At 32.1% G+C, this 144,179-nt stretch overlaps 6 protein-coding genes across 8 annotated transcripts in view; 3 read left to right on the top strand and 3 right to left on the bottom strand.

Moving 5' to 3' along the window:
* Nucleotides 1-2,862, top strand: part of LOC134687664 (uncharacterized) — a 16,564-nt gene extending 13,702 nt beyond the window's left edge. Inside the window, exon 5 of the mRNA XM_063548123.1 lies at nucleotides 362-2,862. Coding sequence (XP_063404193.1) covers nucleotides 362-2,862 — 2,501 coding nt within the window. The remainder of the gene's footprint in view (nucleotides 1-361) is intronic.
* A 21,267-nt stretch (nucleotides 2,863-24,129) lies between these two features.
* On the bottom strand, nucleotides 24,130-25,106 carry LOC134687663 (uncharacterized). The gene is made up of 3 exons (XM_063548122.1): nucleotides 25,059-25,106; nucleotides 24,289-24,651; nucleotides 24,130-24,258 (listed from the first exon to the last, which is right to left on the bottom strand). The coding sequence occupies exons 1-3, from the start codon at nucleotides 25,104-25,106 to the stop codon at nucleotides 24,130-24,132; spliced, it is 540 nt and encodes a 179-aa protein (XP_063404192.1).
* A 15,183-nt stretch (nucleotides 25,107-40,289) lies between these two features.
* Nucleotides 40,290-41,273, bottom strand: LOC134687662 (putative nuclease HARBI1). The gene has a single exon (XM_063548120.1). The coding sequence runs from the start codon at nucleotides 41,271-41,273 to the stop codon at nucleotides 40,290-40,292; it is 984 nt and encodes a 327-aa protein (XP_063404190.1).
* A 1,231-nt stretch (nucleotides 41,274-42,504) lies between these two features.
* LOC134687661 (uncharacterized) lies at nucleotides 42,505-60,634 on the top strand. Its single transcript, XM_063548119.1, has 4 exons — nucleotides 42,505-42,634; nucleotides 52,346-52,575; nucleotides 53,563-53,890; nucleotides 57,261-60,634. The coding sequence occupies exons 1-4, from the start codon at nucleotides 42,505-42,507 to the stop codon at nucleotides 60,449-60,451; spliced, it is 3,879 nt and encodes a 1,292-aa protein (XP_063404189.1). The 3' UTR covers nucleotides 60,452-60,634.
* A 19,984-nt stretch (nucleotides 60,635-80,618) lies between these two features.
* On the top strand, nucleotides 80,619-96,972 carry LOC134687660 (uncharacterized). The gene is made up of 4 exons (XM_063548118.1): nucleotides 80,619-80,832; nucleotides 82,808-83,037; nucleotides 88,686-89,076; nucleotides 94,166-96,972. Exons 1-4 carry the CDS (start codon nucleotides 80,619-80,621, stop codon nucleotides 96,970-96,972), a joined length of 3,642 nt encoding a protein of 1,213 aa, XP_063404188.1.
* A 2,259-nt stretch (nucleotides 96,973-99,231) lies between these two features.
* LOC134686812 (centrosomal protein of 162 kDa-like) lies at nucleotides 99,232-143,461 on the bottom strand. Of its 3 annotated transcripts, XM_063546615.1 has the most exons (34): nucleotides 143,320-143,461; nucleotides 142,706-142,793; nucleotides 142,038-142,161; nucleotides 140,940-141,097; nucleotides 140,136-140,150; nucleotides 136,613-136,676; nucleotides 136,196-136,232; nucleotides 134,371-134,420; nucleotides 133,893-133,948; nucleotides 132,123-132,311; nucleotides 131,386-131,422; nucleotides 130,775-130,933; nucleotides 122,830-123,003; nucleotides 121,146-121,271; nucleotides 120,310-120,437; nucleotides 118,966-118,986; nucleotides 117,223-117,439; nucleotides 116,617-116,874; nucleotides 116,202-116,329; nucleotides 115,289-115,421; nucleotides 114,621-114,733; nucleotides 113,841-114,085; nucleotides 112,926-113,082; nucleotides 109,217-109,366; nucleotides 108,027-108,188; nucleotides 107,663-107,746; nucleotides 107,247-107,474; nucleotides 106,422-106,647; nucleotides 105,953-106,135; nucleotides 104,572-104,756; nucleotides 103,744-103,851; nucleotides 102,792-102,908; nucleotides 102,404-102,553; nucleotides 99,232-100,792 (listed from the first exon to the last, which is right to left on the bottom strand). In XM_063546615.1, the coding sequence occupies exons 2-34, from the start codon at nucleotides 142,766-142,768 to the stop codon at nucleotides 100,520-100,522; spliced, it is 4,518 nt and encodes a 1,505-aa protein (XP_063402685.1). In that variant the 5' UTR covers nucleotides 142,769-142,793; nucleotides 143,320-143,461; the 3' UTR covers nucleotides 99,232-100,519. The 3 variants fall into 3 exon arrangements, with proteins under 3 accessions (XP_063402685.1, XP_063402687.1, XP_063402686.1); XM_063546617.1 differs by lacking the exon at nucleotides 118,966-118,986; XM_063546616.1 differs by lacking the exon at nucleotides 140,136-140,150.
* Nucleotides 143,462-144,179: the final 718 nt, after the last annotated feature.

Genomic DNA, 144,179 nt, shown 5'->3' with positions numbered 1-144,179 from the left:
CTTTTGTCCATACCATATGTCTAGCCCTTTGTTCATACCATATGTCTAGCATTTTGTCTATACCATTTGACAAGCAAATTGTTCACACCGTATGTCAAGCCTTTTACCTATACATAGCATAGATAGATCAAGCCTTTTGTTATACTGTATGTCAAGCCTTTTATCTATACATAGCATGGATAGATCAAGCCTGTTGTTTATAACATATGTCAAGCCTTTATCCTATACATAGCATGGATAGATCAAGTATTTTGTTTATACCGTATGTCAAACAAATTTTCTTTATCATATATGTCAAACATTCCAGAACTTTTATCTTAAAAAATAAGTATTCAAAAAATTGTCAATTCTTCTTTTTCAGAACTAATTAATGAGGAATTAGAGAACTGGAAAGAAGATGACAAAATATTTATAGAAACAAACGGAGCAAAATGTGTATTAAAGTGCATTAAAGAAAATGGTTGTGTTGTTGTCACAGCAAGTTCTGGTACCGGGAAAACATCATTGGTGCGCCACGTAGCTTTACAGATGCATAATGAAGGCTATGAGATTTTACCAGTATCAAATCCTAAGGAAATCATCAAGTGGTACAATCCAATTAAAAAAATATTGTTTGTAGTGGATGATTTTTGTGGAACATACAATTTAAATCCAATGAAGTTTGAAAACTGGAAAAATATGACGGAAAAAATTAAAACATTAGTAGAAAAGAAACAAGTGAAGTTAATTATGTCTTGTAGACTACAGGTATACAAAGATAGGCAAATGGAATCGTTGTCATTCTTTCAAGCATGTGAATGCAATCTTCAGTCTGCCGATTTGTGTTTATCTAAAACAGAAAAACAATGCATTGCTGAATTTTACCTGAAAACAAACGCTTCTGATATCAGTGATTTGTATGACATGTTTGACTGTTTTCCTCTTTTGTGTCAATTGTACAGCAAAAATCCAAAACTGAACATAGTAAATTTCTTTACAAATCCATTTACAGTTTACAAAGAAGAGATAGATAAATTACAGACAGAGGGAGCACAGGTCAAATACTGTGCACTTGCTCTATGTGTCATGTTTAACAATCAGTTGAAGGAAGAATGGCTTACTGAACATGTAGATGAAAACATCAAAACAATTATAAAGAACACATATCAAGCATGTAAAATGGTTGCAGGGACGTCACGATTGGTTTTACGTGATGAGCTTGATTCACTCACACATACATACATCAGAAAGGATGGTGAAGTATACAGAACTATACATGATAAACTATTTGACTTTCTTGCTTTTTACTTTGGCAGTGTGATGATTTATTGTTTAATTAAAAATGCTAACAGTCGTTTTATTCGTGAAAGGTTTTCATTTGAAAGAAAAAGCAAAAATGATGAATTTACAATTATTGTACCAACGAGATATCAGCAAGGGTATATAAACAGAATGGTAGATGACTGGTCAATAGGAAAGGTACAAGATGTTTTCTGTAACATCAACATGGACAATTGTATCTTCAGAACACGATTCCTTCTACATATAAAAGACTTGGCAATATCACAACAAAAACAATTGTCCAGTTCATATGACATTGATAACAATAGTACTCCATTGATACAATGTTGTTTTAAAGGCGATATTGATTTAGTTAAATGGTGTCTATGTCATTGTACCAGTCATGTTAACCATTGTCGTAATACTGATAAAGTATCACCTCTTTACATATCATCTGCATATGGATATATTGAAGTAGTTAAGATGTTAATAAACAATAAGGCAGACATTAATAACTGTAGAGATACTGGAGAATCACCTCTGTACATTGCTTGTCAGAATGGACATACTGAAGTAGTTCAGATGTTAATAAACAATAAGGCAGACATTAATAAGTGTAGAGATACTGGAGTATCACCTGTGTACATTGCTTGTTATAAAGGACATACTGACGTAGTTAAGATGTTAATAAACAATAAGGCAGACATCAATAAGTGTAGTGATACTGGAGAATCACCTCTGTACTTTGCTTGTTATAAAGGACATACTGACGTAGTTAAGATGTTAATAAACAATAAGGCAGACATTAATACGTGTGATAATGAAGAGTGTTCACCTCTGTACATTGCTTGTTATAATAGACAAACTGAAGTAGTTAAGATGTTAATAAACAATAAGGCAGACATTAATAAGTGTAGACATACTGGAGCATCACCTCTGTACGTTGCTTGTTATAATAGACATACTGAAGTAGTTAAGATGTTAATAAACAATAAGGCAGACATTAATAAGTGTAGAAATACTGGAGCATCACCTCTGTACGTTGCTTGTCAGAATGGACATACTGACGTAGTTAAGATGTTAATAAACAATAAGGCAGACATTAATAAGTGTAGTGATACTGGAGAATCACCTCTGTACATTGCTTGTTATAAAGGACATACTGACGTAGTTAAGATGTTAATAAACAATAAGGCAGACATTACTAAGTGTGATAACGAAGAGTGTTCACCTCTGTACATTGCTTGTTATAATAGACATACTGAAGTAGTTAAGATGTTAATAAACAATAAGGCAGACATTAATAAGTGTAGAAATACTGGAGCATCACCTCTGTACATTGCTTGTCAGGAAGGACATACTGACGTAGTTAAGATGTTTATAAACAATAAGGCAGACATTAATAAGTGTAGAGATACTGGAGAATCCCCCATATTTATAGCATGTTATAAAGGTCATGCAGAGATTGTTGAATTTTTATTGAAGCATAAAGCAGACTGTAACCATAAATGGAAAGGACTTACACCATTAGGTATTGCTAAAAGAGAAAACCATACAAATCTTGTTCATTTATTGGAGAGATGGAACAAACAATCAATATAATTATAATGCATAGCAGTGGTTTAAGGACAGTAATCAGAACACTATAAATTGTAAAACACTTGCTTCAAGTTTTTATTTCGCAATATTAAAATAATGCAATGTTAATTAACTTCTCATGTCGATTTATGTCAGCATTGATTGTACAGTTTTTTAAATGAAATATCCTGCCAATCACAAGATTGAAGGAGATGTTGGGTATTAGTTATTGCACACGATCAACCAAACGACATTGATTGTCTCTGGTGTATTCAGTCTTTTTTAGGCATCAGCATCCTGCATGTAATCTTGAAATTGTATCGTTTTTTTCTTAAAAAAGTGATTGATAAAAGCAGTGATTAAACTGTTACTATTCAATCATTCATTGCTTATAATTACCTGGTAATTTCCTCAAAACTATTCATACAATGCTCAAAAATAAGAACAGTTAGTATATAGGATATTACAGTAAAATCTTCTTCTCTATAATTTCCCAACATTAAAAGAAAACCAAAGTTTAGTTTATTTGATAATCTAATCTTAGCTGGTATATTGAAACACATCATATTCATTGGCCTATGGTAGACATTTTAAGTCAAATATTTAGTTTATTAACAATTTAATGAACACACTGATCATGATATAATATTAATTTTTTGAACCGTCGAATCTTTTAACTAAATATCCAAATTAACTTACAGCAATAGGACAAGGACATATTATGACACATCATATATAAATATCATGGGTGAAGTCTTAAACAGAAACCATTAAAAAAAAATCTCTTCGTAAACATCTGCATTCTTTTGTAAACATATGAAATAATTTTTAATATCTTTAAAACAACCGGAGTAATTTACCCTGTATACTTGCTTCTTTATTATTTTGGCCGGCGAGAAAGGTATTGTTGTTAGTATTGTAATGATGTCCTATATCCCAAATATGTCATTCCACGTGTTAAGAGGAACAACAGTACACACTGCTTTACTTATCACGATCGTTCTTATGTAGAAAGTAATTCAGATGAAGGATTTACTACCAATGGCAAATAAACATCATTTTATCTATCATCCATGTTTTTGAAGACAAGGTCAAGATGAACCCTGCCAGAGTGATATGTATACCCTATAATAATTCCATACGCAAGACACAGCTAACCGATCAGTTATTGTATCTGAAAACAAGAATTTGTCCATGACATGAACATGAATGCCCCACATGCACTATCCTTTTTCATGTTCCATGGACCGTGAATTGGGTAAATATCTAATTTGGCATTAAAATAAGAAAGATTATACTATAGGAAACATGTGTACTAAGTTTCAAGTTGATTGGACTTCAATTTCATCAAAAATTACCTTGACCAAAAACTTTAACCTGAAACTCCCACTTTCATTTTCTATGTTCAGTGGACCATGAAATTCGGGACAAAAGTCTAATTTGGCATTAAAATTAGAAAGATCATACCATAAGCAACATGTGTACTAAGTTTCAAGTTGATTGGACTTCAGCTTCATCAAAAACTACCTTGACCAAAAACTTTATTACATATTAGAGAGCACATAAGGCAATTGTCCATATGAATAATATTTCTAAGGGGCATAACTCTTCTTAAAACTATTGATCGCCTTTGGTTTTCAAATTCGTCAAGACATTGTTGATATAAACCTATAATAAAATTTTCCTGAAAATCTGGCAAGGATTGTACATGTGAGAGCCCTAACAAAACCGGACCGACAGACGGACGTCAAGTATTTCCATGTCCCCTGCAACGTAATACACAGGTGACAAAAAGGAATATATCTATCACTATGAATGTTCCGTTTGATAAGACAAATTCCATTTGAATATTTTGAAAATCCTTAATCATTTGCTGAGAACTTAACTAAATATATGCTTGTATTGTAAAAAGTATCTATAATATGTTTTTTTTTTATGTCTATATGAAGCTTTCCTATAATTATCCAAAATGGTCGTACTATGATAAATTATTTCAATGAGATATGTGACCTAAAGTCTTTTTCAGGAAAATGAAAAAAAAAATGGTTTTAGTATATTTAGTAATGACACAGAATCTTTTAAAAATACAGACATTTGAAGTAAATAAGATAAATATCAAAAGGTCAAAGCAAATGTCTACTGAATTAATAAAACAAACAAATATATAATTGTAAATTTATTAAAAAATATTTCCATTTTATGTATACAATTTTGAACAATATCTAAAATAATGATAATGATAAATAAAATAAAATAGATAATAAAACTAAAACAAAACTCAGTATTTGACACAACTTTTGTATGTCTTACAACATCATACAAAACCTTATCGAAGTAGAGCACATTACATTCATTTCAAGAAGAACTTTAATTAAATAATTTTAGTACTGAACAGGAGACATTTGTTAAGAAATTAAGTTGCATAAACATAATTTTTTTTGAAAATACAACATCATACGAAAGTACACATTATATTATTCTTTAAAAAAAGTATTTTCAAAAATCTGGTACTTACAAATGGTAAACAAAGTAGATAACTTTTTAAAATAAGGAAAATATCTAGACTGAGGTTCTAGAGGAAATAAAGAGGGAAACGAATTTTTTTTTTTATTAAGTTTGGTGGATGCTGTTTGAAAGAAGATCCATCCCTAATTTGTGTTGCCCTTTTACAGTAAAGTCTTTCAATACTCTTGGATACACCTTATATTAGAAAAGATTCTTGGCTTCATAATATTTTGTAAAAAAAAGGAAAAGTATGAAAGAAGACCTGACCCATATTCAATATACACTGTTAAATTTGTTCATGTCAAGTCATGTTCTTGCAAATACAATTACAGATCAGCGTGTTACACTGATTAGAAAATAAATTTATATGTTTAAGTAAAATGTTGATGTTCAAAAAAAAACTGACCAGGGAAAAAATATAAAGATTTCAGTAAAAAGGAGCATGAATCAGTCAGCATTATCTGGTCAATTTTACATCGAAAGATAACAATATCAAAATGTTTGTTTTACACAATAACATTAAATGAGGTATGATAACAGTTATAAAACAAAATTTTCATGGAACACAAAACAACACATGTGACAAACAGAATGCACCACATCGTTAAATTGTGTAGACATTTGATAATTGATGGTATTACAACAGCAACATTTTCATAATTCTGAACAAGAAGTTGAAGACATTGCTCTAATAATTGACAAAAACATTTTAGAAATCTATGCAAATTCAGAAGATTCTAAAATGATTTTTTTGTCTTTTTAAACAACAGATCATAAGAAATTGACCCACTATGATAGTTAAATAATAAAGAATTCCAATTATAGAAAGTGGTTTCTTCCCTAAGGTACCACAGACTAAAATATCTCAAAAATATAAAGGACGGAATATTAATACAAATTTTAAATTAATAAAACTACTAAAGAGCTACTGCTATGACACTGCTGCACTGACAGGTATAACAACTCCTTGTTTTTGGAGTAATTTTAACACATCTAATATGTGTCAAAAGTTGTCAAATGCAGTAAACAAACCGATTGTTTAAACAACATTAAACTTCTGCTCTTCCATTTTTCACCTGTGTTTTTTATAACATTATATCTGTAAATTGATAAAGGAAATGGGGAATGTGTCAAAGAGACAACAATCCGACAAAAGTACATTAAATAGCAGAAGTACATCAATGATTCTGCAAAACAGCGAGAAAATCCGCACTCAGAGTCTCTTTGTAATGTGTAAACAAACAATACAGGTAGCGTGGGCTCTCTATAGCGTTTAAACAATTCATATGTCAGCTAGCTGAGGTACTTTGTACTGTGCAAACACACAATATGTAAGGCACGTTTGGCGCTCTGTATTGTGTTAACAAACAATATTTCAAAAAGATTGATCACGTGTATGAACACATAGTTCGTCAGGAAGTTGTATCACACTTTCGTGTGCAGGTAGCTTGTCATTCTGTTGTGGGTTTACAAACCATATGACAGACATGTTAAACTTTATTTTGTGTAAATAAACATTATGTTAGGTAACAAGTGATCTTTAAGGTATGTACTGTGTAAACAAACATTATGTCATGCAGCTTTGACACTCTGTCTTTTGTTAACAAACCATAGTATGCCAGAAAGCTTGGGCATACGGTTATGTGTAAACACACACTATGTCAAATAGCTTGGTGTTTCTTTATTGGGTAAACAAACAATATTTAAGATAGCTTTAATTCTCTTCATTGCATTAAAGACAAACATGTCAGGTAGGTTAGCCACATGTAATGTGTAAACAAATAATATGGCAGATAATGGTAGTACTCTGTTCTGTCTAAATTGCATTTAATTGACAAATTCATGAAATTATTTTGTTAATTAATCAAAAATATTCTAAATGTTCTGCCGAAAATAATACAAAAGAATTTACTTTAAATAAATCAAATTTAACCAGTTGTCCTTTTCTAGATTTAGATATTTGGCTTTTACACGGAAAGCACTAAAAGTTACGACAAAAAGAACAATATTTTGTTCCCTATTGTTATTTTTTTCCTTTTTAAAAGGTGATACTCCATTGGCACAATCTTACGATGTTTACATTTTTTTCAACTAGTTCGCTATGCCCGTGTCAGTTGTGACGTTTTTGATTTTAACGAACGTAAGATTTGGTTTTGAAGTTAGATTATACCTGTAGAAAACTTATTTCAAACGGGATAGCACATCCTCATTTTTACGAAAAAGATGTTAAGGGTGCCTGGAAATTTAAAAACGATCCCTGTAAATTTTCGACTTTTTAATAAACTTCTTCTAAAAAGTCACCAATTCAACATAGTATTAAGATCATTGAATATTGTTTTTTTTTGTTATTGGTAAATTAAAACAAACTAAATATTATGTGTTTGTGGGCTTTGTTTGTTGTTGAACGCCTATAGTTGTTAATTTTTGTATCGTTTTGGTCTTTTGTGCTGAGTTTACTCATTGGAAGTTATACCACATCTTTGATTTTATAGTTTCAAAAGAATCCAATAATAAAAGAAACCTGCGAGAAATTTCAGCGTATGCACTCTTGTTTCTATTTTACAAAACACTAGCATACTGAAGGTCCAGTGTGCAGGTTGATATTCAAAATAAATATTGCAAAAGACTACCAGAGTCTTCTTGAATGACAATTCAACCTTTCTGATCTTCAAATGTAAAAAAAACAAAAACTTTTTATTTGAATATAGATGAAAATTGTACAAAAGATCGCTTTTGTCTTATTTTGTATGAGTGAGGGTTCCTTCAAATACTTGTCTAAAACAAACAAGCGAAGAAGCCAGATTATTTCATTCATCATTCAGATAAAATGATGATTGTTTTTGTTCTATCAACATTCCAAACTTTTCTGCATATGTTCTATTATATTTTTCCTACAAAACTAGAAATTAAAGAGACGTCATGGCTGTGTCCGTCTAATTGGTTTACTTATATCTCGACTTTGACATGAGCAGTCATCTCAGTATTAAAATCTCTGATAAAGGGGACAATTTCAATTTTGAAATTCTAAATTTTCTGCACTTTAGGTGCAATTTATTATTTTCCCTTGCATATGCAATGTATGTTCCTATGTTCCTAACTTATTCGGACTTCTACGGCTTGGTGATAGCAAATGTCAAAGAATGTTTCGTCCCTTGTCTTAAACATGCAATTGAAGATTTACCAAGACAATGTTGATTAATGTTCAGTATCTATTTTAAAAAAATTACATGCAGGTCTTGAAGTGAAAATTTTAGGTATTGACTTTTTTATACTCTTAATTCTTTTTGTTTGTCTATACATATTTTAAATCTTTATTGTAAAGTCCATTTTTAGGTAAACACTTTTACAGTGGCTCTTCATAAGAAAATGTCTGAACCAAGTCAGATATATGATAGCTTGTATCCATTCGTTTAATGTGTTTGAGCTTTTGATTATGCCATTTGATAAGTGACTTTCCGTTTTAAATTTTTCTCGGAGATCATTTTTTTTGTAATTCTACTTTTTATTCGGTATTAACACATACTGCCATTAGTTTGTTGTTTCTGAAAACATTTTTCTTAACACATATCGGCAAAAAACAACCATAAAAATATCAGACTTAATATGACTATTGTATTCTATTGAAATGCTAAATTGACGATTTTCCAAGGTTGACAGTCATCAATACAAACGGTTTGACTAATATAATGATTCTGTATCTCGATGCATGTCTGATGTTTGATCTTGAAATATCTGAAAAGGTGTCTGATCTGTAAATTACCTAATTGTGACATTCGACTTAGATTTCATTTACATTGCGAAGGATGTATGAAAAGCAACACAAACTTGCTCAGTCGACGCCTCTTAACTTTCACTTTTTGTTACTACTTGATATCAATAAAGTACTTTTTTCTATTTTTATAATGATGTTTAATGTTTAGGTTCTCAGAGTCCATTAATTGTAAATAGAAAATTTTAGTAATTCAGATGAATGTCCTGTTAAAACAACCAAAGAAACAAGAGAAAATCTCTCCATTGTTGCGGTAGTTTGTTGGGTTTAATGTAGAAATATTCCAGTATGATTATGGCAAAATGTAATATAAAATTGAAAATGAAAATGGGGAATGTGTCACAGCGACAACAACCCGACCATAGAGCAGACAACAACCAAAGGCCACAAATAGTTCTTCAATGTAGCGAGAAACTCCGACACCCGTAGGCGTCCTTCAGCTGGCCCTATAAAAATATATATACTAGTTCAGTGATTATAGACGTCATACTAAACTCCGAATTACACACAAGAAACTAAAATTAAAATCATACAATACTTACAAAGGCCAGAGGCTCCTGACTTGGGACAGGCGCAAAATTGCGGCGGGGTTAAACATATTTCTATCCAAGGTAGAAAAAACAAACGCACAACAATACGTACAGTAAGTTTAAGAGAAATCCGAGTCCGATGTCAGAATATGAAACCAAAAAAAATTTAACAAAATGACAATAATACAAAAATAACAACAGACTACTACAGTCCTTGGATGGTGTAAACTTCCCACTAACACCATACACCATTACACCATACACCATACACCATTACACCATACACCTTGTACCATTACACCATACACGTTACATCTTTGCACCAAACACCTTACACATTACACCATGCACCATTCCCCATTTTATCTTCACGATCAGAAATTACCCATAATGCAATTAAATGTCAAATATTAAGATTATTATTATTGTTTATGTTTACAATTCGAAAAAAATAAAATAAAAAGAACTTCGTTTTCAACCAATGAAATGTCGTACACAATCATTCACACCATTCCCGATCGCACGTTACACAATCACACCATTCCTCAAACACCATTACACCATTCCCCTTACACCATACATCATAGCACCATACACCTTACACCATTACACCATATGTCATACACCATTCCACCATACACGTGTTTTTGGGAAGTTTACACCATACAAGGGCTGTAGCAGTTACTGACATGCCAGTTACAGATCTCAATTAAACTGTTTGAAAAATTATATCTCCATCTTATGAGACCCAGGCACAATCCCTCATGTAAGGGGTTGAGTATTATACCATCAAATATATGAGAAGAACATAACCCGTGTCATTTTAATAATTGGTTTTGAAATACTAGTAAATGTGTTTAATTTCGATGCAAAGACCTTATAAGTGAATAAATATTAAAGTCTTCAATCTTTAATGACCTGACAACAGTATCGTAACTATATCCCTTCTTAATAAGTCTGTTAAAAGGTTTTGTTAGCTTTTGAGGACATTGTTATGCTTTGTGAAGAATATAACCATTACAGATTGGACATGAAATACCTGAACGTTTGAGATGTTTTGTATGTTGAGTTATAATAACGAATTATTTCCTTACACCGATGATAAAATTTAGTAAATGTTTTGACTTGTTTGTGACATCTTTATCGACGTTGTAGTTTAGGTTTTGTATTTCCTAACATAGTTTGTACACAGGACAGTTACTGGATTCAAATAAGAAAGATGATACTGCTGGTTACGCAATGATAATTAGATAACTAACCACCTGAGACCAGGTTACGTACATGTAAGCAACTAAAGGTCGACAACAGCTGTCAGCAATGAAAAATGAACATCAATATAAAAGGAAAAAAACAAATGGTCGGATCTTTTTCCCAATTATTAGCCAACATTTAATAATCAGCAATTTGGCTTCCAACAACAATTACTGAACGGTAGGCTACTGGCTTGGGTAAGACACATACAAACTACGGATGTTTACATATTTTCATCCGACCACCTTCACCTATAATAGTATAAAACCTATTAGAATTAAAAACCAATTGTTCAGAGAACAATTGAAAGTCTTTCCACATTAAAGAAATTTTGATAAGAAGATAGTTTCTTCATATTGATGCGATAAATAATGGTTTAATTATATTTTTGAGTGATGTAATGGAGATAATGTGCTATTTCCGGTGAAATGAAAGTCATTTCTGGTCTCATATGATAGCTTCTTTCACACTGATTTCAAAAATGTATAGTTTCTATATACTTTTGTATGTAGAAGTGGAGATAATTGGCCACTTCCGGTTTGATGGAAAATTTTTTGTCCTGAGTAATACGTTTATGTATCTATATGACAAAATATATGGATTATGAGTAATTTTATAAGAAAAAATTGCAAAAAAGGCTATTTCCGGTTTTCTCAAGGTCACTTCCGGTAGTCATTTTTTAAAGGTCATTTGTCACCTAACCTTTTGTACAAGGTCAAATGCCTTTTTAATGAATTAAGTTGAAGTTATAATCAAATAACCTCATATCAAGACATTTCAGGGGCACCAACTCCTATAAGATGCCATTAAATTGTATAAGACTAAATGTAGCATATCTTCACTACAATAAAGCAGACATTTTGCACTTGTTCTTTTATATGTATATTTCAAAGTGTCGGAGAAAATGTAAAAACAAGCAAAAGTCACGATTGAGAATTTGACCTTGACCTCTGACCTTGACCTCATTTTCTAAGTTAGGAGCTAGGGGCCTCAAATAAAAATATTCCAGGGTTATACAGTTAACTGTTTATGAGTTAAAAAAACAAATCGACAAATTTATTTTGTAAAGGTAGATAACTCCTATAAAATGTCATCGAATCGCTTCGATCCAAATAAGCCAAAAATTCCTGAGGCTGTAACGAACAATTTATTAAAGGAATTTTGTCGCTATCTTTTTTTGTTACGAAGGAGATGCACACAGATGATAAACAGTGAATAGGGAGATAACTCTTACAAAGAAAATGGTTCGGCTTAGCGAGGTGAAATTTAAAAGCGCATAAACTATACGATACAATATGGAAAATATCTAAGCGACATATTGCGAAACAAACATTTATCGCAAGAACAAAATTTGGCGGAAAAAAAAATAATAATCAGAAGAAAAACAATAAGTCTTTCCACAGAAAAGTGGAAAGACTTAATAAAGCGAAATGTCCACGGAATCCCTCCTCATTTTTACACAATTACTGTCCTTGTTTTAACAAATAGGGCATGGTTCATGTACTGAACCAGATTTTTTTTATCACATAATTCATAATTATGTTTGAAACAAAGCGAACCAAACATGAACAATGTATTGTTTTGTATAAATAAAAGAAAATGACAGTAATTGTGTGAAGATGATGAGTAAATCATTGGGTTTCGCTTTATTTCAATTACATATTGTATACGCTCCCCGAACCTAGGCCAATGGTATAAATCTCATCCGACACATATTTCATACAGTGTATTTTTATGTTCTTCTTTGTCAACTTTAACAAAAAGCTCACATAATTTAAAGTCTTTGTCATTAAACAAAAGCGTCATTGTGTGGACCCACTCGCAGAAGATTGCTTTTTTATTTAAAGAGATACATGTATACAATTGAATATCTATATTAACTTTAGACTTAAGGGATTGTTTTTATTCATATTCCTGTGATTTTGTTGAAAGCATATATCGTTCAGTTACATTAATTCGGTAAGTGATATATATATATATATATATAAATATTGAATAAAACTATCTGTTGTATTGCAGGGATAAAACTATGTGTTGTATTGCAGGGATCAATAACGGAATGGGTATAAACACAAAGGTAATATATTGAGATTGAACAATCTAACATACGCTGATTTACTGAATATAAAAATCTATAAACAGGATTATTTAAGTTTGTCTAATCACTTTTGTTAACAGAACGTTTCTATAGATACTATATCTTTTTACTTGTCTGTACTAATTTTTCGAAGTAACTAAGATTGATTGGAATATTTAAAACAATATATGTATGTTTAATATGATATATAGCGATATAAGGAATTTCATTACGATCAAGGTTAAATATATTAATTGATACTACATGTGTATGAAGTATACGATTATAGATTTTCTTCTAGAGCCCATCTGATGTTAATACCTATTCTAAAACTGAGATGGAAAAGGGTAAGGATCATAATGAAATCAAATAGTTTGTTTTAAATGAGTCATTGGATATTCGACTACTCATTACTCGTGCAGATTGTGCCGATAACTCTGTTCTGAAACATTTAAGGTTTACGCCGACATGCATGTGGTCCGAAGATATGTGAACATCAGTGAACTACTGTTGCCTGTTACTTGTATTCAAGTCAAATATTAAAGGTGACGTTTTTTAAGACCTTTGCCGCAATTGTCACAAAAGAAAAAAAAAACGTTCTCAAGGGCATGGTGTGGCCTTATTTATAAAATGCCAGTATGTACCCCATAACACTGTTAACCTTTTATCAAATCGACTAGGTGTCATTTCAAGCTGTTATCGCTAACAATTCGGGCACTCATCTAACAGAGGGAAAACTGTGTCAATTAAGGGACGACGTGATAAGAACATGCATTTGTTCCAAAATTTGACTTTTGACAATAACGATCGAAAAACAATATTTTTTGTATGCTATTCAGTACGTAGAGTTTATTTGAAAACTAATCGAAAAATAAAATTATGATAGTTTAGTGTTTCTTAATCAAAGTACTTAGTATACATATTTATTGAATCAAATAACACACATTGATAGTCGCAGAGTTGTACCCGAGAAAATCATGTTCTGGTTGATAATTACCTGTGTTAACAAGAAATACGTACTGAACAAAACCCTGTTCTAAAGATCATTCTTAAATGAATGACAGAAAACAAAGAGATATTGAATGTAATTTAATCGATTGAGCAGAGTTGGCTATATTATAAAACTTATATGTATATATATAGACTAATATCTGATTTCAAATTACTCGTTTTACATTCAATTTATGAATAATAATTATAACAATGAAGTATGACAATGTAGTAACGTATCAGTCCTATTTGTAATTGGCATTGTTATTCAGCCTTTGTTTGGATATTATATTAAGTCTTTGTGTGAGTGTTGACTGATTGTTTTATGAGTCCGTAAAACTTTACCTTTTAAAAGTAATAAATCTAATAAATTACAAACATTGATCATGTAGAGCTGCCGATTGACTGTAAGTCGACTAATTGACATTCAACCAATGCAGTGATGCATGAAAGTTTTTAAGAGTATCTTGACAAGTAGCTTTCGCTTTTTTATGTTACGAACTTAGGCATAAACTATGCATGCACTTTCCACTGACAGCGTTCCATATACGACATTTTGTCTGTTGTGATAGGATGACTTTTCCCAGAGGGTATCATCAGCCCAGTAGTCAACATTTCGGTGTTGACATGAATATCAACATTTTGTCTATTGTAATAGGATGACGTTTCCCCGAGGGTATCATCAGCCCAGTAGTCAACATTTCGGTGTTGACATGAATATCAACATTTTGTCTGTTGTGATAGGATGACTTTTCCCCGAGGGTATCATCAGCCCAGTAGTCAACATTTCGGTGTTGACATGAATATCAACATTTTGTCTGTTGTGATAGGATGACTTTTCCCCGAGAGTATCATCAGCCCAGTAGTCAACATTTCGGTGTTGACATGAATATTAACATTTTGTCTGTTGTGATAGGATGACTTTTCCCCGAGGGTATCATCAGCCCAGTAGTCAACTGGTCGGTGTTGACATGAATATCAACATTTTGTCTGTTGTGATAGGATGACTTTTCCCCGAGGGTATCATCAGCTCAGTAGTCAACATTTCGGTGTTGACATGAATATCAACATTTTGTCTGTTGTGATAGGATGACTTTTCCCTGAGGGTATCATCAGCCCAGTAGTCAACATTTCGGTGTTGACATGAATATCAACATTTTGTCTGTTGTGATAGGATGACTTTTCCCCGAGGGTATCATCAGCCCAGTAGTCAACATTTCGAAGTTGAATATTAACAATTGTCTGTTGTGATAGGATGACTTTTCCCCGAGGGTATCATCAGCCCAGTAGTCAACCTTTCGATGTTGACATGAATATCAACATTTTGTCTGTTGTGATAGGATGACTTTTCCCTGAGGGTATCATCAGCCCAGTAGTCAACATTTCGGTGTTGACATGAATATCAACATTTTGTCTGTTGTGATAGGATGACTTTTCCCCGAGGGTATCATCAGCCCAGTAGTCAACATTTCGGTGTTGACATGAATATCAACATTTCGTCAGTTGTGATAGGATGACTGTTCCCCGAGGGTATCATCAGCCCAGTAGTCAACATTTTGGTGTTGACATGAATATCAACATTTTGTCTGTTGTGATAGAATGACTTTTCCCCGAGGGTATCATCAGCCCAGTAGTCAACATTTCGGTGTTGACATGAATATCAGTATTTTGTCTATTTTGATAGGATGACTTTTCCCTGAGGGTATCATCAGCCCAGTAGTCAACTGGTCGGTGTTGACATGAATATCAGCATTTTGTCTGTTGTGATATAATGACTTTTCCCCGAGGGTATCATCAGCCCAGTTGTCAACATTTCGGTGTTGACATGAATATCAGCATTTTGTCTGTTGTGATAGGATGACTTTTCCCCGAGGGTATCATCAGCCCAGTAGTCAACATTTCGGTGTTGACATGAATATTAACATTTTGTCTGTTGTGATAGGATGACTTCTCCCCGAGAGTATCATCAGCCCAGTAGTCAACATTTCGGTGTTGACATGAATATTAACATTTTGTCTGTTGTGATAGGATGACTTTTCCCCGAGGGTATCATCAGCCCAGTAGTCAACATTTCGGTGTTGACATGAATATCAACATTTTGTCTGTTGTGATAGGATGACTTTTCCCCGTGGGTATCATCAGTCCAGTAGTCAACATTTCGGTGTTGACATGAATATCAACATTTTGTCTGTTGTGATAGGATGACTTTTCCCCGAGGGTATCATCAGTCCAGTAGTCAACATTTCGGTGTTGACATGAATATTAAAATTTTGTCTGTTGTGATAGGATGACTTTTCCCTGAGGGTATCATCAGTCCAGTAGTCAACATTTCGGTGTTGACATGAATATTAACATTTTGTCTGTTGTGATAGGATGACTTTTCCCCTAGAGTATCATCAGCCCAGTAGTCAACATTTCGGTGTTGACATGGATAACAGCATTTTGTCTGTTGTGATAGGATGATGTTTTCCCGAGGGTATCATCAGCCCAGTAGTCAACATTTCGGTGTTGACATGGATATCAGCATTTTGTCTGTTGTGATAGGATGACTTTTCCCCGAGGGTATCATCAGCCCAGTAGTCAACATTACGGTGTTGACATGGATATCAGCATTTTGTCTGTTGTGATAGGATGACGTTTCCCCGAGGGTATCATCAGCCCAGTAGTCAACATTTCGGTGTTGACATGGATATCAGCATTTTGTCTGTTGTGATAGTAAGACTTTTCTCCGAGGGTATCATCAGCCCAGTAGTCAACATTTCGGTGTTGACATGAATATCAACATTTTGTCTGTTGTGATAGGATGACTTTTCCCCGAGGGTATCATCAGCCCAGTAGTAAACATTTCGGTGTTGATATGAATATTAACATTTTGTCTGTTGTGATAGGATGACTTTTCCCTGAGGGTATCATCAGCCCAGTAGTCAACATTTCGGTGTTGACATGTATATCAACATTTTGTCTGTTGTGATAGGATGACTTTTCCCAGAGGGTATCATCAGCCCAGTAGTCAACATTTCGGTGTTGACATGAATATCAGCATTTTGTCTGTTGTGATAGGATGACTTTTCCCCGAGGGTATCATCAGCCCAGTAGTCAACATTTCGGTGTTGACATGAATATCAACATTTTGTCTGTTGTGATAGGATGACTTTTCCCTGAGAGTATCATCAGCCCAGTAGTCAACATTTCGGTGTTGACATGAATATCAACATTTTGTCTGTTGTGATAGGATGACTTTTCCCCGAGAATATAATCAGTCCAGTAGTCAACATTTCGGTGTTGACATGAATATTAACATTTGTCTGTTGTGATAGGATGACTTTTCCCAGAGGGTATCATCAGCCCAGTAGTCAACATTTCGGTGTTGACATGAATATCAGCATTTTGTCTGTTGTGATAGGATGACTTTTCCCCGAGGGTATCATCAGCCCAGTAGTCAACATTTCGGTGTTGACATGAATATCAACATTTTGTCTGTTGTGATAGGATGACTTTTCCCTGAGAGTATCATCAGCCCAGTAGTCAACATTTCGGTGTTGACATGAATATCAACATTTTGTCTGTTGTGATAGGATGACTTTTCCCCGAGGGTATCATCAGCTCAGTAGTCAACATTTCGGTGTTGACATGAATATCAACATTTTGTCTGTTGTGATAGGATGACTTTTCCCCCGAGGGTATCATCAGCCCAGTAGTCAACATTTCGGTGTTGACATGAATATCAACATTTTGTCTGTTGTGATAGGATGACTTTTCCCTGAGAGTATCATCAGCCCAGTAGTCAACATTTCGGTGTTGACATGAATATCAGCATTTTGTCTGTTGTGATAGGATGACTTTTCCCCGAGGGTATCATCAGCCCAGTAGTCAACATTACGGTGTTGACATGGATATCAGCATTTTGTCTGTTGTGATAGGATGACGTTTCCCCGAGGGTATCATCAGCCCAGTAGTCAACATTTCGGTGTTGACATGGATATCAGCATTTTGTCTGTTGTGATAGTAAGACTTTTCTCCGAGGGTATCATCAGCCCAGTAGTCAACATTTCGGTGTTGACATGAATATCAACATTTTGTCTGTTGTGATAGGATGACTTTTCCCCGAGGGTATCATCAGCCCAGTAGTAAACATTTCGGTGTTGATATGAATATTAACATTTTGTCTGTTGTGATAGGATGACTTTTCCCTGAGGGTATCATCAGCCCAGTAGTCAACATTTCGGTGTTGACATGTATATCAACATTTTGTCTGTTGTGATAGGATGACTTTTCCCCGAGAGTATCATCAGCCCAGTAGTCAACATTTCGGTGTTGACATGAATATTAACATTTGTCTGTTGTGATAGGATGACTTTTCCCAGAGGGTATCATCAGCCCAGTAGTCAACATTTCGGTGTTGACATGAATATCAACATTTTGTCTGTTGTGATAGGATGACTTTTCCCTGAGAGTATCATCAGCCCAGTAGTCAACATTTCGGTGTTGACATGAATATCAGCATTTTGTCTGTTGTGATAGGATGACTTTTCCCCGAGGGTATCATCAGCCCAGTAGTCAACATTTCGGTGTTGACATGAATATCAACATTTTGTCTGTTGTGATAGGATGACTTTTCCCTGAGAGTATCATCAGCCCAGTAGTCAACATTTCGGTGTTGACATGAATATCAACATTTTGTCTGTTGTGATAGGATGACTTTTCCCCGAGAGTATCATCAGCCCAGTAGTCAACATTTCGGTGTTGACATGAATACTAACATTTGTCTGTTGTGATAGGATGACTTTTCCCCGAGGGTATCATCAGCCCAGTAGTCAACATTTCGGTGTTGACATGAATATCAGCATTTTGTCTGTTGTGATAGGATGACTTTTCCCCGAGGGTATCATCAGCCCAGTAGTCAACATTTCGGTGTTGACATGAATATCAACATTTTGTCTGTTGTGATAGGATGACTTTTCCCTGAGAGTATCATCAGCCCAGTAGTCAACATTTCGGTGTTGACATGAATATCAACATTTTGTCTGTTGTGATAGGATGACTTTTCCCCGAGGGTATCATCAGCTCAGTAGTCAACATTTCGGTGTTGACATGAATATCAACATTTTGTCTGTTGTGATAGGATGACTTTTCCCCCGAGGGTATCATCAGCCCAGTAGTCAACATTTCGGTGTTGACATGAATATCAACATTTTGTCTGTTGTGATAGGATGACTTTTCCCCGAGGGTATCATCAGCCCAGTAGTCAACATTTCGGTGTTGACATGAATATCAACATTTTGTCTGTTGTGATAGGATGACTTTTCCCCGCGGGTATCATCAGCCCAGTAGTCAACATTTCGGTGTTGACATGAATATCAACATTTTGTCTGTTGTGATAGGATGACTTTTCCCCGAGGGTATCATCAGCCCAGTAGTCAACATTTCGGTGTTGACATGAATATCAACATTTTGTCTGTTGTGATAGGATGACTTTTCTCCGAGGGTATCATCAGCCCAGGAGTCAACATTTCGGTGTTGACATGAATGTCAATAAAGTGGTCATTTTCCAAATAACCTACTTACAAAATTTAGATTTTTTCGAAACAATAAGGATTTTCGTATCCCAGACATAGATTACCTTAGCCGTATTTGGCACATCTTTTTTTAGAAAGGTTGGACCCTCAATGCTCTTCAACTATGAACTTGTTTAGCTTCATAAATATTTTAATATGAGCGTCACTGATGAGTGTTTATGAAGACGAAACGCGCGTCTGGCATACTAAATTATAATCCTGGTACCTGTGATAACTTTATGGTCATTGAACTAAGAAGACGAAAACGGATTTAAAGAGACGGTAAACGTTTCCTGTTTGAGTAGCACCGTTTATATTAAATATCATAAACAACCTGCCCCGACCAAGTTTTATTGATATAAACATTTGATACCGATTGATTGCGAAAAATAGGTGTTCCTTTATTAGAAGAAAAGAACTATAACATGTTTTTTAGGTTGCGATTTTAACATTGAAAATGTTATTTGAAGGTACAAACATAGACCCCCCCCCCCCCCCCCCCAAAAAAAAAGATAATTGAACTGCGGTAAATGTGTAGACAAAACACTTGAATGTAATATTTAAACTTAATTTTATTGGAGAGTTCAAAATCAATGCATCTAGATATGATGTTAAAAAGTAAAATCACAAAAAACGAACTCCGAGGAAAATTCAAATCAAAAAGTTCCTTATCAATTGGCAAAATCAAACAAATGGATAACAGCTGTCAAAAATTTTGGCTTTAACAGGGTTTTAAAGCTAGCTAATTTCTTACTGTACGACAGTCGCATAAAATTCCTTTATATTCACAACGATGTATGATCAAAACAAGCAGACACAAACTATTCTAAAATTTATTGATAGAGTTTTGTCGTTATTTGTCATTCATAATATGACGTGCTTCTTTCGCTTTGTAAACAACACTGTGATAAAATTCTCGACATATCTATATTTAGCGCAGACTCAGAGATATACATACTAATGGCTGTTACAATATACTTCCCACGTAAATCTACATGTATTGGAACCTTTTTGCAGACCCTTTGCCGATTGTATTGCTTTAAAAAGTGCAATTAGAAAAAGACAAAATAACTGTTATTCTTATTCGGATGCATAATAAAAAGCAGTAATACACAAGCGCACGGAGAATTCAATAAAATAAAAATGAAATAAAATTCAACAAAATTCTATTTATCATTTTGGCTCATTTAAAGTCATTTCAAAACATGACGTCATACAAATGAAACCGCTAAAGTTTTCTGTTACGTGAACCATCGAAATTCGTATAATATTGTATTAAAACAAATTTTTGAGTTAGATTTATTTTTATTGTCTATTCTATTGCGTTATTTGCATACTAACTCATTTCAGCAAGTCAACATGGCGGCTACGTAGTTACGAAATGTCAACTTTGGATTTGACGAAAGCTTACGAGAAAATCATGTAAATTTAAATGGCAAAATGTTGGGTTTGAGAATTAGAATAATTAAACAGGTTTTTTTTCTAGCAGTTATTCACAAAATAACCCATGCAAGCTACGAATTAATTAAGATATTTGAGTTTTATCTAACAGGGAGTAAAAAGATCAGCCACATACACACCAAACCAACCCTAGCTTCAGTATTTTAATGACCGTTTTTGTCCTATTAGAATCGAAATAGTTCAGGGAAGCCATAGATTGTTAGAAATTTACACATGGCCTGGGCCGTCATTTTTGTAAATGTTATCCCTCGCTAACGCTAAGGATACAATTCGAATATCACTGCCCTGGCCATGTGTAAATTTCCAACAATCTTTGGCTTCCATGAATTATTTCTTAATTATACAATTTGAGAAAAACTTATTCAAGTAATTTTGTGTTTTTTTTTTAATTTAAATCAGGGAATTTAAGATAAGCAAGATTAGATTGTACCCGAAGAAGGATAATCTCTATGTTAAAAAATGTATCCTTCTTGTGATCACAAAACCATCTCATTGCTCTTGCTTTCCATCTTTGAAATGATTATTAAATGATTAACATTGCTTTTTCTTATCATGTAAATACTTAACGTGCGCTAGTATCAGAATTTGATTATGAATTAGGAACATTTAAAACCCTCTGGCATTCAGCTATTTATAAAACATGATCAAGTACTATCTAACGAATAAGACAGACTTGTTGGATACCAACTTATAGATACAACAATAAACGTTATTGTTTTCCGTCACTCAATTTTGTGATCTCAATTTTTTTTTCTTTCAAAATGTCTTTTTCATTTATGCATGCCTAATGCTGTTGTCTGCTCTATGGTCGGGTTGTTGTCTCTTTGGCACATTCCCAATTTCCATTCTCATTTTTATTAATCAGTATTGTATATAAACAGTCTTTTATTTTCAAAAGAGGCATTTTACTTATGTGTAGTAATGAACCTTATTCTTTTTAAACATTAAAATATAAATAGTTCAGAAGGTCAGATTAATTTTTGTTTTTTACACAATTCATTTGTTTTGAACAGTGATTTTTCAAAACACATAGATAATAGCGTGCAATCTTAACTTTTTAAGAACAAAATTATAGCCATGCTTGTGTAATGTAAAAGAACATACAAGTTCAAGTACAGCAGCATTATACAATGCTGAAATAGTACACTGTGAATATATTTTCTTACTCATAAATTGATTGAATATCTAGAATAAAACAAAATCGATCATGAATTGACATATTTTAGGCTTAACATTTGGTGTTCAGTTTTGATTAAATATACTATAAATGATGTTGAATAAGTTGCTTCTACTAAATCTTTTTCAAATCATTGCGATTATGATCTGTCTTATTATATGGCTACCACTGTCTTATTCAAGTATGAAACCCTCATGCAAATATAGATGACATTATTTAGAGATGAAATAAATTTTTAAACACACTGATATTTTATTTCTTTTGGAATTCAAGGTACAAAACAAGTAGTCTTATCATATCTTCTACTTTCAAATTCTTAATTATACCTCATTATCAAATTTCAAATTATGGAACTATTTATCAATGAAATAATCTTTTAGAAAGTTTTCCTTGTCTATGTGATTAACTCCTAGTATTTATGACAAATCTAAAGCATTAATCGTAGTCTTATAAAAGAAGATTATTTTAATTGAAGTTGTTTTGAGATATTCTTTGTAACATATAAACATTGGTCATATTGTTCACCAGCGCAATGCACAAGGTCATGCGTTTCTCATACTGTTTATGACGTATATACATCAAATCAAAAGATGTGTACTGACTGATAGATACTTAAGTCTGGTAAATCATGGTTGATAAACAAGTTGTAGTTGGCTCTGAACTAGCTTTCTGTAGTTTCTCTTTTTCTGTGCTAAAATTCAACTATGTTCACTACAATGACAACACAAATATCACTAGAACAATAAAAAGAAACTCTTCTTGTGAAAAAGTCGGTTAAAGCAATGGTAAATCTTTGAAAGATTATAACAATTATTTTCCAATTTAAGAATATGTTATCTTTATTTTTGTTCATGTATTTGCTGTCTATTCTTTATATTAACATTCCATGTTTACATTTAGTTTGATTTCGGTTAGTAATGAACTTTCAAGTGTTATATCTTTGTATCTAATATTGTAGGGGAACAAAACCAAGTGCACCAATTAAGAGCTAATGCCTCTGCCGTAGGACAAAAATTGCAATCATGTAAAACAGACAATCACTTACTTTCTTGTGAATTGTACCTATTATACTATTTGTAATGTTTTGATTGTTATTTAATGTTTACTTTTTTCAGGAGTTTTTTTTTTGGTATACTAATGTTGCCTTTATGTATTCACCCCTTATTTTTTAGATTTTGTATTTATATTATATCATAGTTCAAATTTATTCGTTCAGTGTATGTTCACTTGTGTTAATTTTCTTCTGGTTAAGGTTAGCAATTTAAAATTGCTTTTTTATAATGTATCTTTCTATGTTATTATATTACGCTATTGTTTCAGATAAGGGTGAAGGTTGGTACATATTAAAATGTTTAAACCGTTGGATATGTTTGCACCTGTCCTAAATCTGATATTCAGTAGTTGTCGTTTGTTGATGAGGTTTATAAGTGTTTCTCGTTTTATATAGATTAGACCGTTGGTTTTCCTGATAAGATAGTTTTACATTAGTAATTGTTGTGGCCTTTTATAGCTTGCTGTTCCGTGTGAGCCAAGGCATCGTGTTGAAGACAGTGTGCTTTGATCTATAACTGTTTACTATTATGAATTGTGACATGGAAGGAGTTTTCCAATTGGCACTCATACCACATCTTATATCTAATCAGACAGCAAAACACAGTTTTGAAAATTCTCGTAGTAAGGTAAATACTACACATCATGGGGAAAACATAACCATTGCTATAACTAACTATGATTGTATAGATTTTTTACCACTAAGTTTCCTACAAGGAGAGATTTTTGAGTCTGATGAAAGTTGTGATCCCATAATATGAATTGCCATCACGGAACACAATTAGAACTAGGACCCTTAAAAATCACATATTAACCAAATGATGAATAAAAAATCCAATGTAAATTGTATTTAATTCTGTAAATTCTTTAAACGTACTATGCAATCACACCGATTAACTAAAATCAGAGCACAAATCTGATGAATTTTACTTTGAGTCAGTTAATGCGCTGTGCATTCGGTTTTCAATTCTCCTTGAAAATTCTCTTTTTTCAGATTCAATGCACGTTGCACAGCACCGTTTACCCAGTACGTCACAAAAGTGAACTTCACGAATCTAATTGAACATGTGTGATTTTTTAGTTACGTTTCTTATACTCCTCAATATACTTATCTTCATGTACGACTTTTTACACGTTTTACAATTAAGAAACTGACTATAGACTGAAGGTAAATAACAATGGTCCCTCGCAAATCCTGACATTTTATCATCCCGGAATGCATCCATCATAACATAGCGTTTTTCCTGTAATTTATCTTCGTCATAGACGTTTCCCTTCACTCTTCTAGATGCAGCTACAGGAGGTAAAATAATAGAATTTTGTCTGGTTATAACCCGATATAAACTGTCCACGTATTTACTATAAAGTCCTTCCCTGTCATTTTGGTTATCTAGCTTTTCTATAACAGATAATGGTGTCCAATCTCTGTCCAGCTTTCGTCTGGGTCCCTTGTCAGACAAACGACAAGGGACATTCTTGTTCAGTCTTTGTTACTTGTTGTTTCTTTTGTTTCGTGCTTCTCTGTTGTATATGATGAAACGTATTTGTTATTATCAGGCATTTTTTCTTTACCATGAACGGTCCTACTCACATTCAGCAATAAAATTGGAAACCTTAATTCTTTTCTTTTGGGTCTTTTTCGTCGTCTTATCATTTTATAAACTATCCTAAAAAAGAAATAAGTTTTTTCTTTATTTTATTAAATTCATTAAATATTTAGCCCTGCAACTGTTTCTTGATTCCATCATGGAACATTTTGAGTCCGACTCTTTACTGTCGAGAATTGAAAAGGGTCCCGTGCTACAAAGTTTTGAAATATTGTACAATAACAATTTTTAGCGACACTTTTGCTTACTCGCTCCTTTAACATCTCATTAGATATTATCACTAATAGTACAATCATAACTGATACTATAAGTCAATCGTTTGTTCTTGCACTACTGTTTCATTGGAATATATGCAATTGTTAAAAAAAGCTTTGTCGGGTAAACAACAGGAAAACATATGTTTGGTCATGTAAAGCTGTCATTATTGTTTTCGTAAATATATTTGGTATACATCAGGCAGTTAGTTTTTCTCAACTGAATTGTTTCATATTTTTCGGGTTCATTATAGCCGACTATACAGTATGGGGTTTTCTCATTGTTGAAATCCGTATTGTTGCCTATAATTGCTTACATCCACTTCATTTGAACTTGTGTGGATATCTGTCTCATTGGCAATCATAAGAAACTCCTCATGTTTACAGTTAACCTACGCACTATTCAAATAAACAAAATATAAAGAACAGAAGTAATAAGTAATAAATCAACATGATTTCCGAGATAATCAATCTTTTATAACAAAAAATAAGGATAATTACGGCTTGTGTTTGTTGTTCAGTGCTTGAGGAAAAATAAAGCAGTAAATTATAATATTTTCATAATTTTCGAACCGCCTTTTTTCTGAATTACTCTTACCATTATTGAATACCACTCACTTTTCCTACTTATTGTTACCCTATGAAAGAAGGAAAAAGGAGACGAACGCTTCTCTTAAAACACAGATAAAAGGTTGAAAGACTTTTATCAAATGACCCTGTATTTATGTCTACCCTACTAACGGGTGGGTAAAGTGATTCCTATAAACTACTCCCCCCTTCCTTGAAGATTACTTGAACACGTGTGCTTTTATATTTTATCGGAACTCCCGCTTTAAAACGAATTCAGATTTAGTCGCATAAAAAACGTCTTTGAATATCTAATTTTATCACAATTTATATCATTTGAAACGACACTTTCTTTAATGTAAAACAACATATACAAATTGTATTTAGTAAATTTATTTAACATTTTATTTAACATTTACCTAGCATTTGTTAAAATCCAATTAAATTGTTTAAATGAATTATAATTTTAATACTACACGTATGCTTCAAAATATATTCATTTCAAATATCATCTAATTATCAATTCAACAGTTGAGTCGCAAATTATTACATTACTGCACATATCTTATCAAAGTTTGGGTTTAAGGACTTTTAACATTTATATTGGGCTATATAAATCGTTTAAACTTATTGATTTAATTTTCAAAACCTTGCAACAACTTCATATTAAACTATATTGATAGTGTTCTATGTTTATTTTTATAATTAGATTCATTAAACAATTGTTACAAAATATGGCAATTGCCTAATTGTTATTGAATGTGCATATAAACACTTAATTTTGATATTAAATAAATACAATGAAATGCAAATATATTGCCTGATAAGACAGCATTGGCCAAAAAACATAAACAATCCAAATACACTCGACATTCGATTTATGAAGAATTTGGCCAAACTCGTTTTGAATATACCATCATGCATGGCGTTAGATCCTTTGAGCAAATACATATGTTCTGTAGAGAGAAATTATTCAAAAAGGAAACTCACAGAATTTGATAAAATAATAAAACAAAATTTACAACTATATACTGTGGATTCATTATTATTCGTCGGATACCAATTTTCGTGGATTTCGCGGGAACAGTTGATTACCGAAATTAAATGTTCAACGAATGAAAAGTTTTCTGATGACTTGTATGCAGACTTCGGCAAAACCACGAAATCAAATGTCTACGAACAGGTAACTTTTCCTCAATCTACAAAAATTGGTAACCACGAAAATAAATGAATCCACAGTATATGATAAAACCGATTTGTGCCTTGTGCGACATCAACCAAAAATCTATATCAAACCAGGATAGTCCAGCTCTAGATCTTGTGATTCTTGAATTCAAACTGTGTAACTCGGAGAAAAAAAGCAACCGATGGCTATGCTATACAATTGAGAATGGAATAAAGGAAAATGTTTCTTAAAATGTCCTATATCAAGTAAGGAAATCGGCATTTCTTATCAAAAATTCTGTCTCTTTGATTGTTGGCGTTTGATTTTGTAGCAGCTCAGTGTTTCTGTTATTCTATTTTTTATACTCTTATAGTGGATGTGTTGGCTGGATTTGGTTTGTGACCAGAACTTATTTCCGCGTAATCGATTTTCGACTTTTAGATAGCGGTATATTACTGTTGCTTTTATTTGCGTTGTTTTCGAATAAAAACCTTTATAAAATTTGGAGGAAGATGAATCGGAATTTGCTCAGAATAAAATTTCTCATATAAAGTACAAATTACAAAATTCATATTCTATATCTGATAAATAGTGCCAGAGTCTTATCATTTTCATTTCGAAGATCAGAGCCGGCAAAATAGTCACTGCCAAAAAATATATGGGTAAAGGAAGATAAGCGAGATTTTCTGTCCATACAATACATCGTATTTATTTCATACTCGAGTTCTGCGTAAGTGTGATATATGAACTTAATAAATAATTCATTGATGTTTCACTTTAAACTTTTCAAAGTTAAGTCAATATTGTAACCTCAGGTTCTCAGTTTTATATCTTTTTCACACACAAATGACTTCTATTCAAATAAATTTAAATCAACTTGTCTTGTATGAAAAGCTATCAATTATATTTATACATGTTGAGAGATTTTTGAAAGATATGAATTGAATAAAACCATTATAACCAATGTTAAAGATGTCTAAAAGTCCAATTAAATTTCTATAGAGAATGAAAATGTCATATACATAACCCTGACAAAATAACTACGAACGAAAACGTAATATGTTTTTCAAAATTAATGATTGTCAATAAATTTTTGTTAAATTATTATCAATAGATGTATGTCCACGGTTGAACCTCAGTTGTGGTTTATGTACTGTTTGTCTTTTCGCCATTTTTACGTTTGATTTTTGCAATGATATCGTAAGTTTGTTTTCGGCTTCTGAATGTGATATCCTTGTGGTATATTTCGCCTTTCTTTAAGGCACACAGACTTTGTTAAGCTAAATAGGAAAACAAGAAAAAGAAAACAGAAGCCTTTTTCATCAAATCCATCAATAGTTTTCGAACGAACCTAATTGGCGTATAAGTATGTAGTTTTTAACAACGATCAATTCGAATTTCACGTTTTAAAAAAAATGAAAATGAAGGAGATACCAAGCGGTCTATATAAGTGACAAGCTGAACCAATTTCATTCTCTATCTTATCAATCTAAATACATGCTCAATAGTTCTTGTAGGTTACAAGTTGACGGAAAGGTTAAAAACTAAAATATTCAATACTTTTATTTTTATATATAGAAATAATAATTTTTGCGACTAAATGTTGTTTTCATTTTAAGCACAAGTATACTACATCTTCATTTTTCAGTTTGAGCTTGATTTTATAAACTTCAAATTGGATCATAAAATATCATATGCATTAAAAGGGTTGTTTTTTAAAGATTATGTGATTTTATCTTTTTTCAATTTATTTCTAGACCAGGACTTAAGGGGCGACCATTTGTCATATGAAAAAGGGGATGAGGGTGTCAATAGGATTTTATTGTGTTGTTAAATAATCATTTTATCGTGTTTAATGAAACATTTTGTAAAGGAAATAGTCTATACCTTAATAAAGGGATTCTAATTAAAGTTTTTGTGTCGCCTCTGCTACTGTTTTTTTGCAAGGGTGAAAATGTATGTCAATCATATATAAATTTTGCAGTTATCTACCTTTTCCTAGACCACATGACATATCTTAGTTACAGGTAAGATGAAGTACATCTTTTAGTCATTACATACTTTATATAGAATACACTGGTGTCAGAAAAGATTTATAGAATTATCAACTAAGATAAACAATACGTTTAGCACCAATGAAATAGAGAACAATGTTAATTTACTTAAACAGTAAGAATACTATCAATATCCATTGATCGTCTTTCGATCTCTATCTGCAACCTAAACACCTTTTTTATATATTATATGGTCAAAATTTACGGTGAAACCGTTTTGTTTTATCGAGGGAATTCGCTTGGTATGTTGTAACAGAATTTCCAATATCCAGTCCGACTAAGGCCATTAAGATGTTTTGTAGTATATTGGGAAAACCTAACTGCATAACTTCCTAAAATAGCAAATATGTCATGATTCATAAATAGATTTAAACTTCTTCTATGTCAATTTTAAATAATTTTCTATGTGTTCATTGGAGTTTGAAATAGAATATACAGACAATAGACAATAGACAATATTTTATTGGCACAAACGCATTTACAATAAATGGTAATGACCGAATGGATAAACAATTTGCTATACATGGTAGTAAAATACAAACAATTATATATATATGTGAATAAATGATTAAAGGTATAATGAAAATCTATTACAATAGATTACTTCTTGCATTAAAACAATTTGTTATGAAAGAGGAAGATAATTTTAGTGCCTTATAAGATGTATTATTAAGTATAAGATTTTTTATATTTTTATCGCACAATGTGGTTACACTTTTTCCTGTAATTTTAAACATTTTTAATGCAAAAGTCTCTCTAATACTGGAGTAACCGCTGCAGTGTAGCAATATGTGCTGTTCATTTTCAATTTCGCCACTTTTACAGATTTCACAAATTCTTTGATCTCTGGGCATTTTTAAATATCTTTCTCTTTCAATGGCAAGGTACACGATTACAAGTGTATTTTGCAACTGGAAAATTTAAAACACTTGAAGTGCAACTTAAATGCGTTGCTAACAATTTGTCAAAATATTTTAGCAAATCTATACTGTAATGGTAGTGCAGTGTATTGCTGGACATCCTTTCCAGAATTATTAATTTCACCCGATATAAAATTCGACTTTTATCTGTGTTAAATTAAAGTTATTATTTTACTTTGGTTAATTTCAATTTCACCACTAAGGAGCAAATATCATCCAAAGAATTACAAGTTTAAAATAATAAAATTGAAGTGTTACATAGTTAATGTTTATCGTTTATTTACGCCGCTTGATTCCTGTCAAATTGTTGTATATCCAGCATTTTTTCCTTGTGCATTATTAACATTGCAGTATTGAATTAAATCAACACATAAATTAAATGTAATAAATATATGGGTATTCCAACTCAGTAATTTGTAGGTGAAATAAATATTGCACATCATTTACATGCCTTCTTTTTTAATCTGGTAAAAACTACGACAAGCACACATTTAACAACAGATCAATTGTTAAACATCTGCTTCATATCTATTTATATACGGTTAAGACAAAAGTGTTGAATAACAATATCACCTAAGGATATCTCAAAGATTTAACTGTTGTAAGTGACTTGCAGAAACGCATGTGATAATCGTTCCTATCGGTTATATACATACCAACATTAAGTTTCAGTGAATTATGACGTCAATTAAAAATATTTGTTTCTTTTGTAAAACTATAGCGTTTTGAGACTTGAGATTGTTTGTGACAGACGTGATTAACGTTTAGCTCACCTCGACTAAAAACTGATGTAAGCTTTTTGCAATCACTTGGCATCAGTCGTCGTCTGTCGTTTGTCTTCGCGGTGTCAAAAATGTTTTTGAAAATATTCTCATCTGAAACTACAAGGCCAAATGTTACAAAACTTGTAATGGTCGTAAGGGAATCGATCGTGCTTAAAAGTTTATAAACAGGGATTTGATATATTATCAAACGTGACCATGATGACCGATGTTGCACAAAAAAATAAACATATGTTTAAAAGTGCAGTTGTTTGCTTACATTCTAAATTCTAAATTCAAAAGCAATTGTAGCAAAACTGACATGGATATATATTGCAACTGGTTCAATTATGCATGTTATATATCCTATGAAATCTTCAGAAAATACTATTCATGATATTATGGATTAATTGACTCTGAAACAAACAATAAGATGTTTTGTAAGAGCTAAGCTCCACTCCAGTTAATAAGTAACTTCATTAAATAGTTTATATGATAAGATTTTTGGATACAATTAAACTCATTCTTTGTTAATTTAAATCTACTTTCTTTGCGTTCAAAGGTACTAAAATTAATATACACGATAACAAGCGTATTGTGACACTGAAGTATCTAATACTTGAAGTGTAACATGACATGTATACGTTACTAACATAGATGTCAAAATATGTTAGTAAATCTATTATGTAACCATGGTAACGGTAATGCAGGGTATTGATTGACATCTCTCTTAGAATTATTATCTTCATCCGATGTAAAATATTGTAATGTAACGTGAAAACATTGAGAAAGGCGTTTATAACTTAAACGATTATCGTTCAAGTACATTTGTAGATAGATGCAAGCTGTCCATAAAAATACTGTGTTTCCAAAAATCTCTGAAACGAACTAAAAGATATTAACCTGATTATTTGTCGATATAAAAGTATAAAGCAATAACGAAAAATTTTACATTTACAAATATTATGCACCCTTATAGCCTGTCACCGGATAGGGATGTGTGTCACTGCAAAACAAAGTGCGCTTGGACAGTTTGTTATCCGGTGAGACAATCTGTCACTAGTAGTCTACCAGACAGTGAGGGATGTTGCAGTCTATCCCTCGAGTGGGACAGCCTGTAACTACCAGACAGTGAGGGATGTTGCAGTCTATCCCTCGAGTGGGACAGCTTGTAACTACCAGACAGTGAGGGATGTTGCAGTCTATCCCTCGAGTGGGACAGCCTGTAACTACCAGACAGTGAGGGATGTTGCAGTCTATCCCTCGAGTGGGACAGCCTGTAACTTAGTGACCAGACAGTGAGGGATGTTGCAGTCTATCCCTCGAGTGGGACAGCCTGTAACTACCAGACAGTGAGGGATGTTGCAGTCTATCCCTCGAATGGGACAATCTGTCACTATTATATAGTGTGCGTTGTTACAGTTTGTTTCCGTCACTACGAGACAAAGAGAGAATAAATATGAAGGCAACGGTTATTTATTTTCAGCTCTTTTAATAGGAGGCCAGGATATACATTTTCAAAATCCACCTACTACCCTAACTCCAACTGGGAAGGTCAAAGTCTTGTGAGCTAGCACGTTAAATAACCGACTCAGAGTGTCGGTCAAGTACAAAGCAGGGTAAATATTCATAAAAAATTAACATGTTCTCGTCCTTAATATGCATATCAATTTGACGCTGGATGTTGAACAACAACCCACCCATCCATCTATCCATCTAATCCAAATGTAAAGAAACTTATCACAATCATTGTGTTATTTAGTTTGAAATTGTGTCCGATGACCCCGCTTGACAACCAAAATGGTCGACACGGCTAAAAATAGAATTTAGAGTTGAAATAAAGGTTTTGTCCATTAACTTGAAACCACTATAAATAAAGAAAATCTGAAGAGGGCAGATATGTTTGGAAAGATAAGATCTTCCTTAGTTTTTCATATACTTCCAAACTGGCAGCCAAATTTTTTGATCGAAGTTATTGCCCTTAAATGATAATTTTACTTACTTTTAAAATGTTTGCCTATTATAATGAAAATTATTATAGATATGGGGAAACTTTAAATAGCACAAATGGTCAACAAGATGGTTCCACAAATAAGTTGACATTTTTGAAATCGTGTGATGACATCTTATTGGAGTTATTACCATTTGAGAGACGATAACTACCAATTGTTTTTTTCGAGTTTCTCTAATATCTGAAAAAGTATAAAAGATAGATAGTAGAGTAAAAAACAATATCACCAAGACAAGATCTACAAAAAGTCGTATAATTGCAATCGTACAGGTGAACTCTGACTTGGGATGTAATGTTACATAACAATATATTGTCAGGTAGACGTGCAAACCAAAAGCAACCAGGTGACATTAAACATCCTGTGTATACATGTATCTCCAGAGTTTAAATTTTGTGATACATACAAAAGTTTTCATAACTGTACAAATAAATATATTCTCTTCCCCGTGTCAAACCAGAAGAAGTATGTATCATAAAAATCTTAAAGCAAATTTGAATCTTATAAAAAAAATATCTTAAAAATAATAATTTTTGCTTTAAAAGATAATCAAATTATTATTTATGTTTCTGTAAGTATTTTAAAGAAACATTTTGATTCAAATTGTAATTTCAATGGATTTTGTAAAATCCAAAGAAAATTAAACGAGATTTCATTGAATATGATTTTATTATTTATTTTTTTGATTCAATATTTTAAGCAATATTCCAGGCATCCAATAAATCGATATAAAGTTTAAAACAAATTGTTATTGTATACATTTCAACAGAGACATATAATACAATTGCTCTGATTTCAACAACATTGTATACCCGACAATAAATATCGACAGAGTTATCGGTCCTGAATAGGACTGATATAGTTTGGTATGATATCTGAAAAAGTATAAAAGATAGATAGTAGAGAAAAACATAAATATCGCTAAGACAAGATCTACAAAAAGTCGAATAGTTGCAATCGTCTGACGACCACTTGTTGGAAGTATTGCCTTTGTATATAGAAATAAATGTTGAAAGTATGTTACAAAAGATGTACTTACTTGAGCACGTACCTGAATAATTAGGATATTTATATTTTTTGTCATTCCGTCAATTCATCATTCTACAACAAATAGTGATGTGGACTTTTTTTTAAACGCCTTCGCGTAATTGAGGTGCTTTTTAATACATGTATGTGAGTCTATATGAGTTTCAGATCGAGTTTACGCTTAGTTGTGCTCGACTGATTTTTGCGGACATTACGGATACAGGCTTTGGACTTTGAAAATTTTAATGCGACAATAACAGTTATACAGACTTTTTATAAACGGCTCCTTATATTGAGCTGAATTCTAGTATGTGAGTCTAATATGATGTGTTTCAGATTCATTTTACATTTGGTTCTGCTCGTTTCATTTCTTTATTATGATGATTATGTTATTTATGTATCACAATGTAGTAAACATCATCATGTGTTTCTTGCCAAATTGCAAATAGTAGAGGTATGTTAAGGGTAATAGGGAATGTAGGCTCAGATGTGTTTTTTTATTGTAGGAAACCTGGAATTATATATTGCTACAAAAAAGTAATTGACTTTCTGACCTTATAATTCCACCCAATAATTTGTTTTTACATTGTATACATTAGTGATGTTTAATAAACCTGTATATTTTTCAGTATACATTGACCATAAAGTAAGAATGGTATAGTTTTCAATTGAAAATCGGAGGGATTTCTGGAATAATGACGCCTCTTTCGGACGAAGAAGAGAATTATATCAGACTAGCCTTGTTATTGAAAGGAGTGTCACCAAGAGCAGTCCGTACTTTCTTTGACAAGGAATTTCCACCTACTTATCTACCATCAACGTTGAATAAAAACTTGAACACTCTGAAAAGCTTGTTTAAAAAGAGAATCTTAAACCAAGCTCAGTGGAATCATTTGTTTCCTACAAATGGTACGTATTTTGTATACCGGTATATATCTGCAATATGCCAAGCTCTAATATAAATTGTTTCTAGTCTACAAAATTAAAGTTATTACGCTAACAGAAACAGAAATAGCTTGGGTTTGAGTTGGTTAAAGAACAATTATTTGTAAAGTCTAATAGCAGACTTATACCTTACAGGACCTACGTATTTTATTGTCTGTTAATTTGTTCTCGTCCTCAATATGCATATTTTTTTTGTCATTGAACGTTGAACAATACACCCATCTATCAATGAATGTATTTCAAAAACAAACAAAATATGATTTATAAAACTTTAAGAAAAATAGCAAATAATATAAAAATATATCAAAATATAAAAGCAAAGAAGAATGAGAACAATAAACCCTTACAATTTAGCCCCGACAAAAGCAGCATATATAGTACTGATAAAAACAAATGTATATATTTACATAAACTACTCATTATCTTTATCAACTGTAAATTATGTAAATATAACTATTGTGTAATATATTCATGTAAATATTTTTTTCAACATAATCATTGTAATATAATAATATTATTCTTGTATTGAGTAAAATTTATTTCTTAATTATTGTATTCACAAACTGTGTGTGGTATATGTTTGTCACAGCTCAGTTTGTAAACAAAGTCACGTTGTTGACCCAAATAATGGCCCGTAAGGCGAGGTCATCTTGTGTAAAAGCTGTATGCATTTCAAACTTGAAAACATCACTGTGTAATATAATTTGCTATAATATCGATACATTAAACATTAAAGATACTGTGTATCTGCTTATTGTGATAAAATGTAAACAATATTCAATATGTTTTTATGTAGGATTACTTCTTCTAATAAAAATTGGGAACTACGTAGAAATAATAATGAATTTAGTGTTTAAAGTACAGCAAATCTACCGATAATTATTCACCTGTTGAATATTAAAGTAAACACGCGTGAACTGGTAGAAGAAAGCACAAAATCGATAATTGACACTTTAAATAGATGGGAGTTCCCCAATCATAAACTTACCTTTTAATAAAACAATAATGGCTGATCAAAAACTTCACATCTGTACAGTCAATGCTACGGGACTTCAGCAAACTGAAAAGAGAAAACGACTACATTTGTAATTGAATGGACAAAACAACAAAAATGTGATATTCTTCTAATACAAGAAACAAACTTTACTGATAACTCAGAAGAACCTTTAAAAAAAGAGTTTGAAGGTGAATTAATCTTCAGTAATGATCAGAGCAATGCTAGAGGGGTATCTTTATGGTTAAAAATTAGGCTTAACTACAAATTTATCGACTATTATAAAGATAAAGACGACTTCTTCTGATAAATATAGAAATTGACGAAAGCATACTTACAATTGCAAACGTTTATGCACCAAATATTGATAAGCTAAGAAACACTTTTTTAAACAGTCAAAACTTTTATTGATAAATATAGTCTTGGACAATTGATAATAGGAGGAGATTTTAACGATATTTTATCTGAAAAAGATACAAAAATAAAAATAAAAGAATATCATTTGATAAACCAGTCTGCGGACTTAAAACTTTAATTAAATCTTTCAAATTAACAGATATATGGCGTGAAAAAAACAGAGATAAAACTCAGTTCACCTGGTGTAAAAGAAATAAAAACCACAAGAATTGACTACTTGCTTGTTAGTACTGAAATTAAAAAAAAAATTGCTCCTCTTGTGATATCAGACCAATTGTTATTCAATACACTGACCATAATAGTGTATCTTTAAAATTACATATATCAAGAAATAATAAAGAACGTGGATACTGGAAACTAAACAGTAGTGTCTTAAACGATGAAATCTACATAAAAATAATATACAATCTCATTAACAACTATAAAATTAAAGCTAACGATTCAAAAAATCTAGCTCTTTTATGGGACACTTTTAAAATAGAGGTTTGAGATTGTACAATTCAGTTCTGTAAATTGAAAGCCTTAAACAAAAAAGATTCAATCAATGTATTAGAAAATCAACTTATACAACAAAACAATGAATTTCATAAAAATAACATCAGAGTTAATGAAACAAATACCTACTTGATTGAAAAAAAAAGAGAAAGTAGAACAAGAGTTAGGAAATTTATACAATGCAAAAGTAAAAGGCAATCAAATAAGATCAAGGGTAAAATGGATTGAAGAGGGAGAAAAAAAGACTTCTTATTTCTTATGTCTTGAAAAAGCCAGGCAGTGCAAAAAACCATTACTAGATTATATGATGTAAACAATAATATAATTACTGATCAAGAAAAAATACTTAACCTTGAAGTTAACTATTATAAAAATGTATATTCCTCTACTAAACCAGATAGGGAAGATACCATAAAGTACTTTAACGATATTAAAAAATGTCCAAAATTAAGTGATAGTGAAAGTGATATATGTGAAGGAAACATCACAGTGCAGGAATGCACAGATGCAATATTCAAAATGAAACTAAATAAAGCTCCTGGGCCGTATGCATAAAACATTTTAACTTAAGTATTCCTTAAACTTAGATTTCACTAAGAATTCCCTTAGTTAAGCAAAATTCTTAAGTCATATGCACAAAACTACTTAACTCAGGTAACTTTAAGTATCAGTGTTATCGGAACCTTTCTCTTTTTACCGTATAAACTCAATCAATAAACTCATGATTACAATTTGTTGTTTTGAATGTAACAATGCTTGACTGAACTACGCACGATTTCTGTGTGTGTTTTGGGTTTTATATAAGGTTGGGTGTGTTTGAATTCAAATTTAGTATACCTTTAATACACAATCATATGATATCGAACAACATGTCAAAGCGAAAGCCAAATTGGACAGAGAGAGAGAAAAACATTTTGATGGAGGAATACGAGAAGAAACGGCAAAATTCTCATCTACTCTGACTTCTGGAGATAGGACAAGAGCCTGGGAAGAAATAGCAAACACCATCAATGCTGGAAATACCGTCCGAAGAAGCACAAAGGACATTCAAAAGAAATGGGATAATATTTGTGCGACTGCAAAAACTTAAGTCTCAGCGTACCGACGCAGTCAAAAACAAACAGGTAGATAATATCTAAAAAATCTATAGCATTTTTTTTAAGTATTTCTTGCAGTTGTACGGTGGACGTAAATAGAAAAGACTATAACCTGTAAATACAATACCACGTAGGATGTACATGTATCCTTTGTACGATAGCAAATTATATAGACATTAACATTTTTAGACTCGCTACCCAAACATGTATGCGTTCGCAATTTATCGAATGCTTTTACTTTGACGACCTTTTTGGTTCCAAAAACCGGGATTGATATAAGGAATAAAGTAGCTTTTCGTATTAAATCATGCGTGTTTGTGACTTATTTACACATATACTTGAAAACTTACCAACAAAAATTTCATATACCATTTATATATATAATTTTTTTTTAATGTTGCATTGATATTCTAGAAATGGAAATTGTGTATATTATTTATAAACAATTTTGCATATTTATGCTATTGTTAAATTTTTTTCATGTTTGTAGGAGGAGGTCCTTGCTCAAATGACATTTCATCAATTTCTCAAAAAGTATGTGACATTCTTGGGGAGGACTCGCCAACTATCTCTGGAATGGAAGGAGGTTTAGACATCAACGAAAAAGATCATATAAGCGTTTCAAATGAGAACAAAGGATGGTATGAATCTTTGCCTGACAGTGAAGATGAAGAAGACATTCCACCCGTTTCAAAGAGACAAAGGTATGCCCTTGTTTTGGTGGGGATATGAATATTACGTTCATGAGAATTTCTTTTTACTTAACTACATTAAAATATGAACCCACTTTGGATGTTTGAAACAAAAATGTCGGTTAGCGTTTCTTCCTCTTCCCAATAAAATATGCAAACAGCTAAGAAAGTGATGCCCCCCCCAAAAAAAAAATTGTTTCAATGAAAGAGTATAATGCCTTTTTAATCAAATTATGACATTGTGAAAAATATATATGTATAACTAAAAAGAAAAAAAAATTAAAAGTCTTCAAAAGAGGGAAAATAAGTTAAATCATTCAATGTTTTGTTCAACTGCAAAAGTACAAAAAAGGGGGGGTCCATGCTCATGCTCATATCCATACATCGTATAGTTTTAACTTATATACTTTGGATAACTTAAAATATAACAAAAATCAGATTGTGGCTTCAAAATGTACATTTATATTATATATATCTTTCAATGTTAAATTCGAAAATAAAGTCCTTACAACGAAAGTACAATTCTTCATTAAAACTAATGAAATGAATATCTTCTTTTCACAGAATTTCTCGGGGTACAACGAAAACCAGCAGTGAGGTCAGCAACCCATCAGATCCACTAACAGCATTGCACACGGAGGTGTTGAACCTGGAAAAAGAAAAACTCAATTTACAAATTGAAACACTGAAACTGGAAAAGGAAAAGCTATCAATGGAGAAAAATAAGTTAGCACTGGAAATAAATAAACTCTCTTTTGAAATGAAAACATATGGTATTGATGTTGAAGTACTGAATTGACATAATTAAATTCCACTATTTGCTACATTGTTTTTTTTTTTAACGTAAACGGCTTCGGTATATTAAGGCAACAGTAGTATACCGCTGTTCAAAACTCATAAATCCATGGACAAAAAACAAAATCGGGGTAATTGTACTTTCGGTATGTTTTTCTGTTACGGCCAGAAATCGCCTTTAAATTGTAGCCAACAAAAGACACAAATCAATAGTAAAATTTAACAATATTTATTATACAAAAGTTTACAAAAGGTATTACACAAATATTACTGTCAACATAACTTCGGAATCCAATCTGAATATTATGTTCTTTATACTAATGTCACAATCCAGTATGATGTTGTTTGTACAATAGAAGTGTCAATCCAAATGCTGTGAATACTAATGTCTATCAATGTCTATGTCCAAGTTTAATTATTAATGAGAGTTTAACTTTAGTGTCTGTATATATAGTGTTGTCATGGAAAATTCTAGAACACTCTATAATGGAACATTGTGGAAAATCCTGGAAAGTTACAACGGAAGTTTCTGGAATAACGTAGAAGTTTAAATTACGCATCTTTTATAAGGATCATTCTAGAAAGTTCCAATCATTCTGTGATTGTTCCAGTGATTCCTAAACTGCACAGTTATAAGATTATTTGGTAAACAACTATCAGGCCATTCAATACAAATTAGGCCAACATAATAAAACATATTAATTACAATATCATAACAATGTGTGTGGGTTATAATTAAATCAAATACATGTCTGCTACATTCGTAATATGTGTCTCAAGTCAGGAGCATGTAGTTCAGTGGTTGTCGTTTTATCATGTCTGTACATGTCTTATTTGTTTTTCGTAAATTCTTTTGTTATAAATCAAACCGTTAGTTTTCTCAATTAAAGTACATATTTGTAAAGCCTACAATACATTTTTTTTTTGTCATAGTTAATAGACATAGGAAGATGTGGTGTGAGTGCCAATGAGACCACTCTCCATCCAAATAAAAATTTATAAAAGTAAATCATTATAGGTCAATGTATGGCCTTCAACACGGAGCCTTGGCTCACAATGAAAAAGAAGCTATAAAGGGCCCCAAACGGAAGTCGACAGTCACTGATTTTGCATCAATGTGATTGCACAGTGAATATATATAGTTCAAGCAACAAAGTGTGAAACCGGACTGTAATGATTTTAAGTTTGATTGAATTTTTCAATATTGGAACACACATTGATTTCCACTTTTGTGATTTTGACGTTTCAATTGATTATTTAATAGACAAAAACATTCAAGGACTTACTTTCAAAAATGTAGCTCAGTAACACTTTTCCTTATATGGAAACCATTTCTACCCATTCCATTTTCAACTTCTTCCATGTCATCATCCAGAACATCATCCAAATCATCTCCATTAAGGGGGATGTTGTTTTTCTTGGCTATGTTATGCAGCACTCCACACGAAATAATAACTTTACATGTAGTTGCTGGAGAAAGCCTTATCTCGCTATACAGACAATGAAAGCGTCTCTTCCATTGACCAATTGTTCGTTCAACAGCACATCTTGTCACCTTATGTGACCTGTTGAAGCGGATTTCTTGTCTAGTTTGTGGGTAAAGATATGGCGTCAACAAAAACTTTTTGCACGGATATCCACTGTCACCAAGTAAATAAGCGCCATGATTGGATTGTTCGAGTTGCATAAATACTCTACTCTCTTTCAAAACTCTAGAGTCATGGGAACTCCCAGGCCATTTCGCTACAATGTTAATGAACTGAGAGTCTGAATTAACTATTACTTGGACATTAATTGAGTGGTAACATTTCCTATTGACAAATTGCTCTTCATGCTGCGAAGGAGCAATAATCCGAACATGTGTGCCGTCAATCAGTCCTAAAACATTGGGAAAATTAGCAACTGCGTAAAATTTAACCTTATTCTCCTCTATTACTTGACCACTTGGAAATTTAATGAATTTAGGGGCTCTTCTGACTAATGCGTTCGAAACTGAGTGAATTGTTCTAGAAACAGTTGCCTGGTCAATATTGAAGGTATCAGCAATAATGTTCTGAAAGGATCCACTAGCATAAAATCTAAGTGCAATAAAAACCTTCATGACTGGAGGTATTGCATGGTTGCGAAGTGTAGAACTCTCTAAATCTTCTTGTAACAAATCAGTAATCTGCAGAATAGTTTGCCTATCAAAACGAAATCTCTCTACTAATTCCAGATCATCGTACAGATCTAGCGGATTTGTTCTATCTATAAAGACACGTTCCCTTCTCATAGCCCTTCTTCCTTCAACCGATACCGAGCGATGTGAAACATATTGTATTTGAACAACATAAAGTATGAGTTTATTTATATAGAAAACATGAACAAAGGGAATGAAAGAAAAGACATAAGCACGCATTCAATGGTGCCAAAATAGTGAACTCTATTCTCAGTATTATGTTGTTCTATCGGGGGAATATGTAAAACAAAGACTGGATGAAATAACATAAGTATCCTTGTATCCCCCCTTTTATGTATGATGAATACGAGTATACATATTGGCAATATAACTATTTAATATCCTGCAATTAATGATGTTGAAGTAAATGGTAGCTAAATTAAATATTTTTTGACATACCACACACTTATAACTGATGTTAATCAAATTTCTTGAACTTTAAGGTACCTCCATAGCTGCCTTAAACTTAAGTAGGATCTTAGGTGTTTTCTAAGTTTAATGAGTTTTATGCATACCACTTAAGTTTTGGGGGAGGGGCTTAAACCAACTAAGATTTTACTAAGGAAATACTTAGTTTAAGATTGTTTATGCATACGACTTAGATAAAAAGGGCGGAGTTTCCTTAACTTAAGTGTTTACTAAGGAAAATCTTAACTTAAGTAGCTTTATGCATACGGGCCCTGGTCTAGATGGACTTAATGTTGAATTTTGCAGACATTTTTTGGAAAAAATAAAAGATTTAATTGTATCAGTATTTAATTTTGGCCATAAAAAAGGAGAATTGTCAACTTCACAAAAAAAACGGAGCAATATCATCAATATATAAAAAAGAAGATCCACTTTCTTTAAATAATTATCGTCTAATAACTCGTTAAATTATGATGTAAAATTGTTAGCTTATGAACTAGCTCAAAGATTAAAACAAGTTTTACCAAAAATAATTCATACTGACCAAAAAGGTTATGTAAAAAATAGATACATAGGCTTGAATATTAGACGAATACAAGATATAATTGATTACTCAGAGAAATTTAAAGTAGATGGAGCAATACTTTTTGTTGATTTTTCCAAGGCATTTGACTCCCTTGAACGGAACTTTATGTCAGAAACCTTAGTAAAATTTGGTTTTAAAAGTAGTTTCATAAGATGGATGCAAACAATGTACACAGACATAAAAGGTTGTATACTCAACAATGGTTGGGTGTCCAGCAGTTTTAATATTTTTCGCGGAATTCGACAAGGATGTACAATTTTTTCGTTAGCCTTCGTATAAGTAGTTGAAATTATGGCAATTAAACTAAGACAAGATAATAATCTCAAAGGCTTAGAGGTGAAATTAGATGGTAGAAACTACTCACTAAAAATATGGCAATTTGCAGATGATACAACACTATTTCTTAAATCACCAAAACACGGTGGGTATGGTTGTCCTGCGAGAGAACGTACTGTGCTGGTGATTCGGTCCTGACGGGTGCTGGTGGGTCCTGATTCTGTGCTGGTGGGTTTGTTTACATTGTATCAGAACGGCAATAAAACGACTGTTTTGTTGCTTAATTTTTCTCGGATGCGTCATAAGAACCATGCAAAGTATATTACAACAATATTATATTGCAAAAGTCGTGCAAGTTCGTTAAACGGAATTGTCCTGACGCGGTGCTGGTGATAAGAAAAACGGTCCTGGTTCTGTGCTCCTATGTCCTGGTTCTGTGCCTTTATATTTCAGTTAAAAGTGGCATATATTCAAGATCATTGATGCTATAGTACTGTAATGACTAATTAACTGTTGCCTGCTTTTTTGAAATTGACATTGTTGTGAATCCGTTTACTGTTATTATGCAAGAAGAAATACCCCTATTTTTTTATTTTTTTTAAATAAACTGTAATCTTCTTCATTGGCCTGTTAATGGAACCCTTTTTTAATTTTTATTTCTAAGATAAAGAAAATATGTTAACGATTTTCGGGATTACGATTATTTTGCAGGATCACCAAAATACTTATATAAAGTAGATGATGAGGTATGTTTGTTGTCAATGGACAAATTTCCATAAGAAACCAAAGGAAGTATGTGTTAATAACCATACGACATCGTAATACCTTCAACAATAACCCATTACATAAAAATGTAAAAGGTCTTGCATAAAAATGGAGAGCAAAAATATAGAACAAAGGACTTTCTGAGCGTTTGAATCATATGTCTTTAGTAGCTTAAAACACATTTTTTTGTGAACAATTGAGTGTTGACTATAAGAATGACAATAGTATTGCGGGTTTGTTTGTTTGGTTTTGTTTGTTTTTTTTTGGGGGGGATGGGGTTAAGAAAGAGCAAGGTTACAGTGAAAGTTTTAAGCTTGGAATGGTTTCCCGTATGATTAAAAAGTTGTATTTTAAAAGAAAAATGAATCTTATAGCTATTAAGAATCACTAGCTGTATCTGTAAGATTTTTTCAACATAACTTTTTTGTCTGAACGGTTATCAGGTTTTTTTCTCGCGAAAGTTCGATAGAACACTAAAAAAATCACTATTTTATGAAAGGGCAGACTAGAATATATCAGAGAATAAAGACGAGATAACCTAGAGAACACTAACAAAACTAAGATTTCTTAGCTTTTTCATTTCAAAATTCCAAAATAAAGAAAGAATTACGGGGGAGGAAGTGAACAATGTGTCCTACTTTACTATATTTAAATATTTTTATGAATAAAAATCAAATGTGCCTTAATTATAATTGAAAATGAGTAAATGGAAAAAAATACCTAACTAAAATACACTTTTATTTTAATATTGGTAATATCACTAATGCGGGGTTCACACATTGCCGATTATTGCTCTCGTTTGAGATCAGACAGCAATACGACACGAAAAGTGAAAAAGTCGGATTAGTATCCTCAATTATCTGGAATGTCCTATCATTGTCTGAACGCATTCGTTTTAGTTCGTAACAGATTCCTACGGATTGGGAAGGATCCGAATAGTTCGGCAAAGCATCCCGACAGTTAGGTGCGTCCCGTAACAATCGGGGCAACTCAGCCGATTTTGTCTAGTCGGATTACAATCGTGGCTATGTCGTGACAGATTCTGCTGTATCGGATCGAATTCCGAACAATGTCTTGTGTATTCTGGACGGTGTCCTGTGGAACGGGAATGATCTAGAGTAATTTTTCATAGCTGTTTTTCTGCCGATTGAGTCCAGATTGCATCCAGATCTTGTCGATTGCGAACCGTTGTTTGCCGAAACCGTTCCGAAACAGTCCCGTTATTAATACGAAATTCGTCAATGATACCCACGTCAGAGTCCCGACAACTACAGAATACAATACGACTGAGACCAGACAAAGCCGTTTGCAATGCGATAGAGCGGACCGTGATAGGATTACGTTCCGACAGTACCTGATCATCTCGAATATGCCGACAATTTTCGAACGGATAACTTCCGTCAGCGTCGGTTCACTGTCTGATCTCAGTCGGATTACATTCGGTAGAGTCGGGACGCAGTCGTGACAGACTCGGTCGAATTTTACCTGGCGAAAAATACAAATCGGATTAGAAGCGGATTTAGAACGGGATTATCGGGACTAATTCGCTTAGAAACGGTTGAATATCGGTGCTTCCTGAACACTATCTGACTGTTGTCGTGATCAAATTATTTTTTTTACAGATTTTAATTTAAGTTTGAATTTCCATCCACGATTCACAGGATCTTGATTAGACTTTTAATAAATTTTAATCGGGAATGGTCCGGTCAAGAACGGTAGTAAAAATCGTGAATGTGTGACCCCAGCTTAAGCTTTTAAGTTTTGTGTGTCAAACACACCATCTCTGTAGTAATGACTCCTTACTAAGATATTTCACTTCATCCATTTTTTCCTGCATTTTTTTATATTGTGAATTCTTAGGATTGTTATATTAAAATGTAGCCTTAATTAATATTTAAAAAAACTGAATCTAAAGCCAAATATATCAAACATATTTGTTTCCATCTATCCGTTTTCAGGACAGTAACAATCAACGTAAACACGCCTGGAAAGTAAAATGCTTACTCGGCTGTCTGTAATCGACCATTTTTAGACACCCTCCTAAAAAACAAACCGGGTAGGGGGTTCAGAGATGCAAATTAAGTACTTAGATCAATATTTTATCTTTTCGTGTATGGTTTATGACCCCTTTTGTGGCCTGTCTATTACGAAATGTGCAACCTGCAAAAGTATCAAAACAGCACAGACAATGAATAATAGAGACATTATTTTGTACATATATCAAGGGGAAACTTCTTGCAAAGCATTATTATTTATAGTTCATTATTGTATTTAGTAGAAAAAGAGAATTTGGTGAAAATAAAATCACTATTTTTGAAGAAAATTCACAAACCTTTGTACAGAGATTTTTGTTATATTTAGCATGGGATCAACGCAAGGGTACATTATCCTTAAAAATCTATTCAAAAGTATTTTAAACTAACGTTTGCTAGATGTTAATTGTGCATTTCAAAATTCCCTAAGAGTTACTGGGAAATAGAAATATAGTCACTTGGTCTTCTCCAGACCGGCAGTAAAACGCTTGCCGAAGTGGGGCGTCCGTTTGGCTGTGCGGGATGTATCAAGTTCGCAGTCGCGTCCGGTCAGAATGGAGACGTTAAATCGCACTTTAAGAACCCTTTCAGCAACTTTCTGAGGGGTCCGTAGGTGGCCTGCTGCAAGGCAAAATTTCTGTTCTATCCAATACATCCTCATTTTCCAGTGACAGTCCAAAATTCCACGACCATTGGCCTCTTTTATGACAAGACCTACCTATTGTATTTATTGTGAACTTGTTCTCGTCTTGAATATGCATGAAATATTTGCCACTGGACGTAAAGCAACCAACAATCAATCAATCAATAGCTTCATACTACCAATTGAGTTTAAAACAAGTATGTAAGTTTAAAAAAGAAATTCTTAGATTAAACACCTACATTTAACTTTAAAAGGTCATAACAGTTTAAAACAATACAAATCTACACACACACACACACACAAACTGGCTTAATTTCAAATGGTTATCAACCTGAATCGCTATAAGATCATATAAGCTCACCTGTGTCGAGGGGTCGTGTGAGGTTCATGTATTGTTATTGTTTTGGTGTCCGCAATTACAAAACGATCTTTTCTGAAATTACTTGACCAAATGTTACCACATGATTTTTCAAGAGTGAATCTAGGAAAAACAATATTCATCAACAAACATGACCACTGTCTGTTAAAATTTATTCGAGTTTTTAGTTACAGCCGATTCAATTGAGTATGTAGGCAAACATAATATCTTTGGTTAGCTTGCTTGTTAGCTAAACCGTACCCTCCTTTCGAAGTAGCCTGGTCCTACAGACAGAAAGATGTTTCATTTGTCGGACTAGTATACTCTTAAAGTAAGTAGTTTACATAACCTAACAATGACTTTTCTGTTCATCAAGCAATATAACCAAATATATTCCCTTTGTCTTCACACTCATTGAAATTGGCTTTAATATTATTGCAAAAGTTCAAGCAATTAGGGCAAAACTTTCCGAGTAAAAAAAATCAAAATGTCTTTCCGAGTAAAAAAAATCAAAATGTCTATCTACCTTGCACATTTCAGAACATTCAGATCAGATAACGAAACTGGGTCCAGCAACATTTATAAGCAATTTAAGATTTTGACCCTCACAGTTTCCATTCACCTTCCATTCATGATCATTAAATTGAACTGTAAAACATTTCTTGGTACCTTCTTAATTCCTTTATAAGTCTTATGTAAACATAATTATGACAATAACTGTTGTGAGCACAAGATTCACTGCACACTTTTAATGTTCTGCTTCATCAAACATTAAAATGTGAACTTAAGTTTTGAGACTTTTTTAATCGACGCGATTGAGATTTTTTTATATGAGAACATGGTTTATCTATTAGTTGAAAATGCGGCTTTGAAATAGCTTTCAGTACCTGCGAGCATTCGTTGTTCAATAATGTGTGTTTTTGTGTTATTATTTAATGTGATAATTTGTTGTGCTGGTACAGCACTGTAACAATGAAGGAGGAAATGAGGATCGAGGGTTGGTTGGGTGGAAGTGGGGAGGGGTATGCCGAGCGCTGACAAACATGTCTATGCGGCATGGGCTTTGATCATTGTTGAGGCATCAATGTAAGGGGCATTTAATATCTTAATAAAACTATTCTTATTTTTAGATACTAAATTATATTGTTCTCTGATATTAGACGAAAGATGTTGCCCATTTATGTAATTATGTTATACAAGTTACGATCATTTGAAAACACATAGTAAACAGCCAAATGGATGCACAAGAGCTAAAATAGGAGTAATAGATCCTATTGACAACAATTATCTGCCCAATTTTATTGATTTTGTAACATTTGTTTCAAATATGACCAACTTCTTATCCAAAATCACCAGCACCGTATCAGGACCCACCAGCACAATGACAGGACCCACCAGCACAGTATCAGGACATGAGTAAATTGAAAAAATGCTAAATTTTAATAAATTGCAATGTTTTTTTTACAAAATAGTTTTGTCGTGTGGATTGCGGTATAGAAAGTGGACTCTATGAGCATTTTTGTTTTATTTTTTCAGTTCGAGATTTTCTGAAAATGAGCATTATTGTGTTACGCTTACTGAAACAGTTTAGAGGGTCAACTTTTCAATGGTTTACATATTAACCCATAAGAAACAAAATTGAAAAATCTCAACTGTTTTCTTCCATTTTTTATGAGTGAAAACGTCAAAAATCATCATTTTCGTCTTTGTTTACATTTTTTCATTGATCACCAGCACCCGTCAGGACCAAATCACCAGCACAGTACGTTCTCTCGCAGGACAACCATACCCACCGTGCAAAAGATGTTAGTTTAGCAATGAATATAATTGAAACTTTTGGAAGTTTATCAGGATTACAATTTAACATAAATAAAACAGAAGGATTTTGGTTAGGAAAACTTAAACATAGCAGAGATAAATTTGAAAGCATAAATTGGAAAACAGATAACATTAAACGTCTTGGCTTTCACTTTAAAATTTGGTTATAACAATCAAGACGGTCAAAAACTAAACACTGATAAACAGCTAAAAAAATGTGAAAAAATTATATCAAACTGGAAGAAAAGAAATTTAACATTAATAGGTTAAATAGAAGTAGTAAAATCATTATTTTTTCCAAATTTAACCTATATTGCTTCAAACATGTACATCCCAAAGGAAATAATACAAAAGTTTAAAACTCTAGTATATATTTTATATGGAATGGGGAAAAAGATAAAATTAAACGTGCAACCCTTTGTAAAGACTATTTTATAGAAGGTGGGTTAAAAATTATCGATATAGATCTGTATCTCAAACCACTTCAATTACGCTGGATTTTAAAACTTAAACAAAATTCTGGTGAAAATTGGTCAAGCATACCCCAAGTTTACTTAAACAAATTTGGTAAAAACCTTTTGATATTTCAAATGAAAAAAAAATTATTTAAATCCCTTTTTGAGTTCTATCAGCAATTGATTAAAACTTGGATTAATGTTAAGGGATGACAGACAAAGACCCCACAAACATTTCTAGACATAAGAAAGAAGATTTTATGGGGTAATCATAACATACAAACAAAAGGAAAATACTTATTATTTACTAAATGGATTGAACAGAATATTTTGTATGTAAATTAACATACTTGATGAAAAATGTTATATATCAAAAAATAAAATATTAACCAAAATAAAAGATAAACGTGATTGGATACTAGCATTATCGTTATTAAAGAAAGCTATTCCAAAAACATTGGTAGAATATTTTAAAGCAAGAAAGCTCATTTAAAACAAAAGTAAATATAAAGAATACAAAAGTTCTGCAAATACTACTCAATCATAATATTAATCAAGAAATGAGTAATAAAGAAATATATTCAATACTATTTGTCCCGCATAAACAAGAAAAACCTGTATGTTTTCTAAAGTGGGAAAGAATCTTTGAAGAAAATTTAAATATAGAATTCAAAAGCACTCTTGATTTTATATTTAATTACCTAGATAACAACAAATTTAAAATGTTTAAATAGAAATAACTCCACTTCATCCTTCAATACAATGAATTGCTAGTTCAGTGGAAAGTATTAGAAAACAATTCTTGTATATTTTGCAAAGAAATTGAAAACTATAAACATTTTTTATTACATGCCCGTATAATAATACTTACTGGCAAGAAATATATAAGCTATAACTTTATCTTCAAATAGATAGACACATTCTACAGATAGAAAATTTAATAACTGGCTATAAACTAGCAGATAAAAATATTCTGATATAAATACCCTGATAACAGTTATATTTTTTTCCATATATAAGGCACATTAGGTTTCAAACAAAAAAGAAACAAAGATAGAAATCTTTAAAATTTTCAAAAAGGAAATATACGACATAATAAAATTAAATGCGATAAGAAACATTGAAACCGGAAAAATGTTAATAAAGACGTCAACATATTGTAACCTGTAAGTACAAGTATTACTGGTTGACAAATCAACATATTGCATCAAACATGTACATTCCAAAGGAAATGTGGTAAAAACATTTACTAAATTTTATCATCGGTATAAAGACATCATTCGTAAATATAGCTCAACATGCAGACTTCTAATATGTTCGGGTATTTCACATCCAATTTTTTATGGAAATATTCTTTATAAAGCACAAAGGTGTCAGTATTCACCTCAGAAACTTACAAAACCTTTGAATAGACTTATTAAGAAGGGATATAATTACGATACTGTTGTCAAGTCATTAAAGATTGCATATTCTAGCGTTAATATTGAGTCACTGATAAGGTCTTTGCATCGGAACTAAACACATTTATTCTAAAAACAGTTGTTGGCATGACAGGGGTTATGTTCTTCTCATATATGTTATGATACTAAACCCCTAACGGTAAGGATTGTGCCTGATGTTCATCTGATGAAATCATAATCTTTCAGTCAGATTAATTGAAGTCTGGAGCTGGCATGTCAGTTAACTGCTAGTAGTCTGTTGTTATTTATGTATTATTGTCATTTTGTTTATTTTCTTTGGTTACATCTTCTGGCATCAGACTCGGACTTCTCTTGAACTGAATTTTAATGTACGTATTGTTATGCGTTTACTTTTCTACATTGGTTAGAGGTATAGGGGGAGGGTTGAGATCTCACAAACATGTTTAACCCCGCCGCATTTTTGCGCCTGTCCCAAGTCAGGAGCCTCTGGCCTTTGTTAGTCTTGTATTATTTTAATTTTAGTTTCTTGTGTACAATTTGGAAATTAGTATGGCGTTCATTATCACTGGACTAGTATAAATTTGTTTAGGGGCCAGCTGAAGGACGCCTCTGGTGCGGAAATTTCTCGCAATGTATTGAAAATAAATAACTCAGCAGGTCTTATCAAAAGCATGAGATGGCACCAGATTCTTCATAAATTCGTCTTTTTCCCCAAAAAAAATCTGGAAACACTTCCCATTTTTTAATAACAAAAGTATAAATATTATTCAAATATACTTGAAATGTCTGAAAATTGGTTTCATTTAACTTGAGGTATATTGTCTCAGGAAACCTTACCTCACTTTTATTTTAACAGGGCCGTAACTACATTGAAACAAATGCCTCATGTAGGAAATTTCAAAACCAAACGCTTGTCTTCATATCAAGTTGTGTTTTCCCTCAGAGGTAGCCTTGATTTTCGGGATCAATGTTTCTTATCTATTTGTCTTGTGTTCATTGATTGCCCGTCTGTATTCTGTTAGTCTTGCATTTCTTTTGTAATCTAGTAGTTTTGTTATGAACTAAATAAGTTTAAAAATTAGCAGCCACAGACTTAACTATGTGAATTCCATTTTTGCTTTATCATGCACATTGGTCTTTTGATGTTGTCCCTATAAACTTAAGTCTTACACTGAATTTATACATTTTGCTTTGAGACTAAAATATTGTAAACAAATATTAAAACAAAACCAGCATTTTCAGATTAAATAATGATCTAGGGAACGCCCAGAAAGCATGCTTTTGCATCATTTGTTATATAGCTTCTTGGGCCTTCAGTGGCTCCAAAACCCTTCAAATAAAAAATTTGCCTCGCTCCGTTCGGCTAAATATGTTTGCCAATACTTTGAAAAGAGGCTAGTTACAATAAAACTTTAATACTATGTATGTATATATATGCAATGCATGTATATGCAGTTGGGAATATAAAAGATTCATTTCTGCAGAGGATGATGATTAATTGTGATTAAATGGTACATAATGATTTGACTATACATGTATTATTTATAATAAACAAATCATTTAAAAATTGCATGTTGACGAATATTATAAATTTAGTTGTAAAAAATGAATAATCAGTCCCTTGCATTAATGAAAATGAGAAACAACTTTCTTTTTTCAATAGTGCAGAAAATGAATAATCTGACCTCTTAGTTTACAAAAATAAATAACCGATCAAAAACAAATCCTCCTGCCCCCCCCCCCCACCCCGAATGTCAAATGGTCGTCCCTTTACCTTGGCCTAGTCTAAATAATATACCACGAGGTGCCAAAAAAAAAACGCATCGCAAATAACCTATTGATTTGAGTTTAACATAATTATTCACCTACCTATATGTTTATTTTGATAAATAAACGTGACCAAGCATGTAAGCTAGGAAAAATAAATCCTTAATATCATAATATAAAAGAATAAGTTAGGCTAACTACAATACACAGTAACCTGTGAGAAAGTAAACACACATAATATAATAACAAAACGGTACGGCGTAGATCCGTAACTTTTCCCGATTTTTGAACAGACACACAAAAAAAAATAAAAAATGAATGAATCTATTTGTATTGATATTTATTTATATAATGTGTTATGTTTAATTGTAAAATACTAACATTAATATAATATTTTATTATATATTCTCCCTGGATGTATAATAATTGATATAAAGGGATACTTAGCCTAATGCTGTAAGCTAGGTAAATTGTTAAACAGCATTTAGTGCAATAAAGATGATTTAATTGTTTTAAAAAAAAAATGAATGTAATTACAAGTCACATTTACTCGGGTGAACTCATGACTGTTGACGTTCAATATCTTGTTGTTACAGGTGTACCTGATTCCAAAACTTTTGATGTAACGTTGATGATATGTTTGATCAGAAACTTGACATCTGTCACTCCTCCAATCAATGGGTTTGACTATCTACCACTACCACGGGAGACAACTCCTGGTCCTGATCTTGCCAGGATTAAATGGTACAGAAATATACTAGCTCATCATGATAGTAACACTATGGCAACAGGTGATTTCAATACAGCATGGACAAATATAGCAGATGTAAGTACATTCTTTATAAAACAAAAATGTTGTATAATGTGGTACCTAGCAACTATAGGTATGTACAATTTCAGTAGTGAGCAAAACCCATACCATTAAGTAAACTATAAAAAGACAATGCATGATGAACACAATATTAAAAAGAAACCAAACAACCCAATTTATTAATGAAACAACAAATGAAAAAAAAAAGTTTTAGACGGCAATTACAGAAAAACAATGAATTGATGGCTCCTGATTTGGGATAGACATTTAAAGATTGTGGTATTGTTAAACATGTTTGTGGGCACTCAACCAGTCTGTAACCTGTGACAGTAGTGTAAAAGAGAGGCAAAACGATACCAAAGGGACATATAAACTCATAATTCGAAAATGAACTAAAACATCACTACAATTATTTTTTTTTTTTGTCAAATCAGTTGAAAAGGGCTTGACTCATCAGATTGACAATCAAACATGTGATAAGAGTAAAGAAAAAAAGCACTTACAGTTACTGACACCTTATAAAAAAATCCTTGTAGATGACATACATCGTGTATCAGAGACTAAGATAAGAATAAGTACAAATCATCCAGTGGATTTAGTACAAAGACATCAATTTTTTACTAGTACATATAAGTCACAATTTCCCGGGGCACCTGAGATCACCTCTCGTTTTTGGTGGGATTCGTCTTGCTCAGTCTTTAGTTTTCTGTGTTGTTTCTTGTGTACTATGATTTCTCTGTTTGTCTTTTTCATTTTAAGCCTTGGCGTTGTCAGCTTATTGTCGATTTATGAGTTTGACTGTTCCTCTGGTATCTTTCGCCTCTCTTGAATTAATTGACTAAAATATTGGCATATTTCGTATTCATCCTGGGACATATATTTCCTGAGGGTTTTTTTCCATTATCATAAATTTAAAATCTATACCTAACCCAAAAATAATTACTTCTTATGAATATATAAAGAACTCTGTTTATGGTAACTTACTGGAATATTTATCTGTAGGCTGTAAATAGATTGGGTGGTTTGCCAATGATTCAGGAGTGCCTAGATCTAAAGGTAAAAATCTTAGATCAGTCAAACCAGGAAATTATGCTGGAAATCAAACAATCACAGGAAGAAATGAAGGAATTGAGACGAACAATGGAAATTGAACACTCTACAATGAGGGAAAATCTTACAGTTTTGCAAGATTCTTGCAGTACTTTGCAAACAGAAAACTCAAGCACTACAAAAAATCTGATAGATCTGAAGAATTCCCATAGTGATTTACAAATTGAACACTCAAAAGTCACAGAGATTTTAAAAGACCTAATACCATGGAACATAAGAGGTATATATTATAATAGTATTACAAGAAAATATTTAGTAGAACTTTACTGGTTATTCAGGGGTCCTTAAACAAACAGCTTCTTGAAGTTCTTTTTCATTTTCCATGTTATTTATTTTTCAATCCAGTAAAATTACCTAAATTACGTCATTGTGTGTTGGATACATCATAAATATTAGGAGGTGAAAATAATACTCTAAAATAATGTTAGCACTTTAATTTTGTTTTTGCAAGAACCGTTTTTAGCGTATTTTTACTTGCAGTTGAGATAGTATAGCTGAAAATGTTCGTGGCTTCTGTTACTAAAAATAAATTTAAATCAAAGTTTAACATGTTTAACAGGAAGGACATTTAGATGATTAACAATGCAAACAAGGTAGATAGAGTCAACTTAGTTTTGACAAGGATGTTAACATGATTAAGGTGCTGACTTTTTTGGTATCATTTAGTAACGATGCCTTATGCTTTGAAGTTTCAGGATTCCATGACAGCAAACAAAAGACTGAGGATTTTTTTTATATTACAAATTAGATCAGGTTAATAGGTCAATTCCATAGTTCTTACTATGTGTCAATTCAAAAGATCATACCATATCTCAAATCAATTGTCAATACCATATGGCAAGTCAATTGTCTTGCAATCTCACTATACATCAAATCATTTGTCTTTACCATATGTTATGCCATATACCAAGTCAATTGTCTTGCAATCTCACTATACATCAAATCATTGTCTTTACCATATGTTATGCCATATACCAAGTCAATTGTCTTGCAATCTCACTATACATCAAAGCATTTGTCTTTACCATATGTTATGCCATATACCAAGTCAATTGTCTTGCAATCTCACTATACATCAAATCATTTGTCTTTACCATATGTTATGCCATATACCAAGTCAATTATCTATACCTTATATCAATGCCCTTGGTCATACCATATGTCAAGTCTCTTTGCCATACTTTATTTCATGTCAATTGTCTTTACAATATACCTAGGCAATTATTATATGTAAAACCAATTTGTCCATACTATATATCAAGTCAGTTGTCTGTATCTAATGTCACGCTACTTGGCTATATCCTATGTGAAGTCAATTATATGTTAGAAATGTCAAGCCATTTATCTATATATCATTATGCCAAATCATTTATTAAGTCAAACCAATCATCTATACCATATGTCAAGTACATTTTCCATTCCGTATATCAAACCAATTGTCCATCACATCTGTCAAGTAAACTGTCTTAACCATATGTCAAATCAATTGTCCATATCTTATGCCAAGCCAGTTGTCAATATCTGATTTCTAGTCACTTTGCTATACAATATATCAAGTCAATTATCTCATTGAGATGGCAAGTCAATTATATACCCCATATGCCATCAATTATTATGTCAAACCAATTATCCATACAATATGGTAAACCAATTGTTTAAACCTCATGTCAAGCTACTTGGCTATGCATAATGGCATGCAAATGTTTCAACAATGTCAATGTCAAGACTTGATTGCAGTTCAATTGTCCTGATCCTATGATAATACATAGTCTATACCATATTTCAAATCAAATGTCCATATCATATGTCAATTATATTGTCCATATTACATATGTCAAGTCAATTGTCCAAACCATATGTCAAATCATTGTCTTTATCGTATGTAAAGTTATTAGTCTATACCTTATGTCAATTCCTTTTCAATACAACATGTCAGGTTAATAGTCCATAGCATATGTCAAGTCAATTATTTATACCAAATGTCCAGTCAGTTGTATCTTAACCGTGTGCCAAGTCAACTATTATGTCAAACTGTTCCATATGTCAAGCTAATTGTCTATATCTTATGCCAAACCACTTGGCTATACCATATGTCAAGTCAATTGTATACATCTAATCTGAAGCCATTTGGTTACACATATGTGAGTGCAGTAATGCCCGTTATCGTCAGGGGTCAAACGGTCATTTCAGCTACTGATGACGTCAAATTGGTTGAAAAATTTCCGTGATTCGTCAAAATATCCTTATCGTGATTCGTCAAAGGTCTCAAATAATCATAATTACCCCTTTTGTTTGAATAAAATTAACGTGATTTGTCAAAATCATTGGACTTTTTAATCGTCTTAAAGAAAGTGTACAATTTATCGTCATCCACCAAAAATTACCGTTAACGTCATTTGGCGATTTTATTATGTCTAGTAATACTGGCTTTATATAATCTGATGCCATTCAGCTACTCATATGTCAAGTCAACTGTCTAAACCTATTGTCAAATCGCTTGGCTTTATATTATGTCACGTAAATTGTCTATATATAAGATCAAGCCACTTGGCTATTCAATATGTCAAGTCAATTATCTTTTTGATATGTCAAGTCAATTATCTATACCATATGCCAAGTCAATGATTATGTCAAACTAATTATGCATACCATATGTCAAGTCAATTTTCCATACCATATGTCAAGTCAATTTTATATACCAAACATCAAATTAATTGGCCATACACCATATGTAAAGATAATTGTCCATACTACATTTGAAGTCAATTTTCCATAACATATGTCAAGTCAATTATCTATACCCTATAGATATTATGTCAAGAAGTTGTACCATATGTCAATAAAATTATCTATACCATATTTCAAGTCAACTATCTATACCCTAAAGATGTAATGTCAATTATCTGTACCATATGTCAAGAGAAATATCTAAACTATATATGGTCAATTGTCCATATCATAAGTCATATTAGTTATCTGTATGACATGTTTAATGTGTTTTTCTATGTATACCATATGTCAAACCAATTGTCCACACCATATGTCAAGACAATTATCCATTCCATATGTCAAGTAAATGGTCCATGTCATATGGCATGTCAATTGTCTGTATGACATTTTAAGTGTTTTTCATACCATTTGTCAAGCGAATTTTCATATTCCAAACCTATTTCCAGTGCATATCATAGGTCAAGCCCGTATCTATACCGTAGATCAAGCTCTTTGTCTACACTATATTCAAGCCTTTTGTTCATACAATTTTAAATACGTATGTCTTTTGTCTAAATACAAAGCATTCATAGATCAAGCCTTTTGTCCATACCATATGACAAGCCTTTTACCTAAGTACTTATCATTCATAGATCAAGCATTTTGTCCATACCATATGTCTAGCCTTTTGTCTATATCATTTGACAAGCAAATTGTCCATACCATATGTCAAGCCTTTATCCTTTACATAGCGTGGATAGATCAAGCCTTTTGTTTATACCATATGTCAGGCAAATTTTCTATACCATATATGTCAAACATTCCTTAATTTCTATCTTATATAATAAGTATTCAAAGAATTGTCAATTCTTCTCTTTCAGAACAAATTAATGAGGAATTAGAAAATTGGAAAGAAAATGACAAAATATTTATAGAAACAAACGGAGCAAAATGTGTATTAAAGTATATTAAAGAAAATGGCTGTGTTGTTGTCACAGCAAGTTCTGGTTGTGGAAAATCATCATTGGTGCGTCACGTAGCTTTACAGATGCAAAATGAAGGCTATGAGATTTTACCAGTATCAAATCCTAAGGAAATCATCAAGTGGTACAATCCAATGAAGAAGATATTGTTTGTAGTGGATGATTTTTGTGGAACATATAGTTTAAATCCAAGGAAGTTTGAAAACTGGAAAAATTTGATGGAAAAAATTAATGCATTAGTAGAAAAGAAACCAGTGAAGTTAATTATGTCTTGTAGACTACAGGTTTATAAGGATAGGCAAATGAAATCGTTGTCATTATTTAAAGCGTGTGAATGCAATCTTCAGTCTGCCGATTTGTGTTTATTGAAAACAGAAAAACAATCCATTGCTGAATTTTACCTGAAAACAAACGCTTCTAAGATCAGTGAATTGTATGACATGTTTGACTGTTTTCCTCTTTTGTGTCAATTGTACAGCAAAAACTCAAAACTGAACATTGTAGATTTCTTTACAAATCCATTTACAGTTTACAAAGGAGAGATAGATAAATTGCAGACAGAGGGAGCACATGTCAAATACTGTGCACTTGCTCTATGTGTAATGTTTAACAATCAGTTGAAAGAAGAATGGCTTACTGAAAATGTGGATGACAACATCAAAAAAATCATAAAGAATACATATGAAGCTTGTAAAGTGGTTAAAGGGACATCACGATTGGTTTTACGTGATGAGCTGGATTCACTCACACATACATATATCAGAAAGGATGGTGAAGTCTACAGAACTATTCATGACAAATTATTTGATTTTCTTGCTTTTTACTTTTGCAGTGAAATGATTTATTGTTTAATTAATAATGCTACAAGTCAATTTATTAGTGAAAGATTTTTATTTGAAAGAAAAAGCAAAAATGATGAATTTACAATTATTGTACCAACGAGATATCAGCAAATGCATATAAAAAGAATGGTAGATGACTGGTCAAGAGGAGAGGTTGTAGATGTTTTCTGTAACATCAATATGGTCAATCTTATCTTCAGACAAAGATTCCTTCTACATATACAAAGCTTAGCAATATCACAACAAAAACAATTGGCCAGTTCATATGACATTAATGACAAAAGTACTCCATTGATACAGTGTTGTTTTATAGGAGATATTGATCTGGTTAAATGGTGTATTCAACATTGCATCAGTAATGTAAACCATTGTCGTTATACTGATAAGGTATCACCTCTTTACATATCATCTGCATATGGATATACTGAAGTAGTTCAGATGTTGATACACAATAAGGCAGACATTAATAAGTGTAATAATGAAGAGTGTTCACCTCTGTACATTGCTTGTCAGAACGGACATACTGAAGTAGTTCAGATGTTAATAAACAATAAGGCAGACATTAATAAGTGTAGAGATACTGAAGTATCACCTCTGTACATTGCTTGTCAGGAAGGACATACTGAAGTAGTTAAGATGTTAATAAACAATAAGGCAGATATTAATAAGTGTAGAGATACTGGAGTATCACCTCTGTACATTGCTTGTCTGAAAGGACATACTGAAGTAGTTCAGATGTTAATAAACAATAAGGCAGACATTAATAAGTGTAGAGATACTCTTGAATCACCTCTGTACGTTGCTTGTCAGAATGGACATACTGAAGTAGTTCAGATGTTAATAAACAATAAGGCAGACATTAATAAGTGTGATGATGAAGAAGTATCACCTCTGTACGTTGCTTGTCAGAATGGACATACTGAAGTAGCTCAGATGTTAATAAACAATAAGGCAGACATTAATAAGTGTAGAGATACTGGAGTATCACCTCTGTACATTGCTTGTCAGGAAGGACATACTCAAGTAGTTAAGATGTTAATAAACAATAAGGCAGACATTAATAAGTGTAGAGATACTGGAGTATCACCTCTGTACATTGCTTGTTATCAAGGACATACTGAAGTAGTTAAGATGTTAATAAATAATAAGGCAGACATTAATAAGTGTACAGATACTGGTGAATCACCTCTGCACGTTGCTTGTCAGAATGGACATACTGAAGTAGTTCAGATGTTAATAAACAATAAGGCAGACATTAATAAGTGTGATGATGAAGAAGTATCACCTCTGTACATTGCTTGTTATAAAGGACATACTGAAGTAGCTCAGATGTTAATAAACAATAAGGCAGACATTAATAAGTGTAGAGATACTGGAGCATCACCTCTGAACGTTGCTTGTCAGAATGGACATACTGAAGTAGTTAAGATGTTAATAAACAATAAGGCAGACATTAATAAGTGTGATAATGAAGAGTGTTCACTTATGTACATTGCTGGTCAGAATGGACATACTGAAGTAGTTCAGATGTTAATAAACAGTAAGGCAGACATTAATAAGTGTAGAGATACTGGAGCATCACCTGTGTACATTGCTTGTTATAAAGGATATACAGAAGTAGTTCAGATGTTAATAAACAATAAGGCAGACATTAATAAGTGTGATAATAAAGAGTATTCACCTCTGTACATTGCATGTCAGAATGGACATACTGAAGTAGTTCAGATGTTAATAAACAATAAGGCAGACATTAATAAGTGTAGAGATACTGGAGTTTCACCTGTGTACATTGCTTGTCAGAATGGACATACTGAAGTAGTTCAAATGTTAATAAACAATAAGGCAGACATTGATAAATGTAGTGTTGAAGAAGTATCACCTCTGTACATTGCTTGTCAGGAAGGACATACTGAAGAAGTTCAGATGTTAATTAACAATAAGGCAGACATTAATAAGTGTAGAGATACTGGAGACTCACCTCTGTACATTGCTTGTAAGGAAGGACATACTGAAGTAGTTCAGATGTTAATAAACAATAAGGCAGACATTAATAAGTTTAGATATACTGGAGAAACACCTCTGACCATTGCTTGTTACCAAGGCCATACTGAGGTAGTTCAGATGTTAATAAACAATCAGGCAGACATTAATAAGTGTACAAATACAGGATTATCTCCCATATTTATAGCACGTTATCGAGGTCATGCCGATGTTGTTGAATTGTTATTAAAACAAAGCAGATTGTAACATTAAATTTCAGGAATGACCCCATTGTATATTGGTGGAAGAGAAAACCATACACATATTGTCCATCATTAGATAGATGAAACAAATAAACAATATAATTAGTATGCATAACAGCGATAGCAGTGATTAAAGGACTGAATGACCCCTATCACTTCAAATATACTTGACGGTTTTTATTTTACAATGTTGAAAATAATACATTATTAACTCTTTGTCATGTTGATTTACATGATCTTTGTCAGAATTGAATTTAAAAGTCAAATGAATAAAAGGAGATGTTGGATATGATGTATTACAAACTTTCAACCAAAAACACATCTAGGGAGAAACATACAGTTTTCAACAAAGGACAGGTGGTGTAGACTATCAATGTATACAACATGTTAAGATCTAAATAATCCTGAGTCATCCAAGTGGTTAAAAAATTTGTAAAAAAGAATTGACATCACCACCAAATAACAAAAACATCAAGTTAGAACATAACCAACTGTGATGAGGTTTCTAATTAAGGACGGGTACACAAATTTGTTAAAATTCAAATAACAAAAAAGCCAATCTCCAAGGAAAATTCAAAACGGAAAGTCGCTTATCAAATGCCAAAATCAAAAGCTGAAACACATCAAACGGATGAAAAACAACCGTCATATTCCTGACTTGACACAGGCATTTACTTATGTAGAAAATGGTGGATAAAACCTAGTTTTATAGCTTTTTTAACCTCTCACTTGTTTGCCAGTCGCATAAAATTCCATTATATTGACAACAATGTTTGAACAAAACAAACAGACCTAATAGGTAAAAATGTCAAAAATAGGGTAACCGTAGTCAACATTGTTTTATAATCATAATCACTATAAAAACAAACAAATATGTCAACAAAGAAAAACAAAATGTCATAAAGACAAAGCACATATTAAGCAAAAAAACAAAAATCAAAACAAGAATACAAAAAATGACCACAGCACAATAACACAATAATGACGGGATGCATAAGTACCCAGACACGCCAAAAAGATATTACCAAAAATGGACTAAACAGTTAAGGTTAATAATTTACAAAGAAAAATAAAAGAATGCTAGTATGTGAAGATATATTGAGATAGTTTTTAGCTCAAAGTATTAAAGGCCATTTGAGCTTTCGCGTCCCTCAATCATTGTAAACTTTAAAAAAAAAATCTTTTCTGAAACTACTGGGCTAAATATTACCAAATTTACTTGAATGTTCCTCAGTGTATCTAGTTTAAAGATTATATTCTGGGTCCTGGGATATGATCCAATCAACAAACATGACCGATATTGCTAAAAATAAAACAAAGGTATAAATTCAGTGTTTGACCTATATCTCTAAGTCTAGGACAAGGTCAAATTTTCAGAAAAATCAGACAACCCATTTTTGAGTTATTGCGCCTGAAGTGTTAATTTTTTTAAAATTTCACAGTTTTCGGCTATTATCTGAAAAACTGAAACAGAGAAATACTGAGATTAGTCAAAGTCCATCTCCTATGTACGAATAATGTAATTTACAGAAAAGAATAGGATATTTCCGAGTTATTGCCCCTGAAACGTCAAGATTGGGCAAATTTGGATTTTTTTGTTATTTTCTTCAAAACTTAATATATTTTGGGAAAAATATGATCTCCAAATAATGTAACATGGCCAAACTCATACAGTGACCACTAATGGGACTTATTTCCCTTGGCAGATGGTTTAACTCATTGTTTGCCCTTTTGCAGAATACAAAAAAAAAAATTAAATTAATATATAAAATGTTCAGCACACTAAGATCTACAAGTAAGGCAGCATTGCCAAAATTGTCAACTGACTCCTCACCCCAGGTTTTGGGCTTGGTTCGTTTTGCTCAGTCTTTAGTTTTCTATATTGTGTTTTGTATACTGTTATTTGTCTTTTGGTCCTTTTCTTTTTAGCGCGTATGATCCAAAGAACCAAGTAAGCTTTTCTCATCACTTGGCGTCCGTCGTACTCGTCGTCGGTCGTCATTAACTTTTACAAAAATCTTCTCCTCTAAAACTACTGGGCCACATTTAACCAAACTTAGCCAAAATCATCATTCGGGTATTCATTTTAAAAGATTTGTCTAATGATAGAACCTAGGCGTAAAATATTTTGTCTATTATCTTAAAAACCACAATCAATAGAGAAATCTGACAGAGGCAGAATTATTCGAAATGATGAGATCTACATATTGTTTATTTCTATCAAAACAATTGAAAACTTCTTATGCCCTTGAATGACGAATTTTACTAGTATTATTTTTTTTCATTTTTAGATAGAAAGAATCATATATAGCCAAAATGATCACCAAGACAAGATTTACAAATAAGTAAAAATAAGTTGCCTGTCCCAAGTCAGGAGCCTGTAATTCAATAGTTGTCGTTTGTTTATGTGTTATATATTTGTCTTTCGCTAAAAAAAAATTTTTTTTCATAAATAAGGCCGTTAGTTTTTTCGTTTGAATTGTTTTACATTGTCTTATCGGGGCCTTTTATAGCTGACTATGCGGTATGGCTTTGCTCATTGTTGAAGGCCGTACGGTGACCTATAGTTGTTAATGTTTGTGTCATGTTGGTCCTTTGTGGATAGTTGTCTCATTGGCAATCATACCACATCTTCTTTTTGATATTGTCGAAATTGACAGACGACTCCTTATTGGAGTTATTGCCCTTTAAAGATGATTTTTATAAATATTTTGAGCTTTTGCCTAATATCTGAAAAACTTTAATAGATAACTAAAAACTTAAATTAGCAAAAAATGATCAACAAGACAATATCTACATACTAAAGTGACATTCAAACTCATAAATCAAAAATAAACTGACATAACCATGGCTTAAAAAGAAAAAGAAAAACAGACAAACAAATGTACACAAACCCAACATAGAAAACTAGACTGAGCCACACGAACCCCACAAAAACGTGGGGTGATTTCAGGTGTTCTGGAAGAGTAATCAGATCCTGCTCCACATGTGGCACCCGTCGAGTTGCTCTTGTATTACAAACCCGGGGATAAGTATAATTCGGTTGGTCACATTCAGGGAAAAGGGTAAAGAAATGTAGAAAGGACAATTGGAACATATCCGTCGAAACAGATATTCCATAACGGTCAACCAACTCATAATGGTGTCCGTAAAATTTACGAAGGGATAATTTCAACTTTACCACTTGCAACTCTTAGTTTAATAGCTTCCGCGTGAGGAGCAACCCCCTATCAAGGAATTTATGATAGGAAATACAAGCCCTCGAATATCGTATCAACTTAGAGATATATACTCCTTATGCAAGCGCAGCTGAAATTTTCCACAAAGAAATGGAAGTTAACCATTGGGAAGCTGAAATCATCTATTTTGTCGTAAAGTTTTGTTTTCAACCGACCCCCTCATTGTCAATTTCTAGATAAGTCATGATATGATGCAGACTTATCTGTATCTGTTGTATCCTTTATCTCAAGTTCTGAATTTAAGTGAGAGAGCATCATTTATATAGCGGAAAGTGAAGTTAAAGGATACTGCTAACTTCTTTTCTTTCTTCCTAAGAAGTTCCTGTATGAAGTCAGCCTCATATGAATAAAGTAACATTTCGGCAAGATGAGTAACACAGTTGGTTCTCATGGGAATGCCGTTTGTTTGTTGCAAAACACGTCCTTAAAAACAAATATGTTGTCAAACAAGATATAAATCATCATCAAAATGTCAGTTTAAAAAAAATTGTGTTTGAATAAGAGTGATTTTTGACAAAGTAGGATTAATTCCTCCCTAAGGCAAGATACTAGTATCTACGTTGGTAATTTTTTTTAAGGAAATAAAGCAGGACAAGCTTTTTTAATTTGTGTTTTAGTTTGGAATGTAGAATATTTGTGTAAAGTGTAGAGCAGTCTGATTTAATGCTATTGCATGATGAAAGAGTCTTAAATAATATATACTTCAAAAGATCTTTAGAATTGTTATGCCCCCTGGGCGAATGGGGCATTAAGTGTAACCCTTATCCGCCCCGTTCGTCCGTCGCTTACGTTACGAGGACTGCTTGGAAGACCCAGTAATATAACGTTGTTTGTAAGGATGCTTATGTAGTTTAGGTATCCAATATAGTGAGGGAATATCCAGTTTTTCATCTGTGGTTGAAATTCCAAAGGAACATAGAACAGGCCTATGATTATCTAGGATCTTCTCCTTGGTAAGTGTCGTGGGGGTATATGTTGAGTTTTTAAGTGAATTGTCAACCCCTAAAAACATTTATCAAGCAGTTTATGTAATATGATTTACACACATACAGATGATGTTGTTTGGGGCTTTATCTACGGGACAACATGGAGGTAGGATAGGTGTTTTGCAACATTTAGGTCTTTCACAATTAATTTAGCCTGGGTATTCATAGACCCATTCCGTTTTTTTAATTCTGGTTTGTATCAACGACCTCACAGCCGTAATCCATCCTGTCATAATCCTCGACTGAAACCATTAGTATTTGAAGTTGTGTTTCCAATTGACGGATTTAGGTTTACTATATTTCGGGCTTAAGGATAACACATTTCGCAGAGAAGTATTATTGACAATGTTTAGGTCACCGTTTATAACGTTGCGAGTCGGATTATATATGAATGGGGAACTAGCACAGGTGCAATCAAGGGGTTAAGACTTGAGGTCGTCAATATTGAAATCCTGCAACACGTGATTGAAATTGAAAAATTAAGTTGCAATTGGTTTGGTATAGGTATAAGAAATGACTGATCTTAAATATAAAAACTATAATAGATATAAAGAAACCTGAATTAGCATTATCAGCAAGACAAGATCTACAAATAGGTCAAATGATTGAAATAATCTGCCGACACCTTTTTAGAGTTGTAACCCTTTAATTGCGATTTTTACTAGTTTTTGCCCAACATCGGAAAAAGTATGATAGATTTATAGAAACTTAAGTTAGCAAAAACGATCATCAAGACAAGATCTAATAAATACGTCACTGGCAGAAATCGTTTGTTCTCTCCTTATTTGAGTTATTGCTCTTTAATGACGATATTTACCAATTTATAGTGTTCTTCCTACTATCTTTAAACTAGTATAAATAGATAGCCACATTTAATGGCAAAGAAGATCAGCCAGACTAGATCTACAAATAAGTCAACATAGTCAACATCGTCAGTCGACTCATTTACTGGAGTTCTTGTTCTTTAATGACGATGTTTACCAATATTTTATGTTTTTGTCTATTATCTTGATATCTGTAAAACATTTTAAAAGATAGGTAAAAACTTTAAATAGTCTAAAAATGATTAACAAGACAAGATATACAAATGATTTTTTTGCCGAAATCTTTTGTAGACTCTTTGTAGGATTAATTGTCTTTAAATGACAATTTCTATACCCTTTTGTTGTGGTTACGGCAAACAAACAAAAAAAGACAACGAGAAATTGTAAACACACACTATAATAGACGGAGAGACGAGGTAAATAGCAAAAATGTTCGGCACAATAGGATCTACATATAAGACAATATGTCCGAAATTGTCAACTGACTCCTTATAGGAATAATTTTCCTGATTACTTTTTACTATTTTTTTTGCATTCAAAAAAACTAAAGTCGATAGAAACTTTTAAGGAAAATAAAATCTACAAGTAAGTCAACATGGCCGAAGCGTCAGATTGCTTTTAAGATTTATTGATTTTAAATATCGTTTTTTTTGTTCTATTTTTTTCATTTAACTTTAATAATTTTCTCGAAATCTTTTAAACTGATGGGTATAAATAGTAAACAGATAAAATGATCACCAATACAAGATCTACAGACGATTTCACAATATAATATTCATAAATAAGGAAACATAACTGATTGCTGTAAAGGTAAACATCAAAATCAAAATGCCATAGTTTTACCAGGTAAGCGATTCTGGCTCTTTGGAGCCTCTTGTTTGAGATCTCAATTCTTTTTCTTTTTAAGTCGTGATTAGTTGACTGACACATCGTATATAAAAGAATCTTAAATAAAGGGCAGTACAAAAAAGGTCTTGACTCTAAAACAACGGTATGATATATAGATAGCAAAAAGAAAAATTCAGCTAGTTATACAGTAATAAGAAACCCTCACAGTTACTGAAACAATGTTAAAGTACTGAACCTGCTGATATGAAAGCATGTCGTCTTACGCTAAATAACGGTTGTTGTACTTTTTCGTAACCGCAATGCGAGAAACTGATCAGGAAGACATAATATTGTGAAATGCCCAAAACAAAACCTTACACAAAAAATCGGAACATTTTTTTTTATAAATCCGCTTATTTATTCTTGTGAGCTACTCCCATACAATTGTGGGGGATGCTTATTGCCTTTAAGCGAATTTTGTTTAATCAATATGCAATCAAAATCCAATTAATGTCAAACAGAGAATCAACATCGAGTTTGAAGCCAAGAGTTTATATGAGCCTTTATCTTTTTATTAATTAAAAAATCTGTATACAGTCCTTGGATTGTGTAAACTTCCTACTAACACCATACACCATTACACCATACACCATTACACCATACACCATTACACCATACACCTTATACCATTACACCATATATCTTATACCATTAAACCCTACACGATACACTTTTGCACTATACACCTTACAAATTACACCATACCCCATTTCCCAATCCATCAACACGATCCGAAATTACCCATAATGCAATTAAATTTCAAACATTAAGATTATTATTATTGTTTATGTTTACAATCCGAAAAATTAAAATCAAAAGAACTTCGTTTTCAAACAATGAAATGTTGTACATCGTTTATTCACACCATTCCCGATCGCACGTTACACAACCACACCATTCCTTATACACCATTTCACCATTCCCCTCACACCATACACCATAGCACCATACACCTTACACCATTGCACCATATGCCAAACATCATTACACCATATACGTTTTTTTTGGGAAGTTTAGACCATCCAAGGGCTGTATCAATATTTCTGAAATTGCAAATATTATTTATAAAGCATAATGTTTATTTCATACATTTAAAGGGGCACTAGCTGTCAAATTCATGGTCACCGATTTGACTCAAATTCTCATATTTGATTTATAACAATGTAAAACATTTATCCAAACTACCAAAAGTCTAAAATAAACAGTATACAGAGCATGGTGTAGATAATATGTAGGTTCGTTTCGTGTGTATGTTAGTCCAGACGCCATCTAATTAACTATTGATTTGACCTCAGATGACCATATAAGCGATGTAAACATAAATAACGATATGAATAGATCAGACCAACACGTGCAATTGTATTTTTATAGGTCTGTTTGATTTTATTTAATAGATTAAAAATGTATGTTTATCATTATTTTTAACCGTATAAGAATGATTTTATATAGATCGAATCAGTAATCAAATGATTTACCGTAGTTTCACTTTCACTGTTGACATTCTTTCTCTTTAAATAACCTGTACACGTATAATGCATGCGTTGTCAATCTCTAGTTAGGGGTTAAATTGAAGTTCACATGAATACGGATTCAATGAGGTCGACTAATTCACTTGCAAGTGAATGAGTGATTATCAATGTTTCTTCGCTTAATTTGACAAAATTGAACCATTTTGGCTGCTAAAAGCGAATTATTATTTCACTATTTCACTTTCATTATTGATTGAACAAAAAAAATCTTACTTAAGATTTTTTTTATATATCTCGTAGCTAGTGCCCCTTAATAAAAGAGCTATCTCTTAACATTTACTCTCGTTATATAATTGCAATAAAAAGTTGATATCAAGCGTTATGCAATTCTCCCTCGTTATGAAACCTTTATTTAGTATATAATGTGTATGACTGTAAGACAATCTGCGAAAACTTTAACTTTTTTTTTTCTGATAACCCAATTATCATTGACAGTCATGTTGTGTTAGCATCTACAAAATTTTGATATAATATGAAAACCTTTCTAGGGGAAATATGTATAAAAATCTTCACTGTAAAATAACAGTCCTTGATATAAGCCTTTCATAAAGGTGAAGCTTGTCTGATTTAGAAAACAAATATGATAAACAGAAGGAAAATTATTCAGTTACGCTGAATCCAGATCTACTACAGAATAGATCAATATGCATAGCATTTATGGATTGATTAATTCTTCAAACTTTTGTCATGGCCGGAAAACTTAAGTGCTTTTAAGGAGAAGGTATGATGAGGCCACTGTTTAATTAGCATCTAGCATCCGAAAAATGCAAAAGGCATTTGAAATCTTCAAAATGACATATTTCAGGTGTTCCTAAGACCTAAGTCTGTCTGACAATCGTAGTTATATTTTTGAATTTAGTCTTACATATTGGGATCAGGGTTTCCATTTTTTTACATTTAGAGCAAAACAGCAAAAAATGCCAAAAGAGCGTCATTTTCAGATCATTTCAACAATGTAAAGATGTGAGCAACAACTTTAACTAAACAGATATATTGCTATTCTACAAGGCTTCTTCTGTGTGCAAAATATCTTTTTCTGTAAAGCTGTTTCATTTGACTGCAAAACATGCGAGAAAGGCCCATTTGAGGTCAGAAACGTAGATTTAAACAAGAACTATATTTTTTTTTTTTTTTTTTTATCTATAACTATAATTGTTTTCTGTTATTTGTTAATTATATACACTTTGACTTTAAAAGGTTTGGCTTCGAGCGTTTCTGATGAAGGTTATTTCAGGAAAACGAGTCGGACGCATACCATTAGTAAAGTGTTCTTTTCCATGAACGTGAAATTAAACAACGTGCTCCTTTGATTTTTTTCTTCTATTAAGTGATCTTTCCAACGATACTAAAGAGTATGTTATCTTTTTTACCATTAAGTGTAAAAATTGGGATGTTTATAAATCAAAGAGATATGGTATGATTGGCAATGAAACAAATATCATGAATATCAAACAGAGTCCATTATCATTAGCATTCATCAAAATGTATATTTTCTATTTGCATTTTATAATCAGGTAATTTAAATTGTTCCTTTATTCTTATGAAGCTGACTTCATTCGAGAAGAATGAAAAGAAGCTAGCCTTATCATGCTTATCCTTTAACTTCACATTATGCTTTGAAGATGATGTTCTCGCACTAAATAATATAAAGTATGGTGATTGTGTTGAACGCATATATCCCATCGAACTTGCAATGTACATTTCTCACGATTGAAATTCCTGCTCCCAAATAAATTTTGCAATGATTTTTTTCTGTTCATAAAACAACTTTGATATTCAAATAAGAACACTTAACTTGTTCATGCGCAAATAGTTGTGAAAGTCAACACCCACTTTCAATTTGGATACAGTTGTTGAGACATTTACATGTTTTATCTAAAAGAAACCTTATACAGGGCAACAGTAATAGTTTACCAATCATAAACCAACCTGTGATTACTCATTCCTTGAAATTGTTTGGGTAATAAACGAGTATGAAAATAAAGTTTTTGTATACGGTGTACAACAACTTAACCATGCACCGTACATAAGGATTTATGTGGTCAGCTAAACACCGTACACAACGCTTCTTTAGGGATAAAATATCGAATAATAACATATGTATGAAAGATTTCAAAGCCAATTATTGAAACAGCTATACTTATTACACACGCACACATTGACCTTCTATCAAAAAAAGAGTTGCAATGAATATAGAATTATATCGGATGAGACGAGAGCCAACTTCTTTTACAAGTATTTGCACATGCTTTTAGTAATCCCTCTTGTTTTGGGAAAATAATGAGACATCTCTAATCATCAACCTACGACCAAATCATTTCTTAAAACAGCAATTATGTTAATGAGATTGAAGTACACATTGATATCATGTGAACAAAACGAAGATTTTTCGTTAGCGTGTAAGATCAAAATCGCTCATGTCCGCTTGGTTAGTACCTATATCTGCTGTACGATTATACACGGTGTATTAGCTTTAAATTGTTCTTCGATAAATGTTGCAGTAGTGGTCGATCACCCTGTAGTATATTTAATACTTTTCACATAAATATAAATTAATATTCCCAAGGATTTGTATAGTAACTACAGAGACATATATTCACAGAGATTGGCAACTCCGTGAAATCCCGTTAAAGATCGCGGCCCGGAATGAGATTCTCGTCGATAAAATTTAGAACATGCAATCAAGTCGGGGATGAATAACCTCGATAGATAATCAAAAAAAGCAATTGGAAAATTATATCAGATCATATTATAATTTCTTTTCTTATAAAAATACTTGAATGTTATATTTATCTTTATTAAAGCATTTATTGAGAAAAATATTTTTATATGATATGCATTTCATAATTAAAATTTAAAATCTGGTAATGCTCAATTGTTATTACAAGAAAATTTTCGGGACGGCATATCTTTGCAATAGTTTGTCCAATTACACAGTGAATATATGTGTATATATGTCTCTGATATTCCTAAATGTTCAATTGCATAAAAAACGAGACATAGACTACAGTCTTTCTAGTTCAAGACACAAATTAACATGCAATATACCAGTAATTATTTGTAACCAACAATTTTACGCTACACTGTGAATTTCATACAAAAGTGAAACTATGATTTTTCAAATAATATTGAGGGGGCAATTCTGAGTTTGATACGACCAGAGACATATAATACAAGAGATTGGCAACTCGGCGAAATCCCGTAATATCACACGGCCAGATTTAAACCTCGCGAGATCTCTTTGGGTAATAGAGTCACTATCAAAGTATTAAAAGTACTCGAGGTAAGGGTGAATGTATAAGCATAAATTAACTGTTTCAGTGTTGAATTCAACATAATTAATTAAATAATTTGAGTTCATACATAATTATTTATTTCAATGTCATTTTAATTTTGATTTGTATTATATGTATTATTGAAAAAGAGACATAATTTGATATTGAAATTAAAAAAACACGATATAAATAATTAACACTTAATAAATTGTATCAGAGTTCATTTTATTTGATTGTATTATATGTCTCTGATACGACTAGAAGCAGAATTGTCACTGTTTTTTTGTTTATTTGGTTATAAATTTGTTGTTTCTTAGCTTTTCACTTTCTGTTTATATTAAAACAAGTCAGTTTGAAGTCATATAATGTACCTGCTCCTCCTGCTTGTCTAAACGAAAAACAGTGGCAATAGAGTCAGACTAACTCACAATAGTATACTCAGATTTCTGATTGGAATCATTCTCATAATTTCTTTGAAGTTTTATTATAAGATAGCACAGGAATACTTGTTTGGATTCATGATAGACCGCACAAAGTCATTTTTAGCTCACCTGGCCTAGTTCCTCTGAAACTACTGAATGGATTTGAATGAAACTTAGCATGATTGTTCCTTAGTATATCCAGCAAAAATGATCAGCAAAGTAAGATCTACAAATAAGTTAATATGACCAAAATTGTCAATTGACCCCTTAAGGGGTTATTGTCCTTTAATGACAATTTTTCACAATTTGTTCATCATATTTGCTAACTTTAAAAAATCTTCTCCTTTGAAACTACTGAATGGATTTGGATGAAACTTAGCATGATTGTTCCTTAGTATATCCTGCACAAAGTGTGCGCTTCGATTTTTGATCCGTCAAAAACATGGCCGCCGTTACTTAAAATAGAACATAGGGGTCAAATGCAGTTTTTGGCTTATATCTCAAAAACGAAAGCATTTAGAGCAAATCTGACATGGGGTAAAAATGTTCATTAGATCAAGATCTATCAGCCCTGAAATTTTCAGATGAATCAAACAAACCATTGTTGGATTGCTGCCACTTAATTGGTAATTTTAAGGAAATTTTGCAGTTTTTGGTCATTATCTTGAATATTATTATAGATAAAGATAAACTGTAAACAGTAAAAATGATCAGCAAAGTAAGATCTACATATAAGTCAACATTACCAAAATTGTCAATTGACCCCTTAAGGGGTTATTGTCCTTTAGTGACAATTTTTCACAATTTGTTCATCATATTTGCTTACTTTAAAAAATCTTCTCCTTTGAAACTACTGAATGGATTTGGATGAAACTTAGCATGATTGTTCCTTAGTATATCCTGCACAAAGTGTGCGCTTCGATTTTTGATCCGTCAAAAACATGGCCGCCGTTACTTAAAATAGAACATAGGGGTCAAATGCAGTTTTTGGCTTATATCTCAAAAACGAAAGCATTTAGAGCAAATCTGACATGGGGTAAAAATGTTCATTAGATCAAGATCTATCAGCCCTGAAATTTTCAGATGAATCAAACAAACCATTGTTGGATTGCTGCCACTTAATTGGTAATTTTAAGGAAATTTTGCAGTTTTTGGTCATTATCTTGAATATTATTATAGATAAAGATAAACTGTAAACAGTAAAAATGATCAGCAAAGTAAGATCTACATATAAGTCAACATTACCAAAATTGTCAATTGACCCCTTAAGGGGTTATTGTCCTTTAGTGACAATTTTTCACAATTTGTTCATCATATTTGCTTACTTTAAAAAATCTTCTTCTCTGAAACTACAGAATGGATTTGAATGAAACTTAGCATGATTGTTCCTTAGTATATCCTGCACAAAGTGTGCGCTTCGATTTTTGATCCGTCAAAAAACATGGCCGCCGTTACTTAAAATAGAACATAGGGGTCAAATGCAGTTTTTGGCTTATATCTCAAAAACGAAAGCATTTAGAGCAAATCTGACATGGGGTAAAAATGTTCATTAGATCAAGATCTATCAGCCCTGAAATTTTCAGATGAATCAAACAACCCATTGTTGGGTTGCTGCCACTTAATTGGTAATTTAAAGGAAATTTTGCAGTTTTTGGTCATTATCTTGAATATTATTATAGATACAATAAAACTGTTAATAGCAAAAATGTTAAGCAAAGTAAGATCTACAAATAAGTCAATTTGACCAAAATTGTCAATTAACCTCTTAAGGAGTTATTGTCCTTTAATGACAATTTTTCACAATTTGTTCATCATATTTGCTTACTTTAAAAAATCTTCTTCTCTGAAACTACTGAATGGATTTGAATGAAACTTAGCATGATTGTTCCTTAGTATATCCTGCACAAAGTGTGCGCTTCGATTTTTGATCCGTCAAAAAACATGGCCGCCGTTACTTAAAATAGAACATAGGGGTCAAATGCAGTTTTTGGCTTATATCTCAAAAACGAAAGCATTTAGAGCAAATCTGACATGGGGTAAAAATGTTCATTAGATCAAGATCTATCAGCCGTGAAATTTTCAGATGAATCAAACAACCCATTGTTGGGTTGCTGCCACTTAATTGGTAATTTAAAGGAAATTTTGCAGTTTTTGGTCATTATCTTGAATATTATTATAGATACAATAAAACTGTTAATAGCAAAAATGTTAAGCAAAGTAAGATCTACAAATAAGTCAATTTGACCAATATTGTCAATTAACCTCTTAAGGAGTTATTGCCCTTTAAAGACTTTTTTCACAATTTGTTCATCATGTTGACTTACTTTAAAAAATCTTCTCCTTTGAAACTGCTGTATCAATTTCAGCCAAACTTAGGCTAAATGAGTTTCAGAGTATCTAGTATAAATTTTATATTTCATTTCCTTGTATGTCAAGAAACAGCTCCTATGGCTAAAAAAGAACATAGGAGAAAATGATTTTTTTTTTTGCTTTTGAAGAAAATAGGACGATTCAAAGAACATTTAAATAAATTGAAAAGCCAAAATAATCATTGATGAGAGATTAAACCAAAATAATTCAGGTGAGCGATTCAGGCTCTTGAGAGCCTCTAGTTCTTTCATGTGCCTCATTTTAAAGACCAAACAGCCTATTGTTTATGCGCATCAACTAATGCAACTTGGTAGTGACATAAAAGCTCTATGACGTTGTTTCTAGCAATGAAAAAACGTCAAATTATAACGTCCTATTTCCCGTTTCTCACGGATTCCAGCATGATGTACACTTAAAAATATGTCCCCCAAAAAAAGAGGAATTGAGCGTGGAGCTGATATCTTGTGGAAATTTAACACAAATGGACACAAAAGATACGACACTATATTTAACCTTTGTTCTAATAAAAACAATAAAATATAAAATTTGATCTCGACTTTTTTGCGCCGCTCTGCATTTCATTTCTTTTTATTCTTTCACATGCGATTTTGTTTTGTCTTATATTTCCGCCGATCTGCATTTCATTTGCGCAGATTGTGTACAGGTTACTGGGATTATTAGATAGGTGAAAGTTATTTTTATGTCCAATTCATGTTTTCTGGTCTGTGGTACGTCCATCTGTCCCGCTTCAGGTTAAAATTTTTGGTCAAGGAAGTTTTTGACGAAGTTGAAGTCTAAGCTATCAACTTAAAACTTAGTCCACATGTTCCCTATGATTTTATCCTTCTAATTTTAATGTCAATTTTTCAAAATTTTCAAAAATTGAGTATTCAGAAGGCCAAGCCGATAAAAAATTATTCCTAGAAGTTTTGACATACCGGCAACGTATGCATGTAACTGATGTCTGGATGATTCTCTTCAAATAATGTCCGATCTTGCAATGAAATTAAAATATATTTATACTGCTTATTTGACAAAATCTTATAATTATGACAAATGGTCATTGTCGTTTGACATTTGTTTTATTTCAAATTGTCTTAAAAAATGATAAACATTTCGCCTGATCTCACTGAAGCTTACAGCTAACTTCCTAATGGAAGTACACCACTAATTCATGGTCCCATTGCTTTCTATGTTAAATTCCTCCGTTTCAAGCAGGCACACCTCTTTTATTTTAAGTTCAAATAAAGTGGCAATCATTGCATGTCAAAGCAACACCTTCTGGTGTCCTGTACTGAAAAAAATCAACATACCTTACATTGCATATAAGAAAGTACTGGTTCCCAGAACTTCGGATGTACCAAAACAGGTACTTCCGATCTGACAAAAAGGCAAAATGTACCCTCCTTTTTAAATTTCATGCCATTTTTAGCTCACCTGGCACAAAGGGCCAAGTGAGCTTTTCTCATCACTTGGCGTCCGGCGTCCGGCGTCCGGCGTCCGTCGTCCGTCGTCGTCCGGCGTTAGCTTTTACAAAAATCTTCTCCTCTGAAACTACTGGGCCAAATCAAACCACACTTGGCCACAATCATCATTGGGGTATCTAGTTTAAAAAATGTGTGGCGTGACCCGGTCATCCAACCAAGATGGCCGCCGTGGCTAAAAATAGAACATAGGGGTAAAATGCAGTTTTTGGCTTATAACTCAAAAACCAAAGCATTTAGAGGAAATCTGACATGGGGTAAAAATGTTTATCAGGTCAAGATCTATCTGCCCTGAAATTTTCAGATGAATCGGTCAACCTGTTGTTGGGTTGCTGCCCCTGAATTGGTAATTTTGAGGAAATTTTGCTGTTTTTGGTTATTATCTTGAATATTATTATAGATAGAGATAAACTGTAAACAGCAATAATGTTCAGCAAAGTTAGATTTACAAATAAGTCAACATGACCGAAATGGTCAGTTGACCCCTTTAGGAGTTATTGCCCTTTATAGTCAATTTTTAACCATTTTTCATAAAACTAAGTAATCTTTTACAAAAATCTTCTCCTCTGAAACTACTGAGCCAAATTAATCCAAACTTGGCCACAATCATCTTTGGGGTATCTAGTTTAAAAAATGTGTGGCGTGACCCTGTCAACCAACCAAGATGGCCGCCACGGCTTAAAATAGAACATAGGGGTAAAATGCAGTTTTTGGCTTATAACTCAAAAACCAAAGCATTTTGAGGAAATTTGACATGGTATAAAAATGTTTATCAGGTCAAGATCTATCTGCCCTGAAATTTTCAGATGAATCGGTCAACCTGTTTTTGGGTTGCTGCCCCTGAATTGGTAATTTTGAGGAAATTTTGCTGTTTTTGGTTATTATCTTGAATATTATTATAGATAGAAATAAACTGTAAACATCAATAATGTTCAGCAAAGTTAGATTTACAAATAAGTCAACATGACCGAAATGGTCAGTTGACCCCTTTAGGAGTTATTGCCCTTTATAGTCAATTTTTAACCATTTTTCATAAAACTAAGTAATCTTTTACAAAAATCTTCTCCTCTGAAACTACTGAGCCAAATTAATCCAAACTTGGCCACAATCATCTTTGGGGTATCTAGTTTAAAAAATGTGTGGCGTGACCCTGTCAACCAACCAAGATGGCCGCCACGGCTTAAAATAGAACATAGGGGTAAAATGCAGTTTTTGGCTTATAACTCAAAAACCAAAGCATTTTGAGGAAATTTGACATGGTATAAAAATGTTTATCAGGTCAAGATCTATCTGCCCTGAAATTTTCAGATGAATCGGTCAACCTGTTTTTGGGTTGCTGCCCCTGAATTGGTAATTTTGAGGAAATTTTGCTGTTTTTGGTTATTATCTTGAATATTATTATAGATAGAAATAAACTGTAAACATCAATAATGTTCAGCAAAGTTAGATTTACAAATAAGTCAACATGACCGAAATGGTCAGTTGACCCCTTTAGGAGTTATTGCCCTTTATAGTCAACTTTTAACCATTTTTCATAAATCTAAGTAATCTTTTACAAAAATCTTCTCCTCTGAAACTACTGAGCCAAATTAATCCAAACTTGGCCACAATCATCTTTGGGGTATCTAGTATGAAAATTGTGTCCGATGACCTGGCCATTCAACCAAGATGGACGCCACGGCTAAAAATAGAACAGGGGTAAAATGTAGATTTTGGCTTATAACTCTGAAACCAAAGCTTTAGGGCAAATCTGACAAGAAGTTAAAATGTTAATCAAGTCAATATCTATTTGCCCTGAAATTTTCAGATGAATTGGACAATCGGTTGTTGGCTTGCTGCCCTCCAATTGGTAATTTTTAAAGAAATTTTGCCGTTTTTGGTTATTATCTTGAATACTATTATAGATAGAGATAAACTGTAAACAGCAATAATGTTCAGCAAAGTAAGATCTACAAATAAGTCAACATGACCTTAATGGTCAATTGACCCCTTAAGGAGTTATTGCCCTTTATAGTCAATTTTTAACAATTTTCATTAATTCGGTAAATTTAAGTAAATTTTTACCAAATATTTTTCTCTCTTACTAATGGGCAAGGTTCATTATAGATATAATTGTAAGAAGCAAGAACGTTCAGTAAAGTAAGAACTTCAAACACATCATCATCACCAAAATACAATTTTGTCATGAATCCATTTGTGTCCTTTGTTTAATATGCACATAGACCAAGGTGAGCGACACAGGCTCTTTAGAGCCTCTAGTTTTATTATTCAAATTTATCAGTCAAAAATTGTTCTACAATAATCACCAGTCATGCAGCTTTCATTTGATACCAAAATTAATAAAATATTCTAAATATTTTGAAAGTTATGTCCATGCGTAGGAACTATTTTGTGTTAAATATGTACTACTTTCTGGTATGTGCTTTCTGGCCGGGCCCGAATTAGTGGTGTTACACCTAATGCATGTAGATCAACACTTAATTTAGTTAGTTGCTTGCTTTGTTTGTATATTTTGAATAATTATATATTTTGATAATGTCCAATTGAAGTTATAAATATCATATATACAGGTTTACATACCTATTTATGAAGATGTCAATCTTAATTACAAAGCTTGAATGAACATTTATACAAATAAAGCAAGGAAGCCAACACAAGTTTCACCCTACATGCAGTAGGAAATTAGCTGTAAGGCAAAACATATAAACAAGTTGTAAATTTAACTTATGACAAAAACAATTGCTCCAAGAATAATTAATATCCAACATAAAAATCTCCCTTTCATTTAGCTAAAACTATGACCGGTAAGATTGAAAACAAATTTGGATTTTCAATGCCGGCAACAACCATGTCTTTTTTTTTTAATTTCCAAAATAAGAGCTTTGGATTTATAATATCTTATCCTGTTGGAGAAATCTTACTTTGTAGTTTTCAACAGAAAATTATTTCTAAATTAATTTTTGAATTAAAAACTTTTTGTATTTTATATTTACTGTCTCGTTTATTCAAAACACGTGAGGTAGTAATAACAGGGATTGTATTTCATGATAGATGTATAACGTTTTAGAATGAAAAACTTTAATACATATATATTATACCTATAGTTTTATTTTCCTTATATCTTAAATATTCAGAAATAATGAGTTCACAAACTAGATGGAATAATTTCTATACGTTCGTCTTAGTCGGGAAAAACTATGGTATAAAGAAGTCCGTCCATGCTTTTGTATGTCCTTCTGTCAACAGTAGCAAATGAGTTCGTTACGGCAAACTTCTGAAATTGACGCAAAAAAAACCCACACACATATAGTCTGATATAGTCAAATACTCTGTAGTTAGCCAGTGCCATCTTTCATTTCTTTTTCTTATTTTCAATAATTTTGCTAATGACAATGCAGAGGACAAAAACAGACTTTCCTAACAGAAGCGGCGAGAAAGGTTATTTCAAACAATTTTCCATTTCGACGGAATGTGTTTCTGAAGGTTAATATTGTGCGGCAACAACATCATAAGATCTGATACTGATACATGCATTTAATCTCTTGTATTACCGGAAAAAAAAGTAGGTGAATATAGTTGTTATTCTATGAAATTTAAATGTGGATTTCGAACGTCCTATTTGCGATATTTTTTAAAATAGTGCGCCAGCAAGGAAAGTTTGTACTATGACGTCAGATGCAATGTTATGAAGAAAGACACCTCTTTTCTTCAAAACGAATGAGAAAAAGACATGAAAATTACTCATAACTTTTTTGTAAGGTCAGTTACATACACTTTTTTTGGCTTTATTTTGAAGAGTACACATGGCAATTTCCTTCTTGAAATTATTATGAAGAAATCACTGGCAGATATTTTTTAATACTGGAAACGTTTTTATTTTTACGTTTTATTTTTTTGCGGGAATGAAATAAATCATATTTTTAAAGATCAAAACAGTATGAGTCCTAAATAGTTATCAAAGGTACCAGGATTATAATTTAGTACGCCAGACGCGCGTTTCGTCTTCATAAGACTCATCAGTGACGCTCATATCAAAATATTTATAAAGCCAAACTAGTACAAAGTTGAAGAGCATTGAGGAACTCATGAACCTGTATTTGATAAATACAAATCTACTGTTTAACGTGAAACAAGAATTATGCTTGTAGGTTTGATATAAAGGATTTTTGGAGAGTTTATATAACAAGCCAATATTATGTTAAGATTCAGGAAAACACGAAACTGAGGTTGCTATAGCGACAAAACTAAGTTGGTGACCCCCAGTTTTTTTCATCATATTTTGTTCCTCAAATCATGAAATACCTTCACACAAAATTTTAAGGAAAAATCACTGGTAGAAATGAATAGGCTGTTTGGTCTTTAATTCATAGCTATGATCAATACATGTGTAAACCAAATCAGTCAGATAAGTATTGCATGGCACACCATATAAATGCATTCTTTACCATAAGTTGATGGAAGTTAACCATATAAATGATAAACTGCTGAATTCTTTTTTTAAATGTTTTGAAGCAATTGATTTGAAAAGTATATCCTAATGTGTTTGGACTTTATTTGTAATCTGGTGACTACATGCATGACATGTAGCAAATATTTTAGGAAAATTTGTAATCTAGTAAATAATTACCTGTGTTATATCTATTATCTTGTAATTACAGGTGGCAAATATTTCAAGCATATGTGGAATCTGGTAATAACATTACATTTGGCAAATATTTTACTTTTTAGGCAAATTTGTAATCTTGACACATTTTTATCCCCCTGTGGTAGCGGAGGGGGCATTAAGTTTTACCCTTGTCTGTATGTAGGTCCATCCGTCCAAAAGTTGATTTCAGTTCTCTTACTTTAGTTTACCTCAACAAAAAAATGTTATCATGGTTATGAAACACACAGTACACAGTACTAGTATTACAACAACACTCAGATCAAGTACAAATTTGGATAGCGTCACTTTTCAGTTATATGTCCCTTTATAACTTTATATGATATGCAAGCAGGGGCATCATCTGTGTCTCATGGACACATTCCCAATTTGTTTTTAATTCTTTCTTTATAGTTGATATGTAATAGACTTGTATCTTTTTCAGTGCAACATGGAACATAAAGTAAAAATGATTTAGTTATGTATTGACAATCAGAAGAATTTCTTGAATAATGGCACCTCTTTTAGAAGAAGAAGAGAATTATATCCGATTAGCCTTGTTATTGAAAGGAGTGTCACCAAGAGCAGTCCGTACTTTCTTTGACAAGGAATTTCCATCTTCCTATCTCCCATCAACATTGAATAAAAACTACAATACTCTCTACGACTTGTATTTAAAGAGAATCTTGAATCAGACTCAGTGGAATCTTTTGTTTCCAAAAAATGGTATGTATTTTATATGTCTACACTATTGTAGTTCAGCTTACTTTTAGGTTTGTTAATCTGATTCAGACACAGATGTTGTGGCCACACTTTGCTTATAAGTATCCAACAACATAAGTCGAAGAAGATACAAACTGACAATACCAAGGCAAAAAACAAAATAAAGCTAGGCAATTAACAACATTGAACAACAGTATGCAAAACACAGGAAAAAATCAGTCTTTTTTACAGGGGGTGATAGACCATTCTTGGGAAAGGTAAGTATATCCTGAATGAATATTGTGTCCATTTTTGCCCAAACTGTTCAGGGCTGGACCTCTGCGGTTGTATCCCGCTGTGCTTGGTGAAGGATTTTTTTCTAAATTATGTTTCTACCATGAGGTCATGGTAAACTTTGAAAATTGTGATCATTAGATAACAATCCCTAGAAACAAAATAAAACAAGAGGCTGTCAGAGTGACAGCAAACCGGATTTTCCTTTTAGAGGTCGAACCCCAAACAATTGAGCAAGTATTGACACAACATTTAAGCTTAAGGGCATACGATACAGTTTTGATCCCGTATTTACAGTTTGAAGAAAATTTCCATATAGGCTAATTTTTGCCTGTCAGATTAAATCAAATATGCAATAAAAAATATACCTTCATGTGCTACTTTTTGAGTTAAATGAGGTAGAAATTTTGTATATTTGCTCAAAATTCGGATTTGTGGCCGTATTTTTCATTTCGAAAGAAAGACATAACTTTTTTGTTTTAAGAGATAAACACAAATTGCTTTTTGTCAAATAATTTGTAATTTCTGTATTTTATAAGTATCCTAAAAATTCATGCATTTTTTATTTAGAAGTAACTCATATTTAGAAATTTTGTATATTTGCTCAAAATTCGGATTTGTGGCCGTATTTTTCATTTCGAAAGAAAGACATAACTTTTTTGTTTTAAGAGATAAACACAAATTGCTTTTTGTCAAATAATTTTTTATTTCTGTATTTTATAAGTATCCTAAAAATTTATGCATTTTTTATTTAGAAGTAACTCATATTTATCAAATGGTCATGAATTGAGGAAAAAACGTCATTTTTTGCTGTATATTTATCAAAATTAAAAAAATTGCACTATTTACAGTTTTATAAAATTTGGTCAACATAATCTCCCTGCAAAATGAAACAAAATGTTGTTTTTAAAAATAGGGGTCCATGCACTCGTTTTCAAATTAAATCAGTTTGAATGATAAAAATCTGTCGAAAAATGCATCTTTTCCCGATATGTCACAGTTTGACGTCGCGAAAATAACATTTTACGTTAGCAACGTCATTACCTCCCCTGTAACTGTATCGTATGCCCTTAAAACAGCTCTTAATTTGGATTGTGATTGAAGATTTGACACAGCATAGGTTTGTGACACACACTTGTGGTCAAAGAACTGAAAAATTTGAAATTGGACATTTACCTATTGTGGTCCAATATCCAAAATCTATAAGTACATTGTTAGAATCAGCATATCAAAGATCCCCAAGAATTCAAATTTTGATGAAATACTTATTAATTACATTTCTGTTCAAAGGGAAATAACTCAAAATAAACAATCGACCAAATGACATAGAAATTAATTATTAATTTCTGTTCAAAGGGAATTAACTCAAATTCATATTATAAAACATAATTTTGCTACTGAAAGGTCTACAACACAACAACGAGAACAGTTAAAATTGTGAAAATTAATCTTGACCTTCATTTAGTCACAGGAAACAGCATATCTAAATTTGACAAGATTTCGTCAAAGCGTTTTCATATTAATGAATGGACACTGTTTGGCAGAAAGTTACTCATCTAGATGAAGTAGATGGTGAATTTCATTAAATTTGTAGTACATACATGGTGCTGTATGAATTTATTATCGACATTTACATTTACTCTGGTAAATTCTGTATTTAGGGATATGAATAACTGTTGACTTTCAATATCTTTTGTTGATACAGGTGTACCTGATTCCAAAACTTTTGATGTAACATTGATGATCTGTTTGATCAGAAACTTGACATCTGTCACTCCTCCAATCAATGGGTTTGACTATCTACCACTACCAGGGGAGACAACTCCAGGATCTGATCTTGCCAGGATTAAATGGTACAGAAATATACTAGCTCATCATGATAGTAACACTATGGCAACAGGTGATTTCAATACAGCATGGACAAATGTAGTAGATGTAAGTACATTCTTTATAAAACAATAATGTTGTATAATGTGGTACCTAGCAACTATAGGTCTGTACAATTTTAGCAATGAGCAAAACCCATACCATAAAGTAAACTATAAAAAGACAAGGCATGATGAACACAATATTAAAAAGAAAACAAACAACCCAATTTATTAATGAAACAAAAAACGAAAAAAAAGTTGTAGACGGCAATTACAGAAAACCAATGAATTGATGGCTCCTGATTTGGGATAGACATGTAAAGATTGTGGTATTGTTAAACATGTTTGTGAGCACTCAACCAGTCTCTAACCTTTGACAGTAGTGTAAAATAGAGGCAAAAGATACCAAAGGGACATTCAAACTCATTAGTAGAAAATGAACTAGCAACGCCATGGCAAAAACGAACAACCATTTAATGTGTGTAACAGAATAACATAACATCAAATAAAAATAAAAATTTAAAATAAGTTTAAAAGGGCTTGACTCATCAGACAGACACAACAAAAATCTGGTAAGAGTAAAGAAAAAAAGCACATCGAAAAGTACATACAGTTACTGACAACTTATACTAATAAACTAATACTGTGGGTTCATTTATTTTCGTGGGTATCAATTTTCGTGGATTGAGGAAAACTAACATTTTCGTGGATATTTGAATTCGTGGTTTGCCGATTTCTGTGTACGAAGGGTATAGAAAGTTTGTAATTCGTTGAACATGTGAATTCGTGGTTCATCTGTACCCACGAAAGCCACGAAAATTGGTATCCAACGAATAATAATGAATCCACAGTACATGAAATATATCGTGCTTCCCAGACTAAGATATCAATCAGTACAAATCATCCAGTAGATTTAGTGCATAGACATCATCTTATTAAAAATTGGTCACAATTGCAATTAGTTGACTCAAATATTGGCACATTTTTATACAACCGCAAAAATTGAATATTTTTTGGTCGTATATTGGTATCACGTTGGCGTCGTCATCTGCGTCATCGTCGTCGTCGTCTGAATACTTTTAGTTTTCGCACTCTATTTCTTTAGTAAAAGTCAATAGAAATCTATGAAATTTTGACACAAGGTTTATGACCACGAAAGGAAGGTTGGGATTGATTTTTGGAGTTTTGGTTCCAACAGTTAAGGAATTAGGGGCCAAAAAAGGGCCCCAAAAAGCATTATTCTTCGTTTTCGCACAATTACTTTAGTATAAGTAAATAGAAATCAATGAAATTTATACACAAGGTAAATATGACCACAAAAGGAAGGTTGGGATTGATTTTAGGAGTTGATGTCCCAACAGTTTAGAAATTAGGGGCCAAAAAGGGGCCCAAATAAGCATTATTCTTGGTTTTCGCACCATAACTTTAGTATAAGTAAATAGAAATCTATGAAATTTAGACACAAGGTATATGACCATAAAAGGAAGGTTTGGTTTGTTTTTGGAAGTTTTGGTCACAACAGTTTAGGAATAAGAGGCCCAAAGGGTCCAAAGTTGAACTTTGTTTGATTTCATCAAAAATTGAATAATTGGGGTTCTTTGATATGTCGAATCTAACTGTGTATGTAGAATCTTAATTTTTGGTCCCGTTTTCAAATTGGTCTACAAAATCATGGTACTTCACATCTGGTTGCATACGAAAGTAGGTCTAAAAAAATATTCCCTTGAATTTGACCGTTGTAGGTAATTAATCCTACATTTTATTTCAGTAAAACTATTTCTGTGTCATAAACATATGTCTTGGGTATTTCAAAACACCATTATTTTTTATTTGTGATTTCTATAGAAAATGTTGTAATCCTGAGGTTACATGGTGACTAAACCTTGTACACAGATAGAATAAGGGGAGAAATTTGATTGGTTAACTTCCAATGATAGTTATTTTCTTATATGCAATGAAATGTTATGTGAAACTTTTTCTATAGAACTGGACAGGATAAAACTTTACTCATGCCAAGTATTTCTTTATTTGAAAGAAAGATAAATTCTGCACAATTTTTTGAAAAGTGCAAATTTAACAAAGACTAATAGGGGAAAATCAATGGTGGTATTACACCTAATATGGGAAGCTGTACATGCACCTATGGCCTTGTGAGTAATCTCATATGTTGAAATTTCTTGCTATTTAAGTGAAATAATACAAAAAATGAAATATTCTGAGTGGATTGAGTCTCCAAAACACATTTTATGAGAAAATTGTGATGAAATAGGACTGTACAATGAATATTCAGTTGACAGAGCAAGCCATACTAAGTGCATATATTTATTTTTTTCGAGGGGGGTGGGCTTTTTCTCCTTATTTCTTATATTTTGCTGTGATATAACATTTTCCTAGGTAAAACTTAAATAAATATATAGTTATAAGTAGATGAAATTATTTTTAATGTTGTAACGACAAGTTATTCACTAAAAGAGAAGCCTTTTATGTCCCTCTTTGGAGCGCGGCGTAAATTTAATTTTTACGTAAAGACTTATTGAAACCTTCTTGGAGACAGTAAACTTTTATATGGATTGTTCATTCTGCTAAAATGCTTCAATTACTCATTTCTTATAACATTTCTACCATATATGAGTGAAATTTACCCCAATATTTTTATTTATTGACCTGAAAAGTTGAAATTTTGAGGAAATGAGAGGTATAAATTAACCCAAAGAGACCTTATAAAGAAGAAAAAGACCTTTATTAGTGGTATTTTATCTTCCTAAGATCATCTTGTGTATCATTTTCAACTGTTGGTAGGCAGATAAGATAGATATTTGATCATTTATTGGTCCACACTCTATTCTATCTTGATGCGGCTTGGTTTGGATTTGTCGAAGAAATTTTGCTCGAATCACTGTAGATGTCGTCTTTCATTATACTATATTTTTCTCAAACTATTGAACTGATCGAGACAAAACTTGACAGAAATGCTTGAAATAACCAGTATTACAAAGGGAAAAAGTCACATTCAGTTTATTCAACAAAAAGGTCTTCTTTATGTGTAATACCACCAAATCATGGTACTTCACATCCGGTTGCATATGAAAGTAGGTCTAAAAAAATCTTCCCTTGAATTTGACCGTTGTAGGTAATTAATCCTACACTTTATTGCAGTAAAACTATTTCTGTGTCATAAACATATGTCTTGGGTATTTCAAAACACCATTATTTTTTATTTGTGATTTCTATAGAAAATGTTGTAATCCTGAGGTTACATGGTGACTAAACATTGTACACAGATTGAATAAGGGGAGAAATTTGATTGGTTAACTTCCAATGATGGTTATTTTCTTATATGCAATGAAATGTTAAGTTTAATTTTAACAAAAATTGAATCCTTGGGGTTCTTTGTTATGCTGAATCTAAAAATGTACTTAGATTTTTGAATTTTGGCCCAGTTTTCAAGTTAGTCCAAATCAGGGTCCAAAATTAAACTTTGTTTGATTTCATCAAAAATTGAATAATTGGGGTTCTTTGATATGCCAAATCTAACTGTGTATGTAGATTCTTAATTTTTGGTCCCGTTTTCAAATTGGTCTACATTAAGGTCCAAAGGGTCCAAAATTAAACTTAGTTTGATTTTAACAAAAATTGAATCCTTGGGGTTCTTTGATATGCTGAATCTAAAAATGTACTTAGATTTTTTATTATTGGCCCAGTTTTCAAGTTAGTCCAAATCAGGGTCCAAAATTAAACTTTGTTTGATTTCATCAAAAATTGAGTAATTGGGGTTCTTTGATATGCCTTAGAACGAATAAAATTACATTGGAAGAAAATATATAAGTGAAAAATGCGATTAAAAAACAAATAATCATTGAAATATATAATATTACTAATTTTTTCAAAATTGGGTAAAACAAAACAGCCAAAACAGTATCGTATGTATAGGGTTTTCAACATTCACAAAATTAACGAATTTATCCTATAAGAATCAAAACAGTGCATGGTAGCCGTATATTTGTTTTCATTTAACCATTGGTTGGGCATTTATATTCGTATTTTACCCCTCGCTAACGCTCAGGGTAAAATAATCGAAAATATAAGCATTATTCTTGGTTTTCGCACCATAAATAGAAATCTATGAAATTTAAACACAAGGTTTATGACCATAAAAGGAAGGTTTGGTTTGTTTTTGGAAGTTTTGGTCCCAACAGTTTAGGAATAACAAAATGAATAAGGGGCCCAAAGGGTCCAAAATTGAACTTTGTTTGATTTCATCAAAAATTGAATAATTGGGGTTCTTTGATATGCCGAATCTAACTGTGTATGTAGAATCTTAATTTTTGGTCCCGTTTTCAAATTGGTCTACATTAAGGTCCAAAGGGTCCAAAATTAAACTTAGTTTGATTTTAACAAAAATTGAATCCTTGGGGTTCTTTGATATGCTGAATCTAAAAATGTACTTAATTTTTTTATTATTGGCCCAGTTTTCAAGTTAGTCCAAATCAGGGTCCAAAATTAAACTTTGTTTGATTTCATCAAAAATTGAACAATTGGGGTTCTTTGATATGCCATATCTAACTGTGTATGTAGATTCTTAATTTTTGGTCCCGTTTTCAAATTGGTCTACATTAAGGTCCAAAGGGTCCAAAATTAAACTTAGTTTGATTTAACAAAAGTTGAATCCTTGGGGTTCTTTGATATGCTGAATCTAAACATGTACTTAGATTTTTGATTATGGGCCCAGTTTTCAAGTTGGTTCAAATCAGGATCCAAAATTATTATATTAAGTATTGTGCAATAGCAAGAAATTTTCAATTGCACAGTATTCAGCAATAGCAAGAAATCTTCAATTGCACAGTATTGTGCAATAGCAAGAAGTTTTCAATTGCACAGTATTGCGCGATAGCAAGAAATCTTCAATTGCACAGTATTGTGCCATAGCAAATATTTTCAATTGCACAATATTGCGCAATAGCAAGAAATATCTAATTGCACAATGTTGTGCAATAGCAAAAAAATTTCAATTGGAGTTATCTTTTTTTGTCCAGAATAGTAGTTGAATCAACTTAAACCATTGTTTTATACAATATACAATGTATATTCACTTTTACTACCAACTGATAAATTAAAACAATCTTTACCATTCAGTGATAACAAGCACTTTATTTTACATTTTAATATGTTATGATGTATTTAAATGAGTAGTTATTGTTGCAAACTCCATAAGGAATTTGAATTGAGATCAGTTTTGGAAAAAGGGAAAGGAGGATGTGAAAAAAATGGGGGGGGGGGGGGGTAAATTTTTCTCATTTCAGATTTCATGAATAAAAAGAAAACTACTTCAAACATTTTTTGAGAGGATTAATATTCAACAGCATAGTGAACTGCTCAAAGGCAAAAACAATATTTTAAGTTCATTAGACCACATTCATTCTGTGTCAGAAACCTATGCTGTGTCAACTTTTTAATCACAATCCAAATTTAGAGCTGAATCTAGCTTGAATGTTGTGTCCATACTTGCCCCAACTGTTCAGGGTTCAACCTCTACGGTCGTATAAAGCTGCGCCCTGCGGAGCATCTGGTTTTATTTCTCATCCTGGGACAAATATTTCCTGAGGTTATTTTCATCATGATTATATCTAAAATATATACCTGACCCAAAATAATTCCTACTTATTAATAAAGATTGCAGCTCTGTTTATTGTAACTCTTTGAAATATTTATTTACAGGCTGTAAGTCGATTGGGTGGTGTGTCAATAAATCAAGAGTGTCAAGAGCTAAAGGTGAAAATTTTAGATCAGTCCAACCAGGAAATTATGCTGGAAATCAAACATTCACAGGAAGAATTGAAGGAACTGAGACGAACAATGGACATTGAAAACTCAACCATAAGGGAAAATCTTAGAGATTTGCAAGATTCCCACAGTTCATTGCAAACAGAACACTCAAGAGCTACACATAATCTAAGAGATCTTCAAGATTCCCACACTTCTTTACAAGCAGAGCACTCAAGCACTACCAAAAATCTGATAGATCTGAAGGATTTCCATAGTACTTTACAAATTGAACACTCAAAAGTCACAGAGATTTTAAAAGACCCAGTACCATGGAACATAAGAGGTATATATTATAATAGTATTACTAGAAGATATAAGGTAGTACTATAATGGTTATTCGTTGGTCCTTATACAAACAGCTTCTTGAAGTTCTTCTATATTTTCCATGTTATCTATTTTTAAATCCAGTAAAATTTAGAAAATATTACCTGATTACGTCATTGTATGTTGGATTTATCATAAATATTAGGAGGTGAAAATAATACTCTGAAATAATATTAGCAATTGAATTTTGTTTTTGCAAGAATCATTCTTAGCGTATTTACATGTAGTTAAGATAGTTTAGCTGAACATGTTCCAGGCATAAATCAAAACAGGAAAGACATTTGGATGCTTAACAATGCAAACAAGGTAGATAGAGTCAACTTAGTTAAGACAAGGATATTAACATGATTAAATAGCTGAATTATTTTGTATCATTTAGTAAAAATGCTAAAAACCCTAGATGTTTTTTTTATAGTACAAATTAGATCAGCTATTTGGAGTAATAATAATAATCGGGTAATTCCATAGTCCTTATATAATTACCATGTGTCAATTCAAAAGATCATACCATATGTCAAATCAGCTGTCCATACCAGATGTCAAGTCAATTGTCAACACCATATGTCAAATCAGCTGTCCATACCTTATGTCAAGTCAATTGTCAACACCATATGTCAAGTCAAATGTCCATACCTTATGTCAAGTCAATTGTCCATACCATATGTCAAGTCAATTGTCAACACCATATGTCAAATCAGCTGTCCATACCTTATGTCAAGTCAATTGTCAACACCATATGTCAAGTCAATTGTCCATACCATATGTCAAGTCAATTGTCAATACCATATGTCAAATCAGCTGTCCATACCTTATGTCAAGTCAATTGTCAACACCATGTGTCAAATCAATTGTTAACACCATATGTCAAATCAGCTGCCCATACTATATGTCAAGTCAATTGTCGATAACATATGTCAAGTCAGCTGCCCATACCATACCATATGTCAAATCAATTGTTAACACCATATGTCAAATCAGCTGCCCATACTATATGTCAAGTCAATTGTCGATAACATATGTCAAGTCAGCTGCCCATATCATATGTCAAGTCAATTGTCAACACCATATGTCAAATCAGCTGTCCATACCTTATGTCAAGTCAATTGTCCATACCATATGTCAAGTCAATTGTCAACACCATATGTCAAGTCAAATGTCAATACCTTCTGTCAAGTCTATTGTCCATACCATATGTCAAGTCAATTGTCAACACCATATGTCAAGTCAAATGTCCATACCTTATGTCAAGTCAATTGTTCATACCATATGTCAAGTCAATTGTCAACACCATATGTCAAGTCAAATGTCCATACCTTATGTCAAGTCAATTGTCCATACCATATGTCAAGTCAATTGTCAACACCATATGTTAAATCAGCTGTCCATACCTAATGTCAAGTCAATTGTCAACACCATATGTCAAGTCAAATGTCCATACCTTATGTCAAGTCAATTGTCCATACCATATGTCAAGTCAATTGTCAACACCATATGTCAAGTCAAATGTCCATACCTTATGTCAAGTCAATTGTCCATACCATATGTCAAGTCAATTGTCAACACCATATGTCAAATCAGCTGTCCATACCTTATGTCAAGTCAATTGTCAACACCATATGTCAAGTCAAATGTCCATACCATATGTCAAGTCAATTGTCCATACCATATGTCAAATCAATTGTCAACACCATATGTCAAGTCAAATGTCCATACCTTATGTCAAGTCAATTGTCCATACCTTATGTCAAGTCAATTGTCAACACCATATGTCAAGTCAATTGTCCATACCATATGTCAAGTCAATTGTCAACACCATATGTCAAGTCACATGTCCATACCTTATGTCAAGTCAATTGTCAACACCATATGTCAAATCAATTGTCAACACCATATGTTAAATCAGCTGTCCATACCATATGTCAAGTCAATTGCCCATACCATATGTCAAGTCAATTGTCAACACCATATGTCAAACCAGCTGTCCATACATTATGTCAAGTCAATTGTCCATACCATATGTCAAATCAATTGTCAACACCATATGTCAAGTCAAATGTCAATACCTTATGTCAAGTCTATTGTCCATACCATATGTCAAGTCAATTGTCAACACCATATGTCAAGTCAAATGTCCATACCTTATGTCAAGTCAATTGTTCATACCATATGTCAAGTCAATTGTCAACACCATATGTCAAGTCAAATGTCCATACCTTATGTCAAGTCAATTGTCCATACCATATGTCAAGTCAATTGTCAACACCATATGTTAAATCAGCTGTCCATACCTAATGTCAAGTCAATTGTCAACACCATATGTCAAGTCAAATGTCCATACCTTATGTCAAGTCAATTGTCCATACCATATGTCAAGTCAATTGTCAACACCATATGTCAAGTCAAATGTCCATACCTTATGTCAAGTCAATTGTCCATACCATATGTCAAGTCAATTGTCAACACCATATGTCAAATCAGCTGTCCATACCTTATGTCAAGTCAATTGTCAACACCATATGTCAAGTCAAATGTCCATACCATATGTCAAGTCAATTGTCCATACGATATGTCAAATCAATTGTCAACACCATATGTCAAGTCAAATGTCCATACCTTATGTCAAGTCAATTGTCCATACCTTATGTCAAGTCAATTGTCAACACCATATGTCAAGTCAATTGTCCATACCATATGTCAAGTCAATTGTCAACACCATATATCAAGTCACATGTCCATACCTTATGTCAAGTCAATTGTCAACACCATATGTCAAATCAATTGTCAACACCATATGTTAAATCAGCTGTCCATACCATATGTCAAGTCAATTGCCCATACCATATGTCAAGTCAATTGTCAACACCATATGTCAAACCAGCTGTCCATACATTATGTCAAGTCAATTGTCCATACCATATGTCAAATCAATTGTCAACACCATATGTTAAATCAGCTGTCCATACCTTATGTCAAGTCAATTGTCAATAACATATGTCAAGTCAGCTGTCCATACCACATGTCAAGTCAATTGTCTTACCATCTTACCATACATCAAATTGTTTGTCTTAACCATATGTTATGTCATATAGCAAGTCAATTATCTATACCTAATATCAATGCACTTGGCTATACAATAAGTCAAGTCACTTTGCCTTTCTTTATGTCATGTCAATTATCTTTACAATATACCAAAATCAATTAATATATGTCAAACCAAATTGTCCGTTCCATATGTCAAGTCAGTTGTATATATCTAATGTCAAGCTACTTGGCCATATCATATGTCAAGTCAATTATCTATATCTTATGCCAATTCATTTATTATGTCAAACCAGTGGTCTATACCATATGTCAAGTATATTTTCCTCTTCGTATATCAAACCAATTGTCCATCACATCTGTCAAGTAAACTGTCTATACCATATGTCAAACCAATTGTCCATATCTTATGCCAAACCAGTTTTCAATACCTAATGTGTAGCCACTTGGCTATACCATATGTCAAGTCAATTATCTCATTGAGATGTCTAGTCAATTATATATATACTATATGCCATATGAATTATTATTTCAAACCAATTATCCATACAATATGACATACCAATTGTTTATACCTCATGTCACGCTTCTTGGCTATATCATAATGTGAAGTCAATTGTTTATAAATGATGTTGATTCCATAGTCAATACCATATGCCAAGTCAATTGTCATTAAGCATTTGGCAAGATTTTTAACAGTTATTTATCATTTAGGTGCACCCATTACCACCCTCGTATGTCTAGTAAAACTGGCTTTATATAATCTAATGCCATTTAGCTACACATATTTCAAGTCAAATGTCTAAACCTATTTTCAAACCACTTGGCTTTACCATATGTCAAGTCAATTGTCTATACATAATATCAAGCCACTTGGCTATGGATATCATATGTCAAGTCAATTATCTGTTTTGTATGTCAAGTCAATTATCTATATCATATTCCAAGCCAATGATTATGTCAAACTAATTGTGTATACCATATGTCAAGTCAAATGTTTACACCTTGAGTCATATCAGTTGTCTATACCATATATCAATTTAATTGTCTATACCAGACATCAAATTAATTGTCCATACCATATGTAAAGATAATTATCTAAACTACATGTGAAGTCAATTGTCCAAACCGTATGTCAATATAATTATCTATACCATATCATATGTCAAGTCAATTATCTATACCCTATAGATGTTATGTCAACCATCTGTACCATACGTCAAGTGAAATGACTATACCATATGTTAAGTCAATTGTCGATAACATATCAACAATATAAGTCATATCAGTTATATGTATGACATGTTTAATGTTTTTTTCAATGTATACCCTATGTCAAGCAAATTGTTCATGCCATATGTCAAGTCAATTATCCATTCCATATGTCAAGTCAATTATCCATTCCATATGTCAAGTAAATAGTCCATACCATATGGCATGGCAATTGTCTGTATGACATTTATTAAGCAAATTGTCATATGTCAAACCTATTTCCAGTGCATACCATAGGTCAAGCCATTTGTCTATACCTTAGGTCAAGCCCCTTTTCTACACCGTATTCAAGCCTTTTGTCTATACCAATTTTCAAGCAAATTATCAATACGTATGTCAAGCCTTTTGCCTAAATACTTAGCATTCATAGGTCAAGCCTTTTGTCCATACCACATGTCTAGCCCTTTGTCCATACCATATGTCTAGCCTTTTGTCTGTACCATTTGACAAGCAAATTCTTCACACCGTATGTCAAGCCTTTTACCTATACATAGCATAGATAGATCAAGCCTTTTGTTATACTGTATGTCAAGCCTTTTATCTATACATAGCATGGATAGATCAAGCCTGTTGTTTATAACATATGTCAAGCCTTTATCCTATACATAGCATGGATAGATCAAGTATTTTGTTTATACCGTATGTCAAACAAATTTTCTTTATCATATATGTCAAACATTCCAGAACTTTTATCTTAAAAAATAAGTATTCAAAAAATTGTCAATTCTTCTTTTCAGAACTAATTAATGAGGAATTAGAGAACTGGAAAGAAGATGACAAAATATTTATAGAAACAAACGGAGCAAAATGTGTATTAAAGTGCATTAAAGAAAATGGTTGTGTTGTTGTCACAGCAAGTTCTGGTACCGGGAAAACATCATTGGTGCGCCACGTAGCTTTACAGATGCATAATGAAGGCTATGAGATTTTACCAGTATCAAATCCTAAGGAAATCATCAAGTGGTACAATCCAATTAAAAAAATGTTGTTTGTAGTGGATGATTTTTGTGGAACATATTATTTAAATCCAATGAAGTTTGAAAACTGGAAAAATATGACGGAAAAAATTAAAACATTAGTAGAAAAGAAACAAGTGAAGTTAATTATGTCTTGTAGACTACAGGTATATAAAGATAGGCAAATGGAATCGTTGTCATTCTTTCAAGCATATGAATGCAATCTTCAGTCGGCCCATTTGTGTTTATCTAAAACAGAAAAACAATCCATTGCTGAATTTTACCTGAAAACAAACGCTTCTGATATCAGTGATTTGTATGACATGTTTGACTGTTTTCCTCTTTTGTGTCAATTGTACAGCAAAAATCCAAAACTGAACATTGTAAATTTCTTTACAAATCCATTTACAGTTTACAAAGAAGAGATAGATAAATTACAGACAGAGGGAGCACAGGTCAAATACTGTGCACTTGCTCTATGTGTCATGTTTAACAATCAGTTGAAGGAAGAATGGCTTACTGAACATGTGGATGAAAACAACAAAACAATTATAAAGAACACATATCAAGCATGTAAAGTGGTTGCCTGGACGTCACGATTGGTTTTACGTGATGAGCTTGATTCACTCACACATACATACATCAGAAAGGATGGTGAAGTATACAGAACTATACATGATAAACTATTTGACTTTCTTGCTTTTTACTTTGGCAGTGTGATGATTTATTGTTTAATTAAAAATGCTAACAGTCGTTTTATTCGTGAAAGGTTTTCATTTGAAAGAAAAAGCAAAAATGATGAATTTACAATTATTGTACCAACGAGATATCAGCAAGGGTATATAAACAGAATGGTAGATGACTGGTCAATAGGAAAGGTACAAGATGTTTTCTGTAACATCAACATGGACAATTGTATCTTCAGAACACGATTCCTTCTACATATAAAAGACTTGGCAATATCACAACAAAAACAATTGTCCAGTTCATATGACATTGATAACAATAGTACTCCATTGATACAATGTTGTTTTAAAGGCGATATTGATTTAGTTAAATGGTGTCTATGTCATTGTACCAGTCATGTTAACCATTGTCGTAATACTGATAAAGTATCACCTCTTTACATATCATCTGCATATGGATATATTGAAGTAGTTAAGATGTTAATAAACAATAAGGCAAACATTAATACGTGTGATAATGAAGAGTGTTCACCTCTGTACATTGCTTGTCAGAATGGACATACTGAAGTAGTTCAGATGTTAATAAACAATAAGGCAGACATTAATAAGTGTAATAATGAAGAGTATTCACCTCTGTACATTGCTTGTTATAATAGACATACTGAAGTAGTTCAGATGTTAATAAACAATAAGGCAGACATTAATAAGTGTAGAGATACTGGAGCATCACCTGTGTACATTGCTTGTCAGAATGGATATACTGAAGTAGTTCAGATGTTAATAAACAATAAGGCAGACATTAATAAGTGTAGAGATACTGAAGCATCACATGTGTACATTGCTTGTCAGAATGGATATACTGAAGTAGTTCAGATGTTAATAAACAATAAGGCAGACATTAATAAGTGTAGAGATACTGATGGAGTATCACCTCTGTACATTGCTTGTCAGAATGGACATACTGAAGTAGTTCAGATGTTAATAAACAATAAGGCAGACATTAATAAGTGTAGAGATACTGGAGCATCACCTCTGTACATTGCTTGTTATAATAGACATACTGAAGTAGTTAAGATGTTAATAAACAATAAGGCAGACATTAATAAGTGTAGAGATACTGGAGCATCACCTGTGTACATTGCTTGTCAGAATGGATATACTGAAGTAGTTCAGATGTTAATAAACAATAAGGCAGACATTAATAAGTGTAGAGATACTGATGGAGTATCACCTCTGTACATTGCTTGTCAGAATGGACATACTGAAGTAGTTCAGATGTTAATAAACAATAAGGCAGACATTAATAAGTGTAGAGATACTGGAGCATCACCTCTGTACATTGCTTGTTATAATAGACATACTGAAGTAGTTAAGATGTTAATAAACAATAAGGCAGACATTAATAAGTGTAGAGATACTGGAGCATCACCTGTGTACATTGCTTGTCAGAATGGATATACTGAAGTAGTTAAGATGTTAATAAACAATAAGGCAGACATTAATAAGTGTAGAGATACTGATGGAGTATCACCTCTGTACATTGCTTGTCAGAATGGACATACTGAAGTAGTTAAGATGTTAATAAACAATAAGGCAGACATTAATAAGTGTGATAATGAAGAGTGTTCACCTCTGTACGTTGCTTGTCAGACTAGACATACTGAAGTAGTTAAGATGTTAATAAACAATAAGGCAGACATTAATAAGTGTAGAGATACTGGAGCATCCCCCATATTTATAGCATGTTATAAAGGTCATGCAGAGATTGTTGAATTTTTATTGAAGCATAAAGCAGACTGTAACCATAAATGGAAAGGACTTACACCATTAGGTATTGCTAAAAGAGAAAACCATACAAATCTTGTTCATTTATTGGAGAGATGGAACAAACAATCAATATAATTATAATGCATAGCAGTGGTTTCAGGACAGTAATCAGGACACTATAAATTGTAAAACACTTGCTTCAAGTTTTTATTTCGTAATATTAAAATAATGCAATTTTAATTAACTTCTCATGTCGATTGATGTCAGCATTGATTGTACAGTTTTTTAAATGAAATATCCTGCCAATCACAAGATTGAAGGAGATGTTGGGTATTAGTTATTGCACACAATCAACCAAACGACATTGATTGTCTCTGGTGTATTCAGTCTTTTTTAGGCATCAGCATCCTGCATGTAATCTTGAAATTGTATCGTTTTTTTCTTAAAAAAGTGATTGATAAAAGCAGTGATTAAACTGTTACTATTCAATCATTCATTGCTTATAATTACCTGGTAATTTCCTCTAAACTATTCATACAATGCTCAAAAATAAGAACAGTTAGTAAATAGGATATTACAGTAAAATCTTCTTCTCTATAATTTCCCAACATTAAAAGAAAACCAAAGTTTAGTTTATTTGATAATCTAATCTTAGCTGGTATATTGAAACACATCATATTCATTGGCCTATGGTAGACATGTTAAGTCAAATATTTAGTTTATTAACAATTTAATGAACACACTGATCATATTATTATATTAATTTTTTGAACTGTCTAATCTTTTAACTAAATATCCAAATTAACTTACAGCAATAGGACAAGGACATATTATGACACATCATATATAAATATCATGGGTGAAGTCTTCAACAGAAACCATTAAAAAATCACTTGGTAAACATCTGCATTCTTTTGTAAAATATCTTTAAAACAACAGGAGTAATTTACCCTGTAGATTTGCTTTTTTATTATTTTGGCCGGCGAGAAAGGTCTTTTTGTTTTGTAATGATGTCCTATATCCCAAATATGTCATTCCGCGTGTTAAGAGGAACAATAGTACACACTGCTTTACTTATCACGATCATTCTTATGTAGAAAGTAATTCAGATGAAGGATTTACTACCAATGGCAAATAAACTTCATTTTATCTATCATCCATGTTTATGAAGACAATGTCAAGATGAACCCTGCCAGAGTGACATTTATACCCTATAATAATTCCATACAAAAGACACAGCTAACCGATCAGTTATTATATCTGAAAACAAGAATGTGTCCAAAGTACATGAATGCCCAACACGCACTATCCTTTTTCATGTTCCATGGACCGTGAATTGGGTAAATATCTAATTTGGCATTAAAATAAGAAAGATTATACTATAGGGAACATGTGTACTAAGTTTCAAGTTGATTGGACTTTAATTTCATAAAAAATTACCTTGACCAAAAACTTTAACCTGAAACTCCCACTTTCATTATCTATGTTCAGTGGACCATGAAATTGGGGACAAAAGTCTAATTTGGCATAAAAGTTAGAAAGATCATACCATAAGCAACATGTGTACTAAGTTTTAAGTTGATTGGACTTCAGCTTCATCAAAAACTACCTTGACCAAAAACTTTAACCTGAAACTCCCACTTTCATCTTCTATGTTCAGTGGACCATAAAATTGGGGACAAAAGTCTAATTTGGCATTAAAATTAGAAAGATCATACCATGAGCAACATGTGTACTACATTTCAAGTTGATTGGACTTCAACTTCATCAAAAACTATCTTGACCAAAAACTTTATTACATATTAGAGAGCACATAAGGATATGAATAATATTTCTAAGGGGCATAACTCTTCTAAAAATTATTGATCGCCTTCGGTTTTCAATTCGCCAAGACATTGTTGATATAAATCTATGATAAAATTTTCATAAAAATCTGGCAAGAATTGTACATGTGAGAGCGCTAACAAGACCAGACCGACAGAAGGATGCCCGGTATTTCCATGTCCCCTGCAAAGTGTCACACAGGTGACAAAAAGAAATATATCTATCACTATGAATGTTCCGTTTGATGAGATAAATTTCATTTGTATATTTACAAAATTTTTAATCATTTGCTGAGAACATAACTAAATATATGCTTATATTGTAAAAAGAATCTATAACATGCTTTGTTTATGTCTATATGAAGCTTTGCTATTATTGTCCAAAATGGTCATACTATGATAAATTATTTCAGTAAGATATGAGACATAAAATCTTGTTCTGGGAAATGAAAACAAAAAAGTTTTGATAAATTTCGTAATGACACAGAATCCTTACAGACATTTGAAGTAAATAAGATAAAGGTCAAAAGGTCAAAGTAAAGTTCCACTGAATTAATAAAACATACAAATATATAATTGTAAATTTATTATAAATATTTTCCATTTGATGTATACAATTTTGAACAATATGTAAAATTATGATAATGATAAATAAAATAAAAATATTTAATATAACTAAAACAAAATTAAGTATTTGACACAACTTGTGTAAGTCTTACAACATCATACAAAATCTTATCGAAGTAGTGGTTATTACATTCATTTCAAAAAGATCTTTAATTAAATAATTTTAGTACTGAAAAGGAGACTCTTGTTTTAAGAAATTATCTCCCTTTAATTAGGTTGCATAAACATACGTTTCGTAAAGTACAACATCATACCAAAGTACACATTATATTATTCTTTAAAAAAGTATTTTCAAAAATCTCGTACTTGCAAATGGTAAACAAAGTAGATAACTGCTTATAAAAAAGAAAAAAATCTGGAGGTTCTAAAGGAAATAAAGAAGGAAACAAATTAAAAAACTTATAAGGTTTGGTGGATGCTGTTTGAAAGAAGATCCATCCCTAATTTGTGTTGCCCTTTTACAGTAAATTCTTTAAATACTCTTGGATACAACATATATTAGAAAAGATTCATGGCTTCATAAGATTTTGTAAAAAAAGGGAAAAGTATGAAAGAAGACCTGACCCATATTCAATATACACTGTTAAATTTGTTCATGTCAAGTCAAAGAAATCTCCCAGTATTATGGTCTTGCAAATACAAATCCAGATCAGCGTGTTACCTTGATTAGAAAATAAATTTCTATGTTTAAGTAAAAAGTTGATGTTAAAAATTAAACTGACCATGGGAAAAATACAAAGATTTCAGTGGAAAGTAGCATGTATCAGTCAGCAATAACGGATAAATTTTACATCGAAAGATAACAATATCAAAATTTTGTTTTATACAATAACATTAAATGAGGTATGTTATAAAACACTTTTTTCATGGAACACAAAACAATACATGTGACAAACAGAATGCACCACATCTTTAAAATTGTGTAGACATTTTATAATTGATGCTATTACAACCATAACATCTGCATAATTCCTAACAAGACGTCACAGAGACATCGCTAAATAATTGACAAAAACTTTTTGAAATCAATGCAAATTCAGAACATTCTAATATAATATGTTTTTCTTTCCGTTAAACAGATCATAAAAAATTGTTATAACTGCAGTTACATAATGAAAAATACCCTAATAGATAGTTTTATTTGAGATAACACTAAGTTTAATCTCTATTAAATATAAAGGACGGAATATTGATACAAATTTTTAATTTATAAAACTACTTAAGAGCTACTGCTATGACACTGCTGCACTGACAGGTATAACAACTCCTTGTTTTTGGAGTAATTTTAAAACATCTAATATAGAATCTAATTCTGTTCTAAATCTTTGAATTTCACTATTTTTAGAATCTACAATTCCTTTCCATTTATTTGCTTCCTGGTCCATTTCCACTGAAGCTGTGTGTTTGGCATTTTTTATAATTTGTTGCAGTTCAAGTTCTCGTGTTTCTCGCTTTTTCTCCATTTGAACTATCTTCTGCTGAATGGATTCAAAATGTTTCATTTCCTGAAAGCAAAACATAATGTATTACATTAGCAACACGACATATATAGACCAGGCACTCCTAGGTGACATTTAGACAAGGCACTTCTAGGTGACATTAAGACAAGGCACTTCTAGGTGACATTTAGACAAGGCACTCCTATGTGACATTTAGACAAGGCACTCCTAGGTGACATTTAGACAAGGCACTCCTAGGTGACATTTAGACAAGACACTCCTATGTGACATTTAGACAAGGCACTCCTATGTGACATTTAGACAAGGCACTCCTAGGTGACATTTGGACAAGGCACTCCTAGGTGACATTTAGACAAGGCACTCCTAGGTGACATTTAGACAAGGCACTCCTAGGTGACATTTAGACAAGGCACTCCTAGGTGACATTTAGACAAGGCACTCCTAGGTGACATTTAGACAAGGCACTCCTAGGTGACATTTAGACAAGGCATTCCTATGTGACATTTAGAGAAGGCACTCCTAGGTGACATTTAGACAAGGCACTCCTAGGTGACATTTGGACAAGGCACTTCTAGTCAACCATCTTTTTAATTGTTAAGAAGCTATCATACTTTAATTTGTTCTTCAAATATTTATATCACATAAATGAAAACATCATACTTTAATTTGTTCTTGAAATATTTATATCACGTAAATGAAAACATCTTTGAATAAATTGTGTGCATCCAAAGTGATTACCTTCAATAGAAACCCTCACGACGTAAAAATTCAAGGAGCTTTAAATAACATAAAAGAATAGCCAACTTCAGTGCTTCAGGAGTAGAAACTTTAGTTTCTTAATAATTTATTATTCTATCAAGTATTATAAATCATGTCAAAGAACAAAAAAAAATAACTACTGTGCTGATAATACCCTATACCTAGGGATAGTAGTGGTATTAACCCAATGCAAGTTAATGAAAATAACACTATACATTTCGTACATTCACAGAGCTTTTTGATATTAACCTTCAATAGGACTACAAGAATCCAAACATTTGAAAGGCAAACAGGGGATATTTAAATAGAGTAGAAAAGTTTATATTGAATTCCTATAAGTTAAACTATACCTTCCTAAATTCTTATCAGTATTCAATTTATTTCAGTTTAATGTAGGCATGTTTGAAGTAGAAACAAATGTCCCAATTGACCACTTTTATTTTGTGCAACTTAACTTTTTCAACTGAATTTTATAGTTCGATCTTATATTGTACTGTTATACCACTGTCCCAGGTTAAGGAGGAGGTTTGATCCGGCTTACATGTTTAACCCCACCACACTATTTAAGTATGTGCCTGTCCCAAGTCAGGAGCCTGTAATTCAGTGGTTGTCGTTTGTTTTATGTGTTACATATTTGTTTTTTGTTCATTTTTTATATAAATAAGGCTGTTAGTTTTCTCATTTGAATAGTTTTACGTTGTCTTATACAGGCCTTTTATAGCTGACTATGCGGTATGGGCTTTGCTCATTGTTGAAGGCCGTATGGTGACCTATAGTTGTTAATGTCTGTGTCATTTTGGTCTCTTGTAGACAGTTGTCTCATTGGCAATCATACCATATCTTCTTTTTTATAAAGAGAAATTTCCTGATGGAGAGGTTTTCTTATCAATTACTTACTGGAGTGTGGAATTTCTTTGCCTCACGTAATTCCTCTTTTAGTCTGTCAATTTGGTTTTCTAAACTGGCATTCTGTATCCGCAGTATAGAGAGCTGTTCGGAATCTAAATGTGATTTATTTAACTGGTCTTTTAAATGTTTTATCATCACCTGAAAAAAAGAATTTTATGATCATCTATTTTAATAATTTACTGCTTTATTCATGATCATCAAATGAGCAAGCCATTGCCACAGAAAGACAAATATTTTTTTATAAAATTATAAAACAGAAAAGAAGGTTAAGATTACTTTGACCTATAGTTGATTACTTTTAACTCATTGTGACTTGGATGGAGAGCTGTCTCATTGGCATTCATACCACATCTATTTATTTCTATTGAATTCTTACCTGTTGAGCATCTGTTTTTGATTGTAACTCTGCCATTTTAGAGGCAGAATGTTGTAAAGCGTTGTCCGCCAAAAATTTCTGTAGCTCCCTCTGGTGTGAAGATCTGAGAACACCAATCTGTGAAAAGGTAAAATTTAAAAACATTTAAACTATATAACAAATAGTTCAACTTTGATTGGTGATTGGATGGCAGTTTAATGTCAAGTGACAAATAACATGCCTTAATAGGCCAAGAACATGTTAGGGTGATATTAGACTAAGTATACAAGACAGACAAACTGAACCTGATTTTTAACTTGCTATTTCCCAACAGTCTTCAGGAAATTATGTCATCTTACACTTACAAATTATCCTGACTGGGGCACGCAGTCTTTACTCTTCGTCCTCCTTAATGCTATATGATTTTTACAGTCTTTATATTGAACAAGGCAAAGTTCAAATTCATTAACTCTCAAGACAAAAATGCTACCACATTTGCTTTATCACAAATATATATATAACCTTACAGAAAGGTTTTATCAAGGGGGACTAACCAAATTGCAAGGCAGCTTTTATTTACCTTCACAGTTACTTTATTTCCATGAGATGCTGAACATATTTTTTTTCTATGAAATTAATCTCAACATGCAATTTATCTTTTTCACAAAAAATTACGATAACAAATCCCTGAAGGAACTCCAATTTAGTCTCCCATTCTGAACCTTATCAAAAGTGTTTAAAATTCAATCATTCAAAAGTGTATCATGCTTTTATCACATCATTTTACAATTGAATCATTAATGTGCTTAACTTTCATCCACGTATTGATCACAATATATCATTATGGATCAAATACTTAAAGGTACAAAATCATTGTAATTAACAAACACTTTGCATTTTACCAAACAAAGTCCTTAATTCCACAGATTATAATAACTCATTCTTATAAATCTACAAATGTAAATACAAGTACCTGTTCGTCATATTTTTCTCTCGTTCTACGATTCTTATCTTCAAAATGAGCCTGATATTTCTGTAATTCTATCCTATGTGTATCTACCTCTAGCTGTAGTTCATCAACCTAATAAGAGATATATTATAACAATTTATCCATTATGTTAGTTAGTAATAGTAATTTTCCTTCAACTAAATATGGGAAGCAAGAGGAATTTCCCTTGAACTGAGTGAGAAGTCAGAGAAGTAACTCTGTACACTCTGATTCTATCAAATATTCGTAATGAATCAGCTGTTTTAATGATCATTTTAAGTATTTTAAATAATTAAGAGTCATTCTATCAGATACCAACTGATTTCTATCAAAAGACGTCAAGATTTATTGGTGATTATTAGGGACTTTAGTTCATTGTATGATTGATAACTGCTGTTTATCCAATGGCAAATATTAGGCCAAAAAAAATATATGTCTGTTTAAGGTTACATACTTCAAAAAAAATAGGGTAGGTAGGTAAGTATTTCCATTTTGTTTTATTTTTTCATTTTATTTTTTGTGATATGATTTTTAGTTAAACAGTTTTGTCCTGTCGTGGTTTGAGTTGGTCATGTGCTGAGTTTACCCGAAATTTTAATGAATGTATTATTTCCCTTTGTTGTTAGTTGGAAACAAATGGTGACAAAATGTTTATTTCTTCACACAAGTCACAAATTTCCTTAAAACAGCTATCATATTCACTATTGTGAACATTGGGATGTGTCAGGCAACACTAACTTCACTTTTGAGACAAGTTCAATTCATTTTTCACTTTACAACATCATACATGAAGGCTCAGAGAGTAAATCCTACCTTTGATTTTAACACTTCATTTTCTTTTATCACATCAGATATATGAGTTCTATCAGCAAATGTTTCAGGTTCATATTGTTTTTCATTGACTCTGTCTGTAAATCCGTTCATTTCAGATAAAACTTCTGTTTCATCTTCATCCATCTTTCTTGTCTTTCCTTTACCTTTCATCTTCTTATTTTTATCTAACAATAAAAAAACACATAGTTGAACTTTAAATGTATTCTGGGTTTTGTTTTTGGTTTTGGGTTGCTATCTGAAGGAGGAAGGCCGATGCAATGTATCACATATTAGACATACTGTAGTAGTATCTTAATAAATATTTTAATGGAATGTAAAATGAAACAATTTGTAGAACATTTATCTCTATTTTTTTTAAACTAGATAATTCAAAAATAAAAGGATCGGAGGACATTACCTAATCAATTGATTTATCTGGCTCAAGGCATACTGTTCCAACTACATGTATAAAAAGAACATAAAATCATTCACAACCTCTCCCTCCCCCAAAAAAAATTCTTATAAAAAAATAAATAAAAAAGCATGATAAAAAGACAAACGGTAGTTTAGCTGACAAAAAATTGTACAAAAGAAGACCTTTAGAATACCATAATAAGGTCAACCAGACATTGAAAAAACTCAATAGAAAAAAAAAAAAGTTTTTTAAAACAGTTGCCCTTCAAAAAACTTTTGGTTGATTAAAATAAACTTAGCTTTCCGACAAAGGAGTAGGGGCCATAAATTACTGCAAATTTTAAAGTTCTCATACATATTCTTAAATTACTGAAAACTTGTCTAAAGTATAAGGTACTAAGAAAAACAAAACAAATTTGACATCGAACAAGTTACAATGGCAACAAATCATAACCTTATTTGCATATTTTGTTAAATTTCGTAATTTTCCTTGTTTTTTCATCAAATTTGAAGTATATTTTAGACTGAAAAAGTATGTGCGCACCCAAGAAACAACTTTATATTTGGTGAGATATTGCCAATAGTTATAATAAAGCTTTTGTTAAATTATTTTGTTGTTTCTCCGCTGCGCATGATGTTTCCACAACAGAAATAAAGTCAGAAAACTGCATAAATTCTGTATTTTTCATCGTTTTTGTGAAAACAGTACATATTATGACGTAATTCTGATGTCATCAGATAAAAATCTTAATGTTTTTCATTTATATTTCTTGACCCTATGCATTTCTAAACGTTATGTGCCAATTTGAAATAGTTATCAAACATTTCATTTTCTTGGGCCAAAACTAGGGCGTAATGCACCTACTCCTTTAAATTTTTTGTTTTTAATCATCACTGTAGAGACATTATTCATCTTAATCAAGTGCACTCTAAGAGTACAGTTTAATAATATACATTTCAAGTTTACCTGTATCATTGGTAAAACCATTGACAAGGTACAGATGCTTTTCTTTCCTCAGCCTCTCTATGGATTTCTGTAAGATTTGAAGGTCATGGTTTTTACTCTCAATCTCTGCACGAAAGACTTTTACTTGGTTCTTTAAATCTGCCTCTTGATCCTTCGACATCTTCAGTTCATTTTTCATTGAAACTAAAATCAGAAACAATTTTTAATATATTTCTTTATTGCCACCAATAAATAGTGGCTGCCATGAAATAACCCAAAAGTGGTGTAAAAACACAAAAAAATCAAAAATAGAAACTAAATACAAACTTTTTATGGAGATGATGTAACATCATTTTACTCTTATCATAGAGTTTCAGTTTTCACTAAAATTCAACTGAAAATATTCATTGTATTCATTTTGAAAGCTCTAGAATTTTGAAAATGTCAAAAACTAGCTTCTATCTATTTCTTTAACTATTGTATATCCTACCTTCTTGTGACGTTTTAGTTTTATTTAGTTCATTATTAAGGTTATTTATTTCAGCCTGCAGTTCAGCTACTTGTTTTTTATATCTTTCTCTGACACTGTCTAACTCTCTCTGTACAGCTAGGGTACTGGTGTGTGGATGGTCATATTCCTTTAGTGAGTTATCATCAGGTCTCTTGTAGAGGTGAAGCTGAGCCTCCAAATCTTTTATCCTATCTTCATATTGTAACTGAAACAGGACAAAATACTGTAAATATTGCAATTTGGTGTCTGGCCTACTTTAACAATATTTAAATGTCCTGATATTTCCCCTAATGAAATACATTGCACAAATCAATATTACAGGCGTTTAGATTTTGTGAATTTAATCCAAACACCAAAAGTTTGAGGGTTGGAATTGACGAAATACAAAACCAGGAAAATATGCACTTTTATAGTATGTAGCCAGGTAAGGAAATAGAATCCAAAAATTGTTTAAATCAATTTTTTAACTAACCATTTAACACTACTGTTTATATGCCTCATCAAACTAAACAGGGAATTAGATATTCAAAGTTCAACTTGTTTTCTTTTAACAATATTCACAATGAGATCATGTCAAACTGAAACAAATATAAACCATGCTTTGTTACATTAGCATTTCAAGTTTTGTTCTAGCTCCAACAGTAATAGTTCCCATGAAAACAAGCTATCCTGATCAGAAATATAATTAAGGCTACAGTCTTTGCTTATAGTCATCAGTGTTATAAGCCTAGAAGCATTTAGTACCAATTCAAAAGTATTTTCTTGGGTTGTTAATAATGTTCAAATTAGGAACAAATAAATTACCTTGACTGTGTGATATTTCTGTTCTACAGATCTCAGCATTCTCTCTGACTCTTGGTCTTTTGTTTCCAGCTCAGATTCTAACTTCTTTAGTTGATTTTCCAACACAATGACAGTGGGAGTTCTTTCTAATGACCCTGGTTTCTCATCAGAAGCAATGGCAGCTGTCATAATCAGAGCCGGCAGAGAGTTTGGATGTCGTCGACGGATAATCTGCTCCATCTCTTTTACCTATGTTTAATTAGAAGATACCCCATGTGTAAATTATTATCATTCTAAATTTACAACCAATAAAAATTGATTATTAGATTATCATTTCATTTTGTATTTTAATTTTCACAATTAGAAAAGAACACTTCATAATCCTGGGAATCCTCTGTTATAGCTTTGGCATACAATGGTTTATTTCATAGTCTTACCTGTCGTTGCAAATCCTGAATTTTCTTTGCATCATTTGCTCTCTCCTTGGCTCTCGTTTTGTTTTCCTCTTTCTTTTTTCCCGTCTAGAATGGAAATAAATGGATGAAAAATATCTTACCAAAGTCTTATACCATGTACCTGAATATTTAATGGAAATTTATTAAAAATGAGGTTGTGTCAGTTTGACAAGAATGATCCCTCACAAATTTTCAAAAGCCTGTAATTTCGTCAAAAGTCTGCAAACCAAAACAACAAGGACACAGTCACCAATATCAAAGAAGACCCACATACTTAAAATAAGATCAATATGTGAAAGTGTTAATTTTTTTGTAGATAGATACACAATATTAAATGTCAACATACCTCAGATTTTAACTCTTCTATTCTGACTTTGAGCTTAGCTATTTCCTCCTCCTTTTCTTTCAGTATTTTAGCATCTTTGTCGAGGATTTGTTGATTTTCAGCATACCACTTCAGCTTTCGTGAGATTCTTTCATTCTCCTTTATGTATTTTTCCTCTATTTCCTACAAAACCATGTAAAGGGAAATAAATCTTTAGTCAGCATTGTGTTTGCCAAAACCTTGGTTTCATCAGTCCTTTTTAAGCATTTATGTGAAACAGAATTTAGGTAATCTGTGTTAATAAGAAGACTAAGAATATGTGTAAATACATTATACTAGGTCTACTTAACAAGTTTGGAACAACAAAAGGTGTCTCTAAAGGGAACACAAAATCTTGTGTGGCTTTCAGAGTTTGTTTTTAAAGTCTGTATGGTGCCATAAAGAGGTGAACTGGTTTTTTTCTTGGTTGTTGGTGGTCTCATTGGGTTATACTCCACACCAACTTTTATTCACGTTCAGAAAAGTTTACAAGATATGTATGTTATGAAGCAAAACAACAGTTTCTTTGATGCAATGCATGATACTTTGATTTTCAAAGTATCAACAAGTTTTCTGTTGGTCTTAAGCCTGGCAATCCAAAAGGACTTGGAAATTTTGTCAATTTGCTGCTAATCTGCCAAGCTTGATGCATTTAGGAGCAAACACAAACTATTTTGGCTCAAAATGAGAATTCTCTCCCTGAGGACTTTTACCTTATGAACTAGCACATTTAGAACCCTTCTCCAGCAGGTGATGGCCATTGTCTAGTATGACTTGATTCATTTATTTTTGTGGTTGCCAATTTTTTGTGGATTGCGGAAACCTTGCATTTTCATGGATATGTGATTTTGTGGTTCTGCCATAATCTGGATACCACTTTATAGAAATTTGTATTTTGTTAAACATTTTAATTCATGGTTCACCTGTATCCACGAAACCCACGAAAATTGGTATCTAACAAATAATAATGTATCCCCAGTATGCAGGGAATGCACTTTCAAATCATTTTTCAGGTCATTTACATGTTTATGTATGAAATATTCACCACTGCACCTTTAGCATTAAACCATCCTTCATCCCCATTTATTCATATGTTGTAAAATTTCTTATATGACTATATACTAACATTTTAATCTAATCTACTAATTGTTATTTTTTGTTTACTGTCATACCTTCGCTTCCTCAGACTTTAATCCTTTAGATTCCTCCAGTTTTTTCCTGAGTTGTTCTTTTTCTTTAATAATCTGATCAATGTGTTGTTCTAATTCCACCTTAGTTTTCTGGAGGACTGATAATTCTCTTTTGGCATTTTCCTCCTGTCTCTGTAAAATTATTCATCATTTACATGTAATTATAAAGCCAACATGTGTCAATGTGGCATTTGACTGGTATAAATCAATCAAAAATATTTATTAGTATACAGCAGATAATTTCCCCATTAATTTCATACAGATCTTAAAAAGTGAACAGTATTCACAATTTGTAAAGACCCAAGCACTTTGGAGTATGATATAGTATCTAGACATGTGTCTTATGAGAATATCCCTTGCCTTTAATATGAACAAATTCTCCGTTACCTGTTTTGTCATACACACTTAATTAATTTTTTAAATAGTTCAAATTTTACCCTCTATTCTATAATCTCTTAAAGTATTTCTTATAACTGCTACTGCTACAGAATTGCGTATCTTTCAATAGCACCTGTGATTCTCCTTTTTTATATATATATATATATATATATCTTTATTCTGACAAACCTTCGTAAATACAATGGTATACAGAAGTTACATGTAATAAATAACACAGTTATAAATTAGAGAAAACATAATATGTACACTATTTACAAATACATGTATAAGTTTAGTTTAGCCAGGAGAACACACACATGAATTAATATGCCTTATAAATGTACATAGCTTTTTTAAATATGATTGTTTTTTCATATTCATTATTTCCTTAAATTTAATTATATTTGGATAATCAATATACTTTTTAGCCATAAATTTACACTTCATTACATAGTGGAATTCATCTCCAAGATCTTTTAAGTCACATAGTTCGCATATTCTTTTATCTCTCTGAATTTTTTTCCATCTTCCACTTTCTATAGGTAATCTGTGGTTAATGAGTCTAAATTGACACAAAGTATAAATATCACGGGGTTCCAAAATGTCTAAATACTTTTCGAATCCGAAAAGTTCCTTAAAAAGGCGATAATTTAATGTTTTTGAGCTCGTTTGAATATCTGAGTACCATGTTTGTTTAAATTGATCTTGGAGAGATGTTCTTACAACAGTCTTTAACCAAATTTCATTTACACAAGTTTGAGATAACCATACATAAGATAAACCAGTTTCATTAAGGATAAATTCTATACATTTCATCCAATAAAGTTTAACATTATTTCCATGATATAAACTAAACATTAATTTGTATGCAATTGCTGATAATTTACTGGGTTTGCTAAAAATCAGTTTCGCCCAGTATGAAATCATGCGAACCTTGATATCTAAACTAATAGGATAACGTCCTAATTCTCCATATATAACACAATTCGGGGTAGAAGATTTAAGATGTAGTAGAAGTTTACAAAATTTCAAATGAACCCTTTCTAATATATCATTATTTCCAAATCCCCAAATTTCACAGCCATAAAGTAAAACAGGTTTAACCAATTTATCAAATAAATCTAATTGACAGCTTATGGATAAGCCATGCTTTCTCCCCTTTTTGATAACTTCATACATGGCTCTCGTCGCCTTTTCTGCGAGATGCTTCTTGTTTGCTTTAAATGAGCCATTTTTTGAAAAATAAATCCCAAGATAATTAAACTCATTTACAATTTCTAAATCAGTATTACCATAATTAAATTTAAGATCAGCAGGTTGTCTACCATTGCAAAAAATCATGATTTTAGTCTTATCTACATTGACTTTCATTTTCCAAACATCACAATACGATTCGAATTTTTCTAATAACAAATTAAGTTCTGTGGCTGATTCAGCCATTAATACAGTATCGTCTGCGTAAAGAATTGCAAACAGTTTAACATATATATCTAGTTCGTCTTCTAGGGCATCTGATATAGTTGTTAAGCCTATCAAATTCCCTTTACAAAAGAAATCTTCCAAATCGTTCAAAAAAAGCGAAAAAAGAAAAGGGGATAAATTCTCCCCTTGGCGTAGACCAATGTTACTTGGAAAATAATCAGATTTTTCACCATTGTATGACAGGCATGATTTTATATCAGCATACATGTTATGAATAATCTTATACATATAACCATTAATATTATTTACTAACATCTTATACCATAAAGCATCTCTAGTCACTGTGTCAAATGCTTTCTCAAAATCGACAAAAGCACAGAACATTTTTTTCTTTTTTAATTTCAAAATTTCAAAAAAAGAGTGTAATGTAAAGATACAATCACAAGTTGAGTAACCATTTCGAAATCCACACTGATTTTCATTGAGTAGTAAAACTTCATCAGAGAATTTTGCAAGTCTATTACTTAAAATAGCTGTAAATAATTTACCCATACAGCTTACAATAGTAATGGGTCTATAGTTTTTAGGATCAAACTTATTGCCTTTGTTTTTATAAAATGGCTTGATCGTTCCAATCACCCAAGATACTGGTACTATTCCAGTTCTAAAAATCAGGTTAAACAATGCAGCATAAACATCAATAAAAAAAAAAAAAAAAAAAAAATCAAAAAAAAAAAAAAAAAAAAAAAAATCAAAAAATCAAAAAAAAAAAATCACCAGAAGTCTTAATATATTCGTTAATGATCATATCATCACCACAAGCTTTGTTATTTTTTAAATTCTTAATACATTTTAATATTTCTTCTTTCGTAATTGGACTATTCAAATTATCATTCAGTTCATTCATCAAATTTGTATCATTTGTTGGCAAGTCAATTGGATCTGAGTTACCTGAGTTTAGCTCTTTGAAAAAGTTGAGTAAATCCTCAAAATCAATATTCGGTTGTTTTGAATGTTCGCGTTGGTTTAAAATTTTCCAATACTCTTTTTTAAAGACATTCCTGTTACTTAGTCTTTAGATGCATTGGTGTTGTCTACATATACATTTTTGTATCCTCTGCTTTTTTTCAGCAATGTTTCAGGATTTCCTGCATTATATATTTTGTGGAGAGGCTATGTTTTAGATTTTTGTACTATTATATAAACCTTTGCCTCTAATATGGGGATCTTCCCTCTCCCTGGTACTACCCCTCCGTCAGAATCCCAGCAGCAATGTTATGCTGTACTAACCTTGGCTTCTTTAAACTCAGCCTCTAATATAGCTATCTTCCCTGCCCCCAGTATTGCCCCTCCTTCTGTATTCCCTGCCGCTATGTTTTGTTATACTAACCTTGGCCTCTTTAAACTCTGCCTCTAATATAGCTATCTTCCCTGCCCCCAGTACTGCCCCTCCTTCTGTATTCCCTGCGGCTATGTTTTGTTATACTAACCTTGGCCTCTTTAAACTCTGCCTCTAATATAGCTATCTTCCCTGCCCCCAGTACTGCCCCTCCTTCTGTATTCCCTGCGGCTATGTTTTGTTATACTAACCTTGGCCTCTTTAAACTCTGCCTCTAATATAGCTATCTTACCTGCCCCCAGTACTGCCCCCTCCTTCTGTAATCCCTGCCGCTATGTTTTGTTATACTAACCTTGGCCTCTTTAAACTCTGCCTCTAATATAGCTATCTTCCCTGCCCCCAGGTCTGCCCCTCCTTCTGTAATCCCTGTTGCTATGTTTTGTTATACTAACCTTGGCCTCTTTAAACTCTGCCTCTAATATAGCTATCTTCCCTGCCCCCAGGTCTGCCCCTTCTTCTGTAATCCCTGACGCTATGTTTTGTTATACTAACCTTGGCCTCTTTAAACTCTGCCTCTAATATAGCTATCTTCCCTGCCCCCAGTACTGCCCCTCCTTCTGTATTCCCTGCCGCTATGTTTTGCTGAACTGGTAAGCTGGTGATCACACCTTTGTTCTTGTATGCCACTTCTTGTCTTTCAAGAAGAGTCCTGAATAGAGAAACATGTATTGAATTTTATGCTTTAAAGAAACACTAAAATATGTAAAAAATGAATTCAACAATAAAATATTGTATAACAAGTAGCTTTTAATACTCATTGTAAACTGCCAAACAGTGACCTATAGTTGTTAATTTTTGTGTCATTCGGTTTCATGTGGAAAGTTGTTTCATTTGAAATCATACCATGTCTTCTTTTAATATCACCATGTATTACCCTTATACTATATCTATTAATTTATTAGGGGAGATAATTCCAGAATATGTTTTTTTTTAATTTTCAGAATACATGAATCTTATTCATTGGAATTTTTCAGCAATTCTCATTTTCATCTTTCAAATATCACTTTCAAAGAAAAATACCTAAAAATAGGAAATTTGCATAAATCAGACATTTCAAGGGTGATTACTTAAAATCCCCTCTTTTAAAATTGTCTCCCTTTTATTTTGTAATGAAATTTTAGTTTCTCACTTTCTTTTTGGAAGTATAATCTAAATATTTGCATTTTTTATTGTTTGCCAAATATATCGTTGCAAGATCATTCGATTCCTCATTGGTTTGTAGTTGCTATGATCTTTGAAATCTGCATGTTGCATTTAAATGTATATTTCTGAAAGGTAGACAATTTGGAGGCATTACAAAATGATTTTTTTTTATCAAGTTTCATAGTTATAGTTGCATCATAACAATTTTAGGGTTACTATAAAAACCCTAAACAAATCTCAAATTTGATTATAACAAGCACAAACCTAAGATTTGACACTTCTGTTGCCATCTTTTGGTTTTCTTTAAACATTCTTTCCTCTGCCTGTTTAGACTGTTTTTGTGACGTCTTTAATTGTTGATACAGTTTTTTGTTTTCCTGCTGGTATCCTTCCAACAGTGTTTCCTGTTCCTTGAGCTCCTTCTCAAACCGTTCAACCTGTCCTTTACTGGCTCCATCAGTCAAACCTTCCACCATTTTCTTTCTTATTTCAGTCTCATCCTCAGGTACCTGTATGAAGAAGAAAAAACAATGTTACAGGTTACATTCTTCTCATATGTTTTATGATGGTATAATACTTAACACCTAACGGGAGAGATAGTGCTTAATATTCATATGATAAAGATTTAATCTTTTAAACAGTTTAATTGAGTTCTGGAGCTGGAATGTCAGTAACTGCTAATAGTCCTTTGTTAATTTATGTATCATTGTCATTTTGTTTAGTTTCTTTTGTAACCTATTCTGATCTTCAGTTTTTGTCTGCTCTTTGGTCAGGTTGTTGTTTCTTTGACACATTCCCCATTTTCATTCTAAATTTAATTGATCTTTTTATACAACCTGTGTGTTGTTGAAGAAGGTATGTTGACCTCTTTAATTTTTTTTATGTTGCTGTGTAGTTATTTCATGCATAAACATTTACTGACATCTCCATATTGAAATCAGCCTTACCATCCACAGTTCTTATGAGGTCATGTAATTTCACAGATAATCTGAACTGAATCAAATATTTTGATCAAAATCTTTGTTTTGATTTTGACATTTTTACCTTTGCTTGCAGAACAAATATTTCTTGTTTAAGTTTAAATATTTGTTCCTCAAATTCTTGTTTCTGCATTTCAATCATACTGCCATATTCTTTTTCTACTTGAACGAGGTCATCTAAAAATAAAATTATAGTGTTACTAGTATAACATCAAAATCATGTCCAACTGTTTTTATATGAACAAGGTTATCTAAATAAAGATTAAAACCAAAATTGAGTCAAACTTAAGCCACCTGTACAAGATTATCTATTTATATAAATGGCATACATTAACATCATTTCAAACTTTTTTCAAACTGAATGTGTTTAATCTAAAAAAAAGTTTTATTTTAACCTATAATGGACTACTTTTACAAATTGTGAAAACAGGAAATGATGCTTTCAAAATAATGAAAAAAACAATTTAATTGTGAGTGTTAATTTCTGCGAAATCTTTATGTAATTTTTTCATAAAATAAAAATAATGCAAAAATTCCTGGATTACAGTACTTAAAACTTTTTTTTCTACTTGAGCAATGCCATAAAAATACTATAACAATCACAATCTCTATGACAACCCCTTTTCTACCAGAAAGCAGTCACATGAAAAACTCTGAATAAATTTCTGTTAAACCCAGATACATCAATTTAAGGAAAACCCCTTATTACTCTTGAAATAATATGTAACCTACCTTTTGTCTTTCTATGCAACCTTCTCTCCTCCTCCAAAGATGCCTTCAACCTTCCAACATCATCGTCTATTCCAACAGATTTGTCTCCCTTCCAACTTGCTGCTATTGATGGCTCATCCATAGAGTATTTGGCCTAAAACAAAATAACACACTTTAACACCATTTCTCATTTATTGCTTCTCTGCAAGCCATTAATTATATAATAACTAATCGAAGAATTCAAATAGAGAAAAATATTCACTAAGTGACTGAACAACACATTGATCTGCCTTTATCGCTGTCTTGACAACCCCTATTGTTGTGTGACGGTCAGAGAGTGAAATAACCACGTTTATTTCACATGTGAAATTATCCGTTTTTATTTAACTGGGAAATCAATGTAATTCATTGCAAACAATGTAGTAAATTCGGATTACCATTGGAGTAGATGTCCAGATAGGGTGACAGGTTTTTCTACAAACTGCTACACAGCAGATTATAATGCATAGTTCAAAGCAGAGCACCTGAGATCTTCTTCAGTTTTTCTGGGATTTATATTACTTAGTCTGAAGTTTTCTATGAATTATTATGTGGACATGCTCATTGTTGCATAGTTTTTCATTTTTGGCCATTGCAGTTTCAAATTTTTCTTGAACTTGTGAGTGTTTAAATGTTTCTTTGGCCTCTTTTCAATTTCTCATACATCCTATAACTATGACCTCCCTTTTTATTCTTTATGAAGGAAATATAATTCTTGTTAATCATAGTGTTGTCACCTCCAATCACCAAGAATAATCTGTTTCACACTAAGTTACTCAAAAGTATTTCAATTGTAATGCACTGGGTCTACAGTTGTTTCATAGCCCATCCACCATACTACCAGCAAATAAAAATATTAACCAGACTTTTATGCTTAAAATTTGTTAAGATTTACCTCAGGAATATTTCTGTCAGTAAAATGTTCCTTTATATAGTTAGCAAAGGCATCGACTGAAGCATTGAGTTGGGATTCCATTCCTGGGTCTATGTATTTCTGTTTCTTGTTTGTAGGACTCTCTGTTCCTGAAAAAAGAAGATCTTTCAAGCATTAACATTTTTAGGTGTATTTTTGTAAATATGTCTAGTGTATATATAAGTTTTATATCAGGAGTACACATATGACCTCACATTGTTTGGATACCAAAGACAACAGTTTCACAGACTTTTTTATTTATGACATTTTAAGCTAAATCATTTATTAAATGGAATTTATTGTTGCATTAGAATGGAGATAACTGTATTATATTTTACTGTCGCAAATATCTAATGCAAGTTTCTATGTTAACTCAGTTAAAATACAATCCTGTTACCTTTGATCTTTTGTTTAGCCACATCAACAGGGGACCAGACATCAGTGACTGCTTTCCTGTCCAGGATACCAGCCCTCTCATCATGTCTGTCAGTAATGTCAATTTTTTTGTCGTATCTTCTTTTCTGTCTATCATTATCTTCTAGCCTCTCTTTGGAACTACTTGGCCTCTCTTTCATTGTCATATTTTTAGATGGAGAATATGATGTTCCATATCCTGAACTCTTAACGTGAGCAAACTTAGGATTCAGAGTTCCACCTAAAGCACATTATACTTTTTTGTAAGCATATAAAAAGTAAGATTATCTCATACTAAAAATGGGATATTTTGAAAACACTTTTACAAACTTTCAAATCTTAAACTTAAATTTACAATGTCAAAAAATTAGTAAAGTTGATGAAAATTCTTGAATATTGGTGAAAAGATATTTTCAATGGATTGAGCATGTTGGTTTTTTATCTGACAGGCAGTCACTTAGAATTACATCCCATTCTTGATTTTGTTTATTTATTTAATGAATCTAGGTAGATTATTGAGCTTTATATATTTAGCAACTTGATCAATGAATATATACATAGTTGTGTAGGCAAGTTACAAACAGCTTACTAGGTTTTACAGGTGAGTGTGACCTATCAGTTACTGCCCCTGATGGTGCCCATCGCCGTGGTGACATGGAAGCTGACATACTTCTCCTAGGAGATATACTGGGTGATTTCTTCCTTCTTTGTGGTGATCCTTTCTTTGTTCTTTCCTTTGAATCATCTTTGCTTTTCTTTTTTTCTTTCGTCTCTTTTCTCTTTGACCTCCCTCTTTCTGATACAGACTGGAATTTGATGAAATTTGAATTAATTATATTTCAATTTAATTGCTTTGTCACATTTTTTTTCTCATTTTCTTTTCTTTTTTAAAAAGTGTATAGCTACCTGTGTAAGTTACAAATTATAGAAACTTTATGTAAGCTTTATAATGTTAAATCTTCACATACTATTACAAACAAAATGACATATACATTGTATAGATAATTTAAAATATTTGAAGTGAAATCAAAATATTATTGTAAAAAAACATGACATATTTAGTAATGTTAATTCCAGGGGGAAAAAAAGTTACTTCACATAAAACAAAATCATATGCAACATTAACATGCTGAAGGAGTCATTAATTATGTAAAGGTCATTAATATGTTATAGTTCAAAGATGATGATGTTGTTGGATTTGATTAATTTTGAAGGGTTGACTACATCAATTGGTGATTTGATGGTTTCAAATAAGCAAAACAACAGAAATTCAATCATTTTTTTCACCGGTAATAATAAGTTTCACTCAAACGCACTCTACTGGAATAAGGGCACTTACATTTTAACAATGTGTGGAAGAGTTCATATTACTTCTATTAACAATCATTTTATTATAATTTTGATAGATGTTCAAATATTACAGATTATTGTATTTCACTTCATTTACATAATTTAGCTCAGACAGCACTTCAGAAATATTTTATAAACATATTTGAATTTCTTTTTGTTACATTCATGACATTACTTATTCTCTTTAAATTACAAATCTTTTTATGTCCAACATTTTTTTTACTTTTGAGCTAATAAAGTGCTATGAACATGCATGATAAATGTGACATTATAATCTTCTAATTACTAATAGTAAAATATTTTAAAACATTTTCTTCAGTAACTCATGGTAACTGGTTATTATTCAAAAATCAAAATTTCTCATTGAATCACTGTTTCCTGGAGAAATTTATTTTGAACCAATTTTTATTGACAGATTCAAATGAAATTTAGATTAACTGTCAGATTTTAAAGACTCTTCACATTTCAAAAAACAATTCAAAAGTACTTTTCTATCTGTTGATTAAGTTTGTTTTTATAATATTAAAAAATTACAAAATTCAATTTCTACATGTATTTTACTTATAAAAAAAATAATATGTGAATATAAAGTTTTCTAACTTCTATCTTTCACTTCCTTTCATGCAATTAAATCTAGCCTTATCCTTCCGACTTTAATCAAATGTACTGTGGATTCATTAATATTAGTTGGATACCAATTTTTCATGGATTTCTTTGGTACAGTTTGGTACAGTTGAGTCGTGTATGCAGACTTTGGCTAAACCATGAAATTAAATATCCATGAATTTTCAAGTTTTCTTTAATGCAAGAAGATTGGTACCCACTATTAAATGAATCCACAGTAGTTATCTATAAGACAAGATATATACTGGTACATGTATCAGGATAATAGCAAACAACGTTAACACTGCACAAACCTATGCACAACACTTCTTTGTATAAATGTGAGTAATCTCCCCTTTACATACAAACCACAACTTACCCTTTTAGATGAACGGCCAGTCTTCATCAAAACAAAAAATATGCACACATTAACATAAGAGTTAAATATTCAGTTCAAAGTTTTTAAGAACATTCAATGTATGACTACACATGATTTGATAATAGAACACACCCAGCAAAATGACAGAAGGGACTATTATATTTTTAAGGGAGTTTCAGTATGTACAGGTTTAAGTCTACAGAAATTTAGAAACAAACAGAGTAGAAAAATGTCCATATCTGTTTGATTATGGAACAGTTTTTATCAGTTCTGTTATTTGTATTTTTTTAATAACTGTTGTTATCTATTTTATATTAATTATAATTCCACCTTATGTAATAATGCTGTATTTTGATTGGATGAGAGACATGGTATTTTTTACCAATTTCTATGTATTGAGATTTTCTTTTCTCTGCCGGGGTACTTGTCATTAGGGAATTCCATGTGCCGGTGTATTTGCTAGCAAATACCATGGCAGATGGGGAATACCCTAGCAAATACCATGGCAGAGTGGGAACACCATGTCTAAAAATAACTCAATGAATTATTTCTATTCTAATATGACAAATTCATGGTCATTTTAAAAATACGGTTCCAGATGAAATATTTTAAGGATAAAAAGCATCATTTGAATGACGTAAAAATTCTGTGAACCTGTACTTTTAATGACGTCATAAATAAAATTCAACGGAAATGAATTGTCACCTGGTCACATAAAACTGGAATCCACTTGTAATACGCTTCACTCAAACTGATGATCTAAGTGTAGTAGTCAGTCGAGAACCAGCAAATTATCATAAAAAGGTCAGCTAGTGACTATACATAAAAATATGATAAGAAATGATTATACAGTCAATGCAATTTGACTGTGCAAATAGCACAGCTGCAGTGTATACAAAAATTATACATTCAAGTAGAACTTACATATGATACTTGATTATAATAAACTAACTGGGGTTGAACATTCGGTGGAATTAAACAATAATATTATGCTTACAAGGGGTATTTGCCAAAAATATCGGTTTCAAGGTAATCAAATTTCCCTCGCCTATCGGCTCTGGAAATGTGTACCTCTCAACCGGTATTTTTGGCAAATACCCCTTGTAAGCATGATATATTTGTATAGAAGTTACTGAGACAATTCTCACTGTTGAAGACCTGTTGTTATCGAACTTCTTGTTCTTATCTATTGGTCATAAGGAAAACAGTTGACTCATTAGCTGCTTAAATGTGTAAACCAAATTATCTTTTAAAGGTGTCAAGTGATATTTATAAAGAGGATAAAGATTGAAAGTTATAAAAGTTATAAAGCAGATATTGAAATGATTTCTATAGGAAACTTACAACTTGAGTGACAGGCTGGTACATCTCTGTGTCCTCTGTGTGGGAGTTGTCAAACCCACCCCTGGGGGAATCCTGATGGACTGGGGATAGGTCATATCCCCTTATCTCGTCCATCTCTTTGGCTGGACCTAAATATACAAAAAAATATATCAATTGTATACATGAATGAAAGCATAAATGGCTGTTTTATGTGGGAGTATATCATGTTCTCATTCCCCCTTTAGAACCTGTAATCTCCATGAATTTGAATGTACTTATTTCAAGCAAGGAAACTAGTTTAAAATAATGATATGGAATAAAACAAGTTTTTATATATTGATTCACTTATTGTCGTTGGTACCAATTTTTGTGGATTGAGGATAAGTTGCATTTCTGTGAATATTAATTTTGTAGCTTTTGCAAAGTCTGCATGCATTCCTATTGGTATTACATAAATTAATGAATGCACAGTATGTAGTTTCTATGAACATGAGGTGTGACATTAGTACTACAGTTGCCTACCAAATATCACTGATGAACAGACAAGGGTTCCACCTAACCACAAGGTTAAAATAAGTGATGACAACACCTAAAACGCATGCCTAATTCATGTTTCTCTGACTCTGTCTTGATTGATTGATTGAATGATTGTCTTTTTACGTCACTTTCAACACTATTGTGATATAAGTGGCAGTTAGTTTTTGTTGGTGGAGGTAGTTCAGTAGGAATGAAAGATCATTTATTTTTATAAGGGTATTTATGTATGATTCATGAGACTACATAACAATGGCATTTAGGAAGTCCTATATTTTATCTTTAAGACTATATGACAATGGTCTTTTAGGCCTATATTTTACCATTAGGACTATATGGCTGTTTTCTTCTGTCTTCTAACAATTCAACAGCTATATCTTTTCTTTTCTTTGACTCTCGGTCCAACTCTTCCATTTCTTGTAATACTTCTTCAACTGTTCTCTCCTTACCTAAAAATTTCAATTAAAAAGATGTATGAACAAGCATTCTGTGAGAACTGCATGGTACTACATAGTCCCCTAACGGTTAAAAATGAATTGTATTGGAACAAAATTTTAACTTGATCTATAATTTGTCATGGTGTAAACTATATAACAAATATCAAGTCAATATCTTCAAGCATGAAGAAAAAAAAGTGTTGAAAACTGATTACTGTGGATTCATTTATTTTCGTGGGTATCAAATTTCGTGGACAGAGAAAAAAAGACGTTTCGTGGTATACGTAAATTCGTGGATTGTTGATTACAAAAATAATCAGATACGTAATTCCTGGATTTCTTTTTGATATTGGAGATTATATAACCTCTTTGGTTTGATCAATAATAAAACAAACAAAAAAGAAGGAATTCATTGAAAAAGTTTCGAATTGTCAAAATCCTCGCTTGGTCATTCTAGGTTAAAGTGTTCATTGATAACTTTTATTACAATAATGGACAGAGAAAACTAATTATTTGTTTGTTTTACAATTTATAAATTCTTGTCAGAATTCTATATTGCTTTCAAAACTTTATGATTGAAAGCTCATTTCCCTAATCACGATATAATAAACAGTCATATAAGTATAAGGTGTGAAAATAAATGTTCCTGTCATAAACAACATTACCTACGGGCAATATCCCCGTACTTAATACTATTTATTTTTTATCACTACTAAACACGGTAATTAACAACTTGCAGTTATTTTCCATGAACAGTTTTGATCAATTTAAGAAAGTAAATTATCACTGATAGTCGATATATTTATTATTGATTTAATTAAAATACTTGTATCTTCTTTCAATAAAAAACATGTGTTATGTTACAATGTTTATCGCTAGTCAACACTATACTACAACTGCATAACATAATCTAAAATAAACATCCTACTCCATACACATTTCTCAGGATTATTCTTCATTGAATTCTTAAATTGGTAGTTCGCTGTGACCAACAAAACCCACGAAAATTGGTACACCACGAATAAAAATGAATCCACAGTATTTAAGTGATTTATTTTAAGTCCAAGGGTCATAACTCTGCACAAAATCATCGAACAGAAACAAAATTCTAACTTTAACTGTAACTTGTCATGATAAAACAATACACCAAATATCTAATCAATATCTTCAAGCATGAAGAAAAATAGTGTGGAATACTGATTTGCCAGCCTTATGAATGGACAGACAGATGGATGCACCTAATGGTCATCTTTAACTTCGGTGTTACTTAAAACATACCAGATTTTATTCTAGTTACAGGTTCTGATTACCATGTCGCTGGGGTCGCTTTAGAAATTACCAGATTTTGTTCTAGTAACTGGTTTTGACCATGACACTCTTATCACTTGAGAACTAACCAGATTTTGATCTTGTAACTGGTTTTGACCACGACACTGGTGTCACTTGAGAACTTACCAGATTTTGTTCTGGTTTCTGGTTTTGACCATGACACTGGTGTCACTTAAGAACTTACCAGATTTTGTTTTAGTTACTGGTTTTGACCATGGCACTGGTGTCACTCAGAACTTACCAGATTTTGTTCTAGGCTGCTCACTGAGTATTTTGTGTACAAGTTGAGAGTTATTGCTCTTATTTCCCTGATATGAGCTGTCAAATGGCTGGCTCTCATTTGTGTGGCCAGTCTCTTGTAAGGCCTGATGGTATACAGCCTCCATCTCCATGGATGTGTTAGTTCCCATGAAACCTAAAAAAAAAGAAAAAAACATGAAATCTCAATCTGTAAGGTCTGATGGTATACAGCCACCATTGCCATGGACATGTTACATCCCATAAAACCTAAAAATAGAACAAATCTCAAACGAAACATGTCATGTGTTATCTTTCTTCTGAAGTTACATCACTTAAACAAAAGATATACAATTTAACACATGATGAGTAACATATAGATTCCACCACTGCAAAAAGTGTCTTACGATATTTCTCAACTAGACAGTTAAAACTTTTCTTATTTAAAGCGCAAGGCTTGCTGAGCTTTTGAAATAATTAAACAAGTGAAACTGTGAGCTACTGCTCATTGATGATACCCCGGCCGCAAGTGGATAATCTTAAAAGTGTAAAAATATGTAAGTGTTTGGTACACAGGAAAATGTTGATTGATAAATCTGAAAACACATCACACAGTATACATGGTATAGGTGACTTATATAAACCCTGAAACCAAATTTCAGAAATCCTTGTACTGTAGTTCCTGAGAAAAAATTGACAAAAATTTTCAACTTGGCTATTATGTGTAAAATATTATATAAGTGTTCAGTAAACAGGAAGTCGTTAAGTAATGAATCTGAAAACGCATCACACAGTATAAATAAACCCTGAAACCAAATTTTAGAAATCCTTGTCAAGAAGTTCCTGTGAAAAATGTGATGAAAATATTCAAGAGACGGACTGACTGATGGATGGACAGACAGAGGTAAAACAGTATACTCCCCCTTTTTTTTAAAGTGGGAAGGGGGGTTTAACTACCTGATGATAAATACAAGTGTCATAGCCGTGGAATCTGTTTCTTTGATGATTTTTATCCTTCCTTTTCAAAGATTTGCAAAAACTGTGTTCTTTACATGTGATGTCATCCGACATGGTCGCCTTTTTTTCATGACATCACAATAAGATATTCAGAACAAACCAAAAGTAATTTAACATTATCACAGGTAGGAAGGTCGTCATATCGAGGAGCGTTTAGTACAGTGATTTTGTCATAGTTTGTATAAGTTTGACATGACGGTGTTAAGTCTTTTTGATGACAATCAATGCAAAAATGTAAACATTGGGATATTTTGTAAACGGAACTTCTGATCATAAATTCAAGCTAGTAAGTTCCTTTGTATAAATTAAATATGTTAGTACATCACAAGTTGTATCATATGGTTAATGATTTAACACAGAACAAAGCTTGCTTATGTCAAAATTTAAAACTTGCTAATTGGTTTATCGTGCATAAAAAAAGTTATTTTCTTACAGTCTGTAACATCACATATATCTTCGTGATATAACACTGCGGTCAATTATTCTGAAAAATACCTACTTTTTCAATCAATTCAAAATAACTGAAATATCTGTGTCATGGTTTGGTTCGTTCGTGTCATGGTTAAGTTCATGTTCGACATGGTTCAGTTATGTAATTATTGTTGGTATAATGAAGAGTTTCTATCAAAATTAACTCGTTCCATTTGAAACACAAAATGACATAAAAACGCACATAAAATGAAGTAATATGTTAAAAGTAGATGCAATATAATTGCCAATGAGATAACTATCCACCTAAGATCAAATGACGTAGATGTTAGCAGCTATTTGTCACCAAGAGGCCTTCAACATTCAACAATGAGCAAAACCATACTTCTTACCAAGATATAAAAGGCTGCGACAAAATTTAATGTACTGGTATAGGAATTCCAATTGAAAACCATCACCCTAATTTCTGTCCAAAATAAATAGCAAAATATGGTACAGTTACATACAATATTCATGGTATTACAGACACTTAACTTGAGACAGTATACTATACAAAATATTGCGGAGTAAAACATATTTGCGGGCTCCCCAACCTCTTCTTCGACTTAACCATGCCACACATGTAAAACTTACCAGATCGGGTTTAAACAAGAAAATCAAGTAACATAAACACTAAAGACACACATAAAGTACTGATATTTAGTGGGACCTAGTTTCAAACAAATAACAAATGATAAAAAGTCATGATTCTACGATAGCTTCTTTTAAATTTCTAAATACGTATACGCTATAAGTGCCATGAAAACAAACATAGGAATGACAAAAAATTGTATTGATAGCTTTCTTAGGGTTAACGATATAATTTACAAATTCGTTTCGTATATGAATGGTTCGGAAACATATTTTTTGATTGGTAAAGAGGCTGACATGAGTAACCAGCCAAATTATTTTTGTCTACAATCAGAATTTTACACAGAAACCAAAAGTCAAGGTACCAAATTTCTTCAACAACTGTATGACGAATGGTTTGAACTACGGAAGCAAGCTAAAATAACTGCAAGTACAATGCATACAGCAATCGGTTTACGCACACTGAAGGAGCAGCAAGCACATTATGACTCTGTGATTCTTAACAAAGACAAGGACGGAGTACGGTCTCCAACACATCAGATGTAACATGAAAAATGAAAAGCACGGAGTTGCAACTATTTGTGGCAAGATATTACCATCAATCTTCCCGCAAATAAAGTTTTAAAAAGTCGGTCGCTACGTTAAATGGAGAGAAGACAAACCTTATCTTGTTGCCAGTCAAGATGGTGAAGGAGATGACGGTCAGATGAACAGATTTCTCTCCGAAATAAAGTGTCCATACAAATCCGACTGGGAAACTAATTTGTCTTACTCAATTCCAAATTATTATATATTACAACTGATTACTCAAATGGGGGCCTTAAAAGAGAGCAACGGGTATCATATTCCGGAATCCATTTTTGTTTCGTAGACTGAAGAATCAACGACTGCTTTTCTTGGGAAATTTGATGAAGATGTTTATACTGCAATAGTTTCAGAGGCAGAATTTCTGTATGGAACGAACAATAGGAGACCTACAAAAAAAAGCAGCCGAAAACCAAAGAACTAAAAGCACATATAGATACTTTTCTAAAACAAAACGTGAAATATTTTGGAGAGTTCAAATCTTTGAAAGCCATTCAATGCAGACACGTTTCTGCTCAGACTGATGGAGTTTATGGTCCACACTCTCCAAGTACAGAACAAAGACAAACGTTTAACGCGATAGACCTTTCTAAAATAAAGAGCTGCATAGATGATGTAAAGTGTTTGATCAATCATCAAATCACCCTTTGCTTTGATAGACCAAGTGATGTAACGGTATTCATGTTGAGTGACTTGGATAGGACCTATGCGATCGACAACCCTTACGTTTTACCTGTTACATATGGTTTGAGTCCGAAGCACTTGAAAGCGGACACTGTAAGACAGATGCTTGAAGTCTTACGCGAACAACTAAAGACATTCAATATTCATGTTCAGGTAGAGGCATTTGATGGGCAATTTTCTAAGTTATCTTTAGTTTCGTACGATGGATCATCTCTTTTTGAGTTACAGGAGAGGAAAATGCATTGGAAAGAAACGTGCGCAAAATCATCTCACGAACTTTTGCGACCGTTCCTTCAGTTGGGAAATGTGCGTGGTCCTGTAAAAACATTTCAGCGGAAAATAACTATTACTACAGGACAGACAATCATGGAAATTTACTTCATGGTCTAATTACTTGTAATACATGTTACTTGAAATTGTCCTCTTCCGAAGAACAAAAAGTTCGGAGAGAAGTATTTGAGAAACCTTCAAATTTCACACCAAATACAAAATCAAAAAATGTAAACACTGAAATAACCCTTGTGAAGACTACGATGAAAACAATATTCAGAACTTTTCTTTGCCCGACGAAATAACAATTTCTCATATCTCGAAAACTAAGTACCAGACAGACCATGTCGGAGTACCTTACAAAAAAACACAAAAGCAAATGGTTAGAAAAACAAGAATTACTTTTTGACTGGCTGCCACTTTTGATTAGAAGTCTTTAGCTATTTGACTAGTTATGCCGCTTATGAAAAGAGCATCAACTTTAAATTTATATTGAAGAAAACTTACGAAAAGTAACATGACATGTTTAATTTACGCTTTGACGATAAGACCCACTAAATTTGGTTAAATAGACTTTTTTTCTTCTCAGGCAGTTAATATATAGTGTAACTTTGTTCAATAACAGGCGCTATCAATCAAATTTTCAGTATTAAAGTGACAAACATATATATTTATTTCGATCTAAACCATGACAATCTTGACCAAAACCATGACGAATTTCTAGACTCTTAACCGAACCATGTCAATCGCCTAACCGAACCATAGCAATTCCGATATCTCGCTTATTTTGAGTTAATTTCGTGAAACAACAATTCCAATATAGATCGTTTGACCTCCAATACAGATTCAAACATCTTATTTGCTTTTTATCTGCTCATGTGAATAGAACTGAGGCAATAGTTTAGGGAAGCAACATAAATTAACCATGTCAAACTTATCCAAACTATGACAAAATCACTGTACTAAACGCTCCTCGATATGACGACCTTGCTACCCGTGATTATAAGTAAATTTCGACCAATTATTTGCCAAGAACAGATATTTCAATAAATGGGAAAATAGCAGAAAAGTTAGAGAAAAATACATCATCAGTTAGTAACTGAATAGACAAGATTAGAAAAACCATTAACTGCAATTATAACGCAACGAAACATCACATCCAAGACAGAACAAGCTCTAATGAATGCTCATCTTATAGGAATTTTTATGACACTGTCATTTATTATTCTTAAAACAAATTATGATGATTTTCTGTTTCTAAAACTCAAATGCATCTTTTTCTATTACATTCCTTCAATTTGGTAAAACATGTTTCAAAATAATTATTTTGTGTGTTGCTTTTTTTCCATACAGCATGTTTACAAACAAACTTGCACTTTAAATGAAGAAACTTTTTACATATATTATAAATTTAAGGATAAACTCACTTTTAAGCCATTCTAAAATTTTAGCCTCCATATTATGTGCGTCTATAATTTTCAAATTTAAATTGTTTACACATTTTTAATACTTTAAATCTGAATTCTCAAGAAATAACAGAAATTAACAATAAGAGGCATCATAAAGGAAATATTCAAATTCAAAAATTTATTTTGTATTAAAAAATGTTTTTTAGCTTTAATTTATAAAATTAAAGTAATCATGAATAAAATTGAAAGAAATAATTTTAATTCTAAATTTTTATATTTGTCTTGCAATAATATTGTCTTTATTGTATGAAAAACATCCTTGGGCTAAAGAAAATTCAAAACATCTCTAATTGTAAAAGAAGTCAAAATGTTGATAAACAGATAAAACGAATTGATTACAAACATAGCACAACTATTCTTTGTCCTTGAATCACAGGTTAACATACAAAATCAAACTACTATTTTAAATTTTACTACAAAAACCTTTACTTTAAAGAAATATATACTAAGCATCAATTTCACAGGTGTTAACATTTTTAACAGAGTTGACAAGATTAAATGTCCATTTCGCATGTCTGTGGTAAATTTCAAGGATGACGCTTATAAATTTAATTGTTAGGGTTTTATTGTGTTCAATAGAAACTGATTGATCATCAGAAATTTAAATCTTAAAAAAAGAAAAATACACTGTTAAAATCTTAAATTTCTGTTTGTTACAAAAAAGATTTAAATTTGTCAAAGATGTGAGAGATAATAATATCAGGATAAAACATCAAAAGTCAATACAAATTAAACTTTTAAAAGACAAATACACCATGACAAACAAGTCACATGTTTTTCTATAAATGAAAAAAGGTTTCTGTTGGGTTTTTACTAGTGGTGTAAGGGGATCAGGGGGGCTAAATTCAATAACACAGTAATCCAATGAGAATTTCAAAATAAGAGGAGATGTTTCTACCATGGATTTATGAATATCAAACTGTTGTGGATTCAGCAAAAATTGTAAATTTTTGGAGACTGTGGATTTATTTTTTTCGTGGGTACCAATTTTCATGGATTGAGGAAAACTTGCATATTTGTGGATATCTAAATTCTTAGTTTTGACAAAGTCTGCATACATTCCTTTTAAAAATGTGTATTTCGTTAAGCATATATAAAATTTGTGATTTTTCTGTACCCACAATATCCATGAAAATTAGCATCCACCAATAATGAATCCACAGTATTTGACTTCTTTGATTTGCCAAATATAAATAAGAAGATGTGTTATGATTGCCAAAGAGACAACTCTCCATCCAAGTCACAAAATATAAAAAGTTAACAATAATAGGCCAAACTCTATCATGTCTATACTACACTATGCATATCATGTTTTTTTTTTAAATTCTTTTCATTTTAAAACATCAAATCAAGATAAGTATTTTGAACAGAACTCACAAAATCTTTATCTAGCAAACTTAAAAAATAAAACGTGTGTTTTAATCATTTTGATTAACAAATTAAATGAAATAAGAAGTAAGAACATCATTTTGTACTAATCCATATACCTCCATCTTTAGTTAATGGTAATATTTTATAGAAGACAATGTTTAACACATGTTTAATAGCATTTGAACTACAGTAACCTGTAAAAATTCTATTGATTGATTGATTGTTGGTGTTTTCAGAATTCTTGATATAATCATGGCTGCTAGTTTTATTTGTACAGGAAGCAAAGTTACCAACCATCAGCAGAAAATCATAGCCAATTGAGGCCCAAGTAAATGTTTAACTCACTTGCTACCTAAGTAGTGTCAGGCTAGTGATTATTTTCAATGAACTACTTAGACCACTCAATCACCGAAGCCCAGGTTAGCATTCTAAACTACCAGTCAACACAAACAGTTAATACCAGGCCATGTTAAGCATGTCACATAAGTTAATAATGTTAATATTAGCAGTTATTTTTTTTTAATTTTTGTATCTTCAAATTTGAGCATTTTCCACAGATCAATTAAAACATTTGTTCCAGAAAATATTACATTATTTATTTGTCATCAAGTCATTTTAGAAATTATACAATATTTTAGTGAATGTACATTTTGTAGTTTTTGAGCCAATCAATTAAAACATTTAGTACCAGTCAATGTTACCAGGTATAAAACATTTATCAACACAGATCTAGTCACATAACATACCAGATATTTGTTTACTGCTTCCTGATTGTTCTGAACAAAAATAATTCATTGCCATTACAATTTTTTTTATAGCAACATCTTATATGCAAGATTTGTGAATACATAGAATAGAGAATTGTTACAGGGAATGTGTCAAGGAGACAACAAACTGACCAAAGAATAGAAAACAGCTCAGGGTTTCCTTGCTTTTACCAAATTCCAGGGGATATAATTGCATGAAAGGAAGGTCATCCCAAACAAATCCACAGCTAAACCTGTTACTGTTCACTATATTTATTCATGTTATACAATTTAACAAAAATCAGCTATATCACTGTCGCAACTTAAAATATATGAGAAAGTTGTTTTTTTTCTTTGGGTGGAAGCATTTATAAATCTATTACAACTGAAAACAAAAAATGCATTGACAAACCAGAATTAAAACATTCAAAGGAATTTGTGATTCAATAGAGCCTTTTCATTTACATACTCCCTTTGAACTCAGCTGTGTCTTTAAACTTGGATAAGTCATGGTATTTTGTAATACAGCTTAACCTGTTTTAATAGACCACCAAAGGGAGAGCAAAAAAGTGGTCCCTTAATACAGGTTTAATTTATATGAAATGTACTACAGAGGGATCTAAATTTGATGGTCTTTTAACACAGGTTTTTGCTTTTAAATACAGATGTTCTCTTAAGCAGGTTTGACTGTATAAACATCAATGTCAACTGTTAATTCAGACATTTATATAAAGATTGAACAGTTTACCTGTTCCTGTTTTCATGGAGGTCGGCTGAGAATGGTGAGCTGCCACCTGTCCATCCACATCATCAAACCCTTCCTTGGCCTCCTCTAGGGTATTCTGTCCTACTTTAGGGGAAGTCCCTGTCGTGTTCATCGTTGACTCCATGGAATCCATTAAAGAAACTTAAAAACATAGATTAAAGACTCAAAAGGACAGGTTGAAAAGAATGTTTATAACACAGCAGACAATGTTCTATACTGAACATTTAAATTTGAAAAATTCCTCTAACACTTCCATAATAGCAGGAACACATTTTCAATATAAGTACATTATTTCTGTCAGGTTTCTTGGATTTATGTTGAAAACTTCAGCAGGAGTTGATTACACAAAAATTATACCCTCTTTCATAAATTTACTAAAAAAATTACTTGGTTACCAGATTCTGAAAATTGAAGTTAGTCAAACACTTCCATAACAGCAGGGGCTAAAGTTTAACCTTTGCATACTTGTCTTGTGAAGGTTTCAGGGATCTTGTTTAAAACCTGTAAGATTTGTACTAATTGATTACACAAAACTTACTTGTACAATTTTTTATCAAAACCAATCCAATATAAACAATGTTTATAAAACATACCTTTAGATAACATACTAGGCTTCTGATGGGATGTACCCTGAAATATAAAACAAATACTCAATTTCTGACTGCATTAAAAGTTTTGTTTTTTACTGATTTTGATTTTGGCAGATTGTGTATTGTTTTGTGTAATGAACAAATGCAACACATTCCTTCTTCACACAGTCAATCCTTATGTTCAAAATCCTAAACAAAAAATCCTACTTTTGTTCATATCATCAGAAAATGAAAAAAATCCACAACAAAAATTAAACCAAATAAACCTGTGATAATATTGCTGCTATTGATACTGTAAATTCAGAAATTAATGCGAGGTTTTTATTATTGCGAAAAATGCGACTGAGTTGTAAACGCAATAATTTAAACTCACATTTTGAAATATTTTACATTTATTTAACAGGATTTTTCTCAAAATCATAAAAATTAAAATCACATTTAAGTCTAAAATGACAAAATTGCAATAATAAATGCACACAATAATTTCTGAAGTTACAGTACTCAATTGTTTAAAATCCAATAAAAAAATGACACCTACATTAAAATATTTTATTTTTTAAAATGTAGATTTATATGAAACTTATGCACGCCACAGGCGCTGGATTTTCACTGTGTTGAAGACCCATTGGTGGCCTTGTGCTGTTTTTTGCTCTTTAGTCAGGTTGTTGTATCTTTGACACATTCCCCATTTTCCATTCTCATTTCATGTAGTGAAAAATACTAAAGGCCACACACTGTACCTCTGTTCTCTCTGACATTTCTCTATATGTTTGAGGTCTGTTGACCACTTCGTCCTCCTCAATATCCTCTAGAGCAGCCAGTGTAGCAGCCCCTCTTGCTGGCCCCTCTGGTGATAATGTGTTCCCTGTAGTCCCACTCAGATCTTGGTTCAATCTTCCATAATCTACAGTTCCTTCACGTTCCATATCCTAGAATACAGATATGAGTAACTTATTGTAAGTTCAGAAATTCTTGCGATGTTTTTGTAACTGCAAAAATTAGTATGAGATAGGAGTCTTAAAAATATAAAAACATGCATTTAGCTTACTAATACATTATTGGTTTTGCTCATTGTTGAAGGTTGTACTGTGACCTATAGTTGTTTTATTCGAAAAATTTGGTCTCTGGTGGATAGTATCATTTGAAATAATATAAAATCTTATTTTTTTATTTAAAATTTTGATAGCATTACATGTATGTAGAATTTTCTGCAATAGTTGATCTAGAAATATTTTATCTAATGTGCAACTTTCCCAATAATATAAGTACATAAAATTCTTTTGAATTTATAGTAATTAATTTATGGTTATTATATAAAAAAGAAGATGTGGTATGATTGCCAATGAGACAACTATCCACAAAAGACCAAAGTGACACAGACATTAACAACTATAGGTCACTGTATGGCCTTCAACAATGAGCAAAGCCCATACCGTATAGACAGCTATAAAAGGCTCCAATAAGACAATGTAAAACAATTCAAACCAGAAAACTAACGGCCTTATTTATATAAAAAAAAGATGAACGAAAAACAAATATGTAACACATAAACAATATTCTACATTTTACAGTTTTTCTACACGTTTTTAATATGAGTATTAGTTTAAAAATAAATCACATATATATGCTACAGTAGCTGTTAACATACAGTTTACCCAGGAATTGAAATCAAGAACGCAATGAAGCTTAAGCCAGTCATGCTTGTTATAACCATAGTCTTTGTTTCATTAACTTCAATAAGCTTGTTGTTTACAAATTTTATGAAAGGTAATAAGAAAGAGCCACAAGTAACCATCTTCGCTAGCCAAGGGTTACGATCCACTCCCGCTCTCTTCACCCTTGGCGGATTGAGCCAACATTTGTGATAACGATGTTGCGCCATCTATCGGAAGATAAAAATCACGCCCATTCCGATTACATTATTATTGACCAATGGTAGCACTTGAACTCTTCAATTTGGAGGTATAAACACGGTAGCGTCTAGATTCTACACACTTGGTAAAGCCGGAAATGAAAATATACGTCAACATTCATGCATTTGTGCATGAAACATACACAGGAACTTCTATTGGATGATTTAAAAACGTTCAAGTTGTCACTGAAAAGTCGTATGTTTAGGGATGTAAAGACTTGTTGCACAATAAACACGTGGTAATTGTTTACAAACACTGTCTACATTTACACGTGATCATGTTATAGGCGCTTTTTGATTGGATGCAGCGAGTTTTGACTGCAACCAATAAAAATCCTTACCTTGTGTCTCTGAAATTTTATCTCAATCCGCCAAGGGTGAAGAGAGCGGGAGTGGATCGTAACCCTTGACTAGCGAAGATGCAAGTAACTTACTCAAAGACTTTAGAATATCATTACTTGAAGATGATTTTATCCAGTCTGGAGTATGCAAATTACTATGACATTGTTTTTGGGTTTAATCCCTTGAATTGAATAATTCACAATTTGGATGTAATTACTCATACTACACTCCATGATACTGTTAAATTTAAATATACCTTGAAAAATCTCTCTTTTTCTGCGATTTCATCAAGTGTATCAAAACCTGGCTTTCCTGAATAAAAAAATGTCTTAAAATTGCAAATAAACACGACAAAAATATATATACCAATATTTATGACATGCATATTCATATAGAAAACAAGACACATAATACATTTTTGAAACTATAATAATATTCATCCAGCTCACACTGTTTTAAATAGTTGTCCAAATTAATTTTCATTGATAAATGATGAGCCAATTATAAACAGTAATTTCAAATACATAGGTACTATAAAAAAAAAATGGATTTTTTAGTTAAAAATGACATTGTTGAAAACAAAATTGACACAAGTTTGTATTAATTTTGGTCATAATTAATTAATGAAACCTTTTAAACTTTACTATCACCTGATAAAAGATTCTAAATAAATGCACAACACTTTATGAGGTCCCCCCCCCAAAAAATGGGGATAAATGATGTCAATATCTTACCTGTACCATTCCTAGACCCATAGCTGCTGTCATTCTTAAGGTGAATTTTCCTGAAATTTCAAATTGGAATACAGATGAAATTGTTCTATTTCCAATAGACCTGAATGTGTTACACATACATCAATTTCACTTGTACTAAGATGTAAGGTTATAGATTTTTTCACTTATTCATCCACTGAACGTTAATAATTTCAATCCTTTATACTGTTATCATTCTAAATTTTTGGTCATGAGCATACCACATGGTCTTTACTCCAGAAAAACAAAACGTATGAGTTTCAACCCTGATTAAATTTTAATGTTTTGTGTTAAAATTAATTAAATTAAGGTGGTACCTTACACTACAGGGAGATAACTCTGTAAAGTCAGCTAAACGTTTTAATAACGTTGTGTTGTAAAGGGAACATTAAGCTTCTCAGTGATCAAAATTGGTGTTTGTCATACTGCTATATAACCAGTGTATTTTTTTCTGATAAAATGGTTGGTTCAAAATTTTTGATTTTTTTTATATTTTTGTTAAAGGGTCAAAGTAAATACTTTGTCAAAATTTTATGAAAATTAAACGAGCCAAATTAATTTTAGTGTAAGGCAGATTTTACAATAAGAAGGAATTATTGTTTTTTTGTATCCATCAAAAAAGCAATTGCTGAAACTGTGAAACAGACTGTGTAATGGAGTAATGCATTATGTTATTGAATAAAATGTGTCTTTCTGAGTAAATAAAAATAAAAATTACTCTGTGCTTGTGTTTTTTGTTAGAATTAGAGGGTTTTCAATTTCAAAATATTGGACATGGAATAGACATCATGACCTACTTTACTGACATCCAGCTTATTTGGAGTGGAATTTTGAAGTATTATTTATAAGTTGAGCCTTATCACATGGACTTATATTTTAAAAAAAGTCTTCTTTTGTGTTTTAATCATAACTTTAAGGCAGATTTTTATTGGTAAAGGCTAAAAAAGGTAATTTAATAATATTGTTGCTAACGTCACGTCTTTTCCGTCCATTGTGGTATGTCACGATCGCAATTTTCTTGTTGGTTCTCAGACAGGCAATTGTAGTTATTTTTATCCCGGGTTTTATAAATAATTGAAAATAGCAATCATATTAAATTTGGATGACGTAAGGGGGTCAAAGGACTTGAGGAATCAATATCATTGGCTGTTTTATTTTTTGCGAACGTTACTACTTGAGGTTTCCGTCCAAATCAGTGTCACGTGAGCAACATATATTTAGATCTGTAACTCTCCTGTATAGGAGTTACGATATCGCCCTTTGCAGAATTAGATTCGGAGTCAGTTCCTTCACATGATGGGGTAGCAAAGAAGGTTAGTTGTATGTAATATCTTTACAAGAGGACCTTAAATGTATTCCGTCCATCAAAAAGACGTTCGCAACAAAACGTAATGTCATGATAGTAGATGTTGCTAATGTTACTATTACGAATTGGTTTCATGTGTATTCATTTGATATAAAGTACACCTGCAAATGACATTCTGTATATTTAGAAATTCTAAACCAGACTGTACAATTTTATTACTTCAGGCATATATTAAACATCACTGTGTGCATACATTTGAACTTTTAAAGATGTTGTTGCTCATGTTACATGTCCAAATGTCGCTAACGTTACTTATTTTTGTCTCCGTCACGTTAGCAACATGAAAGTAGGAGACAGAACACAATACTGTAAAATCTGCCGTAAGTGTTGGGTAACACCTTAAATAAAAAATAAAAACATAGAATTGGAGCAACATTTTGTAGAATCCATTTATTTCTAGTCTAAATCTGAGTATTTGTAAAATTCATACACAACACTAACCTGTCCTTTTGACTTTCTTCTTCAGATTTCTCAGAAACTGAAAAAAAAAAAAAAAAAAAAAATACACATATACATTTTTTTGGAGACAACTGTTATCCAAAACATTTATAAATTCCTGTCATTAAACAGCATAATATTTTAATTCTCCAACCAGAATATTTGTCATTTATCAGGATCAATTGGCATATCTTTTTAAATAATTATTATTTGTATTATTCAGTATTACCTTAATTGTATAGTTTTCAGTTTTTTAAGGAAGCAAATATTTCTGAAAAGTATCATTTCACAAAACTGACGCGTCCAGCAGATCACTATCCCTATGTCTAGCTGTATGCGACAGAAGTCGTAGGCTCAACAAAACCCCAAACATACCAAAGCATATCAAAATCAAACCAAATATCTATCTAAATTACATACTATCTTCTAAGCTGTCTTTACTCATTGATGCATCTGCTTTACCCCTGGGACCTCTTGTTTTAGTCTAAAAATAGAAAAGAAATTCACTCCATTATATACAGATCAATTCTAATAAAACTAAATATTTGTTTTTCTGTGCTGCGATCAATGAACATTTTTTATGTCTTCTTACAATCATCAAGTCTTTCATCACTCATTCCAACCCTTGGGTACAGAATGGAATATATAAGCAAGACTAATTATCAACTGAGATGGAAATTCATTTACTAGTCTATGAACTGATTCAACAACAGAGTTATGGTTCCTTAATTGCTGATAATATTCCATGGTGACAAATATTGATCAAATATAAAAAGTTATGTAAATATTAACCAGATGCTCCGCAGGGCGTAGCTTTATACGACCGCAGAGGTTGAACCCTGAACGGTTGGGGCAAGTATGGACACAACATTCAAGCTGGATTAAGCTCTAAATTTGGATTGTGATTAAATAGCTGACACAGCATAGGTTTCTGACACAGAATGAATGTGTTCTAATGAACTTAAATTTTTTGTTTTCTCTTAGAGCAATTCACTATGCTGTTGAATATTAATCCTCTCAAAAAAATGTTTGAAGAAATTTTCTTTTTATTTATTAAATTTCAAATGAGAAAAATTGAACCCAAATTTTTAATCACATCCCCTTTCCCTTATTCCAAAACTAATCTCAATTAAAATTTCTAATGGAGTTTGCAACAATAACTACTCATTTAAATACATCATAAAATATTAAGATGTAAAAAAACTGCTTGTTATCACTGAATGGTAAAGATTATTTTAATTTATCAGTTGGTAGTAAAAAGTGAACATACATTGTATATTGTATATAACAAAGATTTAAGTTGATTCTGGACAAAGAAAGATAACTCCAATTAAAAAAATTCTTGCTATTGCACAATATTTTGCAATTAAATATTTCTTGCTTACTATTCTGGACAAAGAAAGATAACTCTAATTAAAAAAGAAATTTGCTATTTCACAATATTGTGCAATTAAGATATTTCTTGCCATTGTGCAATACTTTGCAATTAAGATATTTCTTGCCATTGTGCAATACTTTGCAATTGAAAAGACTTGCTATTGCACAATACTTAATATAATAATTTTAGATCCTGATTTGGACCAACTTGAAAACTGGGCCCATAATCAAAAATCTAAGTACATGTTTGGATTCAGCATATCAAAGAACCCTAAGATATCCATTTTTGTTAAAATCAAACTAAGTTTAATTTTGGACCCTTTGGACTTTAATGTAGACCAATTTGAAAACAGGACCAACAATGAAGAATCTACATACACAGTTAGATTTGGCATATCAAAGAACCCCTATTATTCAATTTTGATGAAATCAAACAAAGTTTCATTTTGGACCCTTTGGGCCCCTTATTCCTAAACTGTTGGGACCAAAACTCCCAAAATCAATACTAACCTTCCTTTTATGGTCATAAACCTTGTGTTTAAATTTCATAGATTTCTATCTACTTATACTAACGTTATGGTGCGAAAACCAAGAAAAATGCTTATTTGGGTCCCTTTTTGGCCCCTAATTCCTAAACTGTTGAACCCAAAACTCCCAAAATTAATCCCAACCTTTCTTTTGTGGTCATAAACCTTGTGTCAAAATTTCATAGATTGTTATAAACACAAACTAAAGTTATAGTGCGAAAACCAAGAAAATGCTTATTTGGGCCCTTTTTGGCCCCTAATTCCTAAAATGTTGGGACCAAAACTCCCAAAATCAATACCAACCTTCCTTTTGTGGTCATAAACCTTGTGTTAAAATTTCATAGATTTCTTTTCACTTTTACTAAAGTTAGAGTGCGAAAACTTAAAGTATTCGGACGACGACAACGACGACAACGACGTCAACGTGATAGCAATATACGACGAAATTTTTTTCAAATTTTGCGGTCGTATAAAAACCAATCTAACACACATATCATACTACACACTGTAACAGTACTTCTGTCTGAAACAAATCAAATTAAACTAAGAGGATATTCACTGACCTCATAATACAAATTAGGAGTAATAATACTGTAAATTTAAATCATGCAAAAAAAGTCAAGAAAAAACATGAAAAAACATGGAATACTCAAATTAAAAAATAACTGAAATATAAAAAAAATACAAATAAAATTTAACACAGAAAAATGTCTTGTCTTTTCTTTTATCTTGGAAAAGTCAATCAGTCAGATATACATCCATATGACAAGTGATATTTGTATAACCTATGGTTTGTGTATTTTGTATTTTAGAGAAAGTATAAAAATAAATCTATGTCACGAACAAATGTGATTTGATTACAACATGCAGGTTAGAACATGCTGTGGAGATCCAATCATGAACAAAGTTGTGTGAACGTTACGTAAATGTGTCATGAATAAATACCTCAACTTGTTTTCATGAGTTCAGAGATATTAAATACCTTCCACACGCATGAGAAGCAAGCTTTACAAAATCTTAAAATGTGGGACTGTCACATGAACTGCTGAAGATGTGGCAGGCTTACGGTGGGGTTAAAAAGTAGAACTGTCACAATGTCCTGCTGAAGATGTGGCAGGCTTACAGAGGGGTTAAAATGTAGGATCATGACAAGTATGTCTAGAGATGCGGAAGGCTATATATCTATATATGAAAGCACTTACAAAAACAATAGTTCTAGTATCAAGTATTATTGAGCCTTTCATTAATAAATCATAAATATCTTGAGTACATAAAGCATTAGAGATAATTAGATACTGTAAACCAACTTATTTTAGCGGATACTTTATTTAGCGTTTTACCCTTTCTTGACCACTTCTCGGCTATTTAATTTCGCGATTTTCTGATTTACGGGATGAAGATTAATAGGGAAAGATCCGAGTTTCACATATTCGCGTCGATTTATATTCGCATTATTTCTCTACTCGCGAAAGTCGTGAAAATAAATCGCTCGCGAAAGTCGTGAAAATAAATTGCTCGCGAAAGTCGCGAAAATAAGTTGGTTTACAGTAAGCAGTTGTATGTATCTATATAGAAATACACATGTATATATATTAAGATAGAATTGTGCGATATGAAGCATAAATAGTGAGTAATAAGATTTCATAAAAAGATTTAAATTAAGCTGTGATATATACAATCATAATTTTCATAACTGTACACACACTGAACTTTGAGATTCAGGTAAAATCAATCCAGGTATGAATGCCAGTGTTAGTTGGTGATTGACCTGTAATATCTCTGTTTAAGTTATACACAAATTACAGTCATAACTTACAGTACAATCACCTTCAAACACAAGCAATTATCACCTTGATTTTTTCATGATCAACAGCAGTGATTTTTGGCTGAATCAGCCAATCAGAGATCTGGAAACTTCTGGATTTGAGATATTGACCCTTTCTTACAATCAAGATGAATGAATTTTTCCAGGTTAATTTGAACTAAGTGTTGATAAGATAAGAATAAGATATGATATGATAAGACTGTGTACTACTTGCCTTGAAATATTGTTTCTGGAAGAAAGGGCATAAAACAAAAAATCAAATGCTTCAAATAAATATCATTGTGCTAAACCATGTAAACACTTACATGTACCACAAAATAAAACAAGGTTTTTTTCTGCCATCAAATTTCAATTTAAAAGATGGATTCAAAATGTGGATGTAGTTCAAAGTTATTTTTTTTACAAGCAGCAGCTTTTCAGGTTTTAAAGTAAATCTAGGAAGTTGCTTCTTGCAAAAAAAATTAACTTGAAACTACATCCACATGTGAACATGAAAAACATTGAAAAGTTAGTTCATGTAATCCATTGCACTTCAGCTTTATCCAAAATGTACATCAGTTCTATTCCACAAAATAGCATCACAATGCCAACATTGCACTCAAAAATCAAAAATTCATTTTAGAACAAACCATTGCACTAATGGTGACCATTAATATTCCAATTCAGTGCCATTTATAAATAATATATTGTAGTTTATCTTTATCCTTTTAAATTGAACCAGCAGTCAACAATAGTATAAACTGTACCATCAAAGTAAATTTCGACAATTAATTTCTCATCAATTATACTCAAGAAATTTCAAGACTAACAAACCTCAGTTATAAATACAAGACAAAAATTGTCAAAAGCAGCCAATAAAAAATGATTTCAAACGAATAACTTAATCATGCTTTGATTTCTATTTAAAAAAAAAAAAGAACTAGTAGCTAATACCATGATAATACAACTAAATTCTAGATACCTAATACAATATTTACTACAAGTAAAGTCTTCTTACATTAAATTTTAATAAATTTACCTCTTTTTTTGTTTTTGATTTTTGTTTATCATTTGCTTCAATAGGAGATGGTTTATCTCCCCCTAAGGAACTCTTAAGTGGTGTTGGTCTATCATCACGGATAGGTGTACTGTGTTCTGGTTCAGGCTGTTTCTTTTTTAGAAAACTTTTACCAGTGCCTGTAAATAATAAATATACTTATTATGTGTCTAAAAGTACCATTGAATATGCAATCTTCAATTAGGTGAGGGTTGAGTGCTCACTATCATTTTTCAACCACCATAGTCTTTAAGTGTCTGTTTTCATGTCAGTCAGCATGGCCACCATGTTGTTAAGTTGGCATAGGTTGATTGATGTATGCAATGTATTTGTTTTCCATAAGGATAGCTGTCATATAATGAATAAATGGCAAATATACCACATCATCTTATTTTTTTCACATGTATACAATTCATATATCATATATCCTACATTGTATATACATGTACATGTACATGTATGCATGTAACTTCAAATAAAGTGACATCCTGAATATGCATGAAATGTTTGCCAATAAATATATAACAATGTATAAAAGCAAACAAATTTATTAACTTGATTAATTGAAGTGTCATGACTTGATAAGCATACATTGTATATTGTATTTCAGCAATTTTTAAATTACAAATTACCCAACAGTTGTCTCAAAATCCAAAACAAATTGATGTCACAAAGCCAAACTATTGATTATATATGCTAAGAAAGGGGAGATGGAAAAGGATATAAAGAGAGAGGAAATTTTAATCATTTCAGAAAAAAAAAACAATGTGTCCCCAGTACAGAGATGCCCCACTCAAACTATCATTTTTATGTTTCAATGGACAGTGAAATTGGGGTAAAAACTCTAATTTGGCATTCAAATTAGAAAAAGAACATATTATAGCCTAGGTAACATGCATAATAACATAGGGAACAGTTGTACTAATTTTGAAGTTGATTTGACTTCAACTTCATCAACAAATGATCATAAACTACCTTGACCAAAAACTTTAACCTGAAGTGGAACGAACGAACGGACTGACGGACAGACAAGAAAACATAATGTCCCTCTACTATTGTAGATGGGGCATAAAAACAAACCTGTTCCGATAGTGTCATCATCGTCATCCTGCATCCACCAAGGGACATCATCCTTCTTTTTCTTTTTAGGTTCAAGATACTTGTTTATTCTTGATGAACTGATTGATTCTTCTGATGAAACAGACTGCAATACATGTATTTAAATAGAATGAAAAGTTTAAACACAGATAATGACTTCAAAATCACTTGTTTAAGTATTATACCTCTATTTTCTTCCAAAAAATCACTTCTTTGAGTATAATTATTTTAAATCCCCCCAAAACAGTGAAATTTTGATCGCAAAAATTTTAAAACATAATATGTAAGATGAAACCTTGCTATCTACATGATAAAAAAAAAAGTTGGTTTTTTTTTCCGAAAACTACCTTGACCAAAAACTTTTTTCCAGAAATGGGACATACAAACAAATGAACTAAACGAATGCACACACCAGAAAACATTATGCCCATAAATGGATAAAAAAATTCTACTTCTTTTTTTACGCCAAATGTATCTTAAAACTGCATTGTTCATAATCATCATATGCATGCTGTCCTTTACTAGCTTTAATTTCTTTTATTACTGTTTGGAAGCTACATTCAGTACATTTTATCAATATTTCTCTCATATTGTCTCCATTTATTCATAGAAGTCAAGAGTAATTTAAATTCAGTGATAGTGTTACTTACATCTCTCAGGAATGCATCAAACTGTGCATCAAACTCTTTTTTTGACATCTTTTTTCTTGCCATCTTGGCTGCTGCTTTCTGTTAACTCCTGTACAACAATGTAAAACAAAGTGTTTTAGTCAATGTTTGTTAATAAGGCTTTTTAGTTAAAACCTTCAAAAATATTTCACTACACATGCTTGGGTAAAAGTTGTTGTTTCATACTAAAGTAATTATTTTTTTTTAACAAAAGACAGGTCATACTGGTAAATTAGATAGTATTTTAAAAGTATTTCATGCCAAGAGATTACATATTAAATCTTTTCATAATCTAGGCCACATATTAACTGAATAGATGATTCATTTAATTTTGTGTAATAAGGGGATTTTTAAATTGGCAAATATCCATCCATAAGTGCATTTTTTTTTTAATTACATACATGTATATGTTATGAAGGACGATCTTCGTAATTTCTTAGCGCATTTCTTATTCTTTATTTGATACCCATTTTTTATAAGTAAGGAGAAGATGAAAAATTTGGAATTAAAATGTTCATGATGTTTGTTTACAAACATGTTGTCACCTGTCAACAGGTAAAAGGAATCACAAATACTTAAATACATACGGATCTTACCTTTCGTGACGCTTCTAGATAAGAAAACACAAGTTAAGGGTTTATCAACAATTCATCCATGAAGATATGTTCCCTTTTTAAGCCAATAACATCAAAATTAGCAAATAAAACTCAAACCAAAAGAATTTCCGCCATGACACCTTTTTTTATTTTCAAATTTGAAGAGTGATAACTAAGCCAAATACCGAAAAGATGAAATGAATAAGCATGTACAGAAAAACGGATCGGTTTTATTTAAAAAGACATTTTTTTAAAATTAAATACGTACCGAGACATCACATTCTGCACGTCGAAGATAACTTAATAACAACATTTGATAGATATAAAAAAGAAGATGTGGTATGATTGCCAATGATACAACTCTCCACAAGAGACCAAAAAAGACACAGAAATTAACAACCGAGTAAAGGTCACTGTACGGTCTTCAACAATGAGCAAAACCCATACTGCATAGTCAGGCCCGTTGCCAGGAATTTCCAAGGGGGGTTCGTTGGACTCACAAACTCGACTTTAACAGTCACAATTCGAACAGAAGGCTTTAACAGTGCTTATTTGTTTTAAGGGGGGAGGGGGGGGTCCCCTGGCTACGGGTATGACAGTCAGCTATAAAAGGCCCCGAAATTAAAATGTTAAACATTTTAAACGAGGAATCCACAGCCTTATTTATGTATAGATTTATGTTTGCACCAACAAGTTATTTAGCAATCATGTTTTAATAGATAATTACATAATTTTATGTATAAGAAGATATATGAGGGCCGCCTGTCAATGAAGACACACTAACATGAGAAACATGATCAATCATGGTGACAAAAGACATATATTAACGCAAGTGAACATAAATTGATCGAATAGAAAAC

Source organism: Mytilus trossulus, chromosome 10 (assembly GCF_036588685.1).
Source record: "Mytilus trossulus isolate FHL-02 chromosome 10, PNRI_Mtr1.1.1.hap1, whole genome shotgun sequence".
In the NCBI taxonomy this organism is placed as follows: domain Eukaryota; kingdom Metazoa; phylum Mollusca; class Bivalvia; order Mytilida; family Mytilidae; genus Mytilus; species Mytilus trossulus.
Note: the sequence above shows the minus strand (reverse complement) of the source record. Positions and strands in the feature narration are given on the sequence as shown.

What these genes read in the sequence shown, in the direction of transcription:
- LOC134687660 (XM_063548118.1), top strand. Translation starts at nt 80,619, where the DNA reads ATGGCACCTCTTTTAGAAGAAGAAGAGAATTATATCCGATTAGCCTTG. An exon ending in CATGGACAAATGTAGTAGAT is followed by an intron (nt 83,038 to 88,685) that starts GTAAGTACATTC and finishes ATTTATTTACAG; the next exon opens with GCTGTAAGTCGATTGGGTGG. An exon ending in AGTACCATGGAACATAAGAG is followed by an intron (nt 89,077 to 94,165) that starts GTATATATTATA and finishes TCTTCTTTTCAG; the next exon opens with AACTAATTAATGAGGAATTA.
- LOC134687662 (XM_063548120.1), bottom strand. Translation starts at nt 41,273, where the DNA reads ATGAGAAGGGAACGTGTCTTTATAGATAGAACAAATCCGCTAGATCTG.
- LOC134686812 (XM_063546615.1), bottom strand. Translation starts at nt 142,768, where the DNA reads ATGGCAAGAAAAAAGATGTCAAAAAAAGAGTTTGATGCACAGTTTGAT. An exon ending in TGATGACACTATCGGAACAG is followed by an intron (nt 141,098 to 142,037) that starts GTTTGTTTTTAT and finishes TATTATTTACAG; the next exon opens with GCACTGGTAAAAGTTTTCTA. An exon ending in CAAAGAAATTCCACACTCCA is followed by an intron (nt 100,793 to 102,403) that starts GTAAGTAATTGA and finishes TTTTGCTTTCAG; the next exon opens with GAAATGAAACATTTTGAATC.
- LOC134687661 (XM_063548119.1), top strand. Translation starts at nt 42,505, where the DNA reads ATGGCAATTAAACTAAGACAAGATAATAATCTCAAAGGCTTAGAGGTG. An exon ending in TCTTAAATCACCAAAACACG is followed by an intron (nt 42,635 to 52,345) that starts GTGGGTATGGTT and finishes TTGTTGTTACAG; the next exon opens with GTGTACCTGATTCCAAAACT. An exon ending in AATACCATGGAACATAAGAG is followed by an intron (nt 53,891 to 57,260) that starts GTATATATTATA and finishes CTTCTCTTTCAG; the next exon opens with AACAAATTAATGAGGAATTA.
- LOC134687663 (XM_063548122.1), bottom strand. Translation starts at nt 25,106, where the DNA reads ATGATTGTACTATTAGTGATAATATCTAATGAGATGTTAAAGGAGCGA. An exon ending in ATGAGATGTTAAAGGAGCGA is followed by an intron (nt 24,652 to 25,058) that starts GTAAGCAAAAGT and finishes TTGTCTGACAAG; the next exon opens with GGACCCAGACGAAAGCTGGA. An exon ending in TATTGAGGAGTATAAGAAAC is followed by an intron (nt 24,259 to 24,288) that starts GTAACTAAAAAA and finishes ATGTTCAATTAG; the next exon opens with ATTCGTGAAGTTCACTTTTG.